At 36.3% G+C, this 144,179-nt stretch overlaps 5 protein-coding genes and 1 long non-coding RNA gene across 6 annotated transcripts; 3 read left to right on the top strand and 3 right to left on the bottom strand.

Moving 5' to 3' along the window:
* The first annotated feature begins 12,408 nt into the window (after positions 1-12,408).
* On the top strand, positions 12,409-14,983 carry LOC113080584 (SLAM family member 9-like). The gene is made up of 4 exons (XM_026252744.1): positions 12,409-12,457; positions 12,743-13,072; positions 13,175-13,480; positions 13,602-14,983. Exons 1-4 carry the CDS (start codon positions 12,409-12,411, stop codon positions 13,730-13,732), a joined length of 816 nt encoding a protein of 271 aa, XP_026108529.1. The 3' UTR covers positions 13,733-14,983.
* A 13,205-nt stretch (positions 14,984-28,188) lies between these two features.
* LOC113080583 (T-cell surface antigen CD2-like) lies at positions 28,189-31,040 on the top strand. Its single transcript, XM_026252743.1, has 7 exons — positions 28,189-28,256; positions 28,449-28,528; positions 29,472-29,801; positions 29,904-30,203; positions 30,310-30,435; positions 30,869-30,933; positions 31,020-31,040. Exons 1-7 carry the CDS (start codon positions 28,189-28,191, stop codon positions 31,038-31,040), a joined length of 990 nt encoding a protein of 329 aa, XP_026108528.1.
* A 45,984-nt stretch (positions 31,041-77,024) lies between these two features.
* LOC113080594 (uncharacterized) lies at positions 77,025-78,761 on the top strand. Its single transcript, XR_003281909.1, has 4 exons — positions 77,025-77,147; positions 78,381-78,425; positions 78,541-78,641; positions 78,745-78,761. It is a non-coding gene; the product is annotated as an uncharacterized LOC113080594 (long non-coding RNA).
* Positions 78,762-84,358: 5,597 nt separating this feature from the next.
* On the bottom strand, positions 84,359-90,473 carry LOC113080582 (uncharacterized). Its single transcript, XM_026252742.1, has 6 exons — positions 90,461-90,473; positions 85,779-86,114; positions 85,464-85,663; positions 84,824-84,829; positions 84,557-84,582; positions 84,359-84,428 (listed from the first exon to the last, which is right to left on the bottom strand). Exons 1-6 carry the CDS (start codon positions 90,471-90,473, stop codon positions 84,359-84,361), a joined length of 651 nt encoding a protein of 216 aa, XP_026108527.1.
* A 24,202-nt stretch (positions 90,474-114,675) lies between these two features.
* Positions 114,676-124,098, bottom strand: LOC113080581 (uncharacterized). Its single transcript, XM_026252741.1, has 6 exons — positions 124,014-124,098; positions 120,740-121,069; positions 120,107-120,448; positions 118,716-118,822; positions 117,195-117,220; positions 114,676-116,676 (listed from the first exon to the last, which is right to left on the bottom strand). The coding sequence occupies exons 1-4, from the start codon at positions 124,096-124,098 to the stop codon at positions 118,725-118,727; spliced, it is 855 nt and encodes a 284-aa protein (XP_026108526.1). The 3' UTR covers positions 114,676-116,676; positions 117,195-117,220; positions 118,716-118,724.
* A 19,010-nt stretch (positions 124,099-143,108) lies between these two features.
* LOC113080595 (dentin sialophosphoprotein-like) lies at positions 143,109-143,901 on the bottom strand. Its single transcript, XM_026252753.1, has 3 exons — positions 143,436-143,901; positions 143,289-143,393; positions 143,109-143,247 (listed from the first exon to the last, which is right to left on the bottom strand). The coding sequence occupies exons 1-3, from the start codon at positions 143,708-143,710 to the stop codon at positions 143,109-143,111; spliced, it is 519 nt and encodes a 172-aa protein (XP_026108538.1). The 5' UTR covers positions 143,711-143,901.
* Between the last annotated feature and the right edge of the window lie 278 nt (positions 143,902-144,179).

Genomic DNA, 144,179 nt, shown 5'->3' with positions numbered 1-144,179 from the left:
TGTGAGATAATATCAACCAATTTGTTGGTGTGGTTGAGTATGTGGATGCCCTGTGATCACAGAAGAGCCAGAGCAGCATACACACACTTTGTGAAAGTGTGGGGTGAGAGTGCAAGGCCGAAAGGAAGAACTCTGTGTTGATAAGCTATTGTTCCCCAAAGCAAACCTCAGGAACTTCCTATGATGAAGAAGGATGGAGACATATGTACCTTTTAGAGGTGTTTATTGTGAAACGCTCCTTTTACAGGAAAAGTCAGAACTGCTTCCCAAGCTTATGTATGAATCACTGTCTTTTTAAAAATTACTAACTTCACAGCAGATTTAGGCATAAAGAAAGTTTAATTTTCATCTGTCTGTGTCACTCCCTCACTTCATTCTCAATCACCAGAGCCCTGCTCTTCCAAAATTATCCAACTGGATTTCAGCTGTCAGATCGGATCAAATCTGGAAAATTGGTTCTTCGGAAAGAAGAAGAAAAAATATTCTGATTTGGTGTTACAGCATTGGGAGGACTCCTGGACTCCTAAGGTTTGGGTAACAATACAAATTTTAACAAAGTGACTGTCAAAAACATGCAAATGTTAACATGTTCCTCTTTTTAACCAACATGATTTCACCCATGTAAACAGTGGCACCAAAACGTATCTGGACACCTTATCCAAGGAAAAATAAACAACAACAACAAAAAACCTAAGTTGTCAATATAAATGCATTATAGCATTATATACTAAAAATATACCCTATTTCTTGGTTCTTGGTGAACACCCGTTCTTACTACTCTGTGTCTATTTCTCTGGAAATGCAAAGGATTGCAGGGTTTCAGCTTGTCTTTGTAAGCTTAAGTTTCATTTAATGCTTTTAATTGCACTGTCACCCACCCAACCATTAAACAAACAATAACTTCAGGTTTAACCAGTTAATGATGGAATGGGGGTCGGACTTTTTTTGATTCCATGGTTATAAAATCACATGTGCTTCCTTTAACTGTTGCCTAAGAATTTTGATTCTTAACGGAAAGGTAAGACTGTTCATGAATTGTTTTGGAGTTTTGTTACCTTATGAAAGTGTATTTAACATGGCATGTATTCAATATTTAATAAATAGTGCAAATAATATCACTAATTTTGTTTGAAATGTAACCAAACATGTAATTTTACATACTACTGCATGACTGTAAAACAATCAGAGCACACATTAGTGTTTTGCCACAAGAGAGAAAAAAACCTTTCATTTATTTCATTCATCTATATGTTTTATTTTAATTGTTTTTTTTATTATTATTTATTTACAGATGCTGGTAGATACCATTTTGGTTACACTTTATATTAATTAAATTATTTAATTTTAATAGTCCACTTTAGACATTCTACTAACTATAAATAACTTTGTAACTTACTTGTCATCTAATTCTCATTCATTTCCAACTATGTGTCTACTAACTCTCAGAGTAGACTGTTAGGGTAGGTTAAGGGAAAAAATAAGTTGACATATACTTGCAAAGTTTCTCATTGTCAGTATGTTGTATGTTGTGGTCCCATCAACATAAAGTGTTAGAAGATATTAAGCAGACAGTCTACTAATACTCTAATGACTGCAAAGTTACATACTGTTAGTAGAATGTCTAAAGTAGGCTATATCAAAATAAAGTGTTACCATTGTTTTCATTAGATTTGCCTTAGATTGTAAGGCAGAACATGAAGTAACAATGGCAATGATCAAATGAAACTGTAATCAACTCAGAGCGGGTACCATTGCTTCCTAATGTTAATTTTCTAAACAACGTATTAATTGTGATTACCAAGACATGAATGAAACCACCATAGGAGTGTTTTGCTGCCTAGGATTATTTGCGTGTTTCGTGGATTTTTGAGGGTTAATTAATTATTAATGTTATTTCCAATAATTCAGTGTTTTTTTTATTTATTTTTTTACTTACGCTAAAAGAGGAATATTCAAAAATGTTAAGCTTTCATTTTAATTTAATTAATCTACCACACATTTAATTTGGCAAATGTATATATGTGCAGTTGTTAAATATCACTTATCAAAATCCTTGAGGTGTACTAAGGTGGACATTCTTTCCTTGTTTCCTTAACAATCAAGTCATTGACACCAACGCACACCCTAGCAACCGTTAATGGTATGGAAAGCCAAACTGACTTTTAATTATATAGAGTTTCAATACATACCACATAGAGACGTCCTGCTGTAGTCGTTGATGCTGTTTGCTTTCGTTCAGTTTCAGCCTTGGGATCTGATTCTGGATCATAAATATACGCTGAATCTGACTGTAAGCCATGGTTTGTTTTGGATGATGGTTTTTTCCTCACGGTAATGTCACAGTTTCTAGCGCTCTCAACGCAAAAGCCTACTCGCGCTCGTGATTTTTTAGCTCCGCCCACACATCACGCCTCCAGCCACTCGTGTTTTTCCGGGAAAAATCGGTACAGACTATCTTTCTCTTATTAACAGGATATTGAGTGAAAACGAGCATTTCACCCCCCCCCCCCACTTTAATATAAAAATGCAAACACTTAATGTGTAGTAGTAAAGTAACTAAATACATGACTTTTACTCATATCACTGCAGCTCATTGTCAGCTATAGCACACATGTATGTGCTGAAGTACTTAACACAGAGATCACCACTGTATCATTGACTCCAAAACTACATTAAACTAACAGATCTCTCTTGTGCAAACACACATTAATACAGTTGAGTTCAGTGTTTGAAATATGTGACTTTGCATAATTTTTTTTCGTTGGATGTTCACAAATATTTTAGTTAAATTTACTTTTTTTCATTTGGTAAATCTGACATTTACATTTTACAGTATATTGCAGTTTTTCATTAACTTAATGGCAACAAACTGTAGAAAAAACAGTCATTTACTGGCAGCAGGGGTTCCAGTAAATAACTGTTTTTCTACAGTTTGTTTCCTGTAAATTAATTACAGTTTATTACTGTTAAATTATGTTTCATGCTGTTTTTTCTTCATCTTAAATCTTTAACCCTTTAAACCCCACAACAAAATCCTCCTTTTTAAATGAACACTTGTAATGTGTGCCCACTACAGTGTTTGAGTAAGTTAATGAGATAATTCTGTGATTAATTGATGACTGAGCATTAGTGATGAACACCTGCTATTAACAAACAGAATCACTAAAGGAAAGGGAAACACAAGAACTACAAATGACTTCAGCCACAGCCTTAGATGAAATCAACTGAAATAAAAGAATTCATCAAATCTCTCAAGATCTGATTAAACAGCTACTAAAACAGCTTCACCAGATTCACATTAGTAACCAGACTGACTTTATTTCTGAAGAAGATCTTATTGAGAGTTAAATTGGTTTAGGTGTTTTATTTTATTTTTTTTTCACTATCATGATGGAGATCAGTGTTTACTTTAGTTGGGCTCTTGACTGTGACTTTTCAACAACTAAGGTTGTTTTTTATTATCTGTAACAATGCATCTTTGGAACTTGTTATAGCAAAAAAAAAAAAAAAAGTAAACAGAAGAAAAAATCTGACATTGTTGTTTATAGATTGACAAGAACAAACACTATTATTTTTATAACCATAAGTTATGAAAGACTGTTAAGAAAATTTCAATCATGAAAAAAACTTTTCTGCAATTTAGACAGAAACATCAATAATGAGCGTATGAATCACAACAATGGTGATAATCTACAAAATAAATAAACAGATTAGTTCTGACCATCACAAAATATGCTACTAAAACTTAAGACAAAAGCAAAATTATAAGGACATAAGAATTCAAGAAAATAAGATAACAATTCAGGGGTATAATTTATTCAAGCCGCAATGCATGCTGGGAGTCATGGATGAGTTTTATCCTGTGCTGGTACCCAGCATGCATTGCATCATGCATCTTTTTATTGTCAATATTGTTGAGATTTATATGCTGATTGTTGAGGTCTCTCTTTGAGTGTTGCGGACACGGCTTCCCAAAATATTTAAAACTCAAACTGTCATTAAATCCATATGTTCTGGTTATCACATTACTGTTCAATCTTATAAAATTGAAGGAACAAAAAAAAACAAAAAAAAAAAACTTGTAATTCACTCTCATATTTCAACACCAAATTAATATTTGATTACTACAGCAACACTTTAAGTCAGTCTAGTAGATCATGCCTGACAGAAACAGCCATAATCACTTGACTATCAAAATTAATATTGCTGTAACAGATGTATCATAAAGATACAAATATAGCAACTAATCAAAATGTAAAGTGTAAAAGTCAAGGGTCAGGAGCCCAACTAAAGCAAACACTGATCACAACATTGGTGACTACAAACGAAACAGTAACATTATCATCTAAATCTCTGTCATTCTCAATAAGATCTTTTGATCTCTGAGTTGTGATCTGACATAAATAAAGTCAGTCTGAATAGTAATGGGTGAATTTGGTAAAGCTGTCTGTTGATTGTTTAAATCTTCAGTTGATTTCATCTAAGGCTGTGGCTGAAGTCAGTTGTAGTTCTTGTGTCTGTCTTGTTTCTTTTTTCTTCAGTGATTCTGCTCGTTAACACCAGCTGTTCATCATTGTCTGAATTCACTAATTAGTTTTCATTTTCTCTGTCATGTGGACTATATTAGTAAACTCATGTAGGGAATAGTGAATGAGAGTGTAGGGTGTGATTTGAAACACAGCCGCTGAGTGTCGACATTGAACGTTGTTAATTTACGATATATAGCACCAGGCTTCTTTCTCGAAAATGATGAATATTACCCAGAATGCACTGTTTTAATGAAAAACAGTATGTTACTGTCGAAATTTGGCTGTTAGTGTATGGAGAGGCTTATGAATTCCCTATTGTTTTTTTATAAATAGTTGTTTACTTAGGTTGTGGAGGTTTTTGCATTATTATTACTACATTCAAACCTGAACACAGAATGCATTTTGTTGCACAAAACATTAAAATTCTAAACAAATGTAATAAAACAAAACAAAAAACAGGAATGCTTTATCAGAGCTTTATCTTTGTGGGTCTGATCTGATTTTAAACTCTTATTTCAGTCTTCTGGCTCAGTTTGGCTATATGTGGTTAAAGCCATACCAATTAATTTGAGTGTGTATAACTCTGTATTTGTGTGTGTCTGTGATTGTGTGTGAATGTATGTATCTGTTTTACACTCCTGATGTTTTAGAGTGTTACCCTTCCTCACTGTCCACATTTCTTACCGCATTGTAGTTGAATTATTGATTTTATTTACATATGTGCTGTGTTACAGTCTCACCAGTAGTGTGTGTGTGTGTGTGTGTGTGTGTGTGTGTCTGTACATGTGTGAGTGGGTGTGTTAATTTTGCACTATACATGTTTAAGTTTCACCCCTTCATTGTACACATAAAAATGTTCTGTATTTTTTACTTTTTCCCATTTCCCATTCATTTCCTATGGTCGGTCATTTGTCAACGAAGGCCATGAGTGTGACTACTTCTTGTTACGCTCAATTAGCCTGTTCAAATCATGCCCTGTTTTTTCTGTGTTCACATTCCAAGTGACATAAAAGTCATCAAGTTTCATATCATTCCGAAGAAGCACAAAAATACACTGCAACTGTGCCTTTGGCATACTAAACTGCTATACACTAGTCCAATTGAAGATATACTGAATGATTGTGTTAAAATATATACTTTGGGTGCACTTTAAATACTTTTCATTTAGCGTCTGAAATTATACCTACAAGATATGTTGAGAGTGATTATTTTTTTATTTGTTTCTTGTTTTCCATAGACAAAATTAGGAAAATTCCACGTGTGTGGAAAATTTGTCAAGGTATCATCTGTTATCTGTCATTCAAATGGAGTTGTATACAGTCCCAAACAAATATGGTGCTCAGATTCCACTCAAGACTGAAGTAAGAGATAAACTCTCAAGTCTTGATGTTGTTTGGGGAAATATGTTTGAAGGTGAAGATATTGATCCTCAGCTCGTCTTGGAGAAGGAAGCAGAGTTCTACAGAGGAGCCCCACCACAATGGCTGAACTTCTACTGTGCTGAGAAAAACCATACACCTTTTGTTAAGAGGGACATATACACAAAAATAACAGAGCTTATACAAAAGAAAAGCGAAATAAACCATAGCATTTCCAGCATAAATCTCTTTCATCAACCGGGCAGTGGAGGTACTACACTGGCAATGCAAGTTCTCTGGGACTTGAGGAAAAAGCTCAGATGTGCACGAGTAATCGATTCAACATCAGATTCGAAAGCAATTGCGCAACAAGTAATACATCTGTTTAATTTGGGAGATTCAAAAAACCAGAACACAGTCCTTCTATTTGTGGACAACAAACAGACCGAAGAAAATGATGGCATGCAATTTAACTCCCTGCGAGAAATTTTGATCCAAAATATAAAACAAAGCAACATCAACGCAAACGCTCCTGTGGTCATCATTTTGAACTGCCTTCGAAAAAAGGCTAGACTAATGTTGTTTACAAGTCTTTCTAAAGAAGAGCAGGAAAATTTTCATGCCAAGCATATGGAGGTTTCTCAGAGACACGACAGTCACAAGGAATTTCATGGCTTTAACATAATGCAGAGGAATTTCAGCCAAACTTACATTACGGAGGCTTGCGAATATCTCAAACCTTTAAAGACAAAAAAGAGACCTCGCAACGCTCAAATACTGTCTTTTTTGGCTTTGATGAACTCATATGCCCCAGGCTCATACCTTACTGAGACTTGGTGCCTAGAGTTCTTGGATAAGAAGAATCACATTTCTGGCCATCCCACTTTAGAAAAACAAATGGGGGCCTTTCCCGATCTTCTGGTCATATATTCAACATGTTCTGGAGGAGCCAAATCTCAAGACAGATGTATACGAATGGCACATCAAATGATCGCTGACAAGTGTCTATGGTTACTAACCGATGCTGGTGTAACCTTGAGCGATACAGCCATAAATCTCCTCTCACACTTGTGCCCTCAAACATTCCCACCCTACTTGGTGAAAATAATTAAACAGCTGCTAAAAAAGCGTGAGACACATCTGCCAGAAGGTGAGAGAGAAGAAAAACTTCAAAAATTCTCCAAGCTTATCCAAGACATTAAGGAGAAAGAAAACAAATCAATGTGTGTGGCACTGTTCAGACATGCAGCTATGACCTTTCCAAACGATCCATTTATTCCACAAGCTCTTGCACGGTTTTACTACATTGAACTAACAGATTATGAACGAGCTGCATCATGGGCGAAAACTGCTATTCGGAGGGAACCAAATAATTCTTTTATCAGAGACACACTTGGCCAAGTCTACAAAAACCAATTGAAGAACCCAAATCTTGCAGAACATTCTAAAACCATTTTACAGATTGGAAAGCAAGCATTTAAAGCTTTTGAAGAAGAAGCAGAGACTGCAGAAAAGGAGGTAGAACCAGGGACGCAGGAGGACGGTGTGACTAACATCTCAACTGTTTTTAATTACAGAGGGCTTTTTGGCTACATACAGGTAGCAAACACTATTTTCTACAAGCTAAACAAAGTTAACCCAAAATGGTCCAAAGTACTCAGACAAGAAACAAAGTCTCACAGTTTAATCCACTCTGAAGAGAGTACAGAACACCAATCTCTCCTCACAAGTTTAAGGCAAAGAATTGAAGAGAAATTGAGTTTTTTTGAGACCTTTCTTAAATACTCAAAGCTGAAGATAGATAAAAGTGAACCAGAGTACATTTGGAGAGACATTGAGGACTGCTATAAAAATTACATTAGAAAAGAAGATGAAGAGTTAAGCAGATCCTTTGCAGGTCTTCTCTCCACTCTAAGCCATATCACAATATCTTCAAGGGTTTCTGAACTGGAGAAAATCACAGAACAATTGAGAGAGATTCATATGAATTCTCAAACTGAGAGTGATGCTCAAAACTACATTCTTGCCAACACCATCTTGAGTCAGAAGTCTGCAAACTCTGAAATACTCCAGGTGCTCCAGGACATATTACAGAAACTTTGGGAGAGACAGGACAGAAACAGAAGCCCAGAGTTTTACCTCTTGGTCCTTTTGCTGTTTTGGCCTGATGGTGAAAAGAAAACAGGCAACACACCAGACCTGAAAGTCCAATACATGCGTCAGTCATATGAGAGGACCTATCACAAATACCTTCGCTTTCGCTACCTTGTTCCTCTCTTCTTCCTTGGGAACGGTGGAGGTTTGCAGAGACTGGTTCACCAGACCAAAGACACCAATCTCCACGTCGAAGAGACTACTGAAGGTCTTCAGCGTATTGAAGGAGAGATCAGAAATCATAAGGTGTTTGCTTTGAGAGGTCAAGACCAAATTGAAGTTTCACCTCACAATCCGGCCAGTGTGTATAATACAGACCTGGTCTCCTTCTACCTTGGCTTTACCATCAGAGGACCTGTTGCCTACAACATCCGATATGTTAAGAAATGTAAGTTGTTATATTCATAGAACCTCTTTAGTTTTGGTTATTGAAGGTTGTGTTTACTTCTCTCTCTCTCCCTCACACAAAGCATCAGTTTGTGTCTAAAGTAAAATATTTGATTCTCTTTTTCTTGCAGCTGCTCAGTTTGTGGACAAACACAAGAAGAGGATCATTCAGCGTGCTGAGAAGGTGGATTTTATCATAGATGACCTTCGTCCACTGATTGGCACTGAGCAATACTCAACCATCATAGCAGCTTCAACAAACAATGAGAAAATGGAAAAACTATACTCCATTCTGTCAGCAGGTTATGAAATAAAGGACACATTTTACCAGAGCCTTTTAAAGAATGAGCGAGACCTTATTCAAGATTTGATTAACTCTGGGAAGAGTTATAGTTAGCTGAACAGTGTGTTGTAATGTACAAATAGATACACTTTAAACAGTGCTGCGCTGTGCTCAAGAAATATTTGAAATGTATTCTAAATACTTCACTTTTTTTATATTAACAGACTTTAATATCATAAACACCAGTATATTCTTTGTCTGGCATGGACTGAAAATACTTTGAAAGTTTAACACTCAAAGTTATAAGCACAGTTTTCAAGTATGGTGCTTGGGTTAATGGAACTTTTTGATATTTGTATAATGCTCTTTTTTATGATTTGTTGAGTACTTTGGTTTCTTATTATATGTAGCAGCAGTAAAAAAAAATTTTAACAATGTTTAGAAATTGCATAAATTGATCAGTCAATAATTTTCACATCGTAATTTGTTGTAGTAAGGCTGCATTTATACCAATAAAATCAATGATCCATGAACTTGTGGTTTCTCTGGTTATATTTTTCAAGGTCATTACAGTGCAATGCAAAACAAGAATAAATGATACGAATAAAGAATATGTATATATACACTGCTGCTTGAAAGTTACTTTAGAATTTTCTATATTTCTCCATTAATATGACCCAAAATATAATCAGATTATACAGATCACAGCAGTGCTGAAAGCATGCAAAGAGATCCCAATCAAACAAATGAGACAAAAATAGTTTAATTGTCATTTATTTATTGAGAAAAAAAAATAACACATCCGGTGTTACGTATTTTTGCAAAAGTATGCGAATTTCTAGGATTAGCAGTTAATTTGAAAGTGAAAAAGTTTATTTGCTCAGTTTATAAGAACAGAATAGATGTCAGTGTGGCCTGTTTAATATAGAGAACAGGGATCTATTAAAGCTGTATCGGTGTATCATGACGCAAACAAAGAAGAACTATTAGGACCTCAGAAAAAGAGTTAGTAGTAGCTCATCAGGCTGGAAAAGTTTACAAAACCATCTCTGATGAGTTTGGACTCCACAAATCCACAGTCAGACAGATAGAAGAAATGCACGACCATTGTTACCCTCTCCAGGACTGGTTCACCATCAAAGATAACTCCAAACAAAGACTTGTAATAGTCCACAAGGTCGCAAATTACCCCAGGGTAACTTATCTGTTAATGTCCATGAGTCCATCATCAGTAGAACACTGAACAACTATAGTGTGAAGAATTTTTTGTTTTTATTTATTGTAGAAATGTTTTGTGGATGGCCAAAATATATGTTTTTGGATTAAATTAGAAGTGTTATGTTACATTCCAGCATTAGAATCTATCCCATCTATGAAACATAGTGGTGGTAGTGTGGCGATTTGGGCCTCTTTTGCTGCATCTGTGCCAGGACTGTATGCCATTATTGGAATAATTAATTCTGAATCATACCATCAATTTCAAAAGGAAAATTTGAGGAGATCAGTCCGAAAACTGAGTCTCAATTCGTTTTACCAATGAATGGTTAAAGAGTAATAAAGTAAATGTTTTGGAATGGCCGAGTCAAAGTCCAGACCTTAAAACTGTTAGAGAAGCAGGGTGTAATTACACCTATTGAGTACAGCAAATGGGCAGCACCAATAATATGTATACCAAAAACAAATGGAGACGTGTGCATTTGTGTTGATTACAAGGGCACTATCAACCCGTGGTCACCCACTGACATATATTCCTTGCCAAAGCCTCAAGATTTGTTTGCTTCTTTGGCTGCCAGTAAATACTTTACAAAGCTAGACTTAACTCAATTAACACTCAAAAAGGATTATATCACATGAATCGGTTGCCCTATGGAGTGTCTAGTGCACCAGCAGTCTTTCAACGTATCATGGATCAGACGTTTTAAGGCCTGTCGAATGTAGACGACATTTTGATCACTGGTAAAAATGAATGTGAACATTGGAAAAATGCTGAACGGGTGTTTCAAAGATTACAAGATAAAGGTATTAGTGTAAATAGGGCAAAATGTGTTTTCTGTCGACCTCATGTAAACTTTTTGGGGCACAGAATTGATCAGGAAAGTGTGCGTCCAGTACCAAAAAAGGCAGAGGCTTTTGAAAATGCCCCTGCACACAAAAACGTGACTGAGCTTAGAATTATATTTGCTTTACTCTCATACTACGTAAAATTAATGGAAAACTTGTCCTTAATCTTGTTATTAAATCAATGAATGACTGAACTATTACACAAGGACAGGCCTTGGCAGTGGTCGAAGGCATGTTAAGCATTGTTTGAAGAGGTTAAAAAGCTTTTTTCTTCTTAAAAATGTGTTGACACATTTTGACCCTCAGTTACCCATATTGCTAGCATGTGATGCATCTGCATACGGAGTAAGGGCAGTGATTTCTCATCAAATGTCTGATGGTTTGGAAAAACCCATTGCATATGCTTCACACACTCTTAGCAAGTCAGAACTGAACTATTCCCAAATTGAAAAAGAAGCATTGGAGATTATTATTATTATTAGAGACTATTTTTACGGCCAATATATTTTGGACTACCAGCCTTTCGTTAAGATTTTAGGACCAAAAACTAGTTTGTATTATTTTACAATAAGATATGGGGGAAAAAAACCCCTATTCAGTCAGGACCCCTTCTGAACCCCACCACAAGGCGTCGCTCACTTCCTGACCTGAGGCTGCTAGAGAGGAAGTAGACTCAGCTTGAGTAAAGGTAGGAGGGTATGGAGCCTGTGACTGTTCTGTCAGTAAGCAACTATGAACTTGATGCAAACCAAAACTGGTAGCCAATAGAGAGATAAAGAGAGATGTGACATGGGCTTCCTTTGGGCTCATTGAAGAACAGTAATGCTGGTGCTTTCATTTTTCATGATTGTTTTGTTGATTCATTTGTAGAGGTTTTATTGCACATGATGGAAGTCCAGCCTAGACATTACAATGGCCTGGACAAGTTGTGCAGCATGCCCCATTAGGAAGGGCCTGATGTTCCTGATGTTCCTGCTTAATTTATTAATTATTTGAAAAATACAATCATTGTATTTATTTTATTTCTCTCCCTTTGTGTCAAACACTGTTTCTCATCATGGTTTATTGTTTCTGTAGAGTAAAGAATCATAAAAGTCAGCGGCAGAAGAGGAAGAAGCCCTTCACCTACAAAACACCTGCTCTGAATGGCCATTCTCGTGCATATGATGCTTGATGTAAACAAAACCAGCCACAGCCGGTTTCAGTTTGAATCAGAAGAGGAACATCAGTAAAACTAGTTCTGGTACTGTGAGGTGGTACAAAAATACAAAAACTTTGTATTTTGGTTTTTCCATATACTTAAACTGGGAACTGAATAAATATATAAAAACCATTTTAATAAACACTAGTGGATCCACTTCACAATGAAATTTAGTTAAAAAAAAAAAAAATTGTAAAATGTTTGAAACTAAAAATAAATTCTTAAAAAAAATATTACATTATAAAAATATATTCATGTAATTATGAAGTTTCTAGAAACACTTCATGAATATTATATATCCAATTTGAAACGCGTTCAGAGCATGTACGACTGCGTTAGGAGGGACAAACTCTTCCGGGGGAGGATTCACAAACCAGATTAACAAGTCGAGTACAGTCTTATTAGATCAGACTTTTCACTAAACTGTTGAAGAACATGTTTCATGTGTTTGTTTTGTTCTGTTTGTGCTCGTGCCGTCTGATTGGTAAGTTATTTATTATGGTTTAATTTCTTTCCATTTAAGGTAATAAAGCTACTGCTTCTAGCTCAAATTATCAAATCATTTTAAAGTAGAAATGTATTTTGTAATGTTATGTATTCATGTATGTAACTTTTCACATCGCATTTTCTGTACAGCAGTACTCATGTTTAAAATACACTAAGTGTCTGCTGCTGTTCTGGATATTATTTTCTTGATATTTAATACAATCTACAGCTGATTTAAGGTTTTTTCAACTAAAAGGAGCCTTAATATGTCCATGTTCTTCAGGTGTGTTTGGTGCTGAAGCAAACAAAATGCTTTCAGTGTCAGTGATGGAGGGAGATTCTGTCACTCTAAACACTGATGTTACTGAATTTAATGTCGGCAGGATAGTGTGGAAATTTGGAGCTGAAAAGTCTCTCATAGCAATGATCAAAAGGAACAAACAAAACTCTACATCTGATGTTCTTGATGAGAGATTCAGAGACAGACTGAAGCTGGACAGACAGACTGGATCTCTGACCATCACAAACATCACAACTCAACACGCTGGACTCTATGAAGTAAATATAAATGGAGCGAAACGGTTAACAAAAACATTCAATGTTTCTGTCTATGGTGAGTAGAGATGTTGTGTGCTCTATATTCTTATTTTATTAACTATTTACACTAAAAATTTACTGAGCATGTTAAACTTTATCTTTATTGTTATATTTTCAGCTCAGGTGTCTGTTCCTGTCATCAGCAGAAACTCTTCACAATGTTCATCTCCATCATCATCATCTTCATCACAGCAGAATTGTTCATTGTTGTGTTCAGTGGTGAATGTGAGTCATGTGACTCTCTCCTGGTACAAAGGAAACAGTTTATTGTCCAGCATCAGTGTGTCTGATCTCAGCATCAGTCTCTCTCTACCTCTGGAGGTGGAATATCAGGAGAAAAACAGCTACAGCTGTGTGATCAACAATCCCATCACAAACCAGACCACACATCTCAACATTACTGAACTCTGTCAACAATGTGCAGGTATGTTGGTGTTGATATCAATGTTGATTAACTGAGCTGATCTGTTAAGTTTGAAAGTGTCTGTTGTAGATCAGATGACAAATTCAGTCATACTAATAATGGCTCATTTTGTTTACAACAGATCAGGGACTACCTTTATTATACGTAGTGTTGATTTCTGCTGCTGGATCTCTGTTGATTGTAGCTGCAGTCGTGATGTGCTGCATCTGCAGGAAACTTAGTAAAAATGACAGAGAAGGCAAGTGTCAATAACTTATTTTAAACAAGACTCCATTAAAAGCCAAAATGAACACTATCGTTCTCATAATTTTGTCTATTTTAATTTAGTCCATCTAGTTTTATATATAAATTATATATGTATAAAATATATAGTTATATATTTAAATAAATAGTATGTATTAATGCTAACATTTGAGCCTTGATAAGGATACACATGTAAAGAAACCGATCTAGTTAAGATTGATTATTTAACGCATCTATTGCATCTATTGTTGCAGTTCAGACTTGTGTAGAAATGATAATTTCTGCTGAGCCAACATTCTACAAAAGAAAAACACAGTTGGTAAGATCTCTGTATTTTGTTGCATGTGTGAGTAGATCAGAAACAGGCAGGAGAATCAGAATAGTGATTCAAGCTGATTTAACTGGCTAAAACACACATTAACCTAGATGAAAATCAACAAACACAGATGGAGAACTGTGAACTTAAGTAACAAACACAAATGAGGATAATTGAGGCAACAGTTAATTCCCCAAATAAATTAAGTGAACAGTACGTTTATTTTAGCAGAAACATTCTGTAAAACTATCTGACAGGAAAGTAAAGCCTTCAGAAAGTGAAAGTCATAACAATGCACACATTTCTCATGGTTTGCACAACAATCAATAAGACATATTCCTTTTAAATCATGTAATTAAAGTCAGATCTCCAAGACCGATGTTTGCCACCCCTGGTCTAAAACAAAAGTTGTAAAAATTCAGAAAAACTTTAAGAGCTCATAATTTGTTTAAAAATATAACACATGATATTACAATATTACACATGTTTGGGGGAAGCTGTACTCTAATAGTTAGAGAGTTTGACGGCAATACCACGACTGAGGTGCCCTTGAGAAAAGCAATTTTTGTAAGCTATAGCTTCTGACTTTTAAATCAAAACATACTCATGATTTTATGGCATCAATTACTGCTTAATTTAATCAGAAACACAGTTAAATATTATTTGTGTATTTTGCTTTGATTTTAGTATGGAAGAATGCCTACAGCACGCCCTATGGAATTAAAACTCCTGCTGCTGTACATGCTATTAATGTTTACTGTCACACACCGAACGCCTCATTCTGTATGTGCATCCTCAGTTTAAATGCAGCGAGTCCAATCACCATTCAGGCAAAACTTTGCTTCAAGAATGAGCCACAATGCTGACTTGATCTTATCGCTAGCACACCCTGAGGATATGTGAGGTAACATATTCCTCTTATTGGCAAGAAATATCGGCATAAATTTTCGTATCGGGCCAATGCCAATATTTACATTTAAAGCCATTATTGTCCGATTCCGATATTGGTCCGATAATATTGTGCATCCCTAATATGTATATATGCATACTGTATATATATATATATATACATATATATATATATATATATATATATATATATATATATATATATATATATATATATATATATATATACAGTCCATTCATTTATTAAGGTATTCAATTTAAGTACTCTAATTGTACACATTTTTACACAGTTAATTTCAATAGTATAATGTAACAGAATTTGTTAATAATGCCACACTTTTAAATGGTGCTATGAGATTTGCATTTTTCACTAAGATATGTATGTTGCAGCATTCTAGTGAAATTCCACATGCACAACCTGTTCAAAGACGGTCACACATCTGCTGTTATTTATGCATTTGGAAAAACTGTGAATTTTTCTATGCAGCTTGCATCATGTTTATATTTTAGCATACCATTAGGTCTGTGCAGTTCATCATACACTCACAAAAGTACAGTAATAGTACTTGTTAATTGTGTTACTCTTATTAATCTTAACTCACCAAGAAAGTTGACCGTTTTTGGAGGAAATAGCAAACCACAACCATCTGATCAATTCCTGATGGACAAAATACTATTGCACCTTCTGTTTAATGGTGACTTAAGGGTAATCTAGGGTAGCAGTTTTCAACCTGTGGTGAGCGCCCGCAGTGGATCGCATGACTTGTCCCCACAAAATGAGTTACTGTCCCCATATATGTTAAGTTTAAGTGATATACCCTAATATTAAACGACACATTCAAATGATTTCATAAAGTTTTTTTGGCTATAAATCAACCAGTAGCGGCACTATCGTGGTTAATAAGATTCTTGTAAATCTTTAGGGACCCCTACGTATGGGAATCACTGCTCTAGGGTACAAATACTCACTCTTTAATTAAAAAGAAGGTACAAATGTAAGACAGCGTGCTAGCAAAAAGCTGCTGTAACCATGGGTGTTGCTGAGCTAGTTTTAGGGGGGTATAGCTGACTACCCCCCCCCCCCAATGACTAATCAGCCCACCGTAAATTTTGTGATCAGCTCCTTAAACAGTACACGAATTCGTGATCACCTGAAACCACCTTTAAATTTCATATGAAAATGGCGGTAGACTTCGACCGGTTCCTCCATGTCTTCCAGCACGTTCTTTTTCAATCCGCAGACCTCAGCAGCGCACAGCAAGAAACAGATGACAAGGTGTGTGATTATCGATAGACTGTTATAATATCTGCATTTGTGCAGTTATTTGTCATAAATCCAATTTACAAAATATCATGGGGGGACAATAATCGATCCCCCATTTACTGTAACCTACCCCTCATCACACCACAGTTTCCTCCAGTGAAAATGCAGCAATTTAATACATATTCAGTCCATGTGGCAATGAGGTCTGCGTACTTGAGCTAAGGAAAGAGGGTTGCACTAGAAATGCAAACAGTCGAATTGTGTTTATACAGTGGTTGTGTGTGTGAGATCATGAAGACTTGAATATGGCTTATTCAGTACTCAATATTTGTGTATATATATATATATATATATATATATATATATATATATATATATCTTTCCTTAGCTTTATTAGTGTTCTATCTTGTCTAATGTTTTTTTTTTTTTTTTTTTTTTACAGAAAATCACAGAAGAGACCTACGTAGAGTATGCATCTGTCACCATAAGAGACTGGTCAAACCTTTTTTAAGAACCAGATCCAGCTGTGTGGTCACTTTCAATTAAACTTTTGTATTGTTAGGTTTTGGGATCGGTGAAAATCATCAGATGTATTCATTAAAATGTTAATTTGGACGACATGATATCAAACCCACAAGACTTTCCTTCATCTTTAGAACACACATGAGGTTATTTTTAATGTTCTGTTATCTTTCTCTTTGGTCCATCCATTAAAAGTATATTTTGAAGCTTCAAAAAGTATATATATAGATTGCCTGATGCACAGAATTGATCCTCACTGTTTCTTGCACATCAAGCTTGTAGGTTTGAGATCCCTTGTTAACTTGATAAACTCGGTGCATCAGTCAATGGGGAAGTCATGGCCTAGTGGTTAGAGTTTGACTCCGAACCCTAAGGTTGTGGGTTTGAGTCTCGGGCCGGCAATACCACGACTGAGGTGCCCTTGAGCAAGGCACTGAACCATAGATGCTTATCCAATTAGCCTGACAGTCTCGTCCATACCTTCACATTACAATAGAGACAAAAGTTCAGCTGTGCCTTGAGTTCAGCAGTCACCTTTATCTTGGGACCCTGCCCTATAGTCAGAAAGTGCATGAAGACAAAAGGTTAATGTCTCAGAATCCTGGGCTGCTTGACTTGATCATATTAGAATGTCATCATCATCAACTTAGATGCAAAATATTTATCAAAAGTAGTCAAAAGTGAACCCTGCTTCATTCTGTACAGATATGTTTGCATGAGCATGTCTGCTGCTAGAAGTTGGTGTTTGATGTCAGTTTGTGAGTGCATCTGAGGTATCAAGAGTATATCTGTGTGAAATACGTGTGGTTGAAGGTGGGGTTTTTTTTCATTCTTGCTCATGCTACTCACAGTTTGACCTCTACTTTACAAAAAATAACTTGTTAATATACACCCACATAGCAAATGTCTTCTGGCCCAGATCTGGGCCACATAATGACTTTTGCCTTGGCCCAAGTACCGCAAAGAATGACGGCCCGGAAGTGGCCCAGAACTGGACTCAGGCCACACATGGGCCATAACCGGCCTGAATCTCAGCCAGTTAATCAGCCTTAGCTGGCCCTGATCTGGGCCAAAACAGGTTTTATTATTGGTGGCAATTCTCAGCCTTAAGTAAACCAGAATCCCCGAATCTGAGCCACACCTGAGCCTTATATAGCCCAGACCCAATTTTATATTTCATATTATTACCTTGTACATTACAATGATTGCAATTATTCATTTTGTGACATGCTTTAATGTAGACACAAACTATGCAAATAAAGTACATTAAACTGAATAGAAAATCAGACTTAAAACACACACATCATGTAACTATTTATTTTTATAAAGAACAAATCAACCAATAAAGAGTGAGTGTATAAAGTATAAAGACTGTAAGGGAAACGTAACAGACACATTTGACTTAATCATAATTATTTATTACAGATGTAACAAAGAGCAGTACCACAGTAGTCCAAATGATGATGCATTACAGTTGCAGTCCACTCTGGCAGAATATAATAGTAGTGCGAGGAACAGGGCATAATTTAAAGGGTTAGTTCAACCAATAATCAGTATTATGTAACTATATAACTCACCCTCATTATAACTCACTCTCATGTTGTTCCAAACCAGTGAATCATTCGGAACACAGTTGTTTTAGATGTAGTGCGAGAGCTCTCAGTCCCTCTTAGTCCCTCCATTGAAGCTGTGTGTACAGTATACTGTCCATGTCCAGAAAGGTAAGAAAAACATCATCAAAGTAGTCCATGTGACATCAGAGGGTCGGTTAGAATTTTTTGAAGCATCGAAAATATATTTTGTTCCTAAAATAGCAAAAACTACGACTTCATTCATCATTGTCTTCTCTTCTGTGTCTGTTGTGAGAGAGTTCAAAACAAAGCAGTTTGTCATATCCGGTTCGAGAACGAATCATTCGATGTAACCGGATCTTTTTGAACCAGTTCACCAAATCGAACTGAATCATTTTAAACGGTTCGCGTCTCCAATACGCATTAATCCACAAATGACTTAAGCTGTTAACTTTTTTAATGTGGCTGACACTCCCTCTGAGTTAAAACAAACCAATATCCCGGAGTAATTCATTTACTCAAACAGTACACTGACTGAACTGCTGTGAAGAGAGAACTGAAGATGAACACCGAGCCGAGCCAGATAAAGAACAAAAGATTGACTCGTTCTCGAGTGAAGAACCAGTTGCATCGGTTTTCGGATCACCAGTAGTTATTTCGGACAGTTCGATTCAATAAACCGGTTGTAGAAAATGGTTCACCGGTTCTTATGTGCTCGACGTAATGGCGTCATTGGCGATGACTGCCCTTGATTCAAAGCCTTCGGTTTACCCGCGCTCATAACACTAGCACATAATCAGTTCAGAATCAATCACCAAAAGAATCAGTTCAGTTCAGACGCTCTGTGTGTCGGTCTGCTTCACGCTGAATCACACATGCGCAGTATCATCAGCTCCTCAGTTCACGAATCTGACGTGTCTGACCGAAATGGTTCTTGACTCGAGACTGAACTTAACTTAGCGTGTTAGTTCAATACATGGACAAACAGATAGGCTTGTTCAGAAAGAAACACAACCATGATTTGAAATGCTTTTCAACAAACCTTTTGTAACAGTAATGTTTAATCCACTTTGCGCCAACAATGTGTCTGAACACACCTCTTTTTTAGACCAGCACACACATGGGCACACAAATGGGTGCAAAGCATTTGTGATTTAAAAAATGCAGTGCATGACAGGGAAATGTGAACTGTGTTGGGCTGAATCTAGTGAAAATGCACCTTGCGCCACATTGTGCCAGGTGTATGATGCGGGCCCCTAAAGTGCTTGAACTATGTTCACATAAGTATCTCACCTGATCACTGCACTTCCTCCTGCTGCCCGTTTGAACAATAAAAAAAAAAAAAAAAAAACTAAATTAAACACATATTACCATGTTAATTAGCATAGAAATATATATTTTGACATCTTTCAAAGATTGTATATGTAAGATTTCTATCTTGTTAAATTATACTCATCATCTCTTTAAGTTTGATGCCTTCCATAGTAAACCACATAGAGATCCAGTCTGATGATCCAGCTTCAGTCGGTCTCTGAATCTCTCAGTATCTTCATTACACTGAACATCTGTACAGATATCACTCTGATCTCCATTGATTTGAGCTATACAAATGTTATTGTAATACCATGTTCCATCTTCTAAAATGATTATTTTAACACCAGTCTGTAGAGTGACTGAATCTCCATTCATCATGGTCAATTTGTCTGTATCCACACCTAAAACATCTGGAGAAGAAATTAATAGTTTATTAATTATTAATTATGCCTGGAATAGTGGGACAAAATACAACATGAAGGTGCTGTGATTGGAACACATGCAAACAAACAGCACAAGAACATCATTAATTTATACATTTACTCATTTGCTTGTTTAGTTTGTTTTATGGAGAGCTTGGTTAATCAGACTAATAAAAAAAACTATTCTATTTAATTATACAAATATGTCATTAAATGACTACACATGTGTAAAATTTATGTGAGATCAGAAAAAAAAAACCTTGGTTCATGGTTCAGCAAATTATCTAACAATGTCCGGTTTACTGAAATCATGTTTGATATGCACATTAAACTACTGGTTCAAACCTTTTGCAAAGGTTTTGAAGCAGCCTTCATTGGCCAAGGGTTGCCCAAGATGTCCTCTGACTGACATGTGAAGAAACCAATCACAGATTGTTTTGTTTATCATCATGTTTTTAATGTTCTGCGTTGCTAGTGCATTATATCAATTGCGCTCCTATTGTAGTCAGTGAAAGCCAGCTTTGGAATTGTCTCACATCACCTGTAGGGGCGAAAAAGTACTAGAACACAGGACAGACTACAGCCAATAGCTAATTATTACGCTCACACTTGCGTAAAAAAAGAAACAAAAACAAAACAAAAATATCTCCCACACCAGCAGGTGGCAGTAGTCTGTAACTGACATTCAAACTGGATAACCAGAAGAACTAGTCTCTGGCTATAAAAAGCAAGCAGCACTTGCTTTAATTAAACATAGTTTAAACCAGCCATGCTCTTTACTGATGGACTCATATAGTTTTATTTTTAATGTGGATAAAGAATGAAAGAAACAGATTAAATGACAAGTGTCAGTGCATTTGATATGGAGTGTAGTTATGTTACGTATTACACTGAAGCCTCGAGGCTCAAGGCTACGTAATGATCATGCTGCACAATCTCCAGCAAAACTCTGTATTGAGGCAGGTATTGGTTTCACAGAGTAACATGAATAATGACAATGGAAGGTGTGCTCTATTTATAATGGTTTATGCATTTTCAATTCATTCCTATGGAAGTTAAGCTTAAATTTATAGGATTGAGAGTGACACAGAGAAAGCATGAAAGTGAAATAAGGGTTGGGCAACAAGCAATCACTGTTAAAACAAGATGAAACGCAAACATTATTTTCAGAGGTGTGCTCTGCCCCTAAATTTGACACAGCCCCAGATTTTACCCTGTAGTGGAAACACACCGTAAGCTGTGTTCATGCTAGGTGTCTTGAAGTGGGAGCAGTAAAGTGTAAGCATGAGGATTCACTTCCCTTTAGCAATTAAAAAAAAAGAAGTGATATCTATTAATATCAATGCCACTAAAACCGTACCACAACACCATTTTATTTTTACTGCACTGCTTCTCAAAACTCTAGAACTTCACATTTTCAGGTCTTGAAGTTTCTACTAATGAGTTGAGAGACAAACAAAATATGCAAGTGCTGGGGCTCCTCCATGGCAGGTTTAAGACTGATTTACAGGAAATGAGAGTGTAACTAATATAAAATAGACATCTTACCAGACTCAAAGTTTTTACTGAAATAAAAAAAAACTGTTTTAACAAAAGTGTTTAGTTCCTGTGTCAACTCCATTGCTATAAAAATGGAGTGAATTTGGGAAGTAAACCGTTTGCTGACTGCAGCACCAGTGGGTGGAGTTTGGTGACCAGCTAGAACAAGGATATTAATAAGGTCCCCAACATTTTCAAATAAATTATGCAATCCAGGCATATCCCTTTTTATATAGAGATCATATCCTGATTATGATGGTCATTGTCCTTCATTTTAAAAATGTATTCAATGCGAGTCACTGTTCACCAAAGTTTAATGACTAGGCATAAAACAAAAGTTGCCATATATCTTCTTCCTTATTTTGATTAAACCGCTGCTAGAACAATAACAAATATAGGGCAGGATATATATTTTTTATTATTAATTTTTTTTTTTTTCCAACTGCAAACTAATCCAATAGTATTTTGACACAGAGGTTGCCAGTTGGCGGAAAACTCAGTGTATTTCATGTAATTCATTGCTCATGTCAAAATCCATACACAAACTTAATTAGGGAAGTAGATCTGCACGTGTTCAGAAAAAGCAGATTTAATACAGACCATGCACACTATAAAAGTACAAAAAGAGATATGGCCACAGAAAAAGATTGAAATGTGAGAAAAGTCTGACTCCTACTGTCAGCTCTTAAATCTAACCCAGGAACCAGGTAGGACAATTCCGATTACCTGCTAGTTCACACAAATGGAGAAAAGTTATAATTGCAAACTTGTTATACAACTGCAGTCTAACTAAACTCTATTGGGTGCACCCAGATTAGTCCATGCATAATTCATGTATTGCAATTTGATTGAGTTCTTTGTCATTATGACCTATCATTCAATTGACACTGTGAATATTGTTAAATCATTTTCAAAAATCAAAATACTTTTCTTTTTTTTTTCTTTACAAAGAATCTATTTATTTTCAATACAGATTTATTTACTCACAAGGTTAGGCTGTTTAACGTATGCCTTCCGAGCCGAACCTATTGGCCTATAGATATTAGTTAATCATCAGTGCCTGTCAATAGATGCAGGTGTTACACTAAACTTATACTTAGCCTCAAACTCACACACAGACGAGTAAAATCTGATAATTAATTAGCCATTGGCTAATATTAGACATCATTTAGTTGCCCAGAGTGAAGATTTAGTCACATATGTGAGTGATTTACTCACATTGTAGAGGGTTGCGTACCTTGGTTGAGAGTCTGGTAGCATCCAGCTGGAGGAGGATTTTCTGAAGCACCTCAAAGAACCTTTTCAGTTCCTGAGGATAACTGAGGTTCATTGCATATATGACACCCATTAGAGTGCATTTGCAGAAGCGATGTCTCCCAATTCGTCAAGCACTTCAACATCCTCAATCACCAATCCAACATCAACTGGAGTGGTGGTGGCATCACCTCCATCGGGGTTAATGCTGTAGAAGACAAAGACAACTTGTTCAAGGTTTCTCTGGGCAGCACAGCCATCTGAATCCTTTATTTGTTAGTATTACATACTCTTTGAAGAGACCAATTACTCTTCTTCAACCAAAAATGATTGCACTCATTTACATATATCGTGCGATAAGTCGATATATTGACCATAGCAACAGGCCTACTCTCAAGCAGAGAAAAGAGTGAAAAGGAAGCTTTTTGGAAACTGCAGAGAGAATGATCAGTGTGTTGGAGTTACTATGCAATAAGAGTACTTCTGTTACAAAATGTTGATTGTGTCAGTTCATCAGTTTCCTCAGAATTCTGGTTATTTATCCATAGTGTGTAGTGTAAATACGAAACAGCAATTTGTTTAAATGGTAAAAGAATCTCAGAAGCTTTGTGAAATACAATCAAAGAAATTTGATATTCATATGGGGTGCATTTGCAGACGTTATTGGTTTCTGACAAATGGCAACGCAGACTAGAAAAAAATGACTTATTCCTAAACGTGTTCTACAAAGAGGTAACCTATACCTTTGCAGTTGGGGCAAAAGTGAGGTTAATTTTCTTTCTCTCAGATCCACCCGTTGTCTTCAGCACTTTGATGAGTTGATCAGCGTGGTGGTCAAGTTGTCCAAAAAATGTTGTGACGAGGGGAACATTGTTAATCCCAAATATTTAATAAAAAACAAACTGTTATTGGTGTATACTATTTTTTTATTTTATTTTACTGCTTTACTGCATTCTATAATTCTTTCACACTGTAGGTTGATGCATTATATAACATTGATTATGGATGTTTTAAGAAGCAGTTTATACCTCAGGCACAGTCCTGGCCATATGGTCTTGAACTCGGCAATCATGGGTTTGTCTCTGACTACCTCCTGTTTCCTATATGTAAAGGTCTTGGCCATCTTTTCCTTGATAACTGCATTGTTGTGTCTTTTTTTTTTTTTTACCTTGGTTAAAAGTGACACTCTTTCACCTTCAAGGCTGTCCTAGCTCTCTCCAGCAGGACAGTGGGCAGAAATGTAATTCTTCTTTTCTGTTTTTTTTTTCTGCTGACACTTATCTGCAGGTTTGTTCTTGAGGGAATAAATGCTCATCTCTGGGCACCCCAAAATTCTTAGTGTTGTCCTATAGTTGGCCATCTTGTCCTTGAGGCTAATTTCCCATCTATAGTAACCACTAGAGGACCCTTGTTTCCAAATTTGAAGGATACGCCTTGAACTTAAAAGGTAACTAATCCCTAAACCAACTTTTTTTTTGTTAATGATCTGTAAGAATGGGGCTTTATTAGTGCTCCCCCTTTACCTTTTGGATGCGGCTCATGTTTATAACCGTAATCTTGGGGAGTTGACTCATTTATAAAATAATTTAATCATCAGGTTTTAGCCAGATTACTGTCAATTATATTTGCATTGTATTTACGTTTAGCATTAACCAGCACTTTTAAATTTGCCAAGATGTCAGGCGCTCTGGCTCCTGGTAAACATTTGACTATGGTGGCTGGTGTCTCTATATTCACGTTCCGTACAATAGAATCACCAATAACTAGAGCACTTTCATCAGGTTTCTCAGTGGGTGCATCACTGAGTGGGGAGAACCTGTTTAATGTTTTGATCGGAACAGAAGAGCGGTGTTTTGAACCACGACTACGCTGCCTCACCGTCACCCAGTTGCCCTGCTGCAGGGGGACTGTTGCCGGAACCGAACAATGTACAGGAATCCCTGAGCTAGACGCATCCAAAGCTGAATCTAGAGCCCTAACATTCTTACTGTCCTCAATTAAAGTTTGGATGCGTGTCTCTAATTCTGAAATCTTTTCTGTCAGCCTAACTATTTCCCTGCATTTATCATATGCAAATCCCTTGTTGCCAACAGAGAAAGATAAACTGTACATGTGGCAAGTGGTGCAAATAACAATAGCAGGATAAGCCATTACTCACTATGCTTGACGAGAGATTATTACCATAGTTGTTTGATGAACTTGTGAAAAACCGGAGCAAGAGAGTAGTGAGAGAGAGGAGAAAGGAAAAAGAAAACAGTGATAGGCACGAATGTAAATGCTAATGACAAGCTAACGAATGCTAACGCAATGCAGGTGCACTGCACTTGTGGATTTAGAATAAAAGTGACCAATCAAATTAATCAGATTAGTTTGACAAATAATATCAGAAATATGGTGGTTATTAAGTTATATTTTATCACTTTAAACAACAGACAGACAGTAAGATTCTACAGAAAAACAAAGTCACACAGAGCTACGATCACAAACCAGCAGCAAGGCAAGCAGGAAACAGGAAGCAGGAATAACACTTTCCAACAGCAACATCTGCAGGTAGGAGTCAATCGTGTCAGTATTAGGTTAGGCTATTTGTATGAAATAGCCTAACCTAAAAGAACAACTTGTGGATTGATGTGAACGCCAACAAATGGGAATGATGCTCAGAATGCTTGTGGATTAAACATCTCGAGTGACGTTCATCACCATGGATTGATTTTATCAGGTTACAAGAAAAGGTAGGATATGGATTCAATTGTGAACTGTTAGTAGACTACTGATTTTATGATTGATCATGCTAGCTATGGCATTCACCTTTAGATAAACAAAGCAACATAATATTTGCACTTTTATGGAAGCAGAAAAACAAAGTTCATTAAGACCCGTGGCCACCAGAGTCGACTGTTTCTGTTAGGGGTGTTTTAATTTTAAACATTTGCAAAATCCTAACAAGAAAAGTAGGCTAATTGTTGTGTTTAAATGTTTTGCCGCTTGCTTGAGCAGCTTATTATACAAGCCTAGCAGTCAAATGCATGAATAATATGTATTATGTATTAATATTGTTTATATTTATTGAGTTTAAACTAATGTATATGATTATGAAAGATTGTTACTGTTCTGTGATAAAAGAGTCACAATGCGGAGAATAATTATTATAATTATTTTTTTTTTTTACATGATTTGAAATATAAAATAATGAACAAATGTTGTGGCCTAAACAGCTGCGGATCAGTAGCGGACTGCAAACGCGTCCTGTGTGAAAGCTTCTGCACCACATACGTAACTCACACAGACTGCATACGCACTGCGTGAAACAGGCGTTAGAGTAAAAACATAACGAGCAAACATATTGAAAATCTCTTAAGGTCATTACAGTGCAATGCAAAGAACACAGTTGTGAGAACTTACTGTTGGGTTTTAGTTTGCTTCTTCAAACCAGTCATATAATTTTACAATATGGTTACAAGCTGGAAGTTTTTGCTGTGTCAGCATAACAGCTTCCACTTCTCTCAGATTATTCACAACCCGACTAAAGAAATTCACGACCATTGTCACCCTCCCCAGGACTGGTTCACCATCAAAGATAACTTCAAACAACAGACTTGTAATAGTGTAAAAGGTTGCAAAGTACCCCAGGGTAACTTATCTGTTAATGTTCATGAGTCCATCATCAGTAGAACACTGAACAACTATGGTGTGAAAGGAGAAAACCACTGCTCTTCAAAAAGAGCACTGCTGCCCGACTGCAGTTTGCTAAAGATCATGTGGACTATTGTAGAAATGTTTTGTGGATGGATAAAACCAAAATAGAACTTTTTGGTTTAAATTAGGAAGGTTATGTTTGGAGAAAGAAAAACACTACATTCCAGCATTAGAATCTATCCCATCTATGAAACATGGTGGTGGTAGTGTGGCGATTTGGGCCTCTTTTGCTGCATCTGCGCCAGGACTGCATGAAATTATTGATGGAATAATGAATTCTGAATTATACCATCAATTTCTAAAGGAAAATGTCAGGACATCAGTCTGAAAACTGAGTCTCAAGAGATAATGGGTCAAGCGGCAAGACAACGACCCAAGCACACAAGTCGTTTTACCAAAGAATGGTTAAAGAATAATAAATTAATGTTTTGGAATGGCCGAGTCAAAGCCATACCTTAAAACCGTTAAAGAAGCAGGGTGTAATTGCACCTATTGAGTACAGCAAATGGGCAGCACCAATAGTATGTATAACAAAAACAAATGGAGAAGTGTGCATTTGTGTTGATTACAAGGGTACCATCAACCCCTGGTCATCCATTGACAAATATCCCCTGCAAAAGGGGATATTTTGGCTGCCGGTAAATACTTTTACATTTGTGACGTGACATACAGCCAAGTAGGGTGACACATACCTGCCTTGCATTTAACCCATCCAAAGTACACACAACATGAACACACACCCGGAGCAGTGGGCAGCCATTTATGTGGCTGCACCCGGGGAGCAGTTGGGGGTTTGGTGCCTTGCTCAAGGGCACCTCAGTTGTGGTATTGCTGGCCCAAGACTCAAACCCACAACCTTGGGGTTAGGAGTCAAACTCTCAAACCACTAGGCCACGACTTTACCAAGCTAGACTTAACTCAGACGTACCAGTAGGTAGAGTTAGACCCGTACTCTAAGCCATATCTGACAATTAACACTCAAAAATTATTATATCACATGATTCGGTTGCCCTATGGTGTGTCTACTGCACCAGCAGTCTTTCATGGATCAGACGTTATAAAGGCCTTTTGAATGTAGTCTGTCATTTGGACGATATTCTGATCACTGGTATAATGGATGTGAACATTGGAAAAATTTTGAATGGGTGTTTCAAAGATTACAAGGTATAGGTATTAGGAGTAAATAGGGCCAAATGTGTTTTATGTCAACCTCATGTAACCTATTAGGGGCACAGAATATGGAGCATATGGAGTAGGGGCAGTTATTTCTCATCAAATGTCTGATGGTTTGGAAAAACCCATAGTGTATGCTTCACACACTCTTAGCAAGTCAGAATTTAAGTATTCCCAAATTGAAAAAGAAGCATTGGGTATTATTTTTGGAGTGCAAATGTTTAGAGACTATTTGTACGGCCAATATTTTTTTGGACCATCAGCCTTTGTTTAAGAGTTTAGGAACAAAAACTGGATTGTATTACCTGCAGGATCAAGTGTCTTTTGCCATGTCCTCTTTGATGGTTATTGTTGTTGATGGGAGTATTGTTGTTGATCCCAGCTGGATAGTGAGATTGTACTGAACAGTTGGAGTGACTTGGAAGATGAGAAGATCTGTCTTTGCCAGGTTGAGCTGCAGTTGATGTTGTTTCATCCAAGTCAAGATGTCCATCAGACAGTCTGGGGATGGAGGAGGACCTAAGAAGCACAATGAAAGCAGCTCAAGGAAACAGTAACTTAAACAGTGATGTGATGTGATGTGCAGACAGGTAGACATGGATCAGCTAACAGTCATTGCTTGCCGCTTGACTGACATGGCCTGCTTAATTTATTAATTGTTTGAAAAATAAGATCATTGTATTTCTTTTATTTCTCTCCCTTTGTGTCAAACACTGTTTCTCATCATGGTTTATTGTTTCTGTAGAGTAAAGAATCATAAAAGCCAGCGGCAGAACAGGAAGAAGCCCTTCACCTACAAAAAACCTGCTCTGAATGGCCATTCTCGTGCATATGATGCTTGATGTAAACAAAACCAGCCGCAGCCGGTTTCAGTTTGAATCAGAAGAGGAACATCAGTAAAACTAGTTCTGGTACTGGGAGATGGTACAAAAATACAAAAACTTTTGATTTTGGTTTTTCCATATAATAAAACTGTGAACTGAATAAATATGTACAACCATTTTAATAAACACTAGTGGATCCACTTCACAATTAAATTTAGTAAAAAAAAAAAAATTTTAAAATGTTTGAAACTAAAAATAAATTCTTAAAAAAAAAAAAGTCACATTATAAAAATGTATTCATGCAATTATGATGTGTATAGAAACACTTTATGAATATTATAAATCAATTTTTAAACGTGTTCAGAGCATGTACGTCTGCGTTAGGAGGGACAAACTCTTCCGGGGGAGGATTCACAAACCAGATTAACAAGTCGAGTACAGTCTTATTAGATCAGACTTTTCACCTAACTGTTAAAGAACATGTTTAATTTGTTTGTTTTGTTCTGTTTGTGCTCATGCCGTCTGATTGGTAAGTTCTTTTCGTTTTTTACGGTTTAATTTCTTTCCATTTAGGGTAATAAAGCTACTGCTTCTAGCTCAAATTATATTATTTTTATCCACTGACGTCTGTTTTTGCTCAGAATTTTAAATTTCCTGGCCTTGTATTGTGATTGTAAATTTAACTTGCTCTGAAATTTCTAGTTAATTCTGCAAAAAATACAAAGCAACTGAAGGTAACACACTGAATAGAAATGTATTTTGTTTTTAAATGTAAATTATGTAACTTTTCACACTGCATTTACTGTACAGCAGTACAGCATGTTTGAAATATACTATGTATCTGCTGCTGTTCTGGATATTATTTTCTTTCTATTTAATACAATCTACAGCTGATTTAAGGCTTTTTCAACTATAGGGAGCTTTAATATGTCCATGTTCTCCAGGTGTGTTTGGTGCTGAAGCAAATGAAATGCTTTCAGTGTCAGTGATGGAGGGAGATTCTGTCACTCTAAACACTGATCTTACTGAATTTAATGACGGCAGGATAGTGTTGAAATTTGGAGCTGAAAAGTCTCTCATAGCAATGATGAAAAGGAACAAACAAAACTCTACATTTGATGTTCTTGACGGGAGATTCAGAGACAGACTGAAGCTGGACAGACAGACTGGATCTCTGACCATCACAAACATCAGAACTCAACACGCTGGACTCTATGAAGTAGACATAAGTGGAGCTAAAAAGTCATCAAAAACATTCAATGTTTCTGTCTATGGTGAGTAGAGATGTTGTGTGCTCTATATTCTTGTTTTATTAACTATTTCCACTAAACATTCACTGAGCATGTTAAACTTTATCTTTATTGTCATATTTTCAGCTCAGGTGTCTGTTCCTGTCATTAGCAGTAACTCTTCACAATGTTCTTCATCATCATCTTCATCACAGCAGAATTGTTCATTGTTGTGTTCAGTGGTGAATGTGGGTCATGTGACTCTCTCCTGGTACAAAGGAAACAGTTTATTGTCCAGCATCAGTGTGTCTGATCTCAGCATCAGTCTCTCTCTACCTCTGGAGGTGGAATATCAGGAGAAAAACAGCTACAGCTGTGTGATCAACAATCACATCAGAAACCAGACCACACATCTGGACATCACTCAACTCTGTCACACATGTTCAGGTACGGCAGAACTGACAGGTGTGTGTTTATTTACTGAGCTGATCTCTGATTTTGTTATAGATCAGACACATTCACTAACACCAATAAATCATTTTGTTCATTACAGATCAGAGCCTACCCATGCTGTACATAGTGCTGATCTCTGCTGTTGTTGGATCTCTGTTGATTGTCGCTGCTGTCTTGATCTTCTGCATCTGCAGGAAATGTAGAAAATCTGATCAAGAAGGCAAGGGTTTGTTCCTGCTTTTAAAGCAGTCATTCACTAGGACAATTAAGGGTACAGTAAACACACCAAGAAGAAACAGAGACAAAATGAAACAGAAATAATTAACAAACATCCACCGAACATGATTATAATTGAATCCCTCAGGTGGTGTTAAAATAAACATCTCTATGAATGTTTCATTTGTGGGTATCGCATGTTGAGCTTCAATTAAAATTACGTGTGAAGAATGTCTCATTGCTTACTCTGCTAAGAACTTTTGTGTGTGTAAACAGTCCTAATGCCAAGCTGAATAAATTTACAGATTTTTTTTTTAAATGCAGCATTAAATATTTGTTAAAAAGCATGCATGAATGCTTATATTTGAGCCTTGATGTTGTAGGGAAACACATCTAGTTGAGATTGAGTTGCTTTAATTTATCTGTTATTGTTGTTTAAACAGTTCAGAGTTTTGAAGAAGAGATCACTTACGTTGATCCAACATTCCACAAGCGAAAACCCCAATCGGTAAGACCCTCTAATCTCTGTGTCAAGTCAGCAGTGAGTACGATTTAGATGTGTGCACTTCTGTTTTTCTGTTGTCTGTAAAACAGTCTCTCATCAGATTTTTATGAAAGTCACAAGATCATCATTCAATGTCAATAACACTCAAAAACAAGTGGAAGATGGCTAAACTTTGCTGTCAATTACAAAACCTGGAATAAGAAAAAAATTCTACACAAGGATTAAACAACCCAGGCTCAATAATTTATATATATATCCAAAGCAACTTACAAATGAGGACAATAGAGGCAATGAGACTGTTACGTCTCCTGATGGCATAGAGGTATGAGGAAGACGTACATAATAAAATATAAACACAACCCTATAATTTTGGTCTCTGGGGAGTACTGGGGAAGAATGACACAAGGCCAACTGACATAACAATAAGTGGTTCGCTTTATTTACCAAAGGAAATAAAGTTTACACAAATGAGACCACACCAACCAAAACCTTATTTACAGCTATATACAAAGAAAGAGAAAAATAATACTAATTTGAAAAGCCCCGGAGAATAAGAAAACGAGCGGTGCCAAACAAAAGAAAATAACAAAAGCAAAACATTCACTAACTAATTCTCCGTCCTCTAAACTAACTAAAAACAAAAACCCAAAAATAAAGAAGTCTTCGGCATTTAACATGCCATACCTAAAGCTACGCTAACTAACAAAACAAAACTTACAGAAGGTTGCACACGCTCCTTCCCTAATGTGTCTAACAGAGTAATTCTATATGTTTGCTCAATGTAAGTCACGTGACATACTTCCCTTTCCTTTATCTCCGGGCTGGTGAAGTTTATGTCAGGCAATACATTCTCTGCATCAAACACAACAAGCAAGCGAACCACCACTAAACAGCAGCTTCAAACAAACTGGTACAGCCAACAAACACTCCAAGCTCCTCCTCCTCTGTTCTCCACAGCGTCTTTTATCTTTTATCCACAGCACCTAAAAACAGAGAAACAGCGGAGAGCGGGAAAACAGGAAGAAACCAATAACAAGGGGAGGAATACAGCAACCCATAACAAAAAGGGGAGGGAACAGTCAGAGCATGTAACACCCCCACCCTTAAAATCAAACATTATAATACAATATAAATTTTTATAATGTTTGTACACAAGACTAGATACCCCCTCTCTTATAATACCCATCATAAGAGTTACGCTCTAGAGAGAGCATCCGCGACCAGATTTTCCACTCCTTTCTTGTGCCGAATCTCAATATTATAATTTTGAACCACTATAGCCCATCGCATTAACCTTTGGTTTTGATTGTACATTCGACAGAGAAACGTAAGAGGGTTATGATCCGTATACACAAGCACAGGATATGAGGTAGACCCTACATATACTTCAAAATGCTGCAACGACAGCAACAAAGCCAACGCCTCCTTTTCAATGGTGGAATAGTTACACTGATGTCTGTTAAATTTCTTAGAATAGAAACAAATCGGATGGTCAATACCTTCCTCGTCTTCCTGCAACAGCACAGCACCGGCTCCAACTGCGCTTGCGTCCACCTCAAGTTTGAAAGGCACAGAAAATTTAGGGGCAGACAACACAGGCGAGCAACATAACAAATGTTTTATGGCTTCAAAAGCACACTGACTTTCAACTGACCAAATGAACTCCTTTGCAGGGCTAAGTAAATCTGTCAAGGGTTTCGCAACAGAGGAGAAATTCTTACAGAAACTTCGGTAATACCCTGCCATACCCAAAAACCTCCTTAACTCACGACGAGTAGTGGGGGCAGGGAATTCTTTGATGGCAACAACTTTTGCCTCCACAGGGCGAACTTGGCCTTTCCCCACTTGCTTACCTAGATAAGTCACTGTAGCTCTGCAGAACTCACATTTAGCCAAATTCAAAGTTAATGAAGCATCAGCAAGTCGTTGAAACACCATAGCCAATACTGACATATGCTCAATCCAGGTAGACGTATATACAACTAGATCGTCTAAATATGCACTACAGTTAGGTACATCCGCCATCACTTTGTTTACTAACCTTTGAAAGGTTGCAGGAGCATTTCGAAGACCAAATGCCATAACGTTATACTGAAGGAATGAATCTGGGGTTACAAAAGCAGAGATGTCTGATGCCCTTGGTGTCAGTGGCACCTGCCAGTAACCTTTGAGCATATCCAACTTGCTAACAAATTTAGCAGACCCCACATTATCGATGCAGTCCTCCATCCTTGGCAAAGGGAAGCAATCTGGTACTGTTACAGAATTCACTCTACGATAATCGGTACAAAATCGGACAGTCCCATCAGCTTTAGGAACTAAAATACATGGAGAGCTCCATGGACTAACACTGGGCTTTGCCAGGCCTTCCTCCAACAAATACCCAACCTCTTTGTTCATCGCAGCCCTCTTTGCAGCATTCACCCGATAAGGGTGTTGCTTAATAGGAGCAGCATCACGAACATTGATATCATGGTAAAGTACGTCAGTTTGCTTAGGTACATCTCCAAATATCTGTGGAAAACTCTGAATTAGAGTTTCAATGTCTGCACACTGCTCTTCTGTCAAGTGACACAACAACTTAGATGGATCCGCTAAAATCTCAGAATTAGATAATGGGGTAAATGGCAATGGATCAACCTGTAGTCTCACCTCATCCATATCCAACTCCACATGAAGAGGAAATGATGGTTCTAGCTCACAACTCACAACAACAGGTGAAACCACGGGCCCTGTGTTCTCCTCTGAAGATTGAGATGCTTCCTCCCTAGAATGGTAAGCTTTAAGCATGTTAATATGACACACACGTTTTTGTCTCTTACGGTCAGGTGTTTTAATGATGTAATCAGTGTCACTTCTTTTACCCACTACCTCATAAGGACCAGCAAAACGTGCAGACAATGCAGACCCTGGAATTGGTAGTAACACAAGTACCTTGTCACCTACTGAAAATGACCGAGACACTGCCTTTTTATCAAAATGTTGTTTCATGCTAAACTGAGCTGCAGCAAGAGCTTCTTTAGCACCCACACACGCTTCCTGTACTCGTTCACGGAAACGGGCCACATAATCAAGAATGTTCTTTGTAGGACTTAAACTGTTGTCAAGACCTAGCATTTGTTCCTTAAGAACTTTTAGTGGTCCTCGAACACTATGTCCAAACACCAGTTCAGCTGGACTAAACTGCAGGGACTCCTGAGTGGTTTCACGAATAGCAAAAAAACAAATGGCACACCCTAATCCCATTCGTTACCTGTCTCCCAGCAGTACTTCTTCAACATAGACTTAAAGGTCTGGTGAAATCTCTCAAGTACACCCTGACTCTCAGGATGATATGGACTGGAAGTACGATGGCTAATACCCAGTGAACACAAGGTTTGTGTGAACAACTTGGACATAAAATTCGTACCTTGATCAGTTTGTACAATCTTAGGCAGACCAAAGGTGGAGAAAAATTTCACCAATGCCTTAATGACCGCTTTGGAAGTAATTTTTCGCAAAGGCACTGCTTCTGGGTACCGAGTTGCGACACACATTATTGTAAGCAAGAACTGATGACCAGTCTTAGTTTTAGGCAATGGTCCAACACAGTCCACAATCACATGCTCAAAAGACTCACCGAGCACTGGGATTGGAACTAACGGTGCGGGAGGAATAACTTGATTTGGTTTCCCTATGACCTGACAGGTAGGGCATGTACGACAATAAACTGCAACATCCTTTTTCAACCTAGGCCAAAAGAAATGACGCAACACGCGATTGTATGTCTTTGTTACCCCTAGATGTCCTGACATAACATGATCATGGGCAAGTGAGAGCACATGTGCACGATATTCAACAGGCACAACAACCTGACAAACAGTAGAACACTCTGCATCATTGACTACTCTAGGTTGCCATTTCCGCATTAACAGCCCATCTTCCATAAAATAGGACACATCCCCTTTTGAATTTGACAATGCATCGAAGCATTTCACTAAGGTTTCATCATCACGCTGAGCTTTACTTAACTTTTCACGACCTACAGATAACGGAGACGTTAGCAGACCAATAACCTTTTTATTTCCGGTTTCGTGAGGCACATGTTCTCCTACAGCCTTATCTGTGCACATGAACGTGTCATCTAGCGTAAACTCTGTCCCCATCTTCTTTATCTGGGCACGAGTGACCGCACAAGCTGGAAAAACATCAGGATACCCCAGAGTTAATTCTTCGGTAACCGAATTAGGAACAGGTGTATCCAGCACTTCCAATACTGGCAGCATTCTACCCCCAGCCAAATCATTACCCAAAATTAACTCAACACCAGGCACTGGCAATGCAGGGCGCACACCCACGTCCACAAAACCTGCAACAAGCTCCGTCTGTAAATACACACGATGCAGCGGCACTTTCAATACTTCCATACTAATACCCTGCACCAGGATACTAGAACCCAAACAAGACTTCTCTGAAAAAGGTAACACATCACCAAGAATGAACGAGCGTGCAGCTCCAGTGTCTCGCAACACCCGCACCTCCACTTGATCGTCTCGTTGGCCACTGAAGGACACAAAACCTTCTAACAAAAATGGTTGGTAAACGGATTCAACAGGAGCTGAAATTGTTTTGACCAATCCAACAGGTTGTGCACTGGAAGTTTGCTGTTTCTTTTTCAGCACTAAACAATCTGCAATTACATGACCAATTTTGTGACAATAAAAACACTCCCGCTTTTCTTTGGATACTTCTACCTTTGTTTTATGTGCCACAGTATGTAACAAAGGACCTGCGGAAATGTTTCGGTCACAACGCATCGTGTTAAACACGTTTTTATGAGTTAATGCAAACTCGTCTGCCAGTACGGGAGCAGCAGACATTTCCGTCACCTTTTGTTCATTTAAATACAAAACAATGCGTTCAGGCAAGCACTTCTTAAAATCTTCAAGAAGCATTAGTTCGCGCAAGGAAGAAAAATCATTAACGTTACTTGAAGTGCTCCACTTATCAAACAATGCTCCTTTTTCACGTGCAAACTCAACAAAAGTTTGATTACCACCCTTCCTGTGATTCCGAAACCTCTGTCGGTAAGCTTCCGGCACTAGTTCATATGCACGCAAGATAGATGCTTTCACAGTCTCATACTTCATACTATCTTCAATAGACAATGTAGAAAAAACTTCCATAGCTTTTCCCACAAGCCTACACTGTAACATCAACGTCCATACTTCCTTTGGCCAATTTAATGAGATAGCAATTCTCTCAAATGCACCAAAATAACTGTCCACTTCCAGCTCCCTAAATAGCGGCACCAATGAAATGTTTTTACTTACATCAAAAGCCGTGGTAAGCAAACCACGCTCTGTTGGATCTTTGCTAAATGAATCCGAAGTAAACGGGCCAGTGGACCTAGAAGACAGCTTCCCCTCCTCTAACTCCAACCGGCGTAAATTCACTTCCTTTTCATCCTGAACTTCCAGCCGCCGGATTTCAAGTCGTAGATCAAATTCAGCTCGTCGAGCTTGCGCTCTATCTTCCGCTTCCATGCGGAGTCGAGCTATACGGATCTTCAAGTTCGCACTCTCTCTAGAACCCGGTGTAGGTGGAGAAAAAGGCTCAAATGGGGGTAAACCCGTTTTCGCCTCTACATCCGCCTCCACAAGCTTAATCTCCTCATCTTCAGCCTCTACCCCTTCACAAGTTGTCATTTTCTCACTAACTTGATCTGCTTCTTTAACCGACTCAGGCAAATTCAAAACATTTAATTTCGAAAGACCATCCAACACAACGGTTTTAATCGTTCTCTTCAAGGACTGCCGACTTACTGTAATTTTGAAGTGTTCAGCTATTACCAACAGATCATCCTTACGACATTTTTCAAAAAGATCTAATGTCGGATTCTCAATAAACCTACGTACATTTGAGGACATCACAAAGGTTACAACAAAAAAAATCTAAATACCCTACTTCACGTTACACAAAGCTGAATGCTGCCATACTTACTATAGTCACTTGATTCATTCCACCACACACATCCCCAGAGCAAAACAAAAAGTTATGCAAACAACCGGGACTTCCTCAATACTGAGGAATGGATCCAGGACGAGCCCCCAAATTATGTTACGTCTCCTGATGGCATAGAGGTATGAGGAAGACGTACATAATAAAATATAAACACAACCCTATAATTTTGGTCTCTGGGGAGTACTGGGGAAGAATGACACAAGGCCAACTGACATAACAATAAGTGGTTCGCTTTATTTACCAAAGGAAATAAAGTTTACACAAATGAGACCACACCAACCAAAACCTTATTTACAGCTATATACAAAGAAAGAGAAAAATAATACTAATTTGAAAAGCCCCGGAGAATAAGAAAACGAGCGGTGCCAAACAAAAGAAAATAACAAAAGCAAAACATTCACTAACTAATTCTCCGTCCTCTAAACTAACTAAAAACAAAAACCCAAAAATAAAGAAGTCTTCGGCATTTAACATGCCATACCTAAAGCTACGCTAACTAACAAAACAAAACTTACAGAAGGTTGCACACGCTCCTTCCCTAATGTGTCTAACAGAGTAATTCTATATGTTTGCTCAATGTAAGTCACGTGACATACTTCCCTTTCCTTTATCTCCGGGCTGGTGAAGTTTATGTCAGGCAATACATTCTCTGCATCAAACACAACAAGCAAGCGAACCACCACTAAACAGCAGCTTCAAACAAACTGGTACAGCCAACAAACACTCCAAGCTCCTCCTCCTCTGTTCTCCACAGCGTCTTTTATCTTTTATCCACAGCACCTAAAAACAGAGAAACAGCGGAGAGCGGGAAAACAGGAAGAAACCAATAACAAGGGGAGGAATACAGCAACCCATAACAAAAAGGGGAGGGAACAGTCAGAGCATGTAACAGAGACCAACGAGAGAAAAACAGCATTAAACAAGTGCCATGACAAGTCTCAGCTAGTCTTGCACAGTACATGTAGCTATGTATTTTTTTCTCTCAAGAATAGGATAGTAAAGAAAAGGTAATTGCTAGTATCAGTTGGTCAAGTGCTGGCGAAAAATAGATGTTGGATGTCTTTAGATGTTTTCTGAAAATGAGTAAAGACTCGGATTTGGAAGTCATTCCACCATCTGGGCACAGTCCAAGAGAAGGACTGTGAGAGTGATTTTGAACTTCTTTGGGATGGCACCACAAGCAACACAATGCAAGTTTCTGGAGGGCGCATAAGTCTGAACTGGTGACTTTAGTTATATTGGTGCCATGCCAGTGGTCGTCTTGTAGGCAAGCACTAGGCTTGCGATTAAATTTAATATTTGGAATCACCAAAGAAATCTGATAACAACTGTATCGTAAATGTTGTTTATTTTGCTCAAATAGCATTATAAAAAGCATATTATTCAAGCTAGATTGGCCAGTGCCCAATGCGCAGTCCTGAGTGCACGTCTAAGAACGCTGACTGTTTCTGTAGCAACCGGGACACTTCTAACGGCAGCAGCAGTGGCGCGCTGACTTTACTGATTAGCAATTGGCTCCTACATATCATACATATTGAGCATTATATTTTCCCATTCATATCTATAGGAGTGACATGTCTTGGGTATTCTAGACTTTTTGGCTGTACCAGGTGAGCAACCGAGCAATTTTAGCTTGCATCATGTTCATATTTTTGAATATTGGTATGCCTGTGCAGTTCATGGTGCAACCACAGTAGTACTTTAGGAATATGTATTACTACTTTAAGGGTATTTTGATACTCTAAAAGAGATGTACAGAAGGTACTAAAATGTCCATTTGAGGGAACTGTACAAGTTACAAGCAGCTGTATTCATAAACACCATATATTTTTACACCACTTGAAGTCCAATGTGAAATTTAGTGCTTGAATTGGGAACCACTGGGAATTAAATCTGCCACATGTGAAAGTGACGTGACGTACAGCCAGTTAACACACACCCGGATCAGTCGGCAGCCATTTATGCTGCGGTGCCCAGGGAGCAGTTGGGGGTTCGTTGCCTTGCTCAAGGGCACCCCAGTCGTGGTATTGCCAGCCCGAGACTCAAACCCAAAACCTTACGGTTAGGAATGAAGCTCTCAACCACTATGCCACGACTTCCCTTAAAGAATGTCAGCTTAGCAGTAAGAGAAATGTAAAGATTTTTGAGGATGACACATTCTTAATACAATAACTTGTTATTATTATATCCTGTGTAATGTGTTTTTTGATGTTGCTTTGTTTTTTACAGAAAGTTAAAGAGGAGGATCATGTGGTGTATGCACCTGTCACCATGAGATGATCAAATGTCAGCCAAAAAAAGAACTTTTACTAAATACCAGATCCAGCTGTGTGATCACTTTCACTTGGAAACTCCTACCCCAGAGTTTGAAGTTTTGGGATTGGTGGGAATTACCAAATGTAGCATTTACTATAAATTTAGACAGACAACATTATATAGCAACTTAAAGGGATGGTTCACTTTCAAATTAAATTTTGATATGTTTTAGCTTACCTCAAGGACATCCAAGATGTAGGTGTCTTTGTTTCCGCAGTAGTTCCCATTTTGATATTTTTAGGTCAAACTGTTCGTGTCTGTGACTCATATAATGGAGGTCGATGGTCACCACCTCAAAGAGCAGCACAGAGGAGTCCAAATTAATCAATTCCCCATTGTAAGTACACATTGATGACCTAAGACACGAAACAAGCGGTTTGTGTAAGAAACTGAACAGTATTTATGTAGTTTTTACCTCTTGTACACAACCACATCCAACTGATCTGAGTGCGCGAGTGCTTACTGATGTGACGTGTGCGCGCGCTCTGGCTTAGTCTGCGCAAGCGCGGGAAGCGCTTGAAGTGATCTATCCGTGTACGTCACTCATTGTTTACACATTTCGGAAGTGTTACCTTTCACTGTGAAGATCTAAACATATTTAGACGTACAGGAAATTACAATGGAAGATGATTTCAATATATCAACAGACAACGTTGAATTTTTTTCACAACCATATTTATTTGAACCGGAATAAACAGATCAAGTACTGAGGAGCGATCCGCTGCAGCAGCACGTCTTCAAGCCTCAGAGAGACAGAGATCTCTTCAAAATTGGTGGTGTTTTAGTAGAAATTGTTGTGAGATGCCAACAGAAGTGGAGAGCATTTGTTGTCACGAATGGAACAACTACAAGAAAATGACGAGGACATTGACAGTATCGCATCACACACCTGCCTGACTGAAGATCCTGAGTTTTCTCCGCTGTTGAGTTGCAGCGTTTTCACATTGTTTTGTTTGCCATGTATAAACTGGAGGTGACGTCCAAGACCAGAGGAACCCAATGGGACGCTGTCAATAGAGTGAGTAATGTATTGTGTTTATTATAATCGCAACAATTATAGGGTATATACTGCATTATATTTCAGACAGTGCAGATTGGTGGCATATTGTGTGGTAAACAGTAAACAATGAGTGACGCTCACGCGCGAGAGATCACTTCCGGAACTTTCCGCGCTTGCGCAGACTAAGCCAGAGCGCGCGCACACGTCACATCAGGAAGCACACGCGCACCCACAGATCAGTTGGACGTGGTTGTGTACAAGAGGTAAAAACTATATAAATACTGTTCGTTTTCTTACACAAACTGCTCGTTTCGTGTCTTAGGTCATCAATGTGTAGTTATGATGGGGAACTGTTTAATTTGAACTCCTCTGTGCATGCTCTTTGAGGTGGTGACCATAGACCTCCATTATATGAGTCACAGACAAGAACGGTTAGACCTAAAAATATCAAAATGGGAAGTACTGCGGAAACAAGACAGCTACATCTTGGATGTCCTTGAGGTAAGCTAAAACATACCAAAATTTAATTTGAAAGTGAACTATCCCTTTAAGACTCTTAAAGAGTTAGTTCACCCATAATTCTTTAATAATTTAAGACTTAATGTTCAAGAACAATCCTCACCCGTTCATGTGTATCAAACATTCAGGTTTGAGTTTCCAAATTTGATGAACTGTATTTGATGTTAGATTAGATTAGATTAGTGTGGACTATAAATTGATATACAAATATGACTAGAGAATATTAAAAATACCTTTATTTGTGTCCTGAAGATAAACAAAAGAATAAATGGGGTTGGGGCAATGTTAGGGTGAGTAGAGGATGACAATTTCTGAACTATGTCTTTAAAGTTTTCAAATTAATTCAGCGAGTACATCTCAAACGCAGATGCAAAATGATAATTAAAAGTAGTCAAAGTAAACCCTGCTTCATTCTGTATAGACATGTTTATTCTGTTGGGCTGACAAACAGCTTGTGCATGAAGATGTGTCTACTGCAACTGCTCTATTGATGTACGTCTCTTGTGAAAGTGTGTCTGAGGTGTCAGAAGTGGGTCTTTGTGCATAATGTGTGGTTAAAGGTGGTTTTTTTTTTCATTCCCACCCATATGTTGCTCACAGTTTGACTCCTGCCCAACACAATACACTTTACTATGAAATAGTGAATCTGACAGTGCACAGGATTAATGTAAGAGTGTAAGAACTTTCGGTGTAAACCTGAAATATGACAATTAAATATACTTTGTGTGTGAAATATACAAGCTATTCAAGGGCGTATACATCTCACTGTACAGCTCCAAAAATTAATTTGGAGACCACTGCAATTTACATTACAAGTTTCACTGGATTTACGATTTATGCTCTGAAGTAAAACAGACATGGAAAATATATAATAATTAATAAATAAATAAATAAATAAATAAATAAATAAATAAATAAAATGTACACACACAAATCACACCCCCTGTAGAGCTGCATCTACATATTCCTGACCTTTCTTCTGTGACAGCCAGTTAATGGTACTGTTTGCCCTAAACTTTGTTACTGTGATGAAATTAAAACATTATTGAAACACCTCAATACAGCCAGCCTAACTTAGGCAACAGACCTACGTCTTGCTTGTCAACAAGCAGGGTAGCATTGGAATAGCTAAGTCAGAAATACCAGCAAAATTAATAAAAGCCCATCCAAAATATAAGATATGAACTGCCCAATCAGCAATTGAAGTGAACAATACTATTCATTCAATAATCAACCATTCTTGTTTGGTCAGCAGCTAAACGGCTTTAGCTCTCAAAAGGGACACAGCTAAACCACAAAATGCTAATCATTGAGTCAGAGAAATAGACAGAAAATCTCACCTTGACCTTGGTGTCAAAGTCCAGACACAAACTTACGAGTGACAGAGAAGACCTGTATCTGCTCCATCTCGTGAACTGCCACCTGAGGAAAATGAACCATTATCAGAAAAAAAAAAAGAAAAAAAACATGGAAAATCAAGTCTGAAGGTGTATGTTAATCCTAAAAATAATAAGTGCTGTCAAACGATTAATTGCATCCAAAATATATATATTTTTTACATACTGTATGTGTTTATACTTATGTAGGCCTACATTAAATACAAACAAACATTTTTAATGCACTAATATGTCTTTGATCAATTAATATAATTATTTAAATATGCGGTTGGTATGGTGTCTTTTAGTGCTTTGTGGGTAGTAGAGTACTTTTGGTGGTTGGTTGTTTGCTGGTCAAAAAACCCCACCAAAGGTCTTTTGAACTTAGTGGCTGCGTTCCACCAACACACTAGAAAACTTGGGTAACCCCCTGCCGCCATTTTAAAGTATGTTTCACACTTCTTCAAGAGAGGGAAGGAAGTTTCATCGACCCCTCGATTCTGACGGTGGGAGGGAGTCGACTCACTCGTGCACTTCAAGCATCGCCACATACCACAATACTATGGGAAGCCATAGTCTGTTCTGATTCTTATGCAGCATTATCTAGTCTTGCAAGTGGATTAAAATCATCAAGGCAAGACATTATATATGAGATTCTGGCAAGTTTGTTAAGAGTAAGTAAAGTAAGTTTGATAAAAATATATGTGGGTTCCTGCTCATGTGGGAGTGGAGGCTAATGAAGTGGTTGATAAGCTTGCTAAGCTAGCTCTTAAAACAGGAAACAGGTACTTAAGAACAGGAAAGAAGATACTCACGCATTCGAATAGGGCATACCAGATTAAATAATTCATTGTTTAAAATAGGAAAACATGAATCAGGTAAATGTATTTATTGTAATCAGCCTGATATATAGAACATGTATTAATGAAACGTAAAAAATATGAAAAAGAAAGGTTAAAACTCATTAATGAAGTTAAAAACATGGGTGTTGAATCATTCAATATGATAAGTCTTTTGAACGAAAATGCAGGACAAAGAAGAATATATGGTGTTATTATAAAATACATTAAAGAAATAGGAATAATTAACAGAATTTAATATATATATATATATTTTTTTTTTTTTTTTTTTTGTCATTTGCCTATAAGTGCTTCACACTCCAGTCCAGTCGGTGGCGGTAAATGCACCAAAAGTTGGTTTGCCATCTGCCATAAAAAGTTAGAAGAAGAAGAAGAAGAAGAAGACGAAGAAGAAGAAAGAAAGGGGAGTGAGGCCATGGGTGGCCAAGGGCTGTAACATGTGAAGCACAATGCTAGGAATGTTTGTGTCTAAAATTAGACTTAATTGTCATGTCCAGGGGCTTGTACCATGAGGCTAGATTAGCTGGCTAGCCAGGTCAGTTTCAGGTAAGTTTGCACCAATCCTGGGGAGTGCAAAACGTAGGCAAAACTATGTCTATTTGTATGTCAAGGGAAGTCGTGGCCTAATGGTTAGAGGGTTGGACTCCCAATCGAAGGGTTGTGAGTTCTAGTCTTGGGCCGGACGGAATTGTGGGTGGGGGTAGTGCATGAACAGCTCTCTCCACCTTCAATACCACGACTTAGGTGCCACTGCTCCCCGGGCGCCGCAGCATAAATGGCTGCCCACTGCTCCGGGTGTGTGTGTGTGTGTGTGTGTGTGTGTGTGTGTGTGTTCACTGCTCTGTGTGTGTGCATTTCGGATGGGTTAAATGCAGAGCACAAATTCTGAGTATGGGTCACCATACTTGGCTGAATGTCACTTCACTTATGTTTCTGCAAGGTCAGCAGACATTGAGGCTCTGGTTTGTTTCGATCAGAGCTTGTGAGCGGAGAGAGCTTTTCTGAATATCCCGCTCCCCTCACTCATTCCGTGTTTTGTACAGTTAATTTGAGTGTTTTTGTTGGATTTTTGAGAGCATGCGTGACAGGCCAGCTGTCAGCAATAAAATCACTTGGACTTTAATGATTGCCTACTTCATACTCAACTCATTTGATCTCCTCCCTGGCCCTACGACAAAAATATAAGTTTCAATTTAGTTAAGCTGTAAACCAACCAGCACATCCGATCTCTGGTGTGAGTGGCTTTCCAACAGATGCGTTCAATTCCTGTCTAACAATGTGTTTATGTTGAAATTGTTTGTCTTTCCAAATCTTCTATAGCGCATCATTATATTTATCAAGTTGACTCATGTGGTTTATGTTTCATGCTTTAAAAATGTGAAGTTATTTCTGGTAAGGAAGAATAGTGAGCGCAGATATTATGGTATTTTTCAGAGAGCGAACTTTACAGTGCTTTTAAAATAATAAACTGATTGAGACGCACTAGTTAAACTATAACACCAGCCGGTCAGTCTCCCATCTTGCCAATTCCGAGCCAACTTTTTATTGCCAGTGTTGCAGGCAATGACATCAAAGCCACTCCCACACTCGCATGGAAAAATGTTGTTTCATGTGAGAATGATTCTAATTTTAGAATACAACATAGATGTGTAGCATTCGCTCTTCTATTTATAACAGTCTTCAAACGTCTGGGGACTGAGGAGACAAGTTGCACAAGTTTCGGAATAGGATGTTGTTCCATTCTTGTCTAATACAGGATTCTAGTTGCTCAACTGTCTTTGGTCTTCTTTGTCACATCTTCCTCTTTATGATGCACCAAATGTTTTCTATGGGTGAAAGATCTGGACTGCAGGCTGGCCATTTCAGTACCCGGATCCTTCTTCTACGCAGCCATGATGTTGTAATTGATGCAGTATGTGGTCTTGCATTGTCATGTTGGAAAATACAAGGTCTTCCCTGAAAGAGACGACGTCTGGATGGGAGAATATGTTGTTCTAGAACTTGGATATACCTTTCAGCAATGATGGTGCCTTTCCAGATGTGTAAGCTGCCCATGCCACACGCACTCATAAAACCCCATACCATCAGAGATGCAGGCTTCTGAACTGAGCGCTGATAACAACTTGGGTTGTTCTTGTCCTGTTTAGTCCATATGAATGCAACAGTGAATGGCTCGGTGGATTGTGTTCACCGACAATGTTTTCTGGAAGTATTCCTGAGCCCATGTTGTGATTTACATTACAGTAGCATTCCTGTATGTGATGCAGTGCCATCTAAGGGCCCGAAATCAAGGGCATCCAGTATGGTTTTCCGGCTTTGACCCTTACGCACAGAAATTGTTTCAGATTCTCTTAATCTTTAGATGTTATGCACTGTAGATGATGATAACTACAAACTCTTTGCAATTTTTCTATGAGAAACTCCTTTCTGATACTGCACCACTATTTTTCACTGCAGCATTGGGGGAATTGTAGATCCTCTGCCCATCTTGACTTCTGAGAGACACTGCCACTCTGAGAGGCCAATTGACCTAATACGTTGCAAATTGGTCCTCCAGCTGTTCCTTATATGTGCATTAAATTTTTCTGGCCTCTTATTGCTACCTGTCCCAACTTTTATGTAGCTCTTATGAAATCCAAAATGAGCCAATATTTGGCATGACATTTCAAAATGTCTCACTTTCAACATTTGATGTGTTATCTATATTCTATTGTGAATAGAATAAAATATAAGTTTATTAGATTTGTAAATTACTCAGTTTCTTTTTACTCACAATTTGTACAGTGTGCCACATTTTTTGGAATCGAATTTGAGATTATGTTGTGTAGATGAGGCTTGCACAGTCTGAGTAACCACGTTTCCACTGTTTGAATGATATCAAGGCCTCAAGTCTCCATGCCAGCTTTAAAACGGCGTTTTGGTACTAGCAAAAGAGGCATTGGATGAGATGCAGAAGAAATAGTCCTACTCACAATAGCAATTTAGTACAAAAGTACAAAAATCTGAAAAAATAACTTAATAAATCATCGGATCGATGTCTTGATGGGTGTTAACCGTAGTATAAGCGGAATAATTGACTCCGGAAAATTAAATTATTTGAAAAATAATGCATGACCACCTTGGGTGTGTATTATTTTTCTAATAATTCAATGGCCCATCCTTACATACAAGGCAGAAATATTTATAAGTGATGTAAAAGACTATTCACGCTAGGCATTAACGTTACCATAGTAAACAATGCAAATGCTTGAAGAAATCAGACGTCAGCTTCTTATTCTCTATCACAATTGTGTATTTAATTAGTAACATATTTTATCCGTCATAAGTCCCGTCTCGAGAGTTTAGCTCCTCACATATGTCATGAAAATATAATAATGTTTCTTGTTCGGGAGCTTTTTTTAAAATATAGAAATGATCATTGTTTCTAAATGTGACGTGTATATAGCTGTGACTACGAGACCCGATTGAATAAGCAGGCTATGTTCATAAAGCTTTATTAACAGACTAGTTTTCAATCTTGATAAATTATTTCATTATGATCAATGTATCACTTATAAAAGTAAAACATTGATGCTTTTGAATGTAAATATTTAACAAAGCATACAAACAAATGGCGCCTTTTATCGTGTACATTTTGTGATCGTACTAGTTCCAATGACATTTCTTATTAGTTCTCTGATAACTTCTCTTTGTTGGTGAAAGGATGGGGATTGTGACGTTGTTCCTGAAAGGTGTGGTTTTAGTGAAACGCAGAGGAGTTTCTGGCCCGACGGTGGAAACGCAGTGCTATTTTGGCCTCGGTGCTATAGGTCCTACTTTCCATGTCTGCTAGGGTCCGCTATGGTAGGCATGACGTAAAAAAAAAAAAAACGTCAGAGAGTGTGCGCGGAGGCCCTGAGTAGACGATGTCACTGCATTTCTGAAGGAAACTGGATGTCATTTTCATTTAATCTTGCATGTTATGTCCGATAAAGCAGTTTTTTGTGGAGTGCAGGCAAGACTGCTGAAGCAAAACCCAAGAGCTCTCTTTGTACCTTGTGAAGCACATTCAATGAATCTTGTGATAGCAGAATAAGCAAAGACATCTAAGGATGCTGTTGTCTACTTTGGTAATGTGCAGAAACTCTTAAAAAAAAAATAATAATAATATTAACACTCTAATATGTCTTGTAATATCCATGCATGCAAAGGTTCTGCACGATGCTTTTGTTGAATATTCTCAGGGTCTGAATCTGGCTTAAATTGATATAGCAATATTGACATCTTTTACTATACCAGAGCAGAGGGAATTTGTTCTAGACTAGTACACACCCAAAACAAATTCAAGACATTGTAAAAGAGCATAATAGGACACCTTTAAAAGAGAAGTTGATACATTTGATACAGTTGATACAAGGTTTTTCTTCTTTTTTTTTCTTTCTTTACTTTCCCTTTCTTTTTTTCTTACCATCAACATGAAGATCCCACAATCAATAGAGCCGGCCAGCTGTTGTGGAAATTCTAAAACAAAAAGAATATTATCAAGTTATTTCTCGAAAAAAATATATGAAAGTTATAACATCACACCATCTGTATAAGTAGAATGTGAAAGCCTTAAAATACTAACCTTGTTTAAATCAGCTTCCATTAGTAACTGATATGAATCTGCTTGTCAATTTACTGCAAGAAAATCAAACAGATTTTTATTAATATTATTATTTAAAACCATAAAAATTGCCTAAGATAGTCAAGTTTAATTGTTCTAAAGCAAAAGATTACCACTGACACTGCAAAAACAACTTTTTAAATTCATAATGTAAAAGAAACATGCAGAATATCATGAAAAAAAAAATACTAAAAAATAACGTTACTATTAAAAACCATTTCTTGCTAGTGTATATTAACAAATAACTCACAAAGAGTGATACCTCTATGAACAAAGCTGAGCATCTCTGAATCGTAATCTGCCTGTATAAAAAAAATAAATAAAATAAAAATATGCATAAAACATCGGTCAGCATCATAGAATAACTACTGAAATAAAATACAGTGCCAAGTTAACAAACCATAGAACGAGATAATTAAGTTATAAAATATCAACAGTGGCGATAACGCACTTCAACAAAACAGATTAGTTCTGTATAAATTACTCATCAAATGATTAAAGGCATACAACAAAGACATTTGTAGTGATGTTACGTTCAATAAGACGGCTCCGAAGCTTGTATGCCGGTTCTTCTTCTTCTTCTTAAACCTTTTTAGCGGTTGGCAATTTTGCTTGATGCTTTACCACCTGCTGGACTGGAGTGCGGGACAAAAGTCTGAGAAAGTCAACAGGAGGAAAACAGAGAGAAACAAATAATATATAAATCAAAGCAGGGAAAAAGGGGGGGCCTATATGTGTTTAGGCCTATATATTAAATGCAGAATCTGAGCCTTGTGTGTCCTATTCTGAAACGAGTAATGACTGTTTCCTCCCTCCGATTTTTACCCATTTCTCTTTGGTTTGAGTTTGCTTTGAATATCATAAAGATGTCTTCCTGTATGATTAATATCCCAATATTCCTGCCATAGATTTTGTGCATGTACCTTTTATTATAGTCGTGGCTTTAACTTTAATTGAACCTGTAGATCTGTTGTTTGGGATTTAAGATATTGTTTTGCTAAAGGATCTACCTCTTTGTTTCCTTTCACACCTACATGTGCAGGAACTCAGATAAATAATTAATTCACACCATTATTATTTAAATCGAAAGATTTTTTTTTTTTTTACATTTCATTTAAAATCATGAGATCAGATAAACTATTAGATGCTACTACTACATTGTTTTTACATCTTCGTTCTATCCACTGTGAACATTATCGCTACCAATTCTGCTGATCCGTTTTCTGTTTTTAATACTTTCCTTGGATTGTGTGATGGATATTGCAGCACCTCTGCGACCATTTTCAGAGTCCTTTGAACCATCTGTAAATAAAATAATTGTATTGGTGAAATGCAACTCCATATAGTTTTTAACTTAACACCAAGCAGGCATAAGTTTTTATTTCATTTTTATTCCCTTAATTGCAAGTCAATAAATGGCATTATAAACTTCCATATAAAACTAGCCAGACAGCCAGGCAGCTCTTCTTTTTTAAGAAAAAGAAGAGCTGCCTGGTTGTCTGGCTAGTTTTTTGGCACACTTCCGCATGACATGAGAGCAGGTCGGACATAACTCTGACACATTTCTTTCCAGCATTCTTTTTTTAAGCATTCTTTCCTCTTCTTTTTTAAAAAAAAAGTTGTCGTTTAAATTGGATTTCAGTGAGTCAGCTTTTTCAAGCCAACATAATAATGTCTGCATCCTTGTAAAAAGTAAATAGTGGAAAAGACAACACTGAACATGCGGAGTACTTACGTGAAGGTGATCATTTTCATTATATTCTCACATTACATGTCATATCAAGACACAATGGACAGATGAAGTAAAGAATTAATGTTTACATTGGATGTCCCACAGGTCTTCATCACCTCATGTGTGATGGCAACAAATTAAAAGAAAGAAATTGGCAGTGAAATAAATGAATCATCACTTCACAAATATTACAAATATTTTTATTAAGGGAGCTGCCTATTACAATCTATATTATCAACTCGTCCCCTTGGAATTATAAGGTTCTATCTGCATTCTGAGCAGTTTTGAGATATTGAGCTTCAAAGTTTTTGCATTACATATAGGAAAATTCATATGGGGAACAAGTTTCTTTCAAACATGAAAATAACAGGGACCCTAAATGTATTCTAAATATACAATATCAAAATCCTATCGAATTTGTAAATAGGGATTTTTGGAATGGGTCAAATGCAGATAGAACCTTCTAATTCTAAAAAAAACACTTTTCACTTAGAATTATATGGTTCTATCTGCCAAAACATTATTTGAACATTAAATATAAACTTAATGTTGTAACAATGTCTCAACATGTGTTAGACAGTAAAATTGTATCCTTTCTATGACGTTTATTTTATATTTTTAGCACTTTCATGTATTTAGGACATTTCAAATTAAGCAAGGAAGATCTAAATATTTTGTCGAATGCAGATGTAAATTTTTAGTAACAATTTGGTGGGTAATTAAACACATTATTGCAGAAATTGTTGCTTTAATCTTTCTTTTGTTTAGACAGAAAGAAGCTACAGTAATGTATCTGAGCAGGACTTTATTCCACCTAAAGTGGGCCAGGTAAAATGGCTTTCTCTCTAGACATCAGTATGGCTGAAATAACATGCTAATGTTTATTGTTGTAATTAAGACCCAATCAATTCAATTGTTGACTATTTGACCTTTAAGGCTTAATATTGACATTTTAAGACTTTAAAAACTACAACAATAACAACAAAGAAAAACAGACATGTTTCAGCAAATTAATTCATAAAGTTTAATAATCATTGAAAAATGATTCACTGACTATATATTAAAACACAAAAAATGTCAGACTCATTTTTTAAAACACAGAACTATTATACTCTCTGTGACTCATTTTTTTCAAACACAGACTTTATCTGAGACACTTCTCCCGTTTCTTCTTTTCTGAGTAGACCCCAGCTCTTTAATTTGTATACTGGTAGGTGCAGTCACTGGCTCCCTACTGGTTTGTCTGGTTAAGACCCTAGGCCCTGCTGCATCTACCTTGTCACCTGCCTGGAGAAAAAATACATGTGAAAAAATACATATTTAAACACAATATTAAAATACATTATATATATTTAGCATGGTATAACATTGAGTAGCTACACAGTCTACAGTCATTCATAAATCATTTTAATACTGAAGTAACAACTGCTTTAACGATCTTTCACGTTCACATAACGATCATAACTTACTGTAAACGCACTATTTTGAGTAGGATAGGTTCGTTAGTGGTTTTTTTTTTTTTCTTAGTGCTTGCCTCTTAAAGGTCCCGTTTTACTCGCTTTTTTGAAGCTTTGATTGTGTTTACAATGTGCAATATAACATGTGTTCATGTTTCGCGTGTAAAAAAAAACACAGTATTTTTCACACAATTCATTTATCTGTATACTGCTGTTTTCACTGTCACAAAAACGAGCTGATGACTTCCTTGGTCTATGAAGCCTCTCCTTCAGAAATACGTAACTGGTTCTGATTGGGCCAGCGGTACCTGTGCTATGATTCGACAGCAGCTTAGAGCAGGCTGCCCTCCTGGTAACGTGATTGAGCTAGAACGCACGTGCTGGAGATGTATTTATAGTCACAGGAGTGTTTTTACTGACGAGATGCGCATGAAAACCGCATTTGTTTTTTTGCACAGCCCTAACATCTAGTTAACAAAGCTAAACAGCGTTGCCCTTTGAGTAATAAGTTACAGAAACTGTTAAACGCACCAACTTAAATAATAAAATACACTTACCAGTTGTGGTCCATACAAAGAGGGAACTGCTCCATCTTTAACTATAAACTATAAAGCTAGCGCTGCTGGCTAGTGTGGTGTCTAACTATGAAAATAATCTTCTCAGCAAGACCTAAATAAAAATAAAGAGTGAACTTGCCTGGAATTCGAGCTGCGGTCCTTGACAAGATCGTCAATACAATTGTAGATCTTTAGGTTTCTTAAAAACTTTGTTGTGTGCCATAATCCTCACACTGCGATCTAAAGCCGGTGACACGACATATAAAGTTGATCCTGATTGGTCCTCTTCTGTGCATTCGAAGTGCTGATTGGCTCACGCAGATGGAACCTTATATAGCCAAGTTAGAGTCAGTGTTGCCAATTTAGCGAAATCACAGTACAATCATTATCTTAATCTTATGTTTATGTGATTTCATTAGACAATGTCGTGAATAGGATTTTAGTGCAGATTAACATCTTTGAGAGCTGGTTCTGTAGTCTTAATAGACGCGTTTCAGTCATTATAATATTAATTCCGTTGTCGGACAACAGAAACATTCAAATATAATAATAAAAAACTTTTATTGAGAATTTTGACTGCCTTAAAATGCAGTACATGAGCACAGAAAGGGCAAGATAATGACGCACTTACGTAATGAATATGCTAATTACTGGTGGCAACACTGGTTCGAGTTCGTCTTTGTAGATAGAACCTTTTTGTTTTTTCAATAAAAAGTCCCAAAATGTACACAACTTCATAAAAAAAAAAAAAAAAAAAAAAAAAAAAAACATCACATAATGTAAATAAGTTGTCACAGAATAAGAATATGTCAATAACTCAATTTTGACAAAAATGTCAGATAGACCCTTATAATTCCAAGGGGACGAACTATTAGAAAAGTCAAACACAAAAAAAAAAAAAAAATCAACAAACAAAATACACTCAGAAAAATGTTTCATCAAAATGAATGAATTTACAAGCTAGTTAATACTGGTTTAATGAGGTTTTAGCTGGTGTTCATATTCTGTCTAGTGCTTTTTGATTATTTATGTATATTTTTTTTTTATAAAAAGCCATACATATTAAAAACATACAAAAATAAAGTTACTTATTACTTATACTTTCCAAGAAAGCAAAGAATGGACTTGTGTTCTCGTAGAGACCAGTCTTGCTAAGCTTCCTTGAAAGAATGAACTCAAAAGATGTGAGAACACAGAACACACTTAACGTTATATGTATTGAGATTGTTATGATTCATTTTTATATGACGTTAAAAATACTGCAGACTTTCGATAATGTTTACTTAAAAGAGCCGTCCAGTATTTTCGAAAGTTAGTTTAATTATTGCAGGTTTCCGTACACGGAGCATCTTCTGGGATTTCTAACGGCTGGATTCTCTCAAGTCTGCACTCGATGCATCCTCCTCGATATCAAGAACACATCCGGGAACTTCCATGCGTCCTCTTTACTTACGTTCTTGAGAATTGGAATTGAACTTCTAATGATGACAGACAGTTAATGATGATGTATAGTGAGAACACAAGATCGCTAAAAATGCATATTGAGAAAAAACATTATATTTGACCCAAATGATTCTTAACCTGTTAACTGTCACCCCTACGTTGACTATACTATATTACAATCAAATCTAATCTAATCTTGACAAACTATATATCGTTGGAAAGGTCTAAGACTCCCAAATATATATTTTACCAATATTTTTTGTTAAAAATTATGTAGGAAAAGTTATAGATTAATTTATGACAAGAGTGCACCCTCAGAAATCTACATTACAAAAGGAGCTTTGACCTTTGTTTAAAAAAAAATACTTCCTCGTTGCCTTTTTCTCTGTCACATTTTAGAAATCATCAGAAGTTATATATCACTTGAAAACATAAAATCTCAAAATGCATCCTTTAAAACCCATTTTAAAATCAGACATTGCAGTACCATGTAAATGGCACATGAAAATCATGTTACAAAATGTTTTTAGTCATGAATTATAAAAATGTAGGTTTGTATCATGCACATTCATCTCTATCTTCAAAAACGTGAGTGACAGTTAACAGGTTAATGATCAAAATGACTTTATCCTAGACTGGAAGTGTTTCTTTCCACGCAACTTTTTACTGTCCATATATTTTATATAGTGAGCTAATAATAGACACAGATTCACTTTCTCTTTCAATTTGTTACTGTACTTCAAACTCAATGCAACTTTGTTAATTCCTGAAGTGAACTTGTGTATTAACGGTTTTGGACTCCATGGCATGTTTCCACAATTATTGCTGTAGAATGTATACATTTCAGTCACTTCTGCTGTGGTGTTTGAGGTAAAAAATGACTTGTACTGGTACTAGTGATGTTACAGTGATATCTCACTGGCAGCCTCAGCCTCATCTCATGAGGGGACGTCACATTAGCATTGACCATCAACATAGGATCAGATGGATTAGGGAACAATTCTTTTAAAGAACCCCCAACTGTAATAAAACACAGATTCACAGAGAGTTAATGTAGTTATGCTTTTTCTTGATGCACCAACATTTTTCTTCCTCAGTGTAAATAGACTTTAGTGTTCATATATATCTCACCGGAACACTGGATCGTGATGTGGGGTCTGTTTGAACAATAACAAAACTCAATTAAACGTAGAAGAAAAATACTAGAAAAATACTTTTACATCTTTTAAAGATTCCTTTCACACTTTTTTCATCTTGTTAAATCATCTGTATGTAATACTCACTATTCTGTCCTGTGTGAAGACGCTTGAGATAGTAAATCACACCAGCAGCTGCAGTCACGAACAACAGAACAACACCAACACATATTCCGGCTACAGCAGCTGAAAACAGACCTGAATCTGAAACAGATAAGGACAGACATCATTACTACATCGAGAATGATAATCAGTAGTTACATCAATGTTGGTCATATTTGAAATACTGTATTTAAGATATTTACAATTAAGATATTTAAGTCACTACACCATTAACTACATGCTTCCATGGGCTATTTATTTTTTTAATAACTATTTATATATATGGGAGTACACAGGAGTGACAACCACAATCTAGAAACATTTCAATTGTGGCAACACTTTACACTTTTATTTACATCACATCTTTGGTCACTGCTCTTACAGTTCATACAGACAGTAACCTACTCAAAACATGTAAGCTGCTGTGTGAACAGACTCACTAATGTGGTTCAGTCCCAAACACTGACATGTGAACTGAAGGTGGAGAAGAGCTCTGTACAATCACTCTCCTAGTCTACAATTCATGGCTGTACTGAAACTCTTGTAGGAGATGATACGGTTAAAACCCAAGGACCAGGTGTTGTAATGAAGACCAGGAGTCAGAGATTTAATGAATTAATAATAATAATGTTTACTGAAGAAAATAGTTTGCAGTTTCTTCAGCAGAAGTCAGCTTCAACACTTTCAATGGAGTTCGTAGGCCACTCTGTGTACAACTCAAAATCAACAACAATTATACCCTGACAGAAGATACTAATTACATCAATGCTTAAAGCCAAGTTCAGACTGCACGATTTTCAAAGTAGTCGGGTCACTGTTCTTTTCACACTGCATCACTATCTTAGCCAGCATTCAGTCACTGCTGTGTTCACACTGCACGATGGATCCGCGACAGAAGGTTTCACACTGCATGACTTTACAAAAGGAAGAATCGCCAGCAACTCTGTCTGGCATGCAAACTACGTTTCACAACACCCGCGAGATGTGACAAGGAAACAATGCAATATCACACGTGCAAGACGAGAGTTTTCACGTGAGACCAGGAAAGCTCAGATGAAAGTCAAACAGACACGGGTGCTCCTGCTAAATTTATACTAATTTATCTTCCATTTCATGGGTCCAAATAGACTTTTTCTGAAATGAAGCCATGCTTGCTGATACTGTGGTTTATAACTCCTCGCCGTTGCTCTCTCATTGGATGTCGGTCATCGCCGATGTAATTTTCAGTCAGAACACTTTTCACACAGCATGATTTTGAATCGCAGACAGGTTCAGATATTTAGCATGCCAAATATCTCACAGCATCGGTGACTCGTCGGCGATTCTCTCAGATCATGTCTTTGCTCATTCACACTGCGTGATTGTCACTCGCGTGAACCAGCACAGATTTGCCTGTGATTTCGGGCATTTGTCGACGATTTCTCAAAAACTGTCGGCGAGCCAAAAACTGGGCTAATATCGTGCAGTCTGAACTCGGCTTAAGTCAACAAAATCCTGATTGATTCCAAAAACTAGATAAACTTAATCCTGGTTCACACTACAGGATTAGCCGATTAAGCCCCGATTTCCCGCTCCAGAGAATCGGAGCAAAAATCTTGTCGAACACCTTGATCTGTCCCGATGTTCGGCGCGGATTATCTGGCAATGTGATTCGTTCACCGATCGAATCTCGCACCTACCGATCTGCTCGCACACAAATCGGGGCAGCCCCAATTATTATCAAACATGTTTGATATTTAGGATTTAAATCGGGAAGATGATGGCAATATGATTATGTCAGTACTTTCACAGCCAATGCGCAAAACTGCAAAACAGCTGATGTGCTTCGTTGGATAGTGGAGATGGAGGAGATAACTGTTTCTTAACATTTTGTAGTAACACAACTGCCTGTATAATATGGCAAAAACGCATCAAAAATATAGGAAGAAAGAGAAGCGCTGGAATGAAATCGCCTCAGTATGAATGCACCGGTTGAGTGCACAAAGATAGCACGCTTAAAAAAAAAAACGTGACAATCTGCTGCGTGAGATCACGTGAGGCGCTCCCTCTGGCATGATAATCTTAATAATATTTTGCAGTGTGTGCCACGATGTTCAAATCTTGTAGTGTGTGCATGTTTAATATTTGAGGGAAGATAATCTGCAAAGATTCTCCTTATGTGTATGCTGCAACCAGATTTCAAAATCGGTTATGATTTTAAAACTCCTGTAGTGTGAGCCTGGCTTTAGACAGTTTCCACATATGGAAGTAAACGCTTCAAACATATCTTCTGACAACTATTTGTGACAGGTGATCAGAGGTCTCTCCAAAGGACATCGCCAGTTGAACGTTTGTCCTGGGACTGCCTGAACTTCTCCGTGTACAGACAGATACTAACACACATAGGCAGAGAACATATCAGAACTTCAAGGAGAACTAGAATTTGATCAGTATGGTTTGTTACACTCACACACACACACACACACACACACACACACTATGAAGTCATCATCTTAGAGAGTAGAAGTACAGCATAAAGTAGGATTCTTTAATATCTCATAAGAGCACTTAAGGTTACACATTTTACTCTTGCCATAACTTGATCTATAGTCAAACAAGAAATAATGTAATATAAATAATATCAAAATGAAGGATATGGCAACTCGGCATTCACTCCGAACTTAAAACCTTTTAGTTACAAGTTCAACCCTCTAACCATTAGGCCACAACTGCCCTCATTTAACTTAATTTGCTTAATTTAACTTTAATGTTATTCATTTTGCATGTTAATAGCATTAGACTTGTGAACAGGACAAGCTTGTTGTGACGTCTTGAAGCATGTGCAAAGGTGATAGATCGCAATTGTATTTTAATAATGACTCAAAGCTCAATTTTGACCATAATAAAAATATTTACTGGAATTATTAAAACATGTCAAAATGTATTTTAAAATTGCTTCATGGAAAAGGCAGTGAAAGACTAAACTTTACTCACCAATGACAGAAAAAATGAATGTTTTCAAACTGGTGACACTGACGCTGTTCTGAAGGATGTGGCTGATGATCTGTAGTTTATATTCTCCAGAGTCTGTGGTTCTGGTGTTTGTGATGGTCAGAGATCCAGTCTGATGATCCAGCTTCAGTCTGTCTCTGAATCTCTGTTTACACTCATCATCTGAACAGATCGTACTCTGATCTCCAGTGATTTCAGCGATGAGAGTCTCATTAAAATACCACGTCATCACAACATTTGTGTTTTGTGTGACACCAGGATCAAAAGTGACAGATTCTCCGTCCTTCACTGACATTGTCTTCACTTTATCAGAAACATCTGAAACACAAACCAACAGCTGCTTGAAAGATCTTGACTTTCAGCATGAAACACAACATTAGTGCACGCATTTTGTTTCAAAGACGAATATTTCATTAAATGTCTCACCAAGAACACTAACACTGAAGGTCTTTTCTCTGAAGCTGCTGCTCCTGAAGATCTTCAGTTGATAGACCCCAGGGTCTGCAGTGTTGATGTTCATGATGGTAAGAGATCCGGTTTGCTTCTCTAGTTTCAGTCTGTCTCTGAATCTCTCAGTGTCTTCATTACACTGAACATCTGTACAGAACCTGCTGAGATCTCCGGTGATCACAGCTATGCGGATGTCATTAAAATACCATAAAATCTCATCTTGCTGTGTTGTTGTAACATTACTGTACAGAGTAACGGAATCTCCCTCCGTCACCGATACTGTCACTCTGGCCGTAAGAACACTGAAAAAACCTGGAGAGAGAGAAAAATATAATTACAAATCATGGCAGGGGTCGTGGGACATAATTATTCAGCAAAAGTAGTAATCATTAAAAAAGCTTAAGAAAAGCATAATTAATTCACACATTCACTCATCAGACAAACATGCATGAGTCTCATAGATGATCTTCAACAAATTTATATATATTGCATTGCACACTGGTAGTCACACAACCTGGGGGTTTCCCAAATTTGGGGAGTACAGCGAAACCTGATCATAGTTTGTTAACCATGCTTTGGGGAAATGCACCTCTTGTTGTGATTATTGCACATTTTCATACTCTGTGACCCCGACAGATAATAGCATGTCTTGCTAGACTTTTTTTTTTTTTTTTTTTAGTTTTGAGATCCTACCAGCAAGCTTCTCACATGACCAGAAGTACAGGTCCTTCTCAAAAAAAATTAGCATATTGTGATAAAGTTAATTATTTTCCATAATGTAATGATAAAAATTAAACTTTCATACATTTTAGATTCATTGCACACCAACTGAAATATTTCAGGTCTTTTATTGTTTGAATACTGATGATTTTGGCATACAGCTCATGAAAACCCAAAATTCCTATCTCAAAATATTAGCATATCATGAAAAGGTTCTCTAAACGAGCTATTAACCTAATCATTTGAATGAACTAATTAACTCTAAACACCTGCAAAAGATTCCTGAGGCTTTTAAAAAACTCCCAGCCTGGTTCATTACTCAAAACCGCAATCATGGGTAAGACTGCCGACCTGACTGCTGTCCAGAAGGCCATCATTGACACCCTCAAGCGAGAGGGTAAGACACAGAAAGAAATTTCTGAACGAATAGGCTGTTCCCAGAGTGCTGTATCAAGGCACCTCAGTGGAAAGTCTGTGGGAAGGAAAAAGTGTGGCAAAAAACGCTGCACAACGAGAAGAGGTGACCGGACCCTGAGGAAGATTGTGAAGAAGGACCGATTCCAGACCTTGGGGGACCTGCGGAAGCAGTGGACTGAGTCTGGAGTAGAAACATCCAGAGCCACCGTGCACAGGCGTGTGCATGAAATGGGCTACAGAGAAGCAGCACTGGACTGTTGCTCAGTGGTCCAAAGTACTTTTTTCGGATGAAAGCAAATTTTGCATGCTGTAAAAACCGGAAGACAAAAGACAACGAGTGGGGGGCGGGGCTACACAAGGTCTATATATAGCCAGGCACGAGGCTGTAAAAAAATTATTTGTTGAGTGCACCAGCAGTAGCAAGCATGCTTTTCACATTTTTGGCAAAATAATTTAAATGCTTTAAGTTCAGAGTACAATTGTTTGGTTAGCAGGTCACAATTTTTTTTTTTAAAAAGGACAAATTTATAATTTCCTACACAAGTACCATACCATTAGCACTAATGGTTTTAAAAAGGGCTAATGCATGCTATTTCACTCACTGTTCACAAAACTTTAGTGAATTGAGTATTTTTTTTTTTTTTACTTGCTTAATACATTTAAATAGTTCAACAACCAGTTCAAATGCAGTGAATATAGCTGTTAATGAATGTTTGATTAGAAACTACATCTATCAACATGTCCCAATCAAAACTGTACAGCCAGAAGTACAGAAAAGAGTGTGAGTCATTACCTGAATTTAAAGGTTGGCTGAAGCCAGTAGTTGGGGATGAGTAGTCGAGCATACTGTGCGTATTGCAAATCAGATATGCTTGCAAAAATGTATGACATCAAAAAACATTGTGCTACAGCAAAGCATAGAAATAAATCAAAACCATATAATCCCGCAAAGCAGTCTACATTATCACAGCTAGTTAAGAAAGTGGATAACTGCAAAAGTGGATAAATAGCATGTGACCATTTAGGTATGGCTTGCAAAGCTGCCTTTTCAGATTCTGTGGCAGCAACAAACTTCCAAATGCACCGCACCAAGTGCACAGAAATGATTAAGGGAGTATTGGCTCCTTATTTTCTGAAAAGGCTAACATCAGATGTGGGGGATGAGAGGTTCAGTCTCCTTTTGGATGAGTCCACTGATGTCAGTGTCTCAAAATACCTGGGTGTGGTGATTCGGTATTTTAGTGCTAAAAAAAGAACACTTGTGTCCACATTTTTTGGGCTGGTTGAAATGGAGGCGGATGATACCAGAATCGATAGCAAAGGCAATAGTTGAGTTTCTTGAAAAGTGTAGCCTTAAAAATGAGAATCTTCAAGATATTGGCACTGATAATGCATCTGTGATGACTGGGGTGCACAATGGCGTACATAAGATTTTAAAGGAAGTATGTGCTTTGCCCAATTTGGTACTCATCCGCTGTGTCAGTATAGCATCCAAGGAAACCATCCCTAGATGTGTTGAATACTTAATCAGGGAAACCTACAACTGGTTTTCGATTTACCCAAAACGGCAACATACAAAGCAGTGCATGCCACCATTAATTGCGTCCAGAAACCCCTGCAGATCACCAAAGTGTGTGCCACACGTTGGCTATCAATTGAGCCTCAGAACCAGTGGGAAGAACTGAAACTTACATTTTGAGTTGACCAAGACCAGTGAGTATTGCTATATGGCAGATGTGCTCCATGCCATGTACATGGACAAGACCAACTATGTCTACCTTACATTCTTAAAATCATTTCTGTCTGAAGTTCAAGTTGCAGTGAAGTCATTTGAAGGAGAACATACAGATCCTGTCAAGCTTTTGGATAATCTGGTACACCTCATATCATCAATTTGCAGCAGAGCAGTCAACCCTATGGCAAAAATTAATGTCCTGAAGGATGCCATTGATGATTATCTCAGTCCAGCACCATATCTTGGGTACCTTTTCGAAAAGCACAATGTCCCAACTCAGCCTTGCGCCAGAGGACGAAAAAGTAATTCGGAGACAGTGCATCAACTATATTGTTGCTCTAAGCAAGGAGCTGCAAGGAAGCCTCCCAGACAATCTCGAAACCTTACGAAACATGGTCCTGCTCAGTGTTAAGGAAACACTAAAACACAATAAAGGCACCAATTAAATTATTAAAGTAGCTGAGCTATTGGGGTACCAGCCCCAGAAAATGGACAAAATTGTTTCCCAATGGAGAAATATCCATTTATTGAGGTGGGAATCAACTGAAAATACCACTGAGTTTTGGAGCGAAGTGTATAACTACACAGACGCTTCAGGGTTAAAACCATTTGAAGGTCTGTGCAAAGCTGCTCTGGCTGCCCTCTCCTTGCCACACTCAAATGCAGAGGTTGAACAGCTGTTCAGCCAAATGAGTGTCAAAGCTAAGAAATAGACTGTCACTGCACACTTTCAACTCCATACTCCTTGTGCGGTATGGACTGAAGCTGGCTGGTGATACTTGTTACCAGCATAAACTACCCAGTGAAGTTCTGCAACAGTTTGGCACCACAGCAGCATACAGCTTTAAAGCCATGCAATCCTTTTCTGCTGATACCAGCTCATTGGACAGTGAAGATGAAGATGATTTGCTTGTAAATCTATGATTCATCAAGGAATGGATTTTCCGGAAATGAGGGAATCCAGGCTGATGGTGGCAGTGTACACTGCACTGTGAATGAGTAAAGTAATCGAGGAAACCACTGAACAGCTAACCAACCCAGCAGCACACCACGCCATTAAGAATTGGAAAGAGGTGCCTAGCAATAGACAAACACATTTAAGTTAAGATGCTAGTTGCAATTGTTCAATATAGCCTAATTGTTAATTTACTGATACACTTTGTTATTAGCTTGTTTAACTGTTGATCATTTAGGTAGCATTTTAACTACCACAGGGCTTTAATTGTTCAGTTCATGTGTAGTTTCACTGTTTAAAAGGAAAATAGCATACATAAAATGTAATTGTTCAAAAGTGTTTTAACAGTTCAATATCAATGTTGTATTTAAAAATAAAAATAAATCTGGTCATGAAAAAGTGTTGTTTGTATTCATTTAAAAAATGCTGTGTGTGTGTGTGTGTGTATTTATTTTACAAACAAATCTAAATTAGCATTTCAAATAATATCTATGTAGTTTTGCGTTGCGATTACGTAATGATGTCATGGCGCAATTACGTCACAATGTCATTTAGCAAATTTTAGCAACAAAACGATCTGCCTTTAGCAACTTCCCCTGAAAATTAGTTTGGCAACACTGGCATCAATTGATCCTGAACAGAGACTGGCATATGAGCACACGTACACACACGGTTTACAGGGACTTGGTGTGCTATAATTATAGCTGTAATATGATCATATTTGTAGTATTTTTGATACAATAATATTTGTATATATAATTGTAGGTATCTGAGCACTGGCGATTCATTCACCACCATTGCCAGCATTTTGAGTTGTCAAAACGTCTCTCAAAATGCATTTTTATACAGTCTATGGTTTTGACGGATGCAAAAAAATGCAGAAAATCGATCCTGTTCCGAATTTTTTTTTTTTTGACGGACGAAAGTTTCGGAGGCAGTGTGCAAGCGTGATTGACATAACGTGAGGTAGATTTTTTTTTTACGTGCGTAAATTTCACATGCGAATTTCGGACTCACCGTCTTCACACTGGCAGTTGAAATCAGCTCCGTCATACACAATACGCCCCCAGTGGACGTCATACTACACCGCTGAAAAGCATCGGAAAGCTTTGGAAGCAGGTAGAAAAAAAATGGCAGAGAGATTAGAACGATTGATCTTATCAGTATTTCACCCACAAAGATCTCTTCTTTTTCTGCTTGCATCTCAGCAACAGCAAGAGCATTTACCAGCCGTTCTTTTTTTGTGAATGAGCGAGGGCCACAATATTTAATTAAGTTTAATTGTATTAACTGCCCTAATAATGTTAGAAAATCATGAAAATTAAAAAAAATTATGTCATCTTATCATTATTTCATAATTTTATCAGTACCATAGCAACGTTATGGAACCGTTCATAGCCTTTCGCAAGAGTAAATTTTTTGAACACATCCTGATGACCAACGGACACGATTTTTTCCACACCGCACTCCTTCGAACCCGGTTCGGAGCCATTCGCATGCGGCCTGAGAATCTCCATAGGAAATGAATGACTTCCAGTCGTTTCATAGCCATATTGAGAGTGAGGAGTCACGTGCCGATTTGGGCGGGTTCTGAGCCGGTCGGCCATGATGGTAGGAGATGGTATCGGTTGCCAGGGGCAACGCCTTCAGAACTTCACAGAGGGACGACTAAACATTAAAGAGCTCTTTAATTTTTGTGCATTTATTATTTCGGTGGAACAGAGACAGATCTACGAATACGAGAAAGAAAAGAAAGAAAGTAAAGCAAAGCAAAGAAATAAAGTGAAAGAAAGGGGACCCTACAGGAACAAGCTCACACCAAGTGCAAAACAGCGGTATTTGGAGAATATCTCAGGCATCCAAAATATCGACCCATACGAGCTCCCTGCAGCGGAATGGCACAGAGACCTGGACCATTTACCTCCATGCACATATATGGACATTGTGAATTATCTTGTTTTTGGTTTAAGTTACTTCACAATGCAGGAGTTTAAAAGTCACAATTCTTTGGAAAGTTACAAGGCTTTCTGCTGTGGCTGGGTGCAGGAGTTGGTAAGTTTCTTCACATGCGTTTTAGTTTGCTGTAATTACATTGCATTTACTCGAAACTTCTTGACCAAAATGACAAAGTAATTAACTGCGACTGTTTCACAAACACTTAATTGTAATGAGATGTTCAATGTACACAAATGTTTCCACATGCTTTTTGATCATTACAAATAATAATCAAATTATTTTCTTAGAATAGGAGATATGCTGTCTCTCGCATCACATAAATTATCAGTAGTTAAGTATGTGGTCTTGAAGAGGATCATTTTTTCTCTCATTTGGACTCGGTCTTGATTTGGACTCAAACCTCTTTGGACTCAGTCTCAACTGGTCCTGGGGCCCGTTTCATAAAGGAGGTTAAGTGAAAACTGAGTATGTTAAGCCTGAAATGAGGGAAACTAGGTTTTCTGTTTCAGAATGGGAGGTTTGTCAAACCTGAGAAAGCAGGGTAAGTCAAGCCCGTTTCTGAAAGAGAGCTAACTTATACTCAGAGTCAGTTACCATGGTTTTTACATCGTTTGAATTAACAGTTCAAAGCAGGTGTCGGTCACCTGCTTGCAGATCATGCCTTCATTGACAGCTTGTAAATCCTTTACTAAATATAAATTTGGCTTTTAATTTTCTACCTCAGAATAACAGCAGCTACATCTGTGAACAGAATGACAGTCCGATTTTATTAAAGGATATAAAATAATTTATTGTAATAAATGAATACAAATACACAGAAGAAACAAAAGGAACATGAATCAATTAATAAACCGGAATGAATGCTTAGACAAATACACACACACACACCTATATACACATAAATACATGCATACATACACACAAATACATTATAGAAATATACACACACACACACACACACGTACAAACACCCAATATCGGTTCCCTGAGAGACGGGAACAAGATATGGCGTGCGCCGCCATGTTCACTGCTCGGATCTGCTGTACTGTCAACTCAGTCGGAAGATTTGGAGTTTATGCCACCAATACAGCGCATTATATAGTGGCGAGGTCCCGCCCTCATTTGCCGTTTTGGCTGGCATTGGCCAGTGAGAGTTGCAACTTCACTGGTGTTGTGCAATAGGATTTCAGGTAGGTTAGGAAGGAAGGGAGTCCCCAAGGCGTTAACGCCATGTCTCGTTCCCGTCTCTCAGGGAACCGAGGTTACAACAGTAACCGGAGACGTTTTGAGGTGGTAGAACAGATTAGTTGTGTTACCTCTCTTAGCTGGAACTTTTGCCCCACACACTCTACAGAGTATATTTTTCTGAAAATATGTTAAAAGTATAACCCGTGGAAAAAGGTGTTTTAAACCTTATTTTGGGGCAAAGTCATTAAAATTTTTCAGCCATTTTTATTATATTTTACTGCTGTTTCTATACATGTAGTTGACCAGTGAAAGTACAGTTCTGACTCTCTGCCCATTCATTCAGATAGGAGCCTGGTCTTGTTAGTCTGAAATAGCTGCCCGGAGGCCTTTCCAAGATGGCGGCCGAGTGGCACGACTTGCCGTGTGGACTTTGACGAAAGTTACTTGCTGTTAAGCACTTTGCAACTGACAAAATAGCAAATGGAAATACCTGGAAATTAATATTATAGTAAAAAACCAGCATAAATCAGTGATAATCCTAAATACATGTAAAGAGTGTGTGGTTAAGATTAATTTTCATTTATATACTTACTGAATTATGGTTTCCAGTGAAGAAGCCTTCATCAGTGAATGAGAGCAAGAGTGTTCATCAGTCCCTGAAACATCAGAACAGGATTTACACATTATTGATGATTTATGATCAAACTGAGGAACTTATTAACAATAGTTTTGCCATCTAAGTTATCCAACAAATTTCTCTAATCAAAATATCAACACTAATAAAAGACAAATTAAATCAGTTTAAAGTTTTTTTTTTACTTTACCTCATTAAATTAACGAGTTTAAATAAAATAAAACTGCTTCAACAAGCTAATGCACAGCATCTGATCGTAATAATGATTAAACATCTTTTTACACTCAATTTACAAAACCATCTTATCGATTTACAATGTGTAAACCTTCAACAAATCAGTCATTTACTTGGATCATGTTAAACAAGTAAACTTTAACAACAATGAACAACGTTTATCCATAAGGTACTTACACTTCAAAACTGCCGCGTCGCGGTTTTCCATTATTTTTGAATATGACGAGTCCTCTCCCGTGCCCTCATGGGATAATGTATTGTCCATCGTATGCATGCTACGGAATTCGGGCGGAAGTAGTAGGCCATCTGGGTACATCTCGCCTACTGTTTTTCGAATACTAAGAATCAGGACATGCTACTTACATACTGTTTTTCGCTTACTACACTGTAAAACCCGACAAGTTAACTTAACTCAAATCGTTTGAGTAAACCGATTGCCTTGACTGTAATACCCGACAAGTAAACTTAACTCAAACGGTTTGAGTAAACAGATATCCTTAAGTTATGTTAACTCAAACCGTTTGAGGAAACCGATTGCCTTAAACCATTTAAGTTGAAAAAACTAACAGTTATGAGTACTCTGAACTTAATTCAGTTGAGTTCACTGAAAGAAGATATACATTGCAATTAAGTGATTAAGTGATTAATTGAGCTTTAGTGATGAACACCTGCTGTTAACAAACATAATTACTGAAGAAAAGAGAGAAAGGAACAACAGCTGACTTCAGACACAGCCTCACTCAAACCTGACAAGTTATGTTAACTCAAACCGTTTGAGGAAACTGATTGCCTTAAACCATTTAAGTTGAAAAAACTAACAGTTAGGAGTACTCTGAACTTAATTCAGTTGAGTTCACTGAAAGAAGATATACATTGCAATTAAGTAATTAAGTGATTAACTAAGTGCTGATTGAGAATTAGTGATGAACAGCTGCTGTTAACAAACAGAATCACTGAAGAAAAGAGAAACACAAGAACTACTACAACTGACTTCAGACACAGACTTAGATGAAATCAACTGAAATAAAATACATGAAATCTCTCAAGATCTGATTAAACAACCCCACAAACAGCTTCACCAGCTCCACTTATTAATAACCAGACTGACTTTATTTCTGTCAGACGTCTACAGAAGATCTTATTGAGAATGAGCTAAGGTTTAGATGTTGATTTTATTGTTTCATTTGAAGTAACCATGTTAGAGATCAGTGTTTGCTTTAGTTGGGCTCTTGACCCTTCACTTCTGTCTTAGTCTTTTCTCTGGCTGTTATAACCGTGTGTTTCTAAAACATATTTGTTGTAACTCAAAAGCCCAGAATAAATGCCATCAGGTGTTAACCTGTACCTAGGTGTAGGTTGTTATACTTCATATAGGTGATGATAATTATTCATTATTGTTCACAAATATTGATCTGTACAGAGTCTAATCTCTGAGGAAACAAATGTGTAATTAGTAGAAGTGGATCTAATACAAGTGACACTAAGAGTCTGTGATAATCAGTTAATATAAAAATGGCTTCATAAACATTTTGTACACATACATTTGTATTCCATCCCAGTAGTTGGTCAGACACAGACATCAATAATCAGAATATGAACCTCAACAATGGTGACAAAAAAACATGCTGCAGTGCATGCTGGGTACTATTGTAGTACAAAACTCATCCATGGCTCCCAGCATGCTCTGCAGCTTTTTTTTTTTTTTTATGGTCACCATTGTTGAGGTTCATATTCTGATTATTGATGTCTGTGTGTGACTGTTTGACACCGTAGAAGACCACACTGTTTGGAAAGTCTTTGTATTAACTGATTATTACAGAACCACTGGCTCTTAGAATCACTTTCACTATAACCAATCAAATTACACAACACCTATTTCATCAGAGATTAGACTCCTAGCAGTTCAATAATTGATGATTATCATCGCCGATATAAAGTATAACAAGCTACATCTAAGTACAGGTTAACACCTGATGGCATTTCTTCTGGGCTTTTGAGTTACAACAAATGTGTTTTAGAAACACACGGTTATAACAGCCAGAGAAAAGACTAAGACAGAAGTGAAGGGTCAAGAGCCCAACTAAAGCAAACACTGATCTCTAACATGGTTACTTCAAATGAAACAATAAATCAACATCTAAACCTTAGTTCATTCTCAATAAGATCTTCTGTAGACGTCTGACAGAAATAAAGTCAGTCTGGTTATTAATAAGTGGAGCTGGTGATGCTGTTTGTGGGGTTGTTTAATCAGATCTTGAGAGATTTCATGTATTTTATTTCAGTTGATTTCATCTAAGTCTGTGTCTGAAGTCAGTTGTAGTAGTTCTTGTGTTTCTCTTTTCTTCAGTGATTCTGTTTGTTAGCAGCAGCTGTTCATCACTAATTATCAATCAGCACTTAGTTAATCACTTAATTATTTGAATGCAAAGTTTTAAAACTTACAGGGTTTAAATCAAGGCAATATGTTTACTCAAACGGTTTGAGTTAAGTTTACTTGTCAGGTTTTACAGTGTAGATAGTATGGAAGTATGTAATTTCGGACGCAGCGACAGTTTCTTCCTGTCTCCTCCCCCTTTTTAGACATTTCATTAATGCACGTTGGAAAATGTTCTTCTTTACTAAGTGCGACCCCCCCCCCCCCCCCCCCCCCCCAAAGTACAAATATCAAATATATAAAATATGGATTGATTTTCTATAATACAAATATATATATATATATATATATATATATATATATATATATATATATATATATATATATACCCAGATAGCAAACCGACATAGAATCAACGTAGAATCGACGTTTCTCGCGGCGTCGAAACGACGTTGATCTCCGACGTCGATCCAACATCGTTTTGCTCATCGGGTTAACGTTGATCCGACGTCAGGTACGCCATTCAAAACTAACGGAAAATCGACGCAATTGGTTGTCTTACCTAACGTTGAATCGACGTCGATTTTCAGTTAGTTGAAACGACGTCAGAGAATCAATACGTTTTCAACATAAAATCGATCTAATTGGTTTGCTTACCTAACGTTGAAACGACGTTGATTTCATTGGGGTAAAACTACTTTACTATTAACATTTTCTGCTTGTTTTAAAAATCTCACACCTTACTACTAAATAAATTAGCCTGTATAAGTAAAACTTTATTAAACACATCACATTCAGTCACAATTTCTTTATTATTTATACAATACAGTTTATACACAGGGACAAATACATGTGTAGAGCACAACCCATCTAAGTCTTGCAAATAAAATGCTTTTACACACAAATTCACACACAAATAGGTATAAAGTATATTATATGCTAATATAAATTGTGTCAAGTAACAAATTAAAAGCTATATTCACTGAATAAAAAAAAAAAAAAAAAGACCAAATGTTTTTGACTTATTTTCAGTGGGTCACAAAAGAAGATGCAAGGCAGAACCTTACAAACTGACAGCCTCAGTCACAGTTCACTATCATTGCTTTTCTAAAAATATTATATATATATATATATATATATATATATATATATATATATATATATATATACACACACACACACATATAAAAAAATAATGGTGACTGAGGCTGTCACTCTTTGCTTTTGTGTTACACAAAATAAAAGACATATGAGTGAGATGATGATTTATAAAGAAGACAGAGATACATAGTAGATCAATCAGTTTTCATTTGCAATCAAAACTAGAGTTGTTTTTAATATCAGGGATGTGACCTAATCAGGTCAGGTTTGATCGTGTAGGCCATAATTGAGACACTTTGTACATTATTATAACAAAATTGAGCACTTGTGACATTGGAATTTGTATTTGTAGAGAATATTTCAATAAATCATCAAGAAAATGTTTTTGGAGTTTCAAGCTTGTATTTTGTTTCTTTCTCTCTCACAAACACAACAAAACCTTCATTACAGGTGCATAAATCCTATTCTGCAAATTAACAAATTCACAGCATCAGTTATACCAAATTTCTGCAGGGCTGCATTTCATTTTTTCCTGAAATGTGTTTATTAGAACTGGACATATTTACAGACTTTATGAGAATAGTAATATTTGTAGAGAAGATCATGGTAGAATGACCTGCCTTTATTAAATTTGAACAGCTGAGTCTTCAGCCATTTTCCAAAAGCACTTACCTTTTCTATTCAGTTAATTTCTATTCAATTTGCTCTAATTTGTAAAAAAAAATTATAATAGTAAATAACTTATGTGTAGTGTGTTAGACTAAAGCCCCTTTCAAATGCACAGTGGTCCCCAAAAAAAAGGCCGATCAATGTTTGTGACGAAAAAATATGTGCGAACTGTAATGAAGCAGAGATCAGTTAGTTCCTCAATATCCGTTCTGAAGCTGACATCGTTCGCCAGCTTAAGTGAAACAAAACACGTCACATCGTAATGTCATGTGTCTTTACTGGATCTTTATGGTTTGTGTGTGAATGCACACACAGATTCTGGAAAATCACTGGCAGTGTGAATGAACCAAAATCTAACGATCCTGGAACAATTGCCAGGACACATTACCCATGTATTAACTAAACTGAGCACTTGTATAGACCCTTTGCAAACACGTGACTATGACCACGTGACGACGCCATGACGGACGGCAGAATCACCAGAAGCACAAGCTAAATAGTAGTGGAAGTTTCAATCAGTTTAAAATAAGTAACACTAAACTTTATGGCTTCTTCTATTGAACAAGCTGTCGTGCCGTTATTGGTCAAGGTAGGGCATCTGGTAGGTGCTCACAAAGAATGGTATTTGGAGAACTTTGAGATCGTAGGATTGGATACTGATCCTTACCTTTTTCCTCCGTTTTCACGGACCTCATTAAATCGCCAAATCTACCCGACTTCATTCCACACAATCTGTAACACTATGTGGTAAATGGGGTTGGTGTTGATATCAAAGCTTTTAAAAGTCTGAATGCTTACCAGTTCTTTGTAACGTAACCTGTTTTTAGAGGACCTGCTCGTTCGTGGCTACTCACTTAAGTTACCGTTGTTCACTGGGTGTGCCAATGCAACTTTCTAATGCAGTTGATCTATAACGTTTTATACCAAGTACCACCTCAGAAAATATTTGGCTGTCCAAGTACCACCACAATGACCAATATCAAAATTACAACAGCGTAGTAGGCCTAACTATTCAGCTAACGTTACTGCTCTGCACAGTTAAAAAACGATGCAGTTTTATTCCTAATAAGAATATTTATTGTTGTCAGCTACTTTAACATTGTAAATACACAGTTTGACCATTATCAAACAGTAAAAAAAAGTAGAAAAAAAGTAAAAAAAAAACATTTTATTACACGAACCAACACGAACTCGTACTCGTTTGGCTTGCGGTCCGTCCTACAGCTAAGCTCTTCTGCCGTCCGTCATGGCATTCACAATTCGCGCGAGTAGAGGGTGACGTCACGTGCAAAGGGTCTATACTGTTGTTCTCTTATTTGTAGAATAGGGTTTGTGCACCTCAGAATATGAAATGGTGTAACTGTTGTGTTGTGTTTGCTGGAGAGAATTAGTTAAAAAGAAACATTGTTAGTACTAAAAAAAATTATCTGTGACTTTCAATTTACAAATATGAATGTTTGACTATTCATTACAACATTTCCACTGTCACAGGTGCTCAGGTTTCCTATAATAATACCTTCACAGAACATAATAGTAGTAGTAGTCAGCTATCCATGCAAAGAAGTCAGTGTGGTGTACTGTAGGTACAGCTGTCCAGGCCAACATCTGATGTGCTGATCTCTTCAACGGTCATCACAGGAAACCTGCAATAAAAACAAAATGCATCATACATTACCAATATAACAGGGCTGTACAATCCTGTTCCTGGAGATCTACCTACCTGCAGAATTCAGATCTGACCCTGATCCAACACACGTCTGTAACTGTTAACTGCTTTCACTGATGTGCTGTGAAGTAGATTTGCTGACAAGTTCCTCCCTGAAAGTACATTGATAACACTTTGAAACTATATTTTCTCAGAGGATCGTTTAATAAAGTCACAATATTACTGTAACGGCATCAGAAAGGGGGAAGCGGGAACCGGCGGACAATCAAACATAGCTTTAATAATAAAATAAAGACAAAACATCGTGCCAGCCCCTTGCAGACGACTGTCATGCACAAACACAAAATAAAGTCCAGGCCTGGTCCTCTCTCGTCCTTCACTGTCGTCACTCCTCTTTTGTATCCCTCACATCTCCTCCGTGGGATGCGAGACTGGTGAGTGGAGCAGGTGTCCCTCATTTCTAGGGTTGGGTATCATTTGAATTTTATTGATTCCGATTCTGCTTATTGATTGACACCTTATTGTTTTATTTTTATAAATAAAATAAAGATTAATCAATTAAAGTTATTAAATATATTCAGTCAAGATCAGTGAATGTTTTTCTTTTGTTCTTTGATTAACATTAATGACAGGCAACACCATTATTAGGCTGTTGTCTCTTTAAGCAAAAACAATGTACATGTGTGTTTTCTTTCTCATATGTTCATCGGTTTACGTTCACGTAAGACAAAAACGGTTGTGTTTATGATGATATACTGATGTAGTTTTCTGTATATTGGTCGACAAATATGAAAGAAGTCAATTTCGACTCTGAACAACCTTTTCTACAGTGGAAATACACAGAACAGTCCAAGAACGCATACAAACCGGGAACCAGTAGTGAAACCGCTGCTCTCTGTGCACACGCTTGCGCTTCATGCACGCTGTACACAAACAGGGCGCAAATTATTTCCGTTCCTGCACTTAATCGTTTTTAATCAAATTGGAATTCGAAAGCTGGAATTGTTAAGCAGAATCGAAATGCACGCGTCTTATCGAATACTCGGTTCTTGGAAATTTGGAACCGGTTCTAAAATGGAACCGGTTTTTGATACCCATGCCTACTCATTTCCCAATCACTCCACCGGCCTCGCTCCATTCCCAAGGCTCTCGGCCCCACCCCACTCGTCACAATTACTTTTTTAATGATCTCAGTAATAACATTGTTAAATAAAATTAGCATTGCTAACAGGCGAGTGCTTATGAGAAAGGCGTGCAACAGCTTTTTATGTTCATTTACAGTCATTTACATTTGTATCATAAATACATAGGAGTACAAGCAGAAAATGTCGGAGCACACCTTAAATCACCCTGAAAACTTACCTTTTAGGGCAATGATTACAATATAAGGATTATTTAGCAGCTTTGCATGTTCATCTATAGTTTCCATCATCTGAAATCTTTGTGAGGTCTGGCATCTTCTGAAGTCTCCACACGCGAGGCTGGAGAAACAGGAAAACAAAAGGAGAAAGATTAGCATAGCTGTTCATATTTCAAACTAAAGATTTATTTCATCACATTTAACAGAAGTGAAACATGAGATGTTTTCTTTGTGAATACATGTTAAAATGTCATTGAATGTTCACAGTGAGCTTGATTGACAGGTGATCTGACCTATCATAACGCCAATACTGCCATCTTGCCTGACAATATATATAATGTGCATCTAAGAGCCTTAAATTTTCTCAAAAATCGGCCGTGCATCTGATAATCCGGTGTGCCTTATGTGTGCACTGAGTTCCAAAATCTGTAAAAATGTTGTTGTGTGACTTTGGTAAGCACTCCGTTTACCTGACTGTTGGACCATTTCCCGATGAAACAGGGAGGTAATACGTACACTACGTACGCTGGCAGTGATCAACCATGATGAGAGGGAACCCGGCATGTTTGATGAAGAAAGCGGTTCAAAAGCTGTTGCCCAGCTGTTCAACTCAGACACAGAAGATGAGGACTTTGATGGATCTGTTGGAGAAGATTGATTAAAAAATAATGTGAGTGTATTGTTAAATAGTAGAATAAAGTTCAACTAAACTCACAGTTTTGAGACTGTGCCTTATAATCCGGTGCGCCATATGGTGCAGAAAATACGGTAGACAGGAGAGTAGATTAACTTCGGTGGACTTAAAACTTGAAAAATGTTGTATAAAGATGTGTGATATCTTTTATTTTGTGCTTCAATTAAATATGAATCGATCGGTTCATGTGTGCTGCTTGAACTGAGCCACTACAGCGATCTGTAACACATTAAAACAGCACAAAACACTATTTATTGTTTGAATTTCTTAAAAAAAAAAAAAAAAAGGGACCAAATTTAAAAGCTGAAAACTTGTTTCATACCAGAAGTGACCTTCTCTGTCTTCTTCTGTCTGTGTGTTGTCAGTTTCCTCTTTGGTCCACGATGTATTTTTCGCTGTGTGAGAACAAGGTGTGTACTGTGTGAGCAGCATGGCGTGTCAGACATAGCAACAGTTTTTAAGGAGGGATGGTTTTCTGCGAAGGGTCAGTTGATTGCTACGATCAAAGCTGATTTTTCAGCATCATTACTTCAGTCTTTAGCGTCATATGAACCTCCAGAAATCATTATAATATGCTGCTCTTTGCCAAAGAAAAACTTCTGATAAATATGAATGTAAAAAAAACAGCTCTGTTTTATATTTTTCTGTAAACTGTTTATAACAGCATAGAGTTCATTTATTTATTTTGAAGCTTGATTGTTATATAGACCCCAGACCTCTAAATGGTAATGTAGACTACATTTTTAAAAATAAATTCATATTTTTATTCAGCAAGGGCACATTAAATTAATCAAAAGTTAGTGTCAAGAAGAATTTTCTATTTAGCAAAGAATTCTCTCTCTCTCTCTACATATATATTCATATATTGAGCAGCACAACTGTTTTCAACATTGTTAATAATCAGAAATGTTTCTTAAGCAGTAAATCATCATATTAGAATGATTTCTGAAGATCATGTGTCACTGAAGACTGGAGGAATGATGCTGAAAATACAGCTGCACATCACAGAAATAAATTACATTTCACCAAAAACTGCTATTTTAAATTGTAATATTATTTCAGAAATTGGGAAGGATAGCATTAGTGTATGTTTGGGGTAAACCTGCTAGTCATATGGATCAGTGTGCCTTGGAGATGTTGTTGGAAAGGAGGCTGGCTCAGACTCTGGGATGCAGAAGATCATCAACACTAGAAGAATCTAGAAATATAACAAGCAATCTGTCACAGAGCCAACAATATTCAGTATACAATGACAGTTTTATCACAAGAAACCAAGCTACTAGAAATGTAGAAAAGAGAAAGAATATGTATTTAATAAATATCCTGAACAGTTTTTATCAATATTTGTTTATCAGTAGACGAGATCAAAATGCGTTTGAACTGTGACGCTGATGTAATGACGTCACTGATTAACGGTAAAGTTAGTGTATATTTAGGTTAAATAAAATGCTCACTGACTTGTTCGAAAACCATTTCTATGAAGTAAATTCAACAGATGCTGGTCAAATACAAGCAAAAGAGATGTCAGGAACAGTGGCATATGATATTTATGCAATTTTAATTTACTAAACTTACCGAAATCAGTGAAAACAGCAGCGAGACACGGAGCGTGCAGCTTGCCAGTGTTGTCGATCGCCCGTTTCCATGGCAACTCCCTCCGCTCCAGTGTTTGAATCTGAATGAACGCGCTCCAATGTTCAGCGCGCGCTCGTTAAAACACGCAGAATTTACAGCAACACTCAACCCCCGATTAGCTCATTACAAAATCGGCTTGTGTGGGTGTATACTGTGAGACCAAATAGTTGACTTGAACCTCTAACGCTGGCACTCTATTTGTTTTCTCACCGCTTGTTTCCTTAAAAAAAGAAGAAAAAATTTCCACTTCAGACTTAAGTAACTTATCATATAATATTCAGTGGCAGACGGACAACCCACGAGGCTATATAAAATAATGAATACAAATACATTTAGTTTCTCTTTTTCTTTCTGTGAGAGTGCACGCGCAGATCTCCGATGCCTCTGATCCAGTTTCAACATTGATCCGACGTTATGATTTCGATCAGATGCGTCGGCTGTGTCGGTTGATGATTCAACGTGATTTCGACGTTGAATCGATGCTTTATTTTCCACTAAATAACGTTCTGATGTTCCGACCAAATAGTGAACGTTGATCCAATATCGAAATTTGATCGACGACCGATACTGACCTTTACAACCAAAAATCGACGTTGAATCAACGTCTGCTTGCTATCTGGGTATATATATATATATATATATATATATATATATATATATATATATATATATATATATATATATATATATGTAAGATACTTCTAAGTTAGGTGCATTTTACTTAAGTAAAATCATATGCCAGTGTGGTAATAAAAATAATCTTAATGCAAATGGAAAACAAGATTATTCTGAGTGTCTATTACTAAGTGCAAATCTACTGTAGCTCCGCCCTCTATCAACACAAAGTTAAATACGACACATGTAAATAACGGCTTCAATGGTGTAGGCAGTAATGTTTTTGGCACGGAAAACTAGCTTGTAATGCGATTGATTGGGTGTTCGACCGGCTTTTGCCGAGCTCGTTCTTCTGACTTTTCCAATCACATGTCACATTAGAATTTATTTTCAATAAAAATGAACAAAATGTTCTAAAAGTGGAAGTAAAGTGCCTAACGAGTGTTTAATAATGATGCAACTATTTATAATTGTAATAAATATTGTAAATAATCATTTACAATCTGTTATTATTGCATCCTGTTAATGTATAACAATACTGAGGTGCAAATGTATCTGCAAGTATAAAGTATAACTAGCATCTAATTATCATTTACACTATCAGTTTTCACCTGTGATATTATAACACTGAGAATAATTAAATTTGTATTGAGTCTGAAGTATGCAGACGGCTTTTTGGCGGGAGCTGTTGCCATGGCGAATCGTAATATCGGCGCTCCAGTTTGATAATGGCTTTTTATAGTTGTTGTGCACGCGCTTAACTCAGAGTCAGTCAATTTAGAGTTGATTAAACCAACTCTTTTCAGCTGTTCTGTAACCGAAAACTCAGTTTCCCATCTCAGGATAACTCAGAGTTAAAGTTTAAACTCAGAGTTGGTTGAACCTCCTTAGTGAAACGGGCCCCTGGTCTTGGACTTGGACCCGACAAAGCTGGACTTGACTACAGCTCTAATTCATACATTAATTATATTCATTAAAATTATTCATTTTACCTTGGTGAATATGCCGAGATAACGGTCGCTGCACGACCAGTTTGAAAGTTCTGTGCCACTGCCACTAGTAATGCCACAGTCGTGTACAAATGTAATGCGCAAAGGCTAAACGTTACATAACCAGCTCTTTTTAATCTGCGCTAAAATCCTATTCACTACATTGTTAACTAAAAGTGCTATCTCTGCGCTCGCTGAACACAACAGATGCAAATATAGAAGCATGTGCGTGCACTGAAGTCGCTGGGTGGCAACTAAAACTTAGAGATGAAAAACAAACAACACAATTCGTTTTTAGCATTAACGTTAGCAGGCAGATAACATACAAATAACTTACCATGGTGGAATAAAACAAAAAGAAAAAATAACAAAATCGCCATTCCACTATCCCCATAAGAAAAAAAAAGATTTAAGTTATCATTAACCGTCGAAGTTCAATTCCAATTCTCAAGAACGCAAGTACAGAGGACGTATGGATTGTTGTTGATTTCAAGGATGCATCGAGCGCGAGAAGGGTCTGGCTGCAGACCGTGGGCGAGTGGAGCTCCACTCTCAAACCGGAAATACGTCACCTCCACTTGAAAACATCAAGATGGCGTCGCCGGGAGTACTTCAAACTTAAACTCAGGTAATTTTATCTCTGCATCGCTAAAATGGTGAACTGACGCTGTTGTAACGTGCAGTGTAAGAAAAACGCGCAGGGCTTACGTGAAATTACTCCCAAAAGGATTAATAAACACTATGGATTTATAGATTTATATCGCGAGCGATGTTGATGTCTGGCCACTAATCTATAAATCATATATACACCACATATAGTCATGTATAGATCAATGTGTCTGTCCAATATGTCTTTTTTATTAAGTTATCAAGTTCAATTACAAACCTTTACGCCATATTTCAACAACTGAACACATATTATTAGTGTTGATTCAGCCAAATAGAAAGAAAAAAGATGGAAAAAAATAACAAATAACATTAATCACACCATAAGATAAAACAGAATAAATAAGGGAAAGGGGAAAGAAAAAGAAAGATGAGGGTCTTATTCTAACAACAAAAACAAGTTCAAAGCATACAAGAGTTTCTGGGCGTTCCTGTCCATCCTGTAATGAAGAGACTTTGCAAATATCTTTAGTTCATTCTTCCATCCGCTGAAGTGAGGTTTAACCTTTAAAAACTTACATCTATGAATCTAGTATTTGCACAAAGTAATTAAGTTATTTATCAAAAAGTCCTTGGATCTTTTCCTTCAACAATACTCCAACCTTAACTGAGAACACAGTCAAAGGGTGTACTGATATCTGTTTGGAATAAACCAGTTTTGAAATTCCAGCCAAAAAGTCTGTACAGATTCACATTGGAAAAACATATGACCTACAGTTTCAATATCGTTCTCACAGAACCTGCATGAATTGTTCTCCCAATTAAATCTTTCTTGTAGGAAGTTATTAGATGGATAAATGTCATTTAGTATTTTAAATGTTACTTCTTTGGCTTTAGGAAGAACTGGATAAGTAAAATAACACTTCCTTATTTTGTTTGCCTCTTCTTCACTAAATTCTTGAAGAACATACTTTCTTTTCAGTTGACTGGGGATGTACAGTTTGGATAATACATTTCTGAAAAACTTATTTGTTAATTGTTTGCTTTTTAAATTTTTACCTTTAGTACATGATGGATAGCATAGGTTTAACTTAGTTTTTGGTGGCTTGTGGTAAAATAACGTAGTGAATAATGAAAGGACATGATCGTTTTGTATGTGTATGCCTTTAGCATTTGTTATATAATGTTAAAAAGGTCATATGAAGTGGTTGTTCTCATATTTAATTTATTAAATTCACTTTCAATTCACTTCCAGGGATAGGATTGGCATAGAAGATGCAGCACTCTTTACATTTTAAATGTATTTTGTCACCCTCGAAGTCAAAGTCTTTTTACATGTGACATTAACATGTACATATTTATTTTTTTCTATTTTGTTGTTCTGTTATTCTATTGTTTGACTTTTTTTGTTTCAGATCAAATGTATATTAAGTGTTATCCATCCTCATAACACCTCCACAAATAGAGAGTGGAACTTCTGAGCACCATCACCTTGTCTGCTTTGGGACTGTCATAGGTGAATGATGCAGTACTTTTCTGTGTTGAATTTACATAACGTCAGTACACAGACATAGTTTTGTTCCAGTTTTTCTGTGCTCAAGTCTTCTTTGTGTCCCCAGCCCAGCAATCAGATGCATCAGAACAACAAAGCACAACTGTGGTGGCCCAGGCACCTTCAGCAACAAGTAAATTGCTTTAACATTAATGATAATGAAATGTCAGTATTTTAATTAAATTTGACCCATCTGATGTAATTAGTCATGCCAGAGATTTAACAACACTGTCAGTCAGGAGCATATTTAACAGGAGCCACACTCAACTGGCTTGAGGGTTACTTCAGTAAGTGTGGTTGACCCTCTTGTTTTTGTGGCTATAACAATTAGGCTAAGTCATCTCACTCTCTTCCATTTCCTTAACATGAAACTTTTGACTGAAACATGAAAATGATACTGAACAGGTGCAGTGAAGATATTTAAAAGAGACACTATCACTATCTAAAGTACAGAAAGCCTTACATCATCTCTAGGTGCAGTCGCCTACAGTGCAGCCAGCTTCACAATGACTGTGGGGCTGGTCACCAGAAAAATGGACAACAGGGAGTGCTTTTGGGGTTTTACTCCTCAAATGACCACCCTGGCTACTGTAGCTGGGATTGCTTCACAGACGATGGAGGTCTTGAAGAGTAAAGTGTGCGTGCGAACACATTGTGTTTTTATGGTAACAATTATGGTCACTTGCAGTTCATGTGTTTTCAGTGTAGTGTAAGATGTGTTTATTATTATTATTACTTTGTATGTGTTGTTATTTTGATTAAAATACAAAATTCAACACACAAAATTCTGGTTGAGATATTATTTTAATAATTTATTTAATATTTCATTATTTTTTCACTGCTAAATATTACAAACATAAGGTTAACTTTCTAAAATGTATGGAATGTTACATTGTCAGTTGTACATTGGTAAAACAAACATGAACAAAAGGCAGAAGCCCTAAAAATATGGATTGTGGATGTCTGTAAAAAAAAATTTGCCATGTCGTGTCATAAACCGTGAAAGATTAGTATATTATTATTTTCATTATTTCTACTAGGTAAAAGTAACAACTATAAAAGTACAGAACATATTAACATTACGTACAAAGAGGTGACATAACTTGCAAAGCACCCTTTATACATGTATATAACAAGTTATAATACTAAACAAAAGTTTGCTGGAGGTGACTTATTTTTGCTCTTGAATGGAGATCAAGAGCATTATATGATGACATGCACTAGTCACTTGTGCAGCATTGGTCTGCTCACTCACCGCTCACTACCTCATTCGTCATGGAACTGACGTCATTACACAACCTCATCAGTCAGTTAAATAACTGCTCTTGGTCACTTGTCACTTTAATCAGACTTAAGATATTTTTAATAAGTGATTTTTTTTTTTTTTGCACTAATAAATCTTTTAACTGCACTGTTGTTCACTTCATTGATTTGCACTATATCTGTCATTTACCTTGCGCTGCTTTATTTAACTTTATTTTTAACCTTTATTTTTATTATGTCTTTTTTATCATTCCCTTATTGTATAGTTGTATCTACATTTTATATTTGATCTAGTTATTTTTTAGGCTTTAATGTTAATGTTATCTGTATGCACCGGGGTCTGAGTGTAACGCAATTTCGATTCTCTGTATGTATGTACTGTACATGTGGAAATTGACAATAAAGCAGACTTGAACTTGAACCTGAGATCCACTCGCCGCCATGGAGGTGACGTAATTATACGGAAAGTGTTGCCCGGACCAACATGGCGCCCGCGTCATTAGTGGAGGCGACGTAATTCTACGGTAAGTGTGGCCCGGTCCAACATGGCGGCGGCGTCGCTAGTGGAGGTGACGTATTTCCGCTCTTGAGTGGAGCTCCACTCGCCCATATGTCTGCAGCCAGACCCTCGCTGAGTCCCAATTCGCCTACTTATAATTTTGACCTAAAAGTATTTACTTTTTTGTGAGCAAAAAGTACATACTTTTGAGTGTGAAGGAAAAGAGTATGCACTTTCTGGGACATACTTCTATGATGTCATGCAACGTGAACGACAAAGTGCTTGCCTAGTTACGCACACCACAACTGTTAACGTTCCATTCATTTTTATGTCCAATACAATTTTATTTACTATTCCCATCTTTTTTTCTCATCGTTTTTTTTTTTCCGCTGCCAATATCCCGGAGTAATGCATGCACTCAAACAGTACACTGACCGGGATATTGGTTTATTTTAACTCAGAGGGAGTGTTGGCCACATTAAAAAAGTTAACAGCTTAAGTAATTTGTGGATTAATGCGTATTAGAGATGCAAACCGTTTAAAACGATTCAGTTCGATTTGGTGAACTGGTTCAAAAAGATCCGGTTACATCGAATGATTCGTTCTCGATCCGGATATCACAAACTGCTTTGTTTTGAACTCTCTCTCACAACAGACACAGAAGAGAAGACAATGCTGAATAAAGTCATAGTTTTTACTATTATTGGACCAAAATTTATTTTCGATGCTTCAACAAATTCTAACTGATCGATGTCACATGGACTACTTTGATGATGTTTTTCTTACCTTTCTGGACATGGACAGTATACCGTACACACAGCTTCAATGGAGGGACTGAAAGCCCTCGGACTAAATCTAAAATATCTTCAACTTTGTTCTGAAGATAAACGGAGGTCTTACTGGTTTGGAACAGCATAAGGGTGAGTTATTAATGACATAATTATGATTTTTGGGTGAACTATCCCTTTAAGTTGCTATTTTATATTGTCCTCCAGCAAATAATTAATGTATCCCTGGTGGTAAAAAATTAAATAAAATCTTATGCTGTTGCCAAAATAATTAGTTCTAACATTACCGCTGTATTGTTTATTTTATTTTTTTTTTTTTGATTAGGTTGATGCAGTGCAAGATATGCAGATTTGAACACCCTGCCCAGGAGGTCCTTTTGAAACATGACCAATTGTGCCACTACCAGGGAAGATACTGCCAACTACCCTGCTTCTACACAGATTGCATCTGCTCCTTTAAAACCACTGGTTGAAGTCTCACCTTTTAAGATCACACAAGTGCTTATCTTCACGTGAGAGTCACTTAACATTGAATGGTGAATTGTGTGACTTTAAGGAAATTTGTAAAACACCCTATTACTCCAAACATATAAGGAGCCATTGAAAAAAAATCATAAAATTTTAAGGTGCCCTTTTAGCCAGTGTGGTTTTTAAAACACATCCGATTTCATCATCCAGTGGTCACAGAAGCCAAAAACATTGCAGATTTTCCATTACAGACTTTAAAGCAAATATCATTATTCAAAATGCAGAACCAAAAGACAGTGAGCCACAAACTGTTGTTATGCACACACATATCACCATTGTAGTTAATTTTATATTGCTTGTGATCATTTAAAAATTTATTTCTAGTCAACTAAACACAAAATTGGAAGGTTAACTAAAAGTTCACTTAACTTAATATATTATGTTGATTGAACATGCACAAAAGTTTGTACAACTAATTGACCTTTAAGTTGAGCAAACTCAAAAATCTGCTGAAGCCGGTTGCCTTAAAAGTTGGCCCAACTTATGATTTTTTACAGTGTACTTATCATTCTTTTAATTACACAAATGTCTCGTTAAAAATGTCTGATGAAACTGATCTGAGATCAGGCGATCTCAATGAATTTGCATGATTCATGGGTATACAGAGATCACCCCCCAATGACAAACCATTGAAATTTCGAAATGTTTCGAAAAAATCCTGACGTCACGATTTTAATTTGTATTATTTACTTGATAAACATACAAAATACCAAATAAACAACAGAAGAAACTATTTTTAATTCAGAGATGTCCAAACAGCAGTATAACAAAAAATACATAGATAAACAAAATAAACACAACAGAAAAATAAATAAATACAGAAAAAAATAATCATCAAATCATCAAAAATCCACAATGACAACAACAACAACAAACATTCAAAAGACTACATAGTTTAAGGGCTTTTTTGTGACCATGAGCTTTAGGGATTTAAAGAAGACCAATAAATCTAGGGATGCACGATCATGATTTTTCATGGCCGATTCCGATAGCGATTGTTTTTCAAGCAAACTGGCCGATTTCGATATAGATTTCCGTTTTTTCTTTTTTTTCTTTTTTTCTTTAAGCAAACAAGACGGGGAAAGTATGCATAAACAAGACGTTTATTTGGTATTTAATAGGCCAAACTGGCTTTTGGGTATTGAAAACAATAAACGTAACCATCTGAATTAACAGCAGTAACAGCACAGCCTACGTTCAATACAAACACAGATGGTACAGACATCAGAATTTAGCTTTTGTTTTTGAATTGGGTTGAAACTACAGAGAACTGGCCTTAAATGAAAAGATTAACTGTAACCATGTGAAATTAAAGGCAATAACTGCATAGTTCTACAGTCCACAGTTCTACAGTCCACACAACACAATTCTGTCATGAGATGTCGACTGTATTGTTTGCGATTGTTATCGCTGAATAAATGCACTTACTCGACCACTGATGTCTGAATAGAGCAACAGACTATGGCCGTTTGGAATTACAATTAGGGAATTAAGTTATATTTACCAGTCTTTGGTATTAATTTATATATATTTATAAATTAAAAATATTATATTATATTAATATTATTTGACCCTTTAACTTAAGCACTCACTATTTTAATTAAATTCTTAAAAAAAAAAAAAAAAAAAAAAAAGAGACTTGTTATAGCACCTATAGATTACTGTTTTTTGTTGTTGTTGTTTTTGATTGCTTCCCGTCCTCATTTGTAAGACGTTTAGGTAAAAGCATCTGCTAAATGAGTAAATGTAAATGTTAATATGTGCTTCAGCAACTAGCTCCCCATCAAAAGGGTTTTAAATGTCAGTAGGAACATAGTTTCATGCCACAGAGCTTCTTTTAAAACCACAGACAGATGACATAATAAATTCCTTATCCCAGTTGCATAGTTTAAATTGTGAAATGCATGCACTAAAAAGTTGACAGAATACACTTTCTGTACTTGTTTTGCACTACTTTAGTTACATTACATATAGGCCAAAATGTGTTCGTTTAATAAAAATCAGTAGGTGATCACTTGGTCTAGATTTTCTTTACCTGCTTAAAATAGTGGTTTAATTTAAACAGTTTTTGTTATGTTTTTTTTTTTTTTTTTTACCTTACCTCTTTGCGTCTCTAAACAGTGCTGTCTCCTCGCTAGTGAGAAATGTCATGGGTAGCCTTTAAGTTGTTACTATAGTTACTAGTACTAGTTGTTAGTACTAGTTGTTACACTATATATGCTAACTGATAAAATCATCAGTGCAGCGCTGATAAACACCTTCATGTGCAAACTGTGTGAACGTTATTACTGTTAACTATGCGAAGTGATATGGAACTGTAATGCGGTCAAGAGAGCTGCCTTGAACTACGTTGATCATTCATGTAGTCATACGTACAGAAAATAATTGCATACCTCTGAATGTTCATCAGCCAATCAGATTCAAGCATTCAACAGCCCCATAGTATACAGGTTTTTTTTTTCAGTTAATGTTTCAATTATTTTCAATTATGGCTATATGAATATATCAATTTCATTCAGTTCTGCAGTGGTGTTTGGGGTAAAAATAGAATGGTACTAGTGATGTTACAGTGATGTCTCACTGGCAGCCTCAGCCTCATCTCATCAGGGGACGTCACCCTGTCCCACATTTTCCATCAACATAGGTTCAGATAGAGTCTTGTAAATGACCCGACTGTAATAAAACACAGATTCACAGAAGGTAAATTAAGATTTTGTAGTTGCACATTATGCTTTTTCCTGATGCACCAACATTTTCTCTTCCTCAGTGTAAATAGACTTAAGTGTTCATATATATCTCACCTGATCACTGTCTCGTGATGTGGGGTCTGTTTGAACAATAACAAAACTCAATTAAACACATTACTTTGAGTAGAAAAATACTTTTACATCTTTGAAAGATTCCTGTCACACTTTTTCCATCTTGTTAAATCATCTGTATGTAATACTCACTATTCTGTCCTGCTCGAGGACGCTTGAGATAGTAAATCACACCAGCAGCTGCGGTCACGAACAACAGAACAACACCAACACCAACACATATTTCTGCTACAGCAGCTGAAGACAGACCTGAATCTGAAACAGATAAGGACAGACATCATTACTACATCGAGAACGATAATCAGTTGTTACATCTACAACTAGTTTTCTTTAGTGTCAGTCCCAAACACTGACAGTGTGAATGTAGCCAGTAAGCGGTCAAGGACACCTCAGTCGTGTGAACTGAAGGTGGAGAAGATCTCTGTACATTTACACTCCCACCCTACAATTCCTGGCTGTACTGAAACTCTGAACCCCCAACCTTTTGGTTACAAGTTCGACTCTCTAACCATTAGGCCATAAGTGTCCTCATTTAACTGAATTTGCTTAATTTTACTTTAATGTTATTAATTTTACATGTTATTAGCATTAGACGTGTGAACTGGACAAATTTGTTGTGGCATTTTGAAGCGTATGCAAAGGTGACAGATCGCAATTATATTAATGACTCAAAGCTCACTTTTGACCACAATAAAAATATTTACTGGGATTATTGAAACATGTGAAAATGTATTTTAAAATTGCTTCATGGAAAGACTAAACTTTACTCACCAATGACAGAAAAAATGAATGTTTTCAAACTGGTGACACTGACGCTGTTCTGAAGGATGCTGCTGATGATCTGTAGTTGATAATCTCCAGAGTCTGTGGTTCTGGTGTCTGTGATGGTCAGAGATCCAGTCTGATCCAGCTTCAGTCTGTCTCTGAATCTTTCTTTACACTGAACATCTGTACAGACGTTACTCTGATCTCCAGTGATTTCAGTGATGAGAGTCTCATTAAAATACCACCTCATCACATAATTAGTGGTTTTCATGACACCAGGATCAAAAGTGACAGATTCTCCGTCCTTCACTGATATTTTCTTCACTTTATCAGGAACATCTGAAACACAAACCGACAGCAGATCTTGACTTTCAGCATGAAACACAACATTAGTGAATGCATTTTGTTTCAAAGATGAAGGTTTTATTAAATGTCTCACCAAGAACAGTAACAATTAAGGTCTTTTCACTTATGTTGCTTCTCCTGAAGATCTTCAGTTGATAGACCCCAGGGTCTGTAGTGTTGATGTTCATGATGGTAAGAGATCCGGTTTGCTTCTCTAGTTTCAGTCTGTCTCTGAATCTCTCAGTACCTTCATTACACTGAACATCTGTACAGATATAACTGAGATCTCCGGTGATTGCAGCGATACAGGTATCATTGAAATACCATAAAATCTCTTCTTGTTGTGTTGTAGTAACATTAGTGTACAGAGTAACGGAATCTCCCTCCGTCACCGATACTGTCACTCTGTCTGTAATAACACTTAAAACACCTGGAGAGAGAGAAAAATATAATTATGAATCATGCCGGGGGTAGTGGGACATAATTATTTAGCAAAAAATAATCATTAAAATTATAACATCGTTTTAATCATACACTAGATTTAATTATATCTCATGGAATCGATCTTACTGCTATAGATATTGTACCTCAAAGTGATGATATTACAGACCATTTCCTTGTATCGTGCATGCTGCGTATAACTGATATTAACTATATGTCTCAGCGTTACCGTCTGGGCAGAACTATTGTTCCAGCCACCAAAGAAAGATTCACAAATAACCTGCCTGATCTATCTCAACTGCTATTTGTACCCAAAAATACACATGCATTAGACAAAATGACTGACAACATGGGCACTGTTTTCTCTAATACATTAGAAACTGTTGCCCCCATCAAATTGAAAAAGGTTAGAGAAAAACGTACTGTGCCATGGTATAACAGTAATATTCACTCTCTCAAGAAAGTAACTCGTAGTCTTGAATGCAAATGGAGAAAAACTAACTGTATGAAAAACAATATGTCCAGCTATAGACAGGCTCTAAAAACTGCTAGGGCAGAGCATATACACAAACTCATTGAAAATAACCAAAACAATCCAAGGTTTTTATTTAGCACAGTGGCTAAATTAACAAATTACCAGACGCCACCTGATTCAAATATTCCACCAACGTTAAATAGTAATGACTAAAATAGATAACATTAGAAATACAATAGCGAATGTAGATTCTACAGCGTCTAACACTTCAGTTTCATCCAGCGTAGCCAAAGATAAACTGCAGTGCTTTACAAATATAAGACAGGAAGAGCTAAATAAACTTATCACTGTATCTGAACCAACAACATGTTTATTAGATCCTGTACCCACTAAATTACTGAAAGAGCTGTTACCTGTAGCCGAAGAACCGCTTCTCAATATCATTAACTCGTCGTTATCTTTAGGTCACGTCCCAAAACCATTCAAGCTGGCGGTTATCAAGCCTCTTATTAAGAAACCAAAACTAGATCCTAGTGTACTGGCAAATTATAGGCCTATTTCAAATCTTCCATTTATGTCAAAAATTTTAGAAAAAGTTGTGTCTGCTCAATTGAGCACCTTCCTGCATAAAAATGATCTGTATGAAGAATTTCAGTCAGGTTTTAGGCCCCACCATAGCACAGAAACTGCACTTGTTAAAATTACAAATGACCTGCTCCTTGCGTCAGACCAAGGCTGCATCTCATTTCTAGTCTTACTTGATCTTAGTGCTGCGTTCGACACCATAGATCATGACATACTCATAGATCGATTACAAAACTATACAGGTATTCAAGGGCAGGCTCTAAGATGGTTTAGAACCTACCTGTCCGATCGCTACCATTTTGTTTACTTAAATGGGGAGTCATCTCATTTATCACCAGTAAAATATGGAGTGCCACAAGGATCCGTCCTAGGTCCCCTTCTATTATCAATATACACGTTGCCCCTTGGTAATATAATTAGAAAATACGGAATTAGCTTCCACTGTTATGCTGATGATACTCAGCTATATATCTCAACGAGACCAGATGAAACTTCTCAATTATTTAAGCTAACAGATACTAATTATTGGACCAAAAAACACTACACAGAATCTTGTAGATTACAATTTGCAACTAGACGGATGTACTGTTACTTCCTCTACAGTCAGAAATCTGGGTGTTATATTAGACAGCAATTTGTCTTTTGAAAATCATATTTCCCATTTTACAAAAACTGCATTCTTCCATCTTAGAAACATTGCCAAGCTACGAAACATGTTACCTGTTTCTGATCCAGAAAAGCTAGTTCAAGCATTCATGACCTCTAGACTGGACTATTGTAATGCACTTCTAGGTGGTTGTCCTGCTTCGTCAATAAACAAGCTACAGGTAGTCCAAAATGCAGCAGCTAGAGTCCTTACCAGGTCAAGAAAATATGATCATATTACCCCAATTTTACAGTCTCTGCACTGGCTACCTCTTCCGTATCAGTTACAAATTATCATTACTTACCTATAATGCCCTAAATGGTTTAGCTCCTGCATACCTAACTAGCCTTCTACCACACTACAACCCATCACGCTCCCTAAGGTCACAAAACACTGGACTTTTGGTAGTTCCTAGGATAGCAAAGTCCACTAAAGGAGGTAGAGCTTTCTCACATTTGGCTCCCAAACTCTGGAATAGTCTTCCTGATAATGTTCGGGGTTCAGACACACTGTCTCTGTTTAAATCTAGATTAAAAACGCATCTCTTTCGCCAAGCATTCAAATAATGTATCTCTTAAATTGTGAGTGTAGTTGCATCTGATCAAAGGTGCATTTTTATTCATTAGCTTGGGTTAAACTAATCTTACTTTGATGGATCAGCAGCTATGCTAATGATGTCTCTATTTGTTTCTATGTTTCGCCACGGGATTTACATTCCGTGGTAACTAGGATTACACAAGCTCCAGTCTGGATCCAGAACACCTGAGAAGAGATGATGCTGACCCTCAGAGGACCCCAGATGATGCTAACCCTGAATCAACAAACAGAACTAACCAATATTGCTACAAGTGTGACTGCATCATATAACAACTATTCATTATTAATATTAATAATGTTCATCGTCTGGCTGACTACGTCTTGTATAAATCTTTTCTAAAAATCCTGTCAAACGTGCACAAACTGACAGTCACCACCATAAGCTACTACTGAATATTGTAGAAACGTAATTTTCTGTAAAGTTGCTTTGTAATGATTTCTATTGTAAAAAGCGCTATTCAAATAAACTTGAATTGAATTGAATAATTGATTCACACATTCAAGTTTATTTTTACAGAGCATCAACGGAGTTGTGCAAGTGTTTTTGTTTGTTCCCTGCATTTCGAAGATGCTTGTTTTACAAACAAGGCCCAGTTTGACGCCGGATTTGCGTATCGTTTATTTCTTAAGGATAATGCAGTCCCAACGAAAAAGGGTCACGATTGTGTGTTGGAACCACAGGCGGTGAGTAAAACTGCTTCAAATATCTCTGTGTTGTTAACTTAGCTATCGGCGCGTAAGAACATCAAGTAAACAACATGCGATGTTGTCATCAAACTGCACTTTCCACATTTTCAGCTTAAAAAAAAAAAAAAAGACGACATAAAGTGGAACTTAGTCATTTTCCAAAACCGCTGAGCAAATATATAGAGTTTCATTACATACCACATAGAGACGTCGTTGCTGATGCTGCTCTTGTTAAATTTCAGCCTCTGGATCTGATTCTGGATCATAAATATACGCTGAATCTGACTGTTTAGCCATGGTTTAGTCACGGTAATGTCACAGCTTCCAAACGCTCTCAACGCAAAAGCCTACTGGCGCTCGTGATTCTTTAGCTCCGCCCACACGTCACGCCTCCAGCAGCTCGTGTTTTTCCGGGAAAAATCGGTACAGACTATCTTTCTCTTATGAATATAATAAAACTAAAGACTTTTTGGAGTTATGAAGGATGCAGTACTACTCTATAGGTACTCAAGATTAACAGGATATTGAGTGAAAACGAGCATTTCACCACCCTTTATTGAACACCCTATATATATATATATATATATAAATAAATAAATATATATATTTTATGCCACTGACTGGACGGGGCAGAGTCGTGTGGTTACACACGCGGTAGTATGCTTTTAAGGGGGAAGTATTAACAGGATTAAAAAAATCGAAATAAATGACATGGGAAAATTACATCGGTTAGAGGTTCTGAATTTCGGATTCGATTTCTTTTTGATTAATCGTCCAGGCCTACTCTGAAGTGAATAAACCATTTATCTTTATAGCCCTCTAAAGCACAATATAGGTCCATATCTCATTAACGCTGCAGTAAACTGGGTTTTATATTATGTGAGCATATAGTATGGGATGTCACTTATAAGAACTGAACATTGTTTTTTTTCTGCTTATTAGAAATGGGGTCTTTATAGCCCTCTAAAATGTGATAATGTCCCTTATCTCCAAAACACTGCAGTAAAATGGTTTGATATGAGGTGTGCATATAGTATGGGATGTCCAATTTATAAACTAACCATATTTTTTATATATATATATATATATATATATATATATATATATATATATATATATATATATATATATACTTATCAGAAATGTGGTCTTTATACCCCTTTAAAGTGTAACAATTTCCAAATGCTGCAGTAGAATGGTTTGATATGAGGTTTGCATATAGTATGCCATGTCCCTTCTACATTGTTTTTTTTGTTGTTTTTTTTTGTTGTTGTTGTTTTTTTCTACTTATTAGAAATGGGACTTTTAAAGGGTCCATAAAGTAGGTGAACTCAAACTTTCCCACCAGAGCTCGTCATATTACCATAAATGATAAAGGATCAACATGTTCGCCGTTTTAATTGGTTATATCATAAGTTAACTTTTTTGTGCTTTAGTCGGAGATTTTATTGCTGAGTTTAGAATACTGCGGTCAAGCCTGCCGCAGTTCAGAAACACACTGTCGTCAAGCAGGGCCAACAGAGAGGGAACGCACTTTTCATCTAAACGCTCAGATTTGATATGTGATGGGTTTTTTTTCATCTTTGATTTGTAGAAAACGAGATATAGGACATTCATCGATTTAGAGGGAAATTAAGAGCCTTTTTTTTAATAATAAGTAGATTAAATTTAAGAAATTCTTAAAGAGGACATAAAGCATCGTTTTCGAGATATAGGATAATATTACACTTTAAAAGTCTTTTAAGATCCAATTTCTAATAAGTAGAAAAAAAACAATGTCAAACCATTGTACTTCAGCCTTTTGTAGATATGGGACATTATTACACGTTCTATAAAGAACACATTTCTAAGAAGTAGAAAAAAAATAAAAAAAAAATCTTTGGTTCTTATTCAGGATGTCCAATACTATATGCACACCTCATATCAAATTTATATAATATATAGTATTGCATAAATTCTTGCCATGCAGCATAATACGCAGTTTTGCCCTTTATTACTTTGTCTTTTATAGAAAAGCGAAATTAGCAAATGTTTTACCAGGCACGAAGAATACACGCAATGTGAAAAAAAGAAAAAGACCCATTCCATAATTTTTCTAAATCCTCTCTCCTCCTCTCTCATCTTCTTCTTCTTGGCTTTTTAACTGCGGCTGGCACCAACGCAAATAGTCCAAGAGGGTCTGTTGCCGCCACCTTCTGCTCCGGAGTGTGGAACAGAGTTTTAAATTCTATTCTACAAAGAATACTTTACTATTTATTTCACATGCCCATTTTATCAAAAGCTACTATAATTTTTTCCTCTGTCTCGTTCATACTACAATAAAAAAAATACAGGAGGTATTGGGAGCAAAGCTTTAATCTTGTTTCTATTTATAGGTCTAACAATTCTGTCTCAGTAAAAGGGATTTTGATTGTTGAGAACAAATTCATTAACCGCTTTGTTTGAAATCATATCAACAGAAAATCTATTCCGGCTTCTTCTTTTAAATGGATGAAATTGTATAGAGTTAACTGGAGTGTCATATTTATTAACAAACAAAATAAAAGAAATCACATTTAAAATATTACATAGATGTTATCCTTGTAATAGTGTACTTAAGTATATGCTAGATATTGAATTTATTTTATTGTATTTATTATTATTATTTTAGAGTTGTTCACCTATCATGATATTATTTTCATTTATTATTACTCTAACTTTTGGCTTCAATATAGACCTATTGTTAATCTTTTTATCATACTTGCCAATTTTATTTTTTTTATTCAAGTGTATATCTTGTGTAAGAAGATCCAAGTACTTTTTTTTTCCTGTATTTTTGCAATTTTTTTGTTTCTGACAAGGAAGAAAGTCAGCTTGTTAAAAATCCCAAATTTTATTTTTCTTTTCTCAGAAGTCTACATTCATTGATGTGATATTTCTGAAGCTTTGATCTGATTGGTCCTCTCCAGTCTGCTGGGTGTGGCTATACTGTTGCCATTTAGACAAGATGTCAGATACATTTACATTGAAATACAATTATTAATAAAAACAACAAGAGGTTTAATGTGTGGTTGCAATTAAAATGCTTAACTGTTTAGTGATCATGAAACCAAGCTTTGGTTGCCAGTACTTTCAGTGTAATATGGAAAACAAAGAGACTCAGATAATGTGTTGTGAATTTAAAAGTAATGTGTTACTTGTTAAGCATCTGATTAAGTAACTTCAGTTGATTGTAATGTGTTAGCACCAACACTGCAAATGATTCAGTAGAAGTTCAGTTCAGTTATTTCTGATAACAAACTCTAAAATCATGACAAACAAATGAAAAGATCAGTCACTGAGAGTGAATCTCACTTGTTTTATTGTCACATGAACATACTTGGTCTTACAAGTTCATTTCTATCATAAAAATAGTCATTAAAAAAGGCTCAGCTTCTTCATAGACTGATGCAGTTAAAACAAATCCTTAAGGTATCACAAGGCACATCATTATTGCATCTTTCTGAGGATGTGTTACAATATTTTGTGGGTGATTTTTGACAGTCAATTTCAGTACTTCAACACTGGCATGACGATGTCTTTGTAACATTTACGACACAAAAATCAGCATCATGACATTTCTAACCCATGTATTAAAACATCGATCTTGCACTGATCTCTGAAGCTGAGTGATCGGTGATATGTTCTGAAGGCAGATATCATTGTTTCTGAATGGGATCAGATTTGAAACCAAAAAATAAAAATAAAAAAATCTGATTACATTCAAAAACTCCTCTTACAGCGTTCCATGAATGACATCACAGAAAAATGTGTCAGTATTTCACAGAATATACACAGCAGCGCAAAATAACTACATAATATATATACATAAAAAACACTGAGCAAATGCAACATATCTAAAATAGCTTCATGAATGGAACAGAAAGAGACATGAGATGGACAAAACACTTATAAAGAATAAAGAAAATGTGCAGGATAGCTAGCATCGCATAAATATCATAATGCTCATTAAAGTGTATTACATTCAACATTACAACTTGACCCGTACCTGAAGAATATAATAATAAAAAATAAAAACAGTGTGGAAATTGTGCTTTATCATTTTTCACAACACATGTGCTAATGTTTTTCTCAGATAACCAAAAATAACCGCACATATGTATTAAAATATATAAATTATTCCCTTCAGGTAAACCTGTAAATGGCGACACAACCGTAACATCAACAACATCAGTGGTACTTGGATATTGTTTGACAGCTGCCTTAAAAACCCATTTGCATATTTGTACACATAGAAAGCTCATGTTTCAGAGCATGACCCTGTCTGAAAATGCCCATCTTGGTGATGTATTCAAGTAAACAGACAAGAAGTGCATTAATCGATCTTCTAGTGTTCTGTGCTGGTGACTGAACTTCAGCAGCTGAAATAAAACAGGTTTAGCACTTATTGTTCTGTTAATGTGTCAGTTTGTTCCTCATTTTATTACTGATGGACAGTTTATTTGTCTTTCTTTGAAGCAGTGTTTAATCGGGGCTCATCTTTTATTTGAAAATGTATAAGACATATTATTCAACATATCACAATTCCTAAACAACAAAACAATTTTATTGTGATTCTAATGTGCAATATGATATGCTGATTATATGGCGATAAAAGTTTTAGAGCCAGGCCATTAGTGTGTAATTAGTTTTGACTCTCTGGTTCATTGATTATAAAACATAGGATTACGTTTGATTAGGAGTAAACATCTATGACTTCTAACTCCTTTTGTTTTGAGGCAGAGAGGCAGTTTGCTCTGACACTTTCGTGAGGTAAACCGTTGATAGGCAGCATCTTTGAATGTATACCAATAAAGAAGCCAAAGCCGGGAAGATAATGGGTTTGTAATATATAAAATATTTGCATATAAGCTTAATTTATGCTGGTATGAAACTGACTGAATTCAAGAAATACTTGGTGGACGTCCTAATTAATGCTGCTAGTGGTTAATAAAGTCTGCAAGTCATAGAGAAGACAATAAGCATTGTTGATGGGCACCTCTTTTGAAATGTACTGGCTTTGAGATGATTATTTCGGTTATTTATAGATTTACAGATTATTTTGATCTAGTTGGTGAAATGTGTATTAAATCTAAAATGATTAAGTGTGGAGTAGAGAAATTAACACTCTGCGCTGTCAAATTGTTAATGTTTTTAAGCCATTGCATTCCCATTATTAAATCCAGTTCAGTCAGTGTGTATTAAGGTGGAGATCACAGTTTGTAGTCTGACAGTGTTTCACTTCACTGGAGTGATATTGGTCAGAAGTTGGCACACTGCGTTGAGTTTTGGTTCTGTTATAAGACATTTAGTTTTTTCGCTCTTTAATAACCTACAAAATAACACAAGTTTGAAGAGTATAACTAGTCACCGACTGCATGTAATAATGTAATTACTTGTCAACTTGTATTTTAAAATGCATTATGAAGCGAGCTTGCTTGGCACTATGTAGACAGCTTCTTAAGATGCTAATCATGAGCGAAAGGATTGCTTCATCGCAGCTGGCCTATACTTTAGTATTGAACTAACACATGAAATGAACACGTAAAGAGAGCAGTTCTAGTTGAGAAATGTTCAAGAACTAGATTCCTGTACAAGCAGCTTAATTCATGTGTGTCAGAGAGAGAGAAATGTGGAAGCACTGATATATAAATGTGCTGTATAATGTCCTATTTGTAAATATAAATCATGTTAAAGCTTATAGTAATGAGGATACTGATACTTGGCCTCCAAAATGAACATAGCAGTAAAGTAGAAAGTGTAGTATCTTTGGCAGCCTCGTCATTGGGTGTGTTCTTGATTTAGAGCACATTATTCTCCTGAAAGAACACAGATATTCACAAAAAAAAACAAAAAACAAAAAAAAATTACAGTATTAATACACTAACACAAAAACATGAGAGACCAGATAATGCTACTTTATAAGTAGTAAAAATATTATTGCTGTTTCACCTGATTATTTTTGCTGCATACAGAATCCTGTTTGAAAAAAAAAAAAAAAAGCTTGAATTAAACATACATTGTTTTGTTTCATTAGAATATGCATATTTCCACATTTTAAAGAGGTTGAATGCTGCGGATGATTTAAACTTGTCCTTTGTCTTTGGAGTGTTACAAGTGTCTTGGTGAATAAAGAAGATCTGTGAAGTTGCAAAGACTAAAGTCTCAAATCCAAAGAGAATAATCTTTATAAAAGTTGAGACTCGTCCATGTCCTCCTAAAACGGCTCGTTCAAACACACCCCCACATCTCTACATCACTATGTGGGAAGATTTGCATAGTGCCGCCCTAATGGTCACGCATAGAAAGAAGGCATAACTTTAATTCTCATTGTAGTATTGTTGTTGCTGCCGCCATGCCGTATAAATGCTGTGTGTTTCGTTGTGATGGCGAAACTACTTTGTTTTTGCCTTCCAAAAAGAAGACAACTAGAAATCATGTTTATATCACCTTTTTAATGGGTTTTATGTTTTTGTCTTGTCGCTCCGGCCGGACATGGCATCACAATATGTTAAGAGACATAACATTTTCTGTCACACGCTTGAGGTATTCGGCCAATCACAACACACCTCACTTTTCAGAACGATGAGCTTTGTAAAAATCGACACGTTTCAGAAGGCAGGGCATAGAGGAGAAACAATAATATAGTATTTGGAAAATAATGTGTTTTTTTTTTTTCCCTTAAACTGCATAAACACAGTTCATTACACCAAACACACAAAATAATGTTGTTTTTAGCAGCATCATATGACCCTTTAACAATTCTCTTCACACTTCATTTTATATTTGTGTCATGTTAAATCAGCTTTAATTCTCACCTTTCCTTTTTGCAAGAACACCAGCAACCACACAGACGAGCAGCAGAGTAACACATATTCCTGCTATAGCTCCTGGAGACGGTCCTGGAACAGCTGGAGACAGACAGACATTATTACTAGAGAGTAGGGTTATACTGTAGTCAAGATGAACTAAATCGAGACCAAGTCAAAACCACAACGAGTGTGGTGAGAATGAGTCGAGTCGAGACCAGCACTATTCATATGGTGCTTCTTTTTTGTTAAATATTTATAATACAATGAACAAGGGGGCATTAGGACTGGCTATGCATAGGGTCCGGGATCTTGTGCAGCACCCCTGCACACCCTGTTATGCATTTGGACTTTGCTGCTTATAAATATCTTTATTTTGAAACATTTGACATCTTTGGATCGTGATAGTATGATATAGTAGGATAAAGTATTCATGCTGAAGTCTTTATGTAAAGACCAAACGCCTGCTTCTGTCAAGTTTTTAAAGTTAGTTTTCATCCATTTCAATTGGCTGGTAAAATAGTGGGGTTTTGTGATGTTTCTGGAAGGTGTGTTAAGGGCAGGTTTTTAGGGTAGCGCTGCTCTGTCAGTGGAAATGCAGCTTGATTTTGACCTCCCAGCTAAAGGTCCGAGGCTACAGGCTGCATGTGGCTCATTGTTAGCCCCGGCTCAGACTTGCCTGACAGTGGAAAAGCTGCTATTGGGTCAAAGCTCTCTTGGATTGATGTAAAACACAGAAATGTTTTTTGAAATGCACAGAATTACGCTCACCAGTGATAGAAACGCTGAAGCTCTTTAAACTGGTGACAACAACACCGCTACTACTGCTACTGATCTGTAGTTTATATTCTCCAGAGTCTCTGGTTCTGGTGTTCATGATGGTCAGAGATCCAGTCTGATGATCCAGCTTCAGTCTGTCTCTGAATCTCTCTTTACACTGAACATCTGAACAGATCTTACTCTGATCTCCAGTGATTTCGGCGATGAGAGTCTCATTACAATACCACGTCATCACAACATTTGGTGTTTTTGTTACACCAGGATGTAAAGTGACAGATTCCCCCTCCACTACAGACTTGGTCTTCATTTCATCTCGTCGAGCAGCAGGAACATCTGAAACACAAACCAACATCTGCTGGAGGATCTCTGCTGATGAAAAAACCTGCATAACCTGAGAGAACTTTAAACCTTTCTTGACTTTGAATCTGACAAACAAAACTAACTGTTAAAACTAACAACTGAATCACTCTACAAATAAATCTACAAATTCCAAATTAACAATAAATGTATTTTAAAGAAATGATCTACATCATTTATGTGAATATACAGGTTAGTGGAAAAAATATATAAAGTAAATGATGTACTTAAAACATGTATAATTTCCCTATTAACATTTATTAAATGACTCACCATTAACAGCAACTCTGAAGATCTTTTCACTTCCGCTGCTGTGGCTGATGATCACTAGTTTATATTCTCCAGAGTCTGTGTTTGTGATGTTCATGATGGTCAGAGATCCAGTCTGATGATCCAGCTTCAGTCTGTCTCTGAATCTCTCAGTGTCTTCATTCTTACACTCAACATCTGTACAGATATCACTGATATCTCCACTGATTTGAGCAATGCGAGTGTTATTAAAAAACCATACGATCACTTCTTGTTGGTTTGTTTTAACATCAGTGTTAAGAGTGACTGAATCTCCCTCATTCACAGACACTGACACTTCATCTTCACCAGCTCCAGTTGACCCTGAAGAAGAAATGAACAAACAATCATAAGCCAAACAAAAACACAACAGAAAAATGCAGTGAAATATTATTTCTATATATCAAAAAGACTGAGTATAGAAATATTTCTGTATTCATAATGTAACACACATTATTCAACACATACTGATTCATATTTGATCCTCTTTCTCTATACATACATTTGTGAATTCATGCAACCAACTCTTTTCTTGTCTTCATGATGAATATTACACTAATTACACACTCGTTCAGTAAAACCAATGAGATGTTCCTTTGCAGGCTGCTCTCAGGTGCTACTGGTGTGTGTTATACACACACTTCACACACTTCAAAACAGAAGTTTCAAAGGGGCAGGACTTAAGAAAAGGACAGAATGAGAAATATCAGCCAGTCTAAAGTCTGATTTGAAAAGCTGAGAGCAGGCATCTGCAGAGGAGTGAATTAAGAGCAGACAAGATGGACAGATCTCACTTGTAGACCATCAGCTAAAGGATACACTTCATTCATTTTTAGTTTAATGAGGATTTGTGTGTTTGTTTGTTTATTTCATAAGAAATACAACAACAATCACCTATCACTGTAAAACCCGACAAGTAAACTTAACTCAAACGGTTTGAGTAAACAGATATCCTTAAGTTATGTTAACTCAAACCATTTGAGGAAACCGATTGCCTTAAGCCGTTTAAGTTGAAAAAACTAATAGTTATAAGTACTCTGAACTTAATTCAGTTGAGTTCACTGAAAGAATATATACATTGCAATTAAGTGATTAACTGAGTGATAATTGTGAATTAGTGATGAACAGCTGCTGTTAACAAACAGAATCACTGAAGAAAAGAGAAACACTAGAACTACTACAACTGACTTCAGACACAGACTTAGATGAAATCAACTGAAATAAAATACATGAAATCTCTCAAGATCTGATTAAACAACCCACAAACAGCATCACCAGCTCCACTTATTAATAACCAGACTGACTTTATTTCTGTCAGACGTCTACAGAAGATCTTATTGAGAATGAACTAAGGTTTAGATGTTGATTTATTGTTTCTTTTGAAGTAACCATGTTAGAGATCAGTGTTTGCTTTAGTTGGGCTCTTGACCCTTGATTTCTGACTTAGTCTTTTCTCTGGCTGTTATAACCATGTGTTTCTAAAACACATTTGTTGAAACTCAAAAGCCCAGAAGAAATGCCATCAGGTGTTAACCTGTACCTAGGTGTAGGTTGTTATACTTTATAAAGGTGATGGTAATTATTCATTATTATTCACAATTATTGATCTGTATGGAGTCTAATCTCTGATTAAATAGATGTGTAATTAGTAGAAGTGGACCTAGTAATGAAACTAAGAGCCAGTGGTTCTGTGATATTCAGTTAATATAAAAATTACTTCATAAACATTTTGTACACATACTTTTGTTTTCTATGCCAGTAATTGGTCAAACACACACATCAATAATCAGAATATGAATCTCTACAATGGTGACAAAAAAACATGCTGCAATGCATGCTGGGTACTATTTTAGTACAAAACTCATCCATGGCTCCCAGCATGCTCTGCAGGAATTTTTTTTTATGGTCACCATTGTTGAGGTTCATATTCTGATTATTGATGTCTGTGTTTGACTGTTTGACACTGTAGAAGACCACACTGTTTGGAAAATCATTGTATGAACTGATTATCACAGAATCACTGGGTCTTAGGATCACTTTTACTATCATCAATCAAATTACACAACACCTACTTCATCAGAGATTAGACTCCATATGGATCAATAATTCATGATTATCACCAATATAAAGTATAACAACCTACACCTAGATACAGGTTAATACTTCATGGCATTTTCTTCTGGGCTTTTGAGTTACAACAAATGTGTTTAAGAAACACACGGTTATAACAGCCAGAGAAAAGACTAAGACAGAAATCAAGGGTCAAGAGCCCAACTAAAGCAAACACTGATCTCTAACATGGTTACTTCAAATGAAACAATAAATCAACATCTAAACCTTAGTTCATTCTCAATAAGATCTTCTGTAGACGTCTGACAGAAATAAAGTCAGTCTGGTTATTAATAAGTGGAGCTGGTGATGCTGTTTGTGGGGTTGTTTAATCAGATCTTGAGAGATTTCATGTATTTTATTTCAGTTGATTTTATCTAAGTCTGTGTCTGAAGTCAGTTGTAGTAGTTCTTGTGTTTCTCTTTTCTTCAGTGATTCTGTTTGTTAACAGCAGCTGTTCATCACTAATTCTCAATCAGCACTTAGTTAATCACTTAATTACTTGAATGCAAAGTTTTTAAACTTACAGGGTTTAAATCAAGGCAATCTGTTTATTCCAACGGTTTACTCAAAAGTTAACTTGTCGGGTTTTACAGTGTATATAAAGATCACACCATCAGGGTATATTCTAACATAATTTATGTGCTTAAAATATACATAATCAAACCATTTAGAAAAGATCAACATTGTTTTACAGTTTTTCTCAGTCACTTTGGTGCATTTCTCAAATCAAACTCACAATTTGCAAAACAATAAGTGCATTTCTCAAAACAACTCGTACAAATAGCAAAACACAATGCATAACCTGCAAAAGCCAGTCTCTTACTCAAAATCCTTAGAGCATCTCTCAAAAATAAATATCTGTGTCAATGAACATGTCAGTGCCATCAGAATGACAAGTCCTTGTGTCATAGTTTACGGATAAGACAGTCAAATTGCTTTTTCATGTTATCAATATAACAGTGTACTCTGGAGCGATGTTCTGATGTAAACTACTGTATTGAACAGTATGCCATATGCTTATGTATGCCATATAATCATTTCAAAAGTACACATTTACACATTACTGTATGTGGGATATTGACTGAAAGAGACTGGATACAATTCCCAGTTACACTTTTACTAGTGGTCAGGCCAAAAGAAAAAAAAAACCTTTACAATGTCACTGTGATATAGAAAAGGAAAAAGAAATATGGGCACAAAGATGAAAATAAGCCAGAATGTGTAACTCTTGTGTTGTCCTCTGTCTATACAGTATAAGCTTTTCAACTGAAGATTCATGAGATGAACCTTTGAGCTATTTCAGAGAGGGGGGTCAGACCACTAGTAAAAGTGTAACTGTGAATTCTATCCAGTCTCTTTCGATCAATATCCCACATAAAGTAATGTGTAAATGTGTACTTTTGAAATGGATATATAGCATACATTAGCATATGGCATACTGTTCAATACAGTAACTGTCATCTAAAATGTTGCTATACACAGCAAAATCCCCAGTGTTAATTTAACACTCTGAGTGTGGACTCATATAAACTCTGAAGCAGTGTTAAAAGTAACACTGAAGCAGAGTTGAAGTTAATGAGATAATTAAGAAGTTAATTGAGTTATGATGGACCATTATTGAAGACACCTGATGTTAACAAGCAGAATCACCAAACGAGAAAAATCACAATTTGTGTGTCACCATTATAGTGGTCAGTGTTTGCTTTAGTTGGTACTTTGACCCTTCAGTTATTAACTTTAGATTTTGTGTGGCTGTGCTAACTGAGTTATACCATACAGACAGACCACAGCAAAGGCAATCTTACGATATTGATTGTGGTTTGGACTAATTGTCATGGATTGACCTGAATGCCTGAATTCAGGTTTCTTTACTGTGTACATAAATAAGATGGATAAAAAAAGTGATCCAGCATTTTTGCCATAATATGACATGTTTTCAAAACTTAGTTCTACATAAAGAAAGAGTTCTTTAGTTTAGACACACAGACATCAAGAATCAGCGTGAGCATCACAACAACGGTGACCATCATAAAAGCATGTTGTAGCCAATAAAAACTCATCCATGGCTCCCATCATGCATTGCGGCATGAATAAATTATGAGCTGATCTGTCTTTTTAACTTTTTATTCTAACTATATTTTATTTTTGCTGTTTTTATGTGAATTTTTAGTATCTAGTTTTGTGATGTTCAGAGTAGATCTGTTTATCTGGATATGTTGTTTGTCACCGTTGTTGAGATTCATATGCTGATTCTTGTTATTTGTGTGTGCCTAAAATTAAAACTCTTTAATAAAAAAAAAAATCTGAATCACAGAATCACAAGAGATGCCTACAAAATGTATAGAAAATACAGACTCTTTCTTTGTGTAATCAAAGTTGTTACAATCAATAATGACCCATAAGAAGAGAAGAGCCTGTAAAAGAGTTCAGTGATTAAGGTCAAGCAACAATTACATTAAAGCATAATCATCAACACCCAGTGATTTTTGCTCTTGGCTTGATACACAAACTTTTAATTTAAAAAGTCACAAGCCAAGATCTCAACTAAAGCAAACATTGACCACTATAATGGTGACACACAAATTGTGATTTTCTCGTTTGGTGATTATGCTTGTTAACATCAGGTGTCTTCAATAATGCTCAATCATAACTCAATTAACTTCTTAATTATCTCATTAACTTCAACTCTGCTTCAGTGTTACTTTTAACACTGCTTCAGTGTTTATATAATCCACACTCAGAGTGTTAAATTAACACTGGGGATTTTGCTGTGTAGTTTACATCAGAACATCGCTCCAGAGTACACTGTTATATTGACAACATGACTGAGCAATTTGACGGTCTTATACGTAAACTATGACACAAGGACTAGTCATTCTGATGGCACTGATATGTTCATTGACACAGATATTTATTTTTTAGAGATGAACTAAGGATTTTGAGTAAGAGACTGGCTTTTGCAGGTAATCCATGGTGTTTTGCTATTTGTACGAGTTGTTTTGAGAAATGCACTTACTGTTTTGCAAATGTCAAGGATGATTCGAGAAATGTACCAAAGCAACTGAGAAAAACTGTATTAACATCATCCTTGTAACTTGTACATATTTGTAACTGTCCATCTAAGCACAGAATTGTATAAATTGTGTTATTTTATTTAATGATTTCAGCCATTCATTTATGAGCCAACAGTCTTTCTACATTCTTCTGTTTTGACTTTAATACATATGTGCCCAAATTTGTCTGAATGGTTTCATGCATATAGTCATGTTAATATTGTCCTATGTGAACATGTCCTGCATTTATTTTTCCCAGGTTATCGTGTTTTTTTTTTTGTGTGTGTTTTTTTTTTTTCAAAATATCAATCTTTATTTATAAACAAATTTATCATGCATAAAAGTCGAAGAACATGTGATGCAAAACCAAAAAAGTCTGCATCTTGTTTATAATCTCTTGAATATGGAAACACACCAAATCCATTTGTCTTAAGATGGTTGAACATAGTGCAAAACAAAGTGCAGCCATTAAGTTGACCCAACATGGTATTGTGTATCTATCAATAAGTTAATATAAAATAAATAAAAATAAATAGATTTAAGAAAATATTACATCTATATAGTAAAAAGGGTATACCCGAAAGAAAATTATGCATTTAACTGTTTGGTTACCAACATTCTGCAAAATAGAATCTTGCAATTTGAAGATGACACAATGTTAATTTTTGGGTGAACTTTCCCTTACGTAAGCAGTTTCCGTATAAGAAGCCTACAAGGAGTACTATAGTGAAGGTACACGTCGTTTTATAAATTCACATAAAACACATTTGCATACTATACTTTGTGATGTAAATATGTAAAATATCACATATTTTATGAATAGGCACACACTGAGTAGGTCAAATGGATTAACCCTGATAAAAGTCCTTGATATTCATGAAATTAATGATTTCACTCTAAGTATGTTATTTATTTTATGAAAATAAATAAATAAAAATAAATAGAATGGAGAAAATATGACATCTGGGGCCCGTTTCACAAAGGAGGTTAAGTGAAAACTCTGAGTATGTTAATCCTGAATGAGGGAAACTCTAGGTTTTCTGTTTCAGAATGGGAGGTTTGTCAAACCAGAGAAAGCAGGGTAAGTCAAGCCGTTTCTGAAAGAGAGCTAACTTATACTCAGAGTCAGTTACCATGGTAACTTACTCTATGAACCTAACCTGAGCAGGAGCAGGTTTTCTTCGGTAAACCCAGAGTTTCTTTCGGTCTCCTCCCCCTTTTTAAACACTTCATTGATGCACGCTGGAAAAATGCTCTTCTTACTAAATGTTTTTTTTTTTTCTTTTTTTTTTTCCCAAGTACAAATATATATAAAAATTAAATAAAATAAAGATTGATTCTCTATATAAGAAAATTATATAAGATACTTAGTATTGTTTCCTGTTATGTGCATTTTACTTAAGTAAAATTATATGCCAGTGTGGTAATAAAAATAATCTTAATGCAAATGGAAAACAAGATTATTCTGAGTGTCTATTACTAAGAGCAAATCTTCTGTAGCTCCGCCCTCCATCGACACATAAGGTGAAATAGGACATATGTGAATAACAGCTTCAATGGTGTAGGCAGTAATGTGTTGGGCACGGAAAACTAGCTTGTAACGCGATTGATTGGGTTCGAGTCTGGCTTTTGCCGAGCTCGTTCTTCTCACTTTTCTTCATCACATGTCACAGTAGAATTTCTTTTCAATAAAATTGAACAAAATGTTCAAAAAATGGAAGTAAAGTGCCTAACATGTATTTAATAATGACACAACTGTTTATAATTGTAATAAACATAATAATTTACAATCTGTTATTATTGAATCCTGTTAATGTATAACAATACTGAGGTGCAAATGTATCTGCCAGTATAAAGTATAACTAGCATCCAATTATTATTTACACTTAGCCTGTTGCAAAGAAGTGCTACTTTTACATGGTAAATAGAATATATCACGATTTTCACTGTACATTTTTTCTGTAAATAGCATCTAGAGCTACTTGCACTTAGCCTACTGTAAATAGGATCTATAGCTATAGCTTTTTAAAATAAGTAGTATGCACTTAATTATTATTAATATTATTATTTTATACAGGTATTTTGCCCATGAGATACCATAAAATGATTAGCTATTAGTTTATTAATCTAACGTTCTGCCAGTTTTCACCTGTGATATTATAACACTGAGAATTATATTTGTATTGAGTCTGGAGTATGCAGAAGGCTTTTTGGCGGGAGCTGTTGCCATGTTTGAATCGTAATATCGGCGCTCCATTGATAATGGCTTTTTATATTTGTGGTGCACGCGCTTAACTCAGAGTCAGTCAATTTAGAGTTGATTAAAGCAACTCATTTCAGCTGTTCTGTAACCGAAAACTCAGAGTTTCCCATCTCAGGGTAAGTCAACTCAGAGTTCAAGTTTAAACTCAGAGTTGGTTGAACCTCCTTAGTGAAACAGGCCCCTTTTTAATAAAAAGGTATACGTGAAAGAAAATGACATATGCTATTGGGTGTAGGCTTGGTTACTTAGGTATGTAAAATATATTAATTAGGTAAGTAAAAGATATTAACGTTTAATAAAGCTAGGCATTATGAGCATCGTCACACAATTAAAAATAAAATAATATTGCTAAATTAACTTGACCCGCACATTAACAGGGCCCCATTTTCGATATTCTTACCATAATGTCTGCGTGACGAAAGAGAAACTAATGTTTGTGCGACACACGTCAAAGGCTAACTCTGTGGTCTAGTCCTGTAAGCTCTAAACATGTTCAAACCACCTTATATATCTGACTATCACTCAAACCCTTCACCAGGAGGTCCACAACACTCACTGGCCTGTTCATTATATTGTTAAAAAGACTGTTACGCTGATCTTCATATCCACTTCATTTAAAAAGCACATGCTCTACTGTTTCAAAAACATCACATTCATCACACACAGCATTTTCATGCTTCCCCATTGATGCAAGTGTTGAGTTTAGTCCTGTGTCCCATACTTAATTTAGAAATCATTACTTCTTTATTTCTGAGTCTTTCCTCCCAGTGCTGCCAGTTCAGCGTAATAAAACCAACCCAGTGCATACAAAACCAGCCCAATCACTTTCCATGAGAAATTGGCTATAACAATCATTCATTGAATTCAGAGCGGGTCAAAACCTCCTTTCAGCAGAAAAAGTAGGTGTTCTTAAACCGCATAAACACATTGTATTACACCAAATAAACAAAATGATTTTCTTTATAGCAACGACGTCACATGACCCCTTTAATTAATTGTTTAAACCGGGCCTTCAGCACTTTTACAAGAGCTAACTTAACACGTGAACCAAACAGAGCAGTTATCAGCATAATGACTGAAGCGCAGTTCTTTTCATTTCATTTGTTTCATTTGTTGTAAAACCATGGTTAATTTTCATAAGGGTTATTAACCTACTTTACGTGTGTGAACGATATTGCAAAAATACCTTTTTAAAAACAAACAAATATTCAAAGGATCAAAACAAAACTACGTCCTTGTTTATGTTCAGACTTCCGGTCTGCGTGTTGTGAAAGCGTAGCAAAATGGCCACTATTTTATTTCCAGGCTGCCATTTTGGCAGTGGCATAGTGGCTAACGACAGTCCTGCAGAGTTTTACCCAAGCTTTGATTAAAAATAAATACATAAATAAAAAACTTTATAGTAGCCTCAGACCGTGGTCAGTGTATTTGGTTAGGATTGCAGAGTCTAGGCCAGAACCGGTCAGAAACATAAAATTATATTAAAAAATACATTCTAAACCCTTAACTATTCAAAACAACAATTGGTGCACTAATGAAACAAAAATAAATCAATGGAATAGTACAGCTGAGTTTAAGTTTCACATAATTAAACCCGTTCTCTCTGTGATCACAAGCTACCGTAACAAATAAATATCTTACCATGGCAGGAAAAATAGGCAGATACATCCTAACAAAAAAGGAATTTCCTTCTTCATCTCTTTCCCGTTGTAAATAATAATATAATAATAATAATAATAATAATAATAAATTAAACGAGGATTCTATTGAAATAAAACGTCTGAGTCGACGAAATCAAAGTGAAAGTAACAATTAAGCAAAATCTGCAGCGTGAATAAAACACTTCAAGCTCTGCGTCGAAGCTTAATGTTGTATTTTGTCAAAAAGAAAGAAAGAAAATAGTCGCTAACAACTGTATAAAAAAAGTTCGAAACCGTCTTTCTGGATCACCTCACCGCTACGTTTCGAGTTTTTGACACACAAGTTCTTCGAAACAATGGAGCGTTGCTAGACTGTCACGTGACCTGTGAAAACGAAACTTCCTTACCTCACACGTCACGCTAGGCTAACATTGACTCATATACATTTATTTATTTAATTCCATGGGCTCAAATACAAAGATAGAAGTCCTTCTTTATCCAGAAACAGTTGTGCTGCTTGTAAACGCCGTCCTCTGTTGTCATCAGCTCACATTGGCGAGAAATAAATATATTATTGCAACATATAGTAAATGAACTAATTGAGTTTGTGTTTTTTAACAACAAACAATAACTCATGCAACTAATATGTAGTACAACTTGTGGTAAAGTGAATAATATAAAAAGCAAAACAATAACATAAGTGATATAATAGAATTATAATAGCACAAATTATATATATAATATTAATAATACCATAATAAATGAACAACAGTAGATAAAAAATTGCAAGAAGAATATGTAATATCAAGGGTGGAATAATACAGAATACACAAAAATAAAGAATGAATTAATAGTAAGTTATAGAGTAAATTAAATAATCATGAAATGTAATTGTATAATACTATTTGTGTTATAATTATTAAACAAAAAATAAATAATTATAATTATTAAACAAAAAAAGTGGTAAGAGACTTGGACTTATAACTTGAAAGTTGCCGGTTCAAGTCTTGGTACTGGCAGGAGTTGTAGGTAGGGGGTTGAATGAACAGCACTCTCTTCCACACTGAAGTGCCCTTGAGCAAGGCACTGAACCCCCAGTTGCTCCCTGGGTAGTGGATATACCTTTCCACTGCTCCAGGGGTGTGTTCATTTCTCACTGCTGTGTGTGTGCATTTGGATGGGTTAAATGCAGAGCTCTGAGTATGGGTTATCATACTTGGCAAATGTCATGACTTTCACTTCCATAACACCCCGAGATCTGTTTTTATTATTGTGTGATGGTTTGTTAATGTCCAAGTTGCCGACGAGGCAAGTATGTTTTCTCCTGTCCTGATATGAGAGTTATGGAGAGTTGCCCGCTCCAATATGGTGGCGATGTTGATGTGCGGTCAAGCGGCCAATGAGGCATCTAGGTATTTATATGTCCATGATCATAAGCATGCTACGGAATTTGGGCGAAAGTAGTAGGTCATCCGGGTACATCTTGCCTACTGTTTTTTGAATAACATTAAAAATTTGGACATACTACTTGCCTTGCATACTGTTTTATGCCCACTTTATAATATGGAAGTATGTCAAGTCGTCTTTTTTTTTATAGCGCGTTAAACAAAAAGATTGTGTCAAAGCAACTGAACAACATTAATTAGGAAAACAATTTGTCAATAATGCAAAATGATAGTTAAAGGCAGTTCATCATTGAATTCAGTGATGTCATCTCTGTTCAAATAAGTAAATAGTGTCTGTGCATTTATTTGCAATCAAGTCAACGATATCACTGTAGATGAAGTGACCCCAGAGGCAACAGCGGCAAGGAACCGAAACTCCATCGGTGACAGAATGGAGAAAAAAACCTTGGGAGAAACCAGGCTCAGTTGGGGGGCCAGTTCTCCTCTGACCAGACGAAACCAGTAGTTCAATTCCAGGCTGCAGCAAAGTCAGATTGTGCAGAAGAATCATCTGTTTACTGTGGTCTTGTCCTGGTGGTCCTCTGAGACAAGGTCTTTACAGGGGATCTGTATCTGGGGCTCTAGTTGTCCTGGTCTCCGCTTTCTTTCAGGGCAGTAGAGGTCCTTTCTAGGTGCTGATCCACCATCTGGTCTGGATACGTACTGGATCCGGGTGACTGCAGTGACCCTCTGATCTGGATACAGACTGGATCTGGTGGCCACAGTGACCTCGGAACAAGAGAGAAACAGACAAATATTAGCGTAGATGCCATTCTTCTAATGATGTAGAAAGTACGGTGTTATGTGAAGTGTTTCCGGTTCCGGTTTACCTAATTAATGCAGCCTAAAAATCCTTTAACGGATTTGGATATTAAAAGCATATTAGTATGTTATGTGTATGCCAGGTTAAAGAGATGGGTCTTTAATCTAGATTTAAACTGCAAGAGTGTGTCTGCCTCCCGAACAATGTTAGGTAGGTTATTCCAGAGTTTAGGCGCCAAATAAGAAAAGGATCTGCCGCCCGCAGTTGATTTTGATATTCTAGGTATTATCAAATTGCCTGAGTTTTGAGAACGTAGCGCACGTAGAGGAGTATAATGTAAAAGGAGCTCATTCAAATACTGAGGTGCTAAACCATTCAGGGCTTTATAAGTAATAAGCAATATTTTAAAATCTATGCGATGTTTGATAGGGAGCCAGTGCAGTGTGGACAGGACCGGGCTAATATGGTCATACTTCCTGGTTCTAGTAAGAAATCTTGCTGCTGAAGTTTGGGCTAGCTGTAGTTTGTTTACTAAGCGTGCAGAACAACCACCCAATAAAGCATTACAATAGTCTAACCTTGAGGTCATAAATGCATGGATTAACATTTCTGCATTTGACATTGAGAGCATAGGCCGTAATTTTTTGAGATTGAAAAATCCAGTTTTACAAATGCTAGAAACGTGGCTTTCTAAGGAAAGATTGCGATCAAATAGCACATCTAGGTTCCTAACTGATGACGAAGAATTGACAGAGCAACCATCAAGTCTTAGACAGTGTTCTAGGTTATTACAAGCTGAGTTTTTAGGTTTTAAGTATGTGATTTGGGACGCAGCGTGAATATTTCACAACACCTCCCAGTGCTTCTTCTTCTTCTTCTTTTTCTTCTTCTTCTTCTTTTTAGCAGGGATGGGCAACTTTGATAGTGACGAGGGCCAGCATTTTTTCTCCTTTATACCAAGGGGCCAGATTACTAATCCACGTTCACACACCTTTTACATCGTCTTACTCAATTTCCTTTTTATTGAAGGAAATGAAAGTATAGTTAATGTTATTTGTTTTGAAAGATTTTTTTTTAACTATAAAACTTTTTCAGTTAAGCTAATTGAGAAAGAAAACTTTGTTGTTAGTATTAAATTGAAAATTAGTATTCTAAATTGCATCTCAAACATTTGTTTGTTGCAAATGTACAGAGGTCCTATTTTTTATTACTGGCCTACAAAACATTCTCAAAACAACATAATAGGACGGTTAAAAAGGGCTTATTAAAAATAAATAAATATAAATAGTTATTCCAAATGATACCATAAATTAACCCCTTTTGAAGTTTAATCTACATACTAATCTATATTGCAATTATTGTCTTTGTCCATAAATGTAAGACCTCTTTTAATTAAGACTTTCTGTATCATTTAAGAGATTACATGGCCTTAAATTGAAACTATTTAACTTAAGTTTTTTTTAAGGACAAGCAGAAACCTCGAAGAACATAGTTCAGTGCAAACAGTTCTGTCATGCATTTGCTGACAATGCATTTTACCTGGCGTCCCCGTTGTTTGTGTGTAGTAGTGATGTGATGACAATTTAAATAACAGATTTCCAAACACTCCAAACATATAAGCGTCCCCTTGAAATTGTAAAAAATAATAATAATAATAATAATAATAATAATTTGTTTACCATGCTGACTGGAAAATGCTGAAATTAATACGGGGAGCATCTGGAAACTAGCGACTTCTCCTGGATGGAGATAGCATTAACTGCATTAAACTGAAAGCAATCTTTACATGACTTACAATTTCAAATATTTTAAAACTGATCATTCATGTCTAAAATGATCCAAGTGGGTCGTACTAAGAGATATTGCAGGCCGAATACAGCAGTTTCGGTTTCTTATAAGCAAAAACAGATTGCATTAGCGTCGCCTTTTGTCAGCTGTAAATGTCATTTAATCGGACAATTTTTCTCTGATGATGAACCAGCAGGCCGAGGGCCTTCAGATGGACAGCTGTTCTTGACTTTTTCTTCTTGTCCAGATGGCCAGCCCGCCCCTGCTACAGACTATAGAACAATTCTATATGAAACAATGGCAGATTTAACACTGTAAAAAACAACCTATAGAATCTACTCAATAAAATTGAGTTAACAATTTGCACTCACTTTGTTTGGGTAGATTCTATCTTATATATTTGAGTAAAGTATACCTAAATTTAACAGCTATGGCAGACTAAAAGAGATTAGGTAAGGTCTACCTAATATTTCTCATTACATCAAATAACAAATTACTTACAACAATTTAGTAATATTTACACTATTGTAAGGAAGCAACAGTTCATCTGCTAAATTATTATTATAATAATTATAGAATTTATATAAAAATGGTCAGACGCAGGAGATTGCATCAATTGCTTTTTTTATTGATCAGATAACATTTTGTATTTTTAAACATTTAAAACTATATTAAATAATTATAGTAAGTACAAATTAAACCCTTACAATAAATTTCAAGTGACATACAACATCATAATGTGGCATAAAGCTTTTTGAACATATTCCATTCAAAAAAATTATGAAAAAACATACATTAGAAGCAAAACTCCTAAATACTGTTTCTTCACGTTATCATTTCAAACTATATGCATTTAGATTTAATGTGTGGCTACAATACTTGCAACTCTATAAAATAAAAGGAGACTGAAATGAGAGGAGAAACTGCTCTCATTTACCTAAAAAGACTAACATTCTATATCGATACAAACATTTAAACTTCATTTCAAAACTAATTAAGTGCAAAAAATGCTCTTACATTCAATTTTAAGTGACATACAACATCATATTACATACAACTCATTACATGTAACTTTTTGGACAATTACCGTTTGCAAATAAAACAGTTTTCATTGGATGAAGCAAACAGTCTGAGGCTGAACTACAAACATCTCATTCCATTAGTTTACACTTGAGGCTTTGGACCTTCTTCAGCAGTTTTGCTCCGTCAAGTTTCAAAAAAGGTTTCTGGAAGACTTCAAAGGTGTACTTCAGTTTTTTTTGGATATTCAAGTTTGAGGGCATATATCAATCCCATCAACAGTATGCACGCTGTGGTTCTGTTTCCACAACCATTCAGCACTTTGATGCCCTCTATTACAACACACACATCTGCTGGGTCCCCCTCAACTGCGGGATTGTGAATAACCACCAACTTCATTATTTCATTTGTGTGGCCTTCAAGTTCCTCATTTTATTACTGATGTACAGTTTATTTGTGATTCTTTGAAGCAGTGTTTAATTGGGGCTCATCTTTTATTTCAAAATGTATATGACATATAATTCAACATATCACATTTCCTAAACAATGAAACAATATCATTGTGATTCTAAACAATGTGCAATATGATACCCAGACTATATGGCGATAAAAGTTTTATAACCAGGCCATTAGTGTGTAATTAGTTTTGACTCTCTGGTTCATTAATTATAAAACATGTTTGATTAGGAGTAAAAATAACTCCTAAGTTCTAACTCCTATTGTTTTGGCTTCTGGAAGGTGGTTAGTTTTATACACGGCTTCTTGTTCTTCAAATGAAATGTTATAATTGCACTACTGGAGGAGGGAGGGAGTTTGTTCTGGCACTTTCGTGAGGTAAACCGTTGATAGGCAGCACCTTGGGATGTGTACCAATAAAGAAGCCAAATATCCAGATAAAATAGTTAATGAGATTGCATACTGTTGGGAGGGAAGACGATGGGTTTGTAGTAAATAAAATATCTGCATATAAGCTTAATTTATGCTGTTATGAAACTGATTGAATTCAAGAAATACTTGGTGGACTTTATAATTAATGCTGCTTGTGGTTCAATAAAGTCTGCAAGTCAGAGAAGACAATAAGCATTGTAAGCATTGTTGTTGAGCACCTCTTTTGAAATGTACTGGCTTTGAGATGATTATTTTGGTTAAAGGGGATTTATAGATTATTTTGATCTAGTTGGTGAAATGTGTATTAAATCTAAAATTATTAAGTGTGGAGAAGAGAAATTAAAACTATACACTGTCGCTGTTATTGCTATTGCACCGTTAATGTTTTCAAACCTTTGTTTTCCCATTAATAAATCCAGTTCAGTCAGTGTGTATTAAAGTTGAGATCACAGTTTGTTGTCTGGCAGACCGTGTTTCACTTCACTGGAGTGATATTGGTCAGGGGTGACCAAGTTGGCACACTGAGAATCAAATAAAGAATCAAATAAAGCTAACACTATTCAGTTTTGAAATGTTATGAGCCGAATCCGATTTTTACTGTTAAAAGACATTTAGTTTTTTTTTTTTTTTTTTTCGCTCTTTAATAAACAACAAAATAACACAAGATTAAAGAGTATAATTAGTCTCACCGACAACATGTAATAATGTTATTACTTGTCAGCTTGTATTGTAAAATGCATTATGAAGGAAGCTTGCTTGGCACTATGTAGACAGCTTCTTAAGATGCTAACAATGAGCGAAAGGATTACTTCATCGCAGCTGGCCTATATTTTAGTGTTGAATTAACTCATGAAATGAACACGTAAACACAGAGAGAGCAGTTCTAGTTCAGAAATGTGTGAGAACTTGATTCCTGTACAAGCAGCTTAATTCATATGTCAAAGAGAGAGAGAAATGTGGAAGCACTGATATATAAATATAAAACGTCCCGTTTGTAAATACAAAGCTTATAATAAATCATGATAAAGCTTATAGTAATGAAGTTATTGATACTTGGCCTCGCAAACTAAACACCTTAGCACACTTCCATGGCAAGTCCAACCTTGGCACTGAGTGATCCATTACCACAACAGCTCGAGGGAAGCAGATGTCTGCCCCTATTTCCTCAAAAAGAGAGACAACCGAGAGCAGAGGCCTTTTTTTTCTGAAAGAAAAAAAAACCGCTCACAAATGCTCTTAGCCCAATGACCAACACCGAGATTGTGTGTGTCATTAGGTATCAAACAACAATGACATGGATGCACACATTTTGCTAGTGCCTGCTTTGCAAGGTTTTTTATGTTTAATCTAAAAAAAATAATTAAGCCGGAGTGCAGCATAAACAAAAGGAAATTACTGATAGGGAGAAAGTAAGTTGGGCTATGAGCTTCTCCACCCTTCCTCCAAACTCTAGGACCTTGGTTTCCAAATGAAATACAAAACTTGCTCTCATCTGAAAAGAGGACATTAGACCACTGGGCAACAGTCCAGTTCTTCTTCTCCTTAGCCCAGGTAAGACGCCTCTGACGTTGTCTGTGGTTCAGGAGTGGCTTAAGAGGAATACGACAACTGTAGTATAATTCCTTGACACATCTGTTTCACTCCAACTTTCTGTTAACATGCTTGGATACAGCACTCTGTGAACAGCCAGCTTCTTTGGCAATGAATGTTTGTGGCTTACCCTCTATGTCAAAGGTGTCAATGATTATCTTCTGGACAACTGTCAGATCAGCAGTCTTCCCCATGATTGTGTAGCCTAGTGAAACCACACTGTGAGACCATTTTTAAGGCTCAGGAAACCGTTGCAGGTGTTTTGAGTTGATTAGCTGATTGGCATGTCAATATATTCTAATTTGTTAAGATTGGTGAATTGGTGGGTTTTTGTCAAATGTGAGCAAAAATCATCACAATTAAAAGAACCAAAGACTTAAACTACTTCAGTCTGTGTGCATTGGATTTAATACATGAGTTTCACAATTTGAGTTGAATTACTGAAATAAATGAACTTTTCCTCGAAATTGTAATTTATTGAGAAGCACCCGTATATCAATGCTTATATTATGATTATTATTAATGGTCACTCACTACTAGTTGTATTATATATATATATATATATATATATATATACATACATACATACAAGTGAGTGTAGTACAAGCAATGCATAATATACCACTGGAATATGTAATAGAAAATATAAGAAACCCTTAAAGGTGAACGTTTCAGTCCATCAAATTTGAAATTACATTCCAGAGTATACAGACACACACACACACACACACACACACACACACAATGATTGCTCTAATAACTCAGTGTAACTAATTTCAGTTATTTATAATAGTAATAACAAACTCACAGATTCCACTCACTGATATTTTAATGTTATTTATCATAGAAAAACACAAACAATTGTATAAAATGTATAAAAATATACAAAAACTTAAAGTGCAAAAAAACAAAAAATCAGAAGCAAAAGCTCTGTCAGAGGATTATACAAAAAAAAAGTTTCAGTCATAAATTATCAGCACAAATTCATAATATCACAAATTTTTTGTTCACATTTCATCAAAGATAGAAAACAGACTATAAAACATAAAACATGAAGACTATAAAACATAACTACTTGTTATTGTTTATCATGTGATGTTGCACTTTTCCTGAGAAGTAAGGCATTAGGTGTTTCACATGTTATTTCAGTATTCAGACACAACCCTCATCGTTCATGCATACAGAATGTACTATGAAGTAAATTATTTCTCAAGTTGGTTAACTCTGGTTGGTGTTATTGTGTAAAGATGGTTGATCTTAATGGCAGCTTGCTTGGTAAGATGCTGTATAAGAAAAAAAAAAAAACACTTGGGACAATAACAACATAAAATCAGTATTTTGTAATAACATCAACAATATAAATTAACAACACTTGCAGCAGCAGTTTTTCTGCATCTCTTCTGTTGCAGCTGTGCGCCCATCTGGGTGACATTTAAACGTAAACAGTCAATGCAGACCCCATTTTTAGTTTGTAAAGTCCAGGGTTGTGTTTAAGGGGTAAATAGACCAAAATGTAGACTTTTGAAAATTATTTGCCTTTAATTTCCTTGACAACTGTGTAAACATTGTTGAGCGGTTTTCAAGTTAAGCCTGTGTAGTGTTAATGCAGATATCAGATACAGGTAACTTTTAATAGAACAAAGATGTAAGTGGGTCATCAAAAAAAATCGGATACTGTAAAAAAAAAAAGAAAATCTGAATTGGCCATTTGCATTGTAAATGCAACATTAATACTAAGTCTAGACAGGGCCTGAGTGAGTGACAGGAGACGCAGACATGTAGGATTGTGATGTGTGTGAACTCACTGTCAGATAGCACGGTTAGTATATCAATACTGAAAGTGAAGTGAAGTGAAAGTCGTGACATTTGCCAAGTATGGTAACCCATACTCAGAATTGATGCTCATTGGGGTTCAGTGCCTTGCTCAAGGGCTCTTCATCCATGGGTATTGAGGGTGGAAGAGAGAACTGTTCATTCACTCACCCACCCACCACTTCTGCCGGCACGGAGACTTGAACCAGTGACCATCAGGTAACAAGTCCAACTCTCTAACAATTAGACCCTATTCGGAGAAATGTGATATTGTATCAGTTAAAATATTTTTGTATCAATATACATTGACATATCAATATTTTTGACAACACTATTACAGTTTAAAGAACAAGAAACAAAGACTATGTTCCTGTGTGAGTCAGTTTAGCAGCTTTAAAAGAAGTTCTAAAGAAAAAAAATCAAAAACTCAAAAAGTTTATTTTTCTTTTTTGAATTTAAGTTTAAATAACTTAATATTTAGGATAGATGCTTTAATTTATCATTTAAATGAGTAATATAAAAAACATCAGTTCTTAGTGTGGTGTTAAGTGTTAAGTTGAGGTGAAATTTCACTTGATCTTGGTAATGACACCTAAAGTCTTGGTATGATGATACTATTTATCTGAACAGCAAGAGATTGTCTTGTGATGAAGAGATGATAGAAAACAACAAAAGGTATCTGTTCTCTATGTTCTCTTCACTGTATCAAAATAATTAATAATGTTAGATCTCACAGTCAGCTGCAGGCTCAATCTCAATGTGATTAAAGGACGAGTCATTGGTAGTCTTCTTCACGAAGCATCACTAAGATTAGAGGATGAGTCATTGGTGGTGTTCTTCACTAGAGCAGCAGTGTGATTAGAGGACCTCTCATGAGCAACATCCATCAGTGCAACGTCATTCTGATCAGGCGACAAATCATTAACATCATTCGACTGTAAGAAAACAGATTCACAGAAGGTGAAAGACAAGAACAGGACTAATGATTCGCTTACACCAAAAAATACACTATGAACTGCAAGTGTATTTCTTTTTGTGTTTGCAGAAAATATGGTGTTCTTTTCCTAAATATTAATTAATATGATAAAACTGCATTACACTGTCATCTTCTGTACTACAGTAAATATACAGTTGTGGCCAAAACTACCTTGCACTTTCAAACAATAATAATATAACAAACGAAATATATTGAATATAATTCTCATATTAATATTATGAAATCAACTATTGGAATTATATAATTAGATGATAATGAAAATGTGTCCACACCATTATTTATTATGAAATAAAGCAATAAGATCAGTGCTGTCCTGATGAGTCAGTTATTATTGGTGTTTCAATGTAATGATTTCTGAATCAAACTGCAGATATCACACAAACATGTTTCCAACTTTCAGATCTGAATCAGATTTCTTTTTGTAGTCAAACTGATTCAGTGCTCACAGTATCTTACCTGATCATTGTGCTGCGACCCGGTGTCTGTATGAACAAAAATAACTTAATTAAACACACACTACTTTGGTTAATTAGAGTATATATATTTAAACTGTTTAAAGGGTTGGTTCACCGAAAAATGATGGACAGTATACCGTACACACAGCTTCAATGGAGGGACTGAGAGCTCTCAGACTAAATCTAAAATATCTTAAACTGTGTTCCGAAGATAAACGGAGGACTTACAGGTTTAGAACGACATGAGGGTGAGTTATTAATGACATCATTTTGATTTTTTTTGGTGAACTAACCCTTTAACTTCCTACCCTCCGGGAGACGCTTCAGGGGCATCCAGAAAAGGACCAGCAGATTCTGTATAATATGTTCATAGTACACCTATCTGTATATCATGCTGGTAGTATTTAAAATCTATAAATTATGTCTATAATACTTATCTGTATAGTTAATGTATGTATTGTAGACCTTGTATATTCTGTACTCACTGCACTTCTGGTTAGATGCTAACTGCATTTCATTGCCTTGAACCTTACATGTGCAGTGACAATAAAGTTGAATCTAATCTAATCTATATATATATATATATATATATACACACACACACACACACACACACACACAGTACAGACCAAAAGTTTGGACACACCTTCAGGAGTTTTCAGGAGTTTTCTTTATTTTCATGACTATGAAAATTGTAGAGTCACACTGAAGGCATCAAGGGCTATTTGAGCAAGAAGGAGAGTGATGGGGTGCTGCGCCAGATGACCTGGCCTCCACAGTCACCGGACCTGAACCCAATCCAGATGGTTTAGGGGTAAGCTGGACCGCAGACAGAAGGCAAAAGGGCAAACAAGTGCTAAGCATCTCTCGGGGAACTCCTTCAAGACTGTTGGAAGACCATTTCAGGTGACTACCTCTTGAAGCTCATCAAGAGAATGCCAAGAGTGTGCAAAGCAGTAATCAAAGCAAAAGGTGGCTACTTTGAAGAACCTACAATATGACAGATTTTCAGTTGTTTCACACTTTTTTGTTAAGTATATAATTCCACGTGTTAATTCATAGTTTTGATGCCTTCAGTGTGAATCTACAATTTTCATAGTCATGAAAATAAAGAAAACCCTTTGAATGAGAAGGTGTCCAAACTTTTGGTCTGTACTGTATATATATATTTATATATATATATATATATATATTAGTGCTGTCAAGTTTTTGTTTATATAATGTGTGTGTGTATACTGTGTATATTTATTATGTGTCTAAATACACATATCTACACATATAGTATATATTTTGAAAAAATGTCCACATATATATTTATATTAATATAATTTATATTATATAGAAATATTTTAAATGTATAAACATTACTTATTTTTTCTTAAATATATAAATGCATGTGAGTGTATTTATGTACAAACACATTATGTAAACAAAAACTTTTATTTTGGATGCCATCAATCACGATTTATAATTTGACAGCAAACTAAGAAAACAGACTTCCCATCACTAATGTAATACTCACCTTTTCTTTTTACTCGACGCTTGTAAAATAAAACCCACAAACAGATGCAGCTATAAGCAGAAGGACAGCACAAATTCCTGCTATTTTACCTGGAAACAGACCTGAAACTGAAAGAGTAAATAAGTCATTATTACTAGAGAGCAAATTATAATCCATTTGACAATATATATATATTTTTAACGTTTTTACACTTTTCTGCTTTAGTCATCAGCTGCATGATATTGCTTTAACTGATAAGTGGTGAGTTCTAGAGTGTTTTTGAAGAAGATCACCTAAAATAGCATCACATCATTTAGCTATCAGAAAAAAAATGGCTGGTAAAATAGTGGGGTTGTGTGATGTTTGCTTCTGGAAGGTGTGTTAAGGTGTGTTACCCCAATTTTACAATCTCTGCACTGACTACCTATTAAGTTCCGTATCAGTTACAAATTATCATTACTTACCCATAAGGCCCTAAATGGTTTAGCTCCTGCGTACCTAACTAGCCTTCTACCACGCTACAACCCATCACGCACCCTAAGGTCACAATACGCTGGACTTTTGGTAGTTCCTAGGATAGCAAAGTCCACTAAAGGAGGTAGAGCTTTCTCTCATTTGGCTCCCAAACTCTGGAATAGCCTTCCTGATAATGTTCGGGGTTCAGACACACTCTCTCTGTTTAAATCTAGATTAAAAACACATCTCTTTCGCCAAGCATTCGAATAATGTATCTTTTAAATTGTGAAGTGTAGTTGCATCTGATCAAATGTGCATTTTTATTCATTAGCTTGGGTTAAACTAATTTTACTTTATTGGATCAGCAGCTATGCTAATGATGTCTCTATTTGTTTCTATGTTTTGCCACACAAGCTCCAGTCTGGATCCAGAACACCTGAGAAGAGATGATGCTGACCCTCAGAGGACCTCAGATGATGCTAACCTTGAATCAACAAAAAGAACTAACAATTATTGCTACATGTGTGACTGCATCATATAATAACTATTAATTAATAATCTAGCTGACTACGGCTTGTATTATTATTATTTTATTTTTTATTTTTTCTAAAATCCTGTCAAACGTGCACAAACTACTAGCTACTACTAAATATTGTAGAAACATAATTTTCTGTAAAGTTGCTTTGTAACGATTTGTATTGTAAAAAGCGCTACGCAAATAAACTTGAATTGAATTGAATTGAAAAAGGGCAGGTTTTTAGAGTAGCGCTGCTCTGTCAGTGGAAATGCAGCTTGATTTTGACCTCCCAGCTCAAGGTCCGAGGCTACAAGCTGCATGTGGCTCATTGTTAGCCCTGGCTTAGACTGCCTGACAGTGGAAAAGCTGCTCTTTTAGACTGATATAAAACACAGAAATATATTTTAAAATGCACTGAAATGCATAGAATTATGCTCACCGGTGATAGAAACGCTGAAGCTCTTTAAACTGGTGACAACAACACTGCTACTACTGCTACTGATCTGTAGTTTATATTCTCCAGAGTCTGTGGTTCTGGTGTTCATGATGGTCAGGGATCCAGTCTGATGATCCAGCTTCAGTCTGTCTCTGAATCTCTCTTTACACTGAACATCTGAACAGATCTTACTCTGATCTCCAGTGATTTCGGCAATGAGAGTCTCATTACAATACCACGTCATCACATCATTTGGGGTTTTTGTCACACCAGGATGTAAAGTGACAGATTCCCCCTCCACTACAGACTTGGTCTTCATTTCATCTCGTCGAGCAGCAGGAACATCTGAAACACAAACCAACATCTGCTGGAGGATCTCTGCTGATGAAAAAACCTGCATAACCTGAGAGACTTTAAACCTTTCTTGACTTTGAATCTGACAAACAAAACTAACTGTTAAAACTAACAACTGAATCACTCTACAAATAAATCTACAAATTACAAAATAACAATAAATATGTTTTAAAGAAATTATATAATTTATGTGAATACACAGGTAAGTGGAAAAACATATATAGTAAATGATTTACTTAAAACATGTATAATCTCCTTATTAACATTTATTAAATGACTCACCATTAACAGCAACTCTGAAGATCTTTTCACTGCCGCTGCTGATGATCACTAGTTTATAATCTCCAGTGTCTGTTTTTCTGGTGTCTGTGATGGTCAGAGATCCAGTCTGATGATCCAGTTTCAGTCTGTCTCTGAATCTCTCAGTACCTTCATTATTACACTGAACATCTGTACAGATAAAACTGAGATCTCCAATGATTCGAGCAATGCGAGTGTCATTAAAATACCATGCAACCTCTTCTTGTTGGTTTGTTTTAACCTCAGTGTTAAGAGTGACTGAATCTCCCTCTTTCACTGACACTGATTTTTCATCTGTAACTCCAGATGAACCTGAATAAGAAATGAACAGACAATCATAAGCCAAACAAAAACACAACAGAAACATGCAGTGAAATATGTTTCTACCTAAAGATTATGAGAATTTTTTCTGTATTCATAATGTAACACACATCATTCAACACACTGATTCATATTTGATCCTCTTTCTCTATACATAAATTTGTGAATTCATGCGACCAACTATTTTCTTGTCTTCATGATGAATATTACACTTATTACACACTCGTTCAGTAAAACCAATGAGATGTTCCTTTGTCTATTCTCAAGTGCTACTGGTGTGTGTTATACACAGACTTCACACACTTCAAAACAGAAGTTTCAAAGGGGCAGGACTTAAGAAAAGGACAGAATGAGAAATATCAGCCAGTCTATCAAAAGTCTGATTTGAAAAGCTGAGAGCAGGCATCTGCAGAGGAGTGAATAAAATACAGTCAAGATGGACAGATTTCACTTGTAGACCATCAGCTAAAGGATACACTTCATTCATTTTTAGTTTAATGAGGATTTGTGTGTTTGTTTGTTTATTTCATAAGAAATACAACAACAATCATCTACACTATATAGAGATCACACCATCAGGGCATATTCTAACATCATTTATGTGCTTAAAATATACAAAATCAGACCATTTATAAAAGATCAACACTGTTTTAATAACATCATCCTGCACAAAGTTGAGCGTATGTTTGTAAATGTTCATCTAAGCACAGAATTGTAGCAATTGTGTTGTGCTATTTAATGATTTCAGCTATTGATTTATTGAAAGTGAAAGTGAAAGTGAAGTGAAAGTGAAGTGAAAGTGTATTGAGGTATATTGAGCCAAAAGCCTTTTTACAATCTTCTGTTTTGCCTTTACAAGTATGTTTCTTGAGAACTTTTCTAAAAGGTAAATATATGGTATTGGCATTATAGGTAAAAACTAATTTGGTGAAGGCTCATCACTTCCTCAAAATTAGCTGTAAAGCTTAGAAACGAATAATAATAATAAGATCCTCATTACTGGGGTCACTGATCATTTCTAAACAATGTTTTTCATCTTTACAAATGTACATGTACAAAAAAGTGCATACACAATAGCATACATGTACGTAGGTTTATTTCCTCTGAATAAATATGTTTATAATTATTAGCAACATCATCAACATTATCCTCATATATGGGTCAGAATATGGATTATGCCTGTGATTACCATCATTATAACGTAGAATATAGTTATGTTTTACTAACCAAAGAAATCCTAGATGACTTAAAATGTAGTCGAAATATTTGTTTTGTGATTGTTCGTAGAAGTTTGTGTAAGTTTGTAGAATAGCTAAATGTTTCATAAAATGCATCATGTGAAAAATCTTGAGTGATTTATTTGGACTGTATCAACACTACCTCTGGCAACAACACAATTTATAAATTGTTGTTCAAGATGAACAATTATATTCTAAACTTAACTTCTAGAGATTAATTTTAGATACATTTTTGGAACTGAAGGATCCTTAGATCCTCACTGCAAAATGTGTGTGTTGTGTTTTTATTTAATGTTTTTTTAATTAATTTATAGTCATTTATTCACATTATCATTTTACAAAGGTCTATGGGGTGCTGCCGTGAAGCAGATATGGTATGAACAGTAAATGCTTAATTTGTGCTGGTCAGATGAAGTTAGGAGTCAAACTCTCTAACCACTAGGCCACGACTTCCCCATCTGACGTGGAGACCCGATCTAACAGAATACAGTTCTGTAAGAAACTATAGTCTGCCCTGACCCAGTGTTTTAGATGCAGATGGTGGCAGTCTTCTTATGATCTGCATTCCTCGCTAATCAGCTAGAGCTCTCTCACAGGAAATGAGAGAAAAGAGCAGACAGACGTGCAGGGAGAGAAGCTCTGCTTAGAGTTGTTGAGACTGAATTTGATAACTTTACTGAGGTGACAATGGCGCCACAAGGGCATTCTTTGGTATTGCATCCAGGTTGTGTGAAGTGTTTAGCTGTTACAGTGGTGTGCTAAATGCAAATAAACAAAACCTCATGGTTAAGTCTGCATTAATTGCACAGATTAATCCAAAAACGCGGGAAGCCACTGCTCTGCATGTAGATGTAAATACACCACATGAGCAAATAGCAAATATATATTCTAATTGAGAATGGGTAACAAATGTCTATCTGTACTTTAGATTGGCCGTGGGCCCTGTGTTTCACCTGGTTGCCTGTTGACAGCAACATTTACCAAAGTTTCCCGGCAAATTGCTCAAAAAGTTGCCCCATGTATCATCAGCATAAGGATAATGTAAGTTTTCTCCTTTGCAGCAGGCGTGACATACACTTCAAAGAAACGCGTGATAGGTATGCGTGACAAAAACGAAACAATCAATGTTTAATAGTTCCACTGTTAACATTTTCAGTGCATGGAAACAACGTAATGCCACAATTAATGCAAAAACAAAGATACATTCCTGGGTGTAGGCTTGATACAATAATATTGCACAATTCCCTTGACCCAAGCATCTAGAGGGACCGAGCATTTAATGTCTGCATGACGAAAGTAAAACTAACATTTATAAGTGCGACACACGTCGAATATAACAAATAAATGTCTACAATAGCCAATCAAAACACACTGCGAGCAAAATACAAAAACATAAAAAATAAAATAAATGCATCTCTATCGGATATAAAGTAATTATAGAAGCAGGATTTAACATTTAAATGTCTTACCATAGTAGGACAACATCGACAGGCAAATTAATAAATTCTCCATTTTCAAAACTAAAATAGCTCTAATAATAAAAAGGAGTGTTGATTTTATCAAATACATGTTCTTAGTTCCCTTTGCAGTAATAAGAGAGCTCTGTTTAGACCTTTTACTGTCTATGGTTTAGACATGGTCAAAATGGCCTCTGTTCTGGGCGAGTGGAGCTCCACCCAAGAGCGGAAATACGTCACCTCCACTAGCGACGCCGCCGCCATGTTGGTCCGGGCCACACTTTCCGTAGAATAATGTCACCTCCACTAATGACGCGGCCGCCATGTTGGTCCGGGCAACACCATAAAAAACAATAAAATGAGAAGGAAAAAAAGATGAACAACAATATGAAAACCATGCCAGAGGACAATAACAACCATATTTTTTTTTTAAATAAATAAATCAATATTGCATCCATTACAACTGCAAATTCCTTAGGTTTAACTGGTATTTTAAATTTATTCAAAAATTCTTTATATATATTAATAAAACTTCATCATTGTTTAGGAGCTGACTAACTGCTATAATATTGTTTTCAAACCAGTAATCAAAATATAAAGTTTTATTTTTGTATAAGATGTCTTTGTTGTTCCAAATATAGTACCTCCTTGGTGAGAAATTATGTTTATAGGTCAGAGTCCATGCCGTAAGAGCTTGTTTATGAAATTTTGCAAGCTTCACCAGTATTTTTTCAATTGAATAATTGCACTTCAACAAAAATTGGAGATCACCCAATTGCTTGAACAAATAGTTGGGAAAGGAATTCCAAATACTGTCTTTATTTTTTAAATATTGAATAAGAAAATTTATTTTAAATACATTGTTTATCGTATCATAACTCAACACCTCTAGACCACCATGACCTTTGGAGTTGCATAAAATGTCTTTTCTCAGGTAATGAGGCTTGTTTTTCCAGACAAAATTAATAAGCATTTTATCCAATTGCTTGGTAACTTTAGGAGGAATATCCAATGATAAGGATGTATAGACTGATCTGGAAATACCTTCAGCTTTTGACAGAAGTACCCGCCCCTGAATAGACAAATCCCTTTGCAACCACATATTAAACCTCTTACTTGTTTTAGTAATAATTGGATTGAAATTTAAATAATTACGCAAACATTCAGCTTTAGATATAACAACTCCCAGATATGTTACTTGGTTTTTAATTGGAATATTATGGAAATTATTTAAAAAACATTTGTTGAGAGGCAACAGAACTGACTTATACATATTCATTCTTAACCCTGATACTTCTGAAGATTCTTTTATACAGTTCACTGCTTTAATGATTTCATTCAAATCTTTCACAAAAAAGGTAGTGTCATCGGCAAACTGACACAACTTAAATGTTCTCCCTAATGCAGCAATTCCTTGAAAATCACATTTTTTATGTGAAGGGCCATTATTTGCGTTGCTAACAAAAACAAAAAAGGGGAGATCGGACACCCTTGCCTAATTCCCCTACCAATATTAAATCTGCCAGAAGTCCCCCTTGCTAATTTTACAGAACTGGTACATCCTTTGAATAAGGTTTTGATAGCATTTTGAAAGTAACTACCAAAGCCAAAAAATTAAATTTGTCTGAATTAAAAAATGTGTTCTATGGTATCAAATGCCTTGTGGAAATCAATAAACAAAATAAAACTATCATCTAAAATATATTCATTGTAGTCTACCATATCTAGAATCAATATAATATTATTACTAATGTGTCTTCCTTGAATAAATCCTGTCTGTTCCTCATCTATGATACTTTTTAATCCCTTTTTTCAGTCTTTTGGCAAAAATTAGAGAAAATAATTTGGCATCATTATTTAATAGACAAATGGATCTCCAATTTTCTAAATAAAGAATATTTTTGTTTGGCTTTGGGATTAATGTAATAACACCTTGTCTTAAAGATGCAGGTAATTCCCCTTTATCAATGGATTCTATGAACACTGCTGGGAGCTAAAAGATTTTATAAAACTCACTAACAAGCCCATCATTACCTGGACAATGATTATCTTTAAGGGTACCAATACATTCTATAACTTCCTCCAATTTTAAATCATTTTCCAAATTAAAAAAAAAATATTTAGTGTTTTTTTCCCCCTGTTCCAACCATTTATATCTTGATCTGATAAATGCACCCTCTGCTTTTTCTTCATAAATTTTATCCAATTGTTCTTGTAATGATGATAAATCTATTAATTCCTGCATATTTAAATCACCTTTACTGGACTATCGCATTATTTCTTTAATAACCTTATATTCATTTTGTCTTTTATTTGAAGCTATGGATTTCCCCACTGAAAGTTTTTATATTTTAATATCTCCCAGTGGTGTCCACATTCATTATTTTATGCTGAGTCCAGTGTTTGTCAATTATTTTTGAAGCCATTATTCTAAAATTATGATCATCTAATAACTTTTTATTCAATTTCCAATAACCTCTTTTGAATTTTGAGTCAACTGGGCCATGTACATTAATAAAGATTGATTTACCCCTATGGTCTGTTAAAACTGACGGCTCTATACACACAGACTGGACACACTGTTCCAGTTCATGTGATATTAGGAAAAAATCAATATGTGATTGTTTAGAATAATCTTTGTTATTCCATGTATACATCCTCGTGTCTGGATTTTTGAGATGCCAGATGTCAACTAAACTCAAACGGGCTCACACAATCTTAATTTCACAATGACTTCAAATGCGCCCTTCAGTTCGCAAGAAAATGAAGTGTAAATCTGATGGACACGTCGCACCCCACCATATCCCAGAATCACTTGCGTGCATATGACGACGGTGGCAGGTGAGAGGTCTGTGGAGGAACTCAATTCATTCACTCAAATACCTAGCGGAAGTGTTAAAAGCCAGGTATTTGTTTTTGTTTTGTTTTTCTTTTTACATAAAGTCCACATACAATAAGACAGCCGCTATATAAGACAATGGTCTTTCTCTTTGTTGTGTTTTCGAAGTGCTGGCATGCAAGAGATGTCTACAAATGTTTTAACCAAACTTGAGCACTTCAGTATTTTGTATGCATGGCCTGCTGTGTCATATTTTCTATTGGTAAGATTACAAACCTGTCCTGGGACAGGTGAGGGAGCCAGTGTCCTGGGACAGGTGAGGGAGCGAGTGTCCTGGGACAGGTGAGGGGGCGAGTGTCCTGGGACAGGTGAGGGGGGAGTGTCCTGGGACAGGTGAGGGGGCGAGTGTCCTGGGACAGGTGAGGGAGCGAGTGTCCTGGGACAGGTGAGGGAGCGAGTGTCCTGGGACAGGTGAGGGAGCGAGTGTCCTGGGACAGGTGAGGGAGCGAGTGTCCTGGGACAGGTGAGGGAGCGAGTGTCCTGGGACAGGTGAGGGAGAGAGTGTCCTGGGACAGGTGAGGGAGCGAGTGTCCTGGGACAGGTGAGGGAGCGAGTGTCCTGGGACAGGTGAGGGAGCGAGTGGAGCTGTTCAGGAGGACATCAAACTCCAGAGAGAGAGAGAAGAGCGCAAGTTTTCTCTTCTTAAGAGAATGCGTAACAAATACACTCTTCATTAGCCAAGAGATAACAGTAGGAAAAAATGGGTACATTACAGTTTTTCAATGTTTTTTTTTTTTTTTTTAAATGTCATATTGTCAATGGAAAAACCTAATTTCTCTAGTTTATTTTTTTGATGCAAGTTAAAAATGAAATGCAGAAGTTGTATACATTTTTCGTTTTTCCTGTGTAATTTATTCATAAATAAACCTGAGTACTTTCTGTACATTTTGCATTTTTGTTTTTCATATTCATGTGTAGATAAAAGAGAAGTACTCATGTACATTGTAATTTTTTTAATGCAGCTTACAATTTTTTTTTCACAAAACATTCTTTTATGTGTTTATTTTTTTGTCCTGTAAATATTTTTTTACACATTAAAACAAATTGTTCTATACATAACTGAAAGTACTTTTTACAACCATTTACAGCATAGCTTAGGTTTAACATCAGAAAAACACCATCAGTTTGAGCCCAGCGCTGCGTGCGTGTGTTCTGGGGTCTTCAGGAGGTCAATATCTTGGTGAATGGTCAGCACCTCCTCAGTCTCTTGGAGGACAATACAGCGACAGTGGAACGAGGCACATGTCAAACTCTCTGGAGACCCTCTTTATGATGTACCACTGGCAGACAGAAGAAAAACACCAGGGTCTGGATTGTGGCACTTCTCAGAAGATCCAGCAGCACAGTCAGGGCCTCGCTGCTCAGAACAACACCATTAAACACCTGTCCAGCGCTGACACATTCAGCTTTATCCTGCAGTACAGGGGTCTGTTCTGATTTAGGGAAGGAAGGAAAAGAGAAATTGTTTAGAGCTATGAAAATGTGATTAGTAAAATAAATATTGAGCTACTTTAGTAAACTATAATAACTTCTAATACCACATTGGGGAAAAGCTACTAGTTGTCATATTTGATAGAGGGACAGCTCACCCAAAAATTAAAAATTCCAAATCTGAAACAACTTAAGGGTGAGTAAATGATTACAGAAATTTCATTTTTGGCTGAACTGTCCTTTAAGTAAAAGTATTATATTGCATACTCTAATATACTTAAGGTATTGAGAGTAAACTGTTGGGTAGTTTAATCTACAACAATGCATCATGTTGTAAAATACCATATTTTTGTAATGTTACTGTCCTGTGAGAGAGAAAAAAACCTGTAGTACTTTATATTTGTACGAGTATACTTAACGAATGTACTTTCTTACAGTCCACCTCTGAATTTTTTGAAAATTAAATTAACAACATTTATTGTGAGAATATTAATACATTATTGTAACTATATGAAAGACTGCCTCTGCAGGACTGGGACCGGTCAAACAGAGCACTTTTATCTGTCACAGATGCCACTGAACATTAAGTTGTACTATGCTAAAAAAAATTATAATCAGTTTATTCCATTTTATTTTCATGGTTAAATGCCTTAAAAAATCTGGGTTGCAAACCTGTCTACATATGATCACCTTGGTCAAGACAATAAACTACATAAAATCGCACCTTTGTAAGATATCACTTTAACTGATATGTGTGTGTTCGTGTATTTGTAGTTTTTCATATGTATCATATCCATAAGCAAGCATTCAGTAGCAAAACTGATGACACCAGTTAGAATCTCAGGAAATTATGAACAGGAGAACAGGGGACTGCTTTAAAAATGCATCCTAGCACTGCTGAAAGAATTGCACAGTGTAGTACAGTATAGTACCAGTACTTTATTACAGTTACAGTGTTCTGAATTGATCTCACTAGTGTTCACTGGGCAGGGAAGTTGTCTGCACTGTAAATTATAATGAGTAAACCTTATTTTAAAAAAGCACGCAAACCGATTGGCTTGAAAAAAAAACAAGTAAAGTGAAATAAGAATAGTAATTTGTACTAACAAAGGTTTATTTATAAGTGTTGTAACCTTACATGCAAGTTCTTGTAACTCAGAATCACTATTTTCAACAACTAAATTAAGTACATTATACTATGTACGTATTTCAAACAACTCATTTAAGTTTATCTAAATCAAGTAACATTTCCTGCAACTTTGAATTTCTAAGTTGTATTTACTTGAACAGAAATCTAGTTTTGACCAATTGCCTTAAAATAAAGTTACCGTTACTCTAGTAACTTAAATGCTTCAAAAATCTATTACAAATCCATGACAACAATGTTCTATTCTTCACACACATAATTACCCTAAATCAAATGTAGTGACAGTTCAAAGTTAAAGATGATATATTTTTCAATGTAGTTTTAACCTGTATTACAAAAATTTTGAAACAAAGCAAAAACAATCTGCTTTTGGTTATGTTAAACAATGGAGGTAGCAGTACAATGATTTTAAATACGGCAATGAGTTGGTCACACAAGTTGCCAATGTTTTTTTTTCTGTCCCAAGTCAAGCATCATATTGTAGGTGTTCATCCCAGTATCAGGGTAACCCACATGTAGCAGTGATGCAAACGTACATGGTGGTCGGGAAGCAAATGTTGGAGGTAGACCCTGGAGACTGTTCTATGCAGTACTACCCTGAACAATGATGGCAGAAGACACTGGGTCAAGATTTGGAGAAGTACTTCATCTTCAGTTATAGTCAGCAAGCCAACAGATACTAGTGCCCAGACTGAATCAACATCAGACACCTGTATAAAACCAAATAAAAACAATATTAGCAGGCAAATGTGGATGATCAGTTTTCAGTGTTTTCTCTCTTGCCTACACTGCCATAACATTGGGTTAGTTCACCCAAACTTGAAAGTCATGTCATCATTTACTCACCCATGACTTTTAGTTATTTTCAGAACACAAATAAAGACATTTTCAGTGAAATCCCAGAAATTGCTGTCCTCTAACTGAATGTCTATTTACCCAAAATTTTAGACCGTTGATCATATAGCAATCACGTCTCTTTCGAAGACTTGAGCCAAACCATTCTTAATTCTCAATGCTTAACCATTCCATTCTGTGCCAATACGGATATGGTTAATTTTTCACTGTTGGGCTGTTAACAAAGCTCTTTTGAACGCAACATAAATGTGTCAGTTGTTGCCTTAGTAATGCAATAGTTAAGATATAAAATCTGATGTAAATAGCACCCACACTATGAAAGGTTAAATATTACTAATTTTAATATTACTTAGTTTTCTTAACTCAGATAGCATGTTGCCCAGCTGCAGAGAAACTGGTGGCTAGGCAAAAACAAACGACGAACCCTGAGCAGCGACTACCATCTAGGCTTTCTACAGCACGTTCAGTGTGTTCAGCTAAGAGTTCTGGATCAAGAACAGTTCATCAGACCATGCCTGACAAAGTTCAAGTGGAAATATAACTGAAACTGCTCCTTACAATTCATTGAACAGTTTGGCCCAAAAAGTAGATTAATCAGTTCCATTCATATAGATTGATTTGATGGTTTCTTGGGTGTCAGAGATTTGGGTTAAATATCTTAATTCGTGTCATGAGGATGCACAGTTTTTTATAGAATAGAATGATAGGAGGGAGATTAAATGGCACATTTTTTTCATTTTTGATTGAACTAGGTATTTAAAGGGGGGGTGAAATGCTCATTTTCACTCAATATCCTGTTAATCTTGAGTACCTATAGAGTAGTACTGCATCCTTCATAACTCCAAAAAGTCTTTAGTTTTATTATATTTATAAGAGAAAGATAGTCTGTACCGATTTTTCCCGGAAAAACAAGACCGGCTGGAGGCGTGAAGTGTGGGCGGAGCTAAAGCATCCAAAACAAACCATGGCTAACAGTCAGATTCAGCGTATATTTATGATCCAGAATCAGATCCAGAGGCTGAAATTTAACAAGAGCAGCATCAGCAATGACGTCTCTATGTGGTATGTACTGAAACTGTATATATTTGCTTAGCGGTTTTGGAAAATGACTAAGTTCCACTTTGTCGTCTTTTTTTTTTTTTTTTTTAAGGTGTACATGTGGAAGGTGCAGTTTGATGACAACATCGCATGTTGTTTACTTGATGTGCTTACGCGCCGATAGCTAAGTTAACAACACAGAGATATTTGAAGCAGTTTTACTCACCGCCTGCGGTTCCAACACATGATCGTGACCCTTTTTCCTTGGGACTGCATTATCCTTAAGAAATAAACTATATGCAAATCCGGCGTCAAACTGGGCCTTGTTTGTAAAACAAGCATCTTCGAAATGCAGGGAAACAAACACAAACACTTGCACAACTCCGTTGATGCTCTGTAAAAATAAACTCCATCCACTGGTCCCTTAATGCTGTTTTTCTTTTTGTAATCTGTGCAGGGTTGTCTTGCCCTGGCAACCAAAAACACACTTCTTTTGTGACAGTTCGGTCTCTCACTCTGATCAGTGAAGTCTGTTGTGCTCTCATTGCTCTGCTATACGGGAGCGCGCGCTCTTCCGGCAGAAGTGCCCTTAGGACCCATATAAGGAAATTCCGCTCCATCTAACGTCACACAGAGCCATACTCAAAAAAAACTTTCCGAAACTTGTGACAAACCGGAAGAGGTCTTTTCGGAACAAAAATACTCCTTCAAACGTACAACTTAATTTTTGAAACTTTGTCCATGTTTAGCATGGGAATCCAACTCTTTAACAGTGTAAAAAACTCAGTATGCATGAAATAGCATTTCACCCCCCTTTTAATCAACATTAATCTTTATAAAGGTATCTCAGTAATATACCAGCAAATACACAGGTATTTTTTCTAAAATTATGTGCTGTTACAACTCTCGGGGCCGCGATGACCACAGGTCCGATGACGTGCCAGTGGTGGTAAATCACAACTTAAAACGTAAATGTTTTCATAAAAATATTTATTGCTAATGAACTTTAGTAATTGTATAAGGTGGCGTGAACAAATTTATTTCTTACTCATTGTTAGTTCATGTTAGTTAATACACCAATGTTTAATAAATGAACCTTATTGTAAAGTGTATGAATGTTGTTCTCCCGAGGCATGCTGTCGCACATCTGACAAGCCACCGTGCGCAACAGAGAACACTCGATGACAAACTGTGCTTGATACTCATTTCCGCTGACACTTTCCAGCCAAGTATTTGATTCTTCCCACTTTCGTCGGTTTTCGTCTTTCTCTTTCTCTTCTTTCTTCAGTGGTCCTCTTTTTACCTCTGCAAGTAATTCAGAAAGCAGCAGCATGTCTTGACGTGTCAAGACAGCCCTTGTCAGAATGTTTTTCATCTCTCAAGTTTTGAGAAACAACTGAAAACTCTCATCCATGAACATCTAAAACGGGAGATTTTCGTGTTATGTTTTCCTGACAAATGAATAAATGTAATGTAAATGAATCTTGTTTGACTTTCATGCATCCTTTTTGATTGACTGATTTATTACTTTATTTTATTCTAAAGCAGTTTTATCTAAAGAGGAAATCAAACTCTAAAGTTCATAGCAGCAGAACTGGAAAAAAACAAAAAACTTTTCACCTGCAAACTAAGCACAAATCTAACCAACGACCACGTACGAGAAGAAAAACAAGCACTGGAGGTTTCAGTATGAGTCAGTATCAGCTGCTAAAATAATACCTCAGTAAAAAAAAAAACTGCAAAGTTTCTTGTTTTATTGTTCCATATACACAATAACTGATATATCGGTAAGTTTTTTTAATTATAACACAATTTTAAAGTCAGTAAGATCCATGTCACCATGTAACTCAAGGAAACTGACATAATACTCTTCTATTAATATGAGTAATAATTAATATAATCAGACAACTATACCTTACCAAAGTTAAATGATAAAGATCAAGATTTTTTTTCATTATCAGGAAGAGTTCAGGTCTATAAGTAGTCTACAGGACAGAAGACTGTGTAACTGTGTAACATACACACAGAGAAAGTGCAAGTGAAGTAGGGGGTTCAAAACCTGTTGTGGGAGAACTGTTTTCAACAGATGGTCTTATTAGATCAGACACTGAACAACTGAAGAAATGTTTCACATGTTTGTTTTGTTCTGGTTGTGCTGCTGGAGTCTGATCAGTAAGTTATTCATGCTTTTTTAACATGTTGCAGTACTGCTTACTATCAGATTAGACTGTTTTCACTTTGCTTTTATTTCAGATCAAATCAGACAACTAAGATATTGTGAGATCTTTAATTTGTTTTTTGTTTTTGTTTTTTATTTAAATTGTAATAATGCCTGGGAAAGTCATGAAAAGTATTACAATGTTAAAAGTAATGTCTATAATAATAATAATTAAAAAAAAAAACAAGCCAAACCAGACACATGGAAATCCAGTCCAGCTAACTCTTAAAATGTTCATGAATAACACAAATTCATTGGTCTAAATTGATTCAAACTGCAGTCGATTTCATGCTTTGCATACCTTCCAGAGCCTTGACCTGTCTAAAACCTGTTTTGTTTGTCCTGAAGGTGTTTTTGTTGCTCTGACAGATGAAATACAGTCAGTGTCAGTGATAGAGGGAAATTCTCTAGTTTTACCCATGGATGTTACTGAAATAAAAGAAGACGACAATATACTGTGGAAATTTGGAGCTGGACGTATTCTCATAGCTAAAATCAACAGACATAAGAAAAACTTTTCCACATTTGATGGTCCTGACGGGAGATTCAGAGACAGACTGAAGGTGGATCATCAAACTGGATCTCTGACCATCACAAACATCACAGCTCAACACGCTGGAGATTATCAACTACAGATAATTGGTGCAAAATGGTCATCAAAAACATTCAGTGTTTCTGTCTATTGTGAGTAGAAATGAAATTATCATTCTTGTTTTCTTAATAATTAATTCATTAATAGTACATTATTTTTGGACTGTTCTCAGAGGTCCATAAAGTTATCAAGATGTTGGTAGCACTTTATTTTACAGTCCTGTTCCTCATGTACATACTATGTACTTAATATAGTAATTACAATAACTATGTAATAACTAGGTACTAACCCTGAACCTACCCCTAAACCTAACCCTACCCCATGTAGTTACCTTGTGTTACCAGAACTTTCTTAGATAAATACACTGTAAGTACACTATAAGTGCATGTTAGTAGACGTACTGTAAAATAAAGTGCAACCAAGATGTTTATATCAAAAACATCATAATTTTAAAGTAATAGGATATTTTTTGTTCTGTTTTGACCCCCTCATCACCCACTGCTATGATTGGCTCACAGTTGTGTATATTTGACATCTTACATTGTTTATAGATGGACACATACATACTCAGTACATATTAAATAAACTGTAATAACAGACAAAGCTATAGTGAACACGTAAATAAAAACAGTTACTCACACTTGTGTGATGTGACGTTACTTTTGGATCCAATAGCGTAGTCTTTTAGTTTCAGTCTTTCTGAATATCCTGTGTTGAATTGTGTCTAGTTTGCAAATGAATACATGGTAATGAAGAGAACAAAGGACAGTGTTCTTACTGAAATGGTCTGGGACTTCATTAAAAATAAAGTTCATGCACTCTTTCCTATCCCTGAGATCAGAAGGAAGGCGATAAAAAATTGTGTTTTTCCACAACTAGGCACTGCACAGCATCCTGTATTCTGAGAAATCTTGATCATTTGGTTTCTGCATAGACCTGAGTTTGCCTCTCTCTTCATTTACCTTCTACATTTGAAAAAAAAATTAAGACAGGCACTGATCTTCTTCTCCGGAGTGTTTAGGCATACTATTATGTCATAAAACCTGAGGAGATTATAGGCATTAAAGGGGTCATATTATACGGTTTCAAATTGTTTCTTTCTCTTGGGAGTGTTACAAGCTCTTGGTGCAAAAGGAAGATCTATAAAGTTGCAAAGACTAAAGTCTCAAATCCAACAAGATATTCTTTATAAAAGTTAAGAGTCAGCCATCCTCCTAAAACGGCTCGTTCAAACTCGCCCCCACATCTCTACATTCCTATGTAGGAAGATTTGCATTACGCCGCCCAGATATTCATGCAAAGAAAGAAAGCATAACTTTTATTCTTGCTGTTGCCGACACCATCATGTTGTTGAGATGGTGTGTGTGTTTCATTGTGAAAGCAAAACTACTTTGTTTGATCTTCCAAAAGAGAACACAACTAGAAATCAGTGGTTAAGTTGTATTTACAACACTGTTCCAGAACAGTTCAACTCAAGTATTCAGATGTGTGCTGCATATTTTATGTAGGACTGTTTCTTGATCCTGGGAAGGCTGTGCACAAAAGCTGTTTCTATAAAATGAGGCTGTTCCAACTTTCTAACTTAAAAAGTGAGTAACATTTCCGTTACACGCTTGAGGAATTCAGCCAATCACAACGCACTGGATAGCTGGCCAATCAGAGCACACCTCGCTTTTCAGAAAAATGAGCTTTGGAAAATAATTTTTTTTTTTTCTTTTTTCTTAAACCGCGCATAAACACATGCATTAAACCAAAAACACAATATACTGTTCTTTTTAGCAATGTCATGTGACACCTTTAATATAAGTTGTTTTTAAACTAATGAGAACGTTTTGAGATGACACTTACAGGCCATTTTCATAGTATACTGACTTCTATGTCTGATGATCAAGGGAATTTAGATTTCTCAGTTCATAACACATTTAATTATAAATTTAAAGGGGGGGTGAAATGCTCATTTTCACTCAATCTCCTGTTAATCTTGAGTACCTATAGAGTAGTACTGCATCCATCATAACTCCAAAAAGTCTTTAGTTTTATTATATTTATAAGAGAAAGATAGTCTGTACCGATTTTTCCCGGAAAAACACGACCGGCTGGAGGCGTGACGTGTGGGCGGAGCTAAAGAATCACGAGCGCCAGTAAGCTTTTGTGTTGAGAGCGTTTGGAAGCTGTGACATTACCGTGAGGAAAAAAAACATCCAAAACAAACCATGGCTAACAGTCAGATTCAGCGTATATTTATGATCCAGAATCAGATCCAGAGGCTGAAATTTAACAAGAGCAGCAGCAGCAACGACGTCTCTATGTGGTATGTACTGAATCTGTATATATTTGCTTAGCGGTTTTGGAAAATGACTAAGTTCCACTTTATGTCGTCTTTTTTTTTTTTTTTAAGCTGTACATGTGGAAAGTGCAGTTTGATGACAACATCGCATGTTGTATACTTGATGTGCTTACGCGCCGATAGCTAAGTTTACAACACAGAGATATTTGAAGCAGTTTTACTCACCGCCTGCGGTTCCAACACACGATTGTGACCCTTTTTCGTTGGGACTGCATTATCCTTAAGAAATAAACTATATGCAAATCCGGCGTCAAACTGGGCCTTGTTTGTAAAACAAGCATCTTCGAAATGCAGGGAACAAACACAAACACTTGCACAACTCCATTGATGCTCTGTAAAAATAAACTCCATCCATTGGTCCCTTAATGCTGTTTCTCTTTTGGTAATCTGTGCAGGGTTGTCTTGCCCTGGCAACCAAAAACACACTTCTTTTGTGACATTTCGCGACGCTCTCGCTCTGATCAGTGAATCGCTCTGCTCTCTGTGCTCTGCTATACAGGAGCGCGCGCTCTTCCGGCAGAAGTGCCCTTAGGACCCATATAAGGAAATTCCGCTCCATCTAACATCACACAGAGCCATACTCGAAAAAAACTTTCCGAAACTTGTGACAAACCGGAAGGAGTATTTTTGGAACAGAAATACTCCTTCAAACGTACAACTTAATTTTTGAAACTTTGTCCATGTTTAGCATGGGAATCCAACTCTTTAACAGTGTAAAAAACTCATTATGCATGAAATAGCATTTCACCCCCCCCTTTAAATGAATCAACAGCACTTGAGCAATAAGTTGCTTACAAGTAAAAATATGATTCCTTTTCCCCCAAGAAATTAAGATTATGATTAAGAGCTTATAATGAAAGTAGAGACCTGCAAAATGATTTGCAAAATAGAAATATCTACACACAAATAAACAATTGCTATTCATCAATTGCACAAAAGCAACAGGAGTAACTATTATAAAATAAAAAAGATTTACAGGCACAAGCATTGGCCGAGTTTCTGTTTATAATGTGTTTGCAGCATTGAGTTATGTAGCCAATCACAGACACATCTGTTGATTTCTGGAAAGCAATGGGCAATCAGAGGTGTTTAAGTTAGAATCCACTTTTTCAAAAGGACGTTTTTGGCTAGTGCTAAAATTTGCATGCTCACGAATCTTCTCAGTTTAATACAGAAAGTGTGGACATAATGAAAGATTAATTTTGCATGTATATTCATTGTGTTATAACAGCTTTGTGAGATTGCAATGAACTGAGATGTCAGCTTTTTAGTGTTTAGAAAGTAAGCACTCTTTGCTCGCATTCTGCTTTGCCAAACCATGCATGCAGCAGCCCATATGCTTTTCTGTTAAAAATAACAGTGGTTTATTTATTTATTTATTTTTTATTTTTATTTTTTTATTTATTAATAAACTAACACTTAACTAATTATTTTGTCTAAACAGGTAATCTGCCCACTCCAAACATTACCAGAGATTATTCACAAAATATTTCATCATCATCCTCACAGCAGAATTGTTCACTGTTGTGTTCAGTGGTGAATGTGGGTCATGTGACTCTCTCCTGGTACAAAGGAAACAGTTTATTGTCCAGCATCAGTGTGTCTGATCTCAGCATCAGTCTCTCTCTACCTCTGGAGGTGGAATATCAGGAGAAAAACAGCTACAGCTGTGTGATCAACAATCACATCACAAACCAGACCACACATCTGAACATCAGCAAACTCTGTCACACACACCCAGGTATATCAGCATTGATATATGTATTTATGTACACATTCAGTAACTGTAATGATTGTCTCCTTCTCATCCTCCAGCCTCAGTTTCTCTGACAGTGTTGATTTCTGCTGCTGGATCTCTGTTGATTGTAGCTGCAGTCGTGATGTGCTGCATCCGCAAGAAATGTAGAAAAACTGGTAAAGAATAAAACTATAAACTTAAAATAATAACTAAAGCATTTGGATCAGATATACAGATTTCTATACAATATTTTAAGCTCTGTTGTTTCAACATTTCTTTATTACAGTTATTGCATTTGAGACACTGGAGGAAGACAGAACTGATTCATCAAAATCTCAAAAACCAGTAAGATCATTCATGATTGTTCAGTTGGTCTGATTGAAGCTTGCTGTTTGAAGTTGTTTCTGCAATTGCATCAAACGGACAGAGAACAGATGTCGATCGTCAGCCTTGATCATTATTACCTACAGGGGACAGCTTGAAAAAAATATGCTTTATAAGAATGTTTTACCTTATTTCATCAGTAACTGATGCTGCTGGGGAAAAAGTTTCCTAAAAATACTGAAGCCTTAATTGAACAACTGCATCAGCTTTGGAAATGAAAGTAATTAAATATTTTAGCTCTATTAATTTCAACCCCTCACAACTGTGCATGTTTGATGATCAATCTCTTTAATTCACGAGTTCACCCTTACATCTAATCTGAAAGCGAATAGTAGGCATAATTTTGGTGTGCAAATAAATAGATTAGAAGTGAGGAGTTGGGGTGGAGGAGGGATGTCGAAAAACTGTTGTGGGACAGGAGGTAGGAAGACTGGATATATATACACTTATGTGCTAGTTAAGATGATTAGCTAAACGAGATGCACCTGTGCCAAATTGGATGATTATCTGATCATGCTCCTGCCGAAGTTTGTTAATAAAACCCCATAAAGTCATGTGAATGGATGTATTGTGAATGGATGGATTTTCTGTAATGTTAGGATGTATAATGAGGCAAATAGAAACATTGCTCCGTTTCGGATCTTTATTCACAACTGTGTCACATCAAGCGGCATGAACGAACACACTGTTGACTCAATACCGTATATCTCTCATTAGCTACGCATGCCACAAACAGGGATAAGTTGCTCTATATATTACCGTATATAGCCTAACAGATTCTCAAACTATCATTACATTTTCTAGCCACTCTGTGTTAGCATCTGCTCTTATGCTTGATTCTATGAAGTTATATTGTGAAATAATAACACTTATTACTTTGAAATGATTGCAAACTGCTGGTTCTGGGTTTATTATTTGTGTTTCCTTGCAGAAATCAAAGGCAGATGCTGTGTATCAAAATGTCCCAAAAAAACAATGATCATTTTCTGTATCTACTGGAAACTGATGCCAGCTTACATATGGGACAACACCTAACTTTGGCTTTATTCACATTTATTCTCTGCAGTATGTCTGTTCAGTTTTCACTCTTTGTATCACATCTTTTGCTGTTCATGTGATGTCTGCATTTTTTGTTTTAATTTAGTGGTTCATCAGTAGCATAGCATCCAGAAACTCAACTAAAATGTTCTATTTTTTGTCTATCATATGGAAATAAACCTAATATTTATTGTTAAATGTTAATCACACCCATTAGGTGTGCTGTCATGTCATTGTCTGCTATTTACCATTCTTGTTTTTATTCTTTTTGGGAAGAAATTAAACTGTATAATAAGTGCATTGCATATTGGATTTAAATTTCATACACAATAAGCTCTGATTGATTCTTTGATAAACGTAACACAAGCACTACATTGCTCTCTGGTACTCAAAGCAGAAAAATCACATCTCTCTAACAGCAGCACAAGTTTCACTCGATACAGTCCACTAAAATAATAAATAAAAAAAAATGCATGAAAAAAACAAATATTCATATGTAATGGTTAATGTTATGGCTGTTTAATAGATATAGGCCACATGTGTATAGTTATAGTCTAACCCAATAAAATAAATATAAGAGATTTAAATTTAATACAATAAAGAAGTTTACAATAAAGTTAAAGAGGCAAGGGTAAAGGTAAGTTATTGTTATAATGTATTATATAGATTTATTTATTTATTAAAAAATATATATTTTTTTGCTCAGTCATATATCATTGCTTACAGTATATTAGGGTTATTATTAATGGTCACTCACTACTGGTCAATTTCTATTTATTTATTATTTATTTTATTTTATTTTATAAAGACAGTATCAACATTTTGTAATAAATTGCGTAAATATTCATTTTGTACATAAATTGAGCGTACTAAAAGCAGTGCAATAATATACTGTAGCACTGGAATGTGTAATAGTAAAAAACCTAAAACCTTTAAGGGTGAAGGTTTCAGTCCATCAAATTTGAAATTACATTCCAGAGTATACAGACACACACACAAAGATCGCTCTAACAACTCAGTTTAACTTATTTAAGTTATTTTTGAATACTTTCTGAGAAAATAATAGTAAAAAAAAAGAATAAATAACAAACAGATTCCACTCAAGCTGATGCTTTAATTTCATTTATTACAGAAAAATTCAATTGTTTTAAACATATAAAAACATACAAAACGATAAAAGTACAAAAGTACAATTACAATGCAAAAAAATACAAAAAAACATATATATAAAATGCATAAAGACTATAAAAACATGACTATTTGTTGTTGTTTTATCATGTGCTGTTGCACTTTTCCTGAGAAGTAAGGCATTAGGTGTTTCAGATGCCATTTCAGTATTCAGACACAACCCTCATCGTTCGTGCATACAGGATGTACTATGAAGTAAATGATTTCTTAAGCTGGTTAACTCTGGTTGGTGTTATTGTATAAATACAGTTCTTCTTAATGGCAGCTTGCTTGGTTAGATGCTGGATAAGTAAATAACAAAAAAAACTATAACAACATAATATCAGTCTTTTGTAATAACATCAACAATATAAATTAACAACACTTGCAGCATCAGTTTTTCTGCATCTCTTCTTTTGCAGCTGTGCGCACATCTGGGCGACATTTAATGGTTAACAGCCAATGCTAGCAACTATAAATGCATGTCCTCAAATGTGATAGAATAACTGGTATGTCAAAGCATTTATAGGTCTTTCAGTGTCGTTTTTTTGACAATGCTGCAACTTCAATACAATACTATAAACCAGGGTTATTCAATCTTGCCCTGGAGGGCCAATGAGCTGCATATGTATGCATGTCAGTCTGGTACACTTTTTGTTAGTTTGACAGTATTTCAGTCCACATCACATTTTTAACTAAGATAAATAAAACGCATTAGAAGTATTGTTCATTCTTAGTTTGTTAACTAATGTTAACCTTATTGTAACATCTCAAGTGAGGTCAAGTAATAAAATAAAAACAAATAAACAAATCACAACCAATGGCACAAATAAATACAATAGAACAAATATAGAAAATAAAACCAGTGCTTGAAGTTCTTCAGTCAGGTCTAACAATGACTTTCACTCAGTCTTTTGTTGTTTACATCACATTAATGTCACAGCTGTCACTAAGACTGAGTGGATCTATAATAATGATACAGGTGATTTCATTGCTGTTTACGTTCTTTTAAGACGTAACGACTGTTTATGAGGATACTCGCCAAGACGGGTATTTTGCACAATGTGACATATTAATTTGTTCAAGTCTTGCAGATGTAAAAACAGATGTCAAATAGACGTGCCATCATGGCAGTAACCAATGCACGAGTACCGAGTTCTAGATTAGATTGTGACGGGCCATTAACAGAACACTTCAACAGGACTGAAAGGTTCAGAAAAGGCCCACAGACCCTCCTCTCAAAAGAAATCAGGACTGAAGTGGTCGAAAGTGGACAGAAGAGACAGATTTGAACAGGAATGTTTCCCTCGTCTCACTTGTGATCCAATCGACCAAAATACATTTTATTAGGATAGATTTACACTGCATGGTTCAAGTCGGCCAATTCAGATTTTTTTTTTCCTCTCATTTGGTACAGATAGGATGTGACCCATGATGGACATGGATTCGGATACCCTCAGATTGGTTTCAGGCCACATTCATATGTGAAGATGAATCTGATATGAATCAGATCTGTGCATGCACCTGCCATGTAAGCCCACAGATCGGATATTACCAACAGCATATAGAATACACAAGAATATGTCACTTGTATAGTTTTGAACAGGGAAAATGCAATGCCCAATATGGCCACTCTATCGACAAAAACAATGTCTTCTGAATAAAAAAGCCCAACCGCTCATCTGTAAAGTCATTGCATCACTCCAACTGCTGGCCTGTCCCAGTTGCTATAGAAACAGTCAGCATTCTAAGACCCTGTTTTGCACAAACTTTTAAGCATTTTTCAAGTAAAGGCCTTGTAGTGGAAATGCAGATATTAGATTATGGGTAACTTTTAAAGCAGCACTATGTAACTTTTGGCACTCTAGCAGTTAATAAACAGAAGTGCACGCATCCCATGGAAGAACATTATAGCTGGAGCACTTCTTTAAGTTTATGTCTATGGTGATTCACACAGGCATGTGTTACTCCACAGAGGTGACGACCGACCAGGGTACCAATAGTCCAAACATAAGCACTTATTATAAGTGTACCGTAGTGATTCGGAATAAGACAAAAACTTTTATCAGTATATACATTGTGCAAATTTTGAATAAAGAAAAAGTTACATAGAGCTGCTTTAATAGAAAGAAGGTATTACATAACTAAGCGGGGCCTTCAAAAAAAATGTGGATACAGTCAAAAGATCCAAATTTGGCTTTTACAGTTTAAATGCAGCCTTAATACCAAGTGTAAACATGGCCCTGAGTAACCCATACTCAGAATTGTGTGCTCATTTAACCCATCCAAGTGCACTCACACAGCAGTGAGTAGTGAACACACCGTGAACACACACCCGGAGCAGTGGGCAGCTGGATATAGGAGCAAATGGTGGTCCCACCCCCCATTATCAAAATAATTAGTAATGTTAAGTCTCACTGGCAGCCACAGGCTCAATCTCAGTGTGTGATTAGAGGACGGAGTCACAGTGTTATTAGATGACTAGTCATTGGTAGTGTTCTCCACTAGAGCATCAGTGTGATTAGAGGACGAGTCATTGGTGGTGTTCTTCACTAGAGCATCATTAGAGGAAGAGTCATTGGTGGTGTCCTTCACTGGAGCAGCAGTGTGATTAGAGGACGTCATTGGTGGTGTTCTTCACTAGAGCAATCATTAGAGGAAGAGTCATTGGTGGTGTCCTTCACTGGAGCAGCAGTGTGATTAGAGGACGAGTCATTGGTGGTGTTCTTCACTAGAGCATTAGTGTGATTAGAGGACGAGTCATTGGTGGTGTTCTTCACTAGAGCATCATTAGAGGAAGAGTCATTGGTGGTGTCCTTCACTGGAGCATCAGTGTGATTAGAGGACGAGTCATTGGTGGTGTCCTTCACTGGAGCATCAGTGTGATTAGAGGACGAGTCATTGGTGGTGTCCTTCACTAGAGCATCATTAGAGGAAGAGTCATTGGTGGTGTTCTTCACTAGAGCATTAGTGTGATTAGAGGACCTCTCATGAGCATCAATCCAACAGTGGAGTCCCACTCTGACCACCATGAACATCATTCGCCTGTAAAAAAAAAATAGATTCACAGAAGGTAAAGACATAAACAGAACTAATGATTCAATTACACCAGAAAATAAACTAGGAACTGTAAGTGTATTTCTGTTTATGTTTGCAGAATATATGGTGTTCTTTTGTTAAATATTAATGAATATGATAAACTGCAGTACACTGTCATCTTCTATACTACAGTAAGATACAGTTGTTGCCAAAAGTGCACTTAAACAATAAAACTATTTAAACTATTCATAATAATCTTATTAAATCAACTATTGGAATTAACATAGTAACATAATAATGAAAATGTATCCACGCCATTGTTTATTATGAAGTAAACTGTAAGAACAGGCTGCCAACAGCGACAACTTGCAGACATTAATTCTGATTTATTGCGGGTAAACTGATTCAAGTGCTCATAGTATTTTACCTGATCATTGTGCTGGTCCGATGTCTGTTTAAACAAACAATAACAAACTCAATTAAACAAATAATACTTTGGTTAATTAAGGTAAA

The sequence above is a fragment of the Carassius auratus genome, unplaced genomic scaffold (assembly GCF_003368295.1).
Source record: "Carassius auratus strain Wakin unplaced genomic scaffold, ASM336829v1 scaf_tig00031692, whole genome shotgun sequence".
Classification (NCBI taxonomy): Eukaryota; Metazoa; Chordata; class Actinopteri; order Cypriniformes; family Cyprinidae; genus Carassius; species Carassius auratus.
The sequence above is the reverse complement of the archived record's forward strand: the minus strand, read 5'-3'. Positions and strand labels throughout refer to the sequence as shown.

Bases quoted from the DNA above. Each gene is read 5' to 3' on its own strand.
- LOC113080584 (XM_026252744.1), top strand. From the start codon at position 12,409: ATGTTTCATGTGTTTGTTTTGTTCTGTTTGTGCTCGTGCCGTCTGATT. The intron at 12,458-12,742 runs GTAAGTTATTTA...CATGTTCTTCAG, and splicing joins GTGCTCGTGCCGTCTGATTG to GTGTGTTTGGTGCTGAAGCA. The intron at 13,073-13,174 runs GTGAGTAGAGAT...TTATATTTTCAG, and splicing joins ATTCAATGTTTCTGTCTATG to CTCAGGTGTCTGTTCCTGTC.
- LOC113080583 (XM_026252743.1), top strand. From the start codon at position 28,189: ATGTCCATCAGACAGTCTGGGGATGGAGGAGGACCTAAGAAGCACAAT. The intron at 29,802-29,903 runs GTGAGTAGAGAT...TCATATTTTCAG, and splicing joins ATTCAATGTTTCTGTCTATG to CTCAGGTGTCTGTTCCTGTC. The intron at 30,436-30,868 runs GTTTGTTCCTGC...TTGTTTAAACAG, and splicing joins ATCTGATCAAGAAGGCAAGG to TTCAGAGTTTTGAAGAAGAG.
- LOC113080581 (XM_026252741.1), bottom strand. From the start codon at position 124,098: ATGGCGGCCGCGTCATTAGTGGAGGTGACATTATTCTACGGAAAGTGT. The intron at 121,070-124,013 runs GTGACGTATTTC...TTTCTTATTCAG, and splicing joins CGGCGGCGTCGCTAGTGGAG to GTTCATCTGGAGTTACAGAT. The intron at 120,449-120,739 runs GTGAGTCATTTA...TTTGTGTTTCAG, and splicing joins CTTCAGAGTTGCTGTTAATG to ATGTTCCTGCTGCTCGACGA.
- LOC113080595 (XM_026252753.1), bottom strand. From the start codon at position 143,710: ATGTCTTTACCTTCTGTGAATCTATTTTTTTTTTACAGGCGAATGATG. The intron at 143,394-143,435 runs CAATGACTCTTC...GAAGAACACCAC, and splicing joins GCTCCAGTGAAGGACACCAC to CAATGACTCGTCCTCTAATC. The intron at 143,248-143,288 runs TTCCTCTAATGA...ACCACCAATGAC, and splicing joins AAGGACACCACCAATGACTC to GTCCTCTAATCACACTGCTG.
- LOC113080582 (XM_026252742.1), bottom strand. The intron at 85,664-85,778 runs GTGAGACATTTA...TTCCTGATAAAG, and splicing joins CTTAATTGTTACTGTTCTTG to TGAAGAAAATATCAGTGAAG. The intron at 84,429-84,556 runs GTGAGATATATA...GTTTTATTACAG, and splicing joins CATCACGAGACAGTGATCAG to TCGGGTCATTTACAAGACTC.